The 133,039-nt window shown below is 38.5% G+C and overlaps 13 protein-coding genes and 3 pseudogenes across 15 annotated transcripts; 6 read left to right on the top strand and 10 right to left on the bottom strand.

Moving 5' to 3' along the window:
* Positions 1–12,574: 12,574 nt before the first annotated feature.
* Positions 12,575–15,241, top strand: LOC116194493 (probable xyloglucan endotransglucosylase/hydrolase protein 25). The gene is made up of 3 exons (XM_031523302.1): positions 12,575–12,935; positions 13,048–13,241; positions 14,755–15,241. Exons 1-3 carry the CDS (start codon positions 12,654–12,656, stop codon positions 15,140–15,142), a joined length of 864 nt encoding a protein of 287 aa, XP_031379162.1. The 5' UTR covers positions 12,575–12,653; the 3' UTR covers positions 15,143–15,241.
* A 12,674-nt stretch (positions 15,242–27,915) lies between these two features.
* Positions 27,916–29,319, bottom strand: LOC116193503 (probable xyloglucan endotransglucosylase/hydrolase protein 23). Its single transcript, XM_031522228.1, has 3 exons — positions 28,962–29,319; positions 28,650–28,843; positions 27,916–28,547 (listed from the first exon to the last, which is right to left on the bottom strand). The coding sequence occupies exons 1-3, from the start codon at positions 29,232–29,234 to the stop codon at positions 28,133–28,135; spliced, it is 882 nt and encodes a 293-aa protein (XP_031378088.1). The 5' UTR covers positions 29,235–29,319; the 3' UTR covers positions 27,916–28,132.
* A 3,811-nt stretch (positions 29,320–33,130) lies between these two features.
* Positions 33,131–34,479, bottom strand: LOC116193463 (probable xyloglucan endotransglucosylase/hydrolase protein 23). Its single transcript, XM_031522170.1, has 3 exons — positions 34,123–34,479; positions 33,812–34,005; positions 33,131–33,709 (listed from the first exon to the last, which is right to left on the bottom strand). The coding sequence occupies exons 1-3, from the start codon at positions 34,393–34,395 to the stop codon at positions 33,295–33,297; spliced, it is 882 nt and encodes a 293-aa protein (XP_031378030.1). The 5' UTR covers positions 34,396–34,479; the 3' UTR covers positions 33,131–33,294.
* A 3,369-nt stretch (positions 34,480–37,848) lies between these two features.
* On the top strand, positions 37,849–39,152 carry LOC116198171 (probable xyloglucan endotransglucosylase/hydrolase protein 23). Its single transcript, XM_031528520.1, has 3 exons — positions 37,849–38,200; positions 38,323–38,516; positions 38,617–39,152. The coding sequence occupies exons 1-3, from the start codon at positions 37,928–37,930 to the stop codon at positions 39,026–39,028; spliced, it is 879 nt and encodes a 292-aa protein (XP_031384380.1). The 5' UTR covers positions 37,849–37,927; the 3' UTR covers positions 39,029–39,152.
* Positions 39,153–40,595: 1,443 nt separating this feature from the next.
* LOC116195063 lies at positions 40,596–41,868 on the bottom strand (annotated as a pseudogene).
* A 4,318-nt stretch (positions 41,869–46,186) lies between these two features.
* On the top strand, positions 46,187–49,836 carry LOC116195064 (annotated as a pseudogene).
* Positions 49,837–50,732: 896 nt separating this feature from the next.
* On the bottom strand, positions 50,733–51,788 carry LOC116195061 (annotated as a pseudogene).
* Positions 51,789–52,085: 297 nt separating this feature from the next.
* Positions 52,086–53,454, top strand: LOC116195060 (probable xyloglucan endotransglucosylase/hydrolase protein 23). Its single transcript, XM_031524031.1, has 3 exons — positions 52,086–52,463; positions 52,595–52,788; positions 52,884–53,454. The coding sequence occupies exons 1-3, from the start codon at positions 52,188–52,190 to the stop codon at positions 53,290–53,292; spliced, it is 879 nt and encodes a 292-aa protein (XP_031379891.1). The 5' UTR covers positions 52,086–52,187; the 3' UTR covers positions 53,293–53,454.
* A 464-nt stretch (positions 53,455–53,918) lies between these two features.
* Positions 53,919–58,974, bottom strand: LOC116195059 (calmodulin-binding protein 60 B-like). Of its 3 annotated transcripts, none has more exons than XM_031524028.1 (9): positions 58,808–58,974; positions 58,082–58,205; positions 57,645–57,720; positions 57,380–57,438; positions 56,673–57,166; positions 56,428–56,588; positions 56,132–56,335; positions 55,496–55,724; positions 53,919–54,970 (listed from the first exon to the last, which is right to left on the bottom strand). In XM_031524028.1, the coding sequence occupies exons 2-9, from the start codon at positions 58,192–58,194 to the stop codon at positions 54,399–54,401; spliced, it is 1,908 nt and encodes a 635-aa protein (XP_031379888.1). In that variant the 5' UTR covers positions 58,195–58,205; positions 58,808–58,974; the 3' UTR covers positions 53,919–54,398. The 3 variants fall into 3 exon arrangements, with proteins under 3 accessions (XP_031379888.1, XP_031379889.1, XP_031379890.1); XM_031524029.1 differs by lacking the exon at positions 58,808–58,974 and adding an exon at positions 58,583–58,779; XM_031524030.1 differs by lacking the exon at positions 58,808–58,974 and adding an exon at positions 58,298–58,491.
* Positions 58,975–67,322: 8,348 nt separating this feature from the next.
* LOC116197859 (bifunctional dethiobiotin synthetase/7,8-diamino-pelargonic acid aminotransferase, mitochondrial) lies at positions 67,323–74,109 on the bottom strand. Its single transcript, XM_031528114.1, has 14 exons — positions 73,239–74,109; positions 72,757–72,927; positions 72,336–72,597; positions 71,961–72,041; positions 71,355–71,475; positions 70,741–70,889; positions 70,286–70,380; positions 69,582–69,694; positions 69,343–69,480; positions 68,926–69,059; positions 68,615–68,746; positions 68,333–68,467; positions 68,040–68,152; positions 67,323–67,824 (listed from the first exon to the last, which is right to left on the bottom strand). The coding sequence occupies exons 1-14, from the start codon at positions 73,988–73,990 to the stop codon at positions 67,611–67,613; spliced, it is 2,610 nt and encodes an 869-aa protein (XP_031383974.1). The 5' UTR covers positions 73,991–74,109; the 3' UTR covers positions 67,323–67,610.
* A 1,265-nt stretch (positions 74,110–75,374) lies between these two features.
* Positions 75,375–81,707, top strand: LOC116197653 (FGGY carbohydrate kinase domain-containing protein). The gene is made up of 15 exons (XM_031527846.1): positions 75,375–75,628; positions 76,106–76,185; positions 76,469–76,586; positions 76,697–76,875; positions 77,153–77,234; positions 77,620–77,802; positions 78,549–78,610; positions 78,783–78,891; positions 78,969–79,088; positions 79,611–79,730; positions 79,835–79,955; positions 80,050–80,206; positions 80,506–80,578; positions 80,677–80,804; positions 81,230–81,707. Exons 1-15 carry the CDS (start codon positions 75,442–75,444, stop codon positions 81,350–81,352), a joined length of 1,842 nt encoding a protein of 613 aa, XP_031383706.1. The 5' UTR covers positions 75,375–75,441; the 3' UTR covers positions 81,353–81,707.
* A 7,375-nt stretch (positions 81,708–89,082) lies between these two features.
* Positions 89,083–91,048, top strand: LOC116194958 (transcription factor RAX2-like). The gene is made up of 3 exons (XM_031523890.1): positions 89,083–89,374; positions 89,502–89,631; positions 89,916–91,048. Exons 1-3 carry the CDS (start codon positions 89,239–89,241, stop codon positions 90,802–90,804), a joined length of 1,155 nt encoding a protein of 384 aa, XP_031379750.1. The 5' UTR covers positions 89,083–89,238; the 3' UTR covers positions 90,805–91,048.
* Positions 91,049–94,200: 3,152 nt separating this feature from the next.
* LOC116195232 (flavonoid 3-O-glucosyltransferase-like) lies at positions 94,201–96,255 on the bottom strand. Its single transcript, XM_031524233.1, has 2 exons — positions 95,701–96,255; positions 94,201–95,265 (listed from the first exon to the last, which is right to left on the bottom strand). Exons 1-2 carry the CDS (start codon positions 96,182–96,184, stop codon positions 94,400–94,402), a joined length of 1,350 nt encoding a protein of 449 aa, XP_031380093.1. The 5' UTR covers positions 96,185–96,255; the 3' UTR covers positions 94,201–94,399.
* A 911-nt stretch (positions 96,256–97,166) lies between these two features.
* On the bottom strand, positions 97,167–98,008 carry LOC116197155 (pathogenesis-related protein PR-1-like). The gene has a single exon (XM_031527201.1). The coding sequence runs from the start codon at positions 97,944–97,946 to the stop codon at positions 97,359–97,361; it is 588 nt and encodes a 195-aa protein (XP_031383061.1). The 5' UTR covers positions 97,947–98,008; the 3' UTR covers positions 97,167–97,358.
* A 6,484-nt stretch (positions 98,009–104,492) lies between these two features.
* Positions 104,493–107,982, bottom strand: LOC116196363. Its single transcript, XM_031526041.1, has 5 exons — positions 107,741–107,982; positions 107,559–107,652; positions 106,857–107,106; positions 105,229–105,357; positions 104,493–105,040 (listed from the first exon to the last, which is right to left on the bottom strand). Exons 1-5 carry the CDS (start codon positions 107,827–107,829, stop codon positions 104,919–104,921), a joined length of 684 nt encoding a protein of 227 aa, XP_031381901.1. The 5' UTR covers positions 107,830–107,982; the 3' UTR covers positions 104,493–104,918.
* Positions 107,983–108,238: 256 nt separating this feature from the next.
* LOC116196362 (CBL-interacting serine/threonine-protein kinase 21-like) lies at positions 108,239–111,961 on the bottom strand. Its single transcript, XM_031526040.1, has 14 exons — positions 111,420–111,961; positions 111,038–111,100; positions 110,861–110,932; positions 110,653–110,760; positions 110,468–110,539; positions 110,328–110,381; positions 109,989–110,114; positions 109,796–109,885; positions 109,597–109,722; positions 109,387–109,494; positions 109,183–109,299; positions 109,028–109,093; positions 108,868–108,942; positions 108,239–108,773 (listed from the first exon to the last, which is right to left on the bottom strand). Exons 1-14 carry the CDS (start codon positions 111,582–111,584, stop codon positions 108,705–108,707), a joined length of 1,311 nt encoding a protein of 436 aa, XP_031381900.1. The 5' UTR covers positions 111,585–111,961; the 3' UTR covers positions 108,239–108,704.
* Between the last annotated feature and the right edge of the window lie 21,078 nt (positions 111,962–133,039).

Raw genomic sequence — 133,039 nt, 5'->3', positions numbered from 1 at the left:
CCCCGCCACGGGGCTTCTAACCCATTCACATTGCCGATCGAAGATTGGGCCCAACCCACCCTCCGCTATGGCCATCGACTTGCTACTGCAGCAACATACATTCTCCTTCAAGCTCTTTTACATTTATTCGCATTTCCAAACAAGCTCTCGGCATGAACGAACCATTCAAGGGGCACTTGAAGAATCTCGAAGACGCCCTATTAGTTCTGTCGGACCTGTTCGACTCGCATGTCCCAATGGGACTCGGCTCCTCGAGTTTTCCCTAGGACGGTTGCGCAGACCAATCCGCAATCAGGGAAAGTACAACTATGCGGTTCCCAGTCACAGTCTAACTGCTCCAGCGGTGGCGATGACCAGACTCCCGAAATTGAGTGTCCCCCACGCGCGCGGCACCCTTGGGTCGTGCGCTGGATGAGGGAATTTCTCATGGGTCCACCTTACATTTCTTACCACATATTTCACCGTATAATCACCTAATACATCATCTTCTTTGTCATCATTTACAGGGGCACGACGGCTACAAGAAGAAGAGCGATACAAGGGTTCACACTCCGCGAGAACTCCTATCGGGGTCTCTCTCCTTATACTCCGACAGGAAAGAGGCTTGATGAGGAAGTACCCCCTTTTAACGAAGTCGAAGACAAAAACGACTGAGTGAGCCACATGCTATCAACCCAACCATCTCAGTCGATAGCAAGCATGGCCCTCGAAGCAAAGCACGTACGCCGACTTCAAGAGCACCTATCCTCCTAGGGGTACCCTCCACAGGAACGACAAAACTCGGTCAGGAGCGGCGTTCGACGCAGACCACGAAGACCAGGGCATCCGCGGTCAAACTCATGCCGGGGCAACCTTGGTCACCTGTACCCCAGGGCAAATCTTGTTTTCCTTTTAGACGACAGGGGAAATCATTTGTAAAGTTTGCAAGGACGAGCAGCATGAAGTTCGGCTTTCGAATATCCAGGAGCCAAACCTCTATGAAAGGCCAGACATCACGAAATAGGGCAAGGCACACCAAAGCGACCACGCAATGTAAAGTCGAGGAGTTTCCAACAAATACACGGGGCACAAAACAAACCCCAACTGCAAGAAAAAAAAAAACAGAGCGGAAAGAATCGGGAAAAACCCGCCAATGAAGAGAGAGAGAAAAGACGCGGGAAAAAACCCGCCAATGAACAAAACAAAGCACCGCCGAGATATAAAACTGCGGCACTGCCAATTCGAAGAAGAAATCAACAAACTCCGACAAAAAGGGAGCAGCAGACGTAACTCCTCGACGAAGACATAACACAATGCACTCGGAGGTCGAATCTTTCGAACCTTTCGTCCTTGCAAACTCGAGAGACAAAATAATCAAGCCCACTAGGTCGAAAACCCTTCGGGGCGACCTAGGCAAAAGCTAGGGCAAAGAGAGGCGCGGCTGAAAATCCCGAGGCGGGCAGTCGTGGCAAAAGGAGAGCGAATCCCCTTAGGTTGAGAGGTACGGCCCCGAGGTGGGTAACCGTAGCAAAAGGAGAGTAAAATGAGAGATAAACAAAACAGTCACCCTAGGCTCTCGCACACTGCGCAGACCAGGGATCCCCAAGGAAAATGACCAAGTTATCTACTCCAACATGATCCCCGATCGGCTCTCCTGCACGACTCAAGTGTCAAAGGCGGATTCTTCAAGCACAGCGGGCGACCAAGCACGCAATCCAAGCAGTTCAAGACAGCCAACACCAACCGAAGGACGGAAGAGAAAGGGGGTACATGTCGCTGCAGGGCGTGAACCATGTATCCTTTTGGCTTGGGACAGCGTGCTTCTAAGCTTTCTCTTTTCTCTTTGTCATTGCATAACTCCAAACGGGTCATAGCCACCCTACAACCGGCCACCACGAAGCCAAAATCCTAGACACTCATCTCGGGAGTCAAGTCATAAACACTTTGGAAATGAATAGATTGAGGTCTAACCAAATTTGCACATAAATCCCCAGGGGGTCACAAACGCAGCCGCCCTACGGTACCCTGACGAGAAGGGTCCTAAGCCAACGGACGCGTCGAATAATAGACAGAGCCGCTAAGGCATCATTGAGAATGTCTCGATATGCTCGTGCATGGCCAACAGGAGCCTTGGAGGCCTCGCATTGATGCCTTCGAAAATGGGATCTCATTCGCATCGCCAAAGCAAAAATTCTCTACGGGTCGCCCAGGCGACCCGAAACTAAAGAACATGCGTCGCGAGCACATCTTTTTACCTGTGTTTACAAATCGCTAGTAATCCCATGACTTACTAATGATGACAGGATCACAGGTAAAACAAATGCGGAAACCACGACGGACTCTGATTCCCCATCCCTCGAGGTACGTGGGCACTTCGTCTAGAACTTGAGCCCTTCATCGCAAGACCGGGGCATCCCCAGCAAATTACAATTGCCCCTGCGACAGAGCCGGCACCCGGCAGAGCAACGAGCAACCGCCCTAGCGGCGAGGTCGGCCTCCGGCAGATCAGCACATTTGGGGTAGCATTAGCCCTGCACATTCAGCGTACACCACCGTTGACACGACTAATAGAAAGTGGTGCTCATCTCTGCGGGAGAGCCACGTGCAATCCTTACTCTCCACCGAGACAAGATGCGTCTTGGTCCGAGAGTTAGTCCAACCCACAAGCCCTGCTTCACTATGGCAACATTCACAGCAACAGCATCCCCGGTGAATACAGTGATCAGACCATTCCTGCCAAGAACGTGACACAAGTCACCCAGCACGCGTCCAATCACGTGACAAACTGCAAGCCACACCTACCACTGCACCATCCAACAAAGCCATGACCCAATGCCAAGCGCCCCTTTTCGGCGTCCCGCGCCATTCCTTAACACTAGTCGTTGCTTCTGCATTCCCTGCATTTTCGCATCATGCCCATCTTTACTGCTTTCCGGACTTCGTGTTCAGGACTCCGTGTCCATCTTTATTGCTTTTCGGACTCCGCGTCCAGGACCCCGTGTCCATCTTTACAGCTTTTCCGACTCCGCGTCCAGGACCCCTTGTCCATCTTTACTACTTTTTGGACTCCGCGTCCATCTTTACAGCTTTTCGGACTCCGTGTCCAGGACTCCGCGTCCATCTTTACAGCTTTTCGGACTCCGTGTCCAGGACTCCGCGTCCATCTTTACCGCTTTTCGGACTCCGTGTCCAGGACTCCGCGTCCATCTTTACAGCTTTTCGGACTCCGTGTCCATCTTTACTGCTTTTCGGACTCCGCGTCCAGGACTCCGTGTCCATCTTTTACTGCCTTTTGGACTCCGCGCCAGGACTCCGTGTTCATTTTACTGCTTTTCGGACTCCGCGTCCATCTTTACTGCTTTCGGACTCCGCGTCCAGGACTCCGTGTCCATCTTTACTACTTTCGGACTCCGCGTCCAGGACTCCGTGTCCATCTTTATTGCTTTTCGGACTCCGTGTCCATCTTTACTGCTTTTCGGACTCCGCGTCCAGGACTCCGTGTCCATCTTTACTGCTTTTCGACTCCGCGTCCATCTTACTGCTTTTCGGACTCCGCGTCATCCATCTTTCTGCTTTTCGGACTCCGCGTCCAGGACTCCGTGTCCATCTTTACTGCTTTCGGACTCTGCGTCCAGGACTTCGTGTCCACCTTTACTGCTTTTTAAAATTCTTGTTCACTTTTACTGCTTTCCGGACTTCGTGTCAACCTTTATCGCTTTTAGGACTTCGTGTTCACATTTATTACTTTACGAACTTTAGCCCTGCATTTGCTTGCCATGACTCCTTTGTCTTTTTCCTCCCACAAACAAGTCCGTTGCATCTGAGAGAATGGCCAGGTGGTCGTCAAGATCGAACGGGTGCTTCTCATTATCTTTGGCTGCACCCTCTATCCGAGCACGCAACCAAAGAGGGGCAAGCTGTCAGCACCCAATTTTGGTCCACCGGCTTCAGAGGGGCAGAATCGTCGTTTTTTTGCCGCCCGGTGAGGAAGTATTTCCGATTAATTACCCGAGTATTCACGACTTTTCGGGAGATAGCACATTTTCCTAATCTAGCACCAATTTTATGATTTTTCAAAAATAATACTATTTTGGGACGTTTTCAAATTCGCGTGCATCGACGTCAATTTTCAAAATTCGGGACAAAATTCGAGATTGAAAATAATTTTATCGCGTAATATCGATCATCAAATTTTTCGAAGCGTGATGGCGGTCTCGAATTATTTTTCCGACGTCCGATCAAGAAGACGAGATTTTTAAATTTATACGATCTTCTCCCTCCTGGCAGGGACGGACCCGAGCCTCCCGCGCCGCTGCACCCGAGCCTGCCACACGCCAACTCCTCTGCACACGCCAACGTCTTCCTCTTCACACGCGAATGGATTTCGTGCACGCGATTTCTCTCTCTCTCTCTCTCTCGATTCCGGAACAAAACCGGAAGCTCACACGAAAAATGGGGGCGGAGACGAAAAAATCCCGGAAGCTCATCGATTCTCTCGGAAAAATTCCTACAGCCCACGCTCTCCCTCAGCTCGTTCGGACGATTCGCCCTCAGCTCCCAGATTCGAACTCCCTCAGCTCACGAACTCTCTCTAAAATCCCATCCCGACTTTCCGCCGAGATCCACAGCTCGACCCCACGCCGAGACCCGCAGCTCGCCCACGGCCCAAAAAAAAACCTCCAGCTCCCTCGCCGAACCCGCAGCTCGAGTCTGCCTCGCCCACGGCTCGGCCGCCGAACCGCCTCTCTCTCCCTCTGAGTTTCCGTGTTCTGCTAACCGGGTCGGTTTTCTCTTTTTCGGGTTGAACAGGCACGCCATCCAGCAGCTCGGCCCGCGCACGCCAGCCCAGCCCAGCCATCGCGGTCCGGTCCGGCCCACTAACCGCGGTCCAGTCAGGCCCAGTCTGCCCTCATCGGCCCAGTTCAGCAGCCAAAGGCCCAGTTCGGCCCGATACCCCAGTTTGGCCAAATCCGGCCCAATCCGGCCCCTCTAGCAGCCCAACCCGTCTGGCGTTTTTAAATTTTTTTATTTTACAGATTCACCCCCAATCTCCCGAACTAGGTAAATCCTCTACTTAGTGGCATGTTTAGGGCTCATTTGCCAAATATCTACGTTTGCTTGGATGAATATGATGTGAAATGAGTGTTATTGGATCGTGTGGGTGATCGGATTCGTCGCGAACTCGATTTTACGAACTTTTCATTTTGTCTCATTTTAGTCCAGAGGACGCATTTTTATTTTTTCAGATCTGCCCCGAATTTTAAAATTGTTTCCAGTCAATTCCCGATCATTCTAATATCTCCATATCAGTCCTGAACTTTTCGTAATTTTTAAACCAGTCCCTGAACTTTTCGAAATCTCCAGATCAGTCCTGAACTTTTCGGAATTTTTAGATCAGTCCCTAAACTTTTTGCAATTTTCAAATTAGTCCCTGAATTTTTCGGAATTTTCACATTAGTCCCTGAACCTTTCGAATTTTCACATCAGTCCCTGAATTTTTCGGAATTTTCACATTAGTCCCTGAACCTTTTGGAATTTTCAAATCAGTCCTGAACATTTTCCAAAGACATCCAGCCCTTTCCTACTTGGATCACCGACCGACAGCGCGTATGCCATGTTTAAATATTTTATTCTTGTAATTATATGTATACGGCATGACAACGTGTGTGCTTTGCATGATTTTCCGCTTTCCATGAATCGGTGCCGTTTTATCGATTTCGTTGATATCGTGTTTGCGTGTATGTTTGTATGTGTTTATCATGATCATGGCGGCACCGGTTATGTAAATTTGTATGTTCGCCGTGCTTGATGTGGTGATATGCTCTTGATCTGTGCTTAAAATGATTTATCGTTTAAATCGAAACCTCTCATGAATCGGGTTAATCATGCAAACTCGACTTAAAATTAATTTTTAAATCCTAGGCGATCGGGAATTAGGATTCGCATCGGACGGTCCATCAATGATCGGCTCGACGGTCCGAAACCCGAATATTTAGAGCATTTGGCAAAACATTAATTAATTTAATCAATAATTTCACTAACGAGGTAATTGGACGTTCACACGTTTAATTAATTCACTTGGCCCTTATAATTTTGTACGAATTGGTAATAACCGGTAAACACGTGTCGATAGGTTGCAAACATGCGTTGGTGCCCTTCTCAAAACTTGCAAATTTTATAAACTCGAGACACGTAGTTCGATGTGATATGGATGTCTAGGAAGGACTTGCGCGTCTTGACTCGAGGCCTCACCTGATTTCAGGAAACTCAGGTCTGGACGTGGAAGTTCTTCTTAGATCACTTCGGATAGATTAACCGATCTTTTGGCTCTTTTAGGGTTCTTGACAACCCTGGAAGGTCCAGGGGATCGGTTAGCGTCGGTCACAGGCCGAGGTGGCCCGCACCGCGTAATCCTCTTTCCCGAAAACAATTTTTATCTCAAGGGCAAAATCGTCTATTTGCAACCTAGCGACACCCCCCTAGGGTTAGAATAAGAGAAACATGCGGTATCAGGGTAGGGATGGGCTACCTATCTAGGCGCAGGTTCATCTGCATAGCCCGCCCTATCCGACCGATGAGTTTTTGTTATTCTAGCATAGTCTCGGGTAGTTAGTTCGGGTGGATTAGCTCAAAATACAAATACCGAATTAATTGTATACTCGGCTAAGACAAAATGGGCAATAGTGGGATAGGCACTAGGTTTTAGGATGTACAGGCGGAATCAATGTTTGGTAATAACCTGTAACAATCGTAGTGTCACAACATAGAACAACCCTAAAAATAACCCACAAAACACAAGGGTTGACAACAGACGTCACGTACGTCAGGTCCTCATAAAATAATGCCAAATGCGAAATACCTTCCCGAGGCGATCCTTGATCGATTCACACTTGTACCTACTTTGTTTGTTTTAGGGTAGGATTTGTATGCCAAGATACCCCGGTTAATAATCGGTTAATTCACGTAAATTCGGCAATAACAAAATCGTTGTTTGCTTATTTATGCCCGTTTTGTTACATTCTTGCACTTGTTTTGTTATGCGGATCGAGCTCGATCCCTTAGGATGCGACCCATAGGGGATCCAACGCCCCACCGTAGATCACGGGGTCTACCCCCCCTAACACTGAGCGCATCTAATTTCAATTCCGGTCTTTTCAAACCACACGGTGAGCACGAGTGGAATAATAACCGAACGCGATTCGACCGGGATTCAGTTGCTGTAATTTGTATTTTATTTATTTGAGAGGACAATGTAAGGATTTATGTTGTACATTTATTCATGTAAGAATTCCGGTCGGAGAGTGGACGGTCGGAGTGTTCCTTCGAATTTACGGTGTCAAAACGCGTAAGATGAGCGGAACCTAATTAAGCGGTAATTAAATTAAAATGGCAAGCCTAGACAAGCTAGAGTACCGATAGGGCATGCGAGATATAGGCTCGCATGTAACAGAACCCCCGAATTCGGAACTTCGGGTTTCGCAGACCATTGCCTTAGCAAATTAGGTGTACCCCGTACCCCTAGACCCGGGTAACTTGCCGGCCCTCGACCTTCGGGTCGTAAAATGGCAAGTGGCGACTCCTTCTCACGTGCGTCCGTCGCGCGTCCCCGGGAAGGTAGACACTCCCAAGCCGCGTTGCATAGGCGCGCGCACGCGTGCCCCGACGAGATGAAATTCGGGTGCGCACACCTGAGGTGCTTCCTTCCCGGTCCTCTAAGTGATGGAAGCATCACTATCTTCGTATAACAATTCCGTCTCCATCTATCAAAATAACCGGAAATGTTTCAACAAATGTAGGCATACTAAGCCCTTTAATGAGCTTAAAGAAAAAGAATAGCAATTCTCAATTCTATAGGGTTGAATAAAAATTTGATTGATCTGTTTACCTATACTCTCAAACTCTTTGTTTACACATAACTGATATTCTTTGTATCTTTGTTCATCTACGAATTCTTATACCAATAATTGAGACCCAGTCGGGAGATGTTTCGGCCTATAAATGTTTAAGTAGATATGCAAACAAGATATAGAAATTTCTAGGTACCCTACGTATGAACTAAATACTTTCTGGTTAAAGAATCTCTTTCTAGTTGCTTTGAAAAAATTAGGTGATTCTCTATAAACACAATAGAAATTCCATCATTGCTAGATCAATCCTTATGATTTAATGCAAAATGGGTCAATAATGGAATTTTTTCGATATGGTATTGTTATGAAAGAATACAAAAAAAAACTTTGGGATTGCTGAGTCACAAACGACATAAATATATAAAGCAAATCGATTTCGATTCTTGAACAATCCACATCACTTATGCTTCTATTGTAACAAAAGATTCGTCTTTTAATAGTCATGGATGACTTGACAATTAATTCTAATTGAATCAACTAATCAGGTATATTTTTCACATTCAGTGGAGTTCATCTATGTTTCTATTTTACGAATATAATATTTTCTGATTATTTTTAGATAATAGTAGATAGAAATAACGCTCGGAACAAATGGTTATCTTGATTCATTAGAAATTTCACGGATAAGGAAATTTTTTATTGAGTTACGTACTTATATATAAACGCTGATTTAGCTAGATTACGAAAGAAAAGCACTTCCAATTATTGATTCATCGCAGATGGCTTAAGTGGTTGTTTATGGAGTTGAAGTTACCAAATTTTGAGCAGTCGGTAAGGATTTTTTTTTGGCTTTCAATTTTTATTTCATTTTCAGTCTGAAATGAAAGAAAAGAGCCTGAATCTTCCTTTCCATCGGCCCCTTTTATCCACTCTCACAGATTGATCCTTCCTGGTTGAGACCACATGAAAAAATGATATTGCCATAAAGCACATTTTACCAAGATCAATGTAGTTGAATGTCAACCTATAAGGTCGGTCAAGACGTGCTCGGAGTAGAATGACTTTCCTGCCGGTTGGACTTTTCTTGCAGTTACTTGCTTTAGCGCTTTAGCTCCAAAGAGAGATACTCGCTAATAAGACAATAAGACATAGATAATTATTGATAGGAATAAGACCTCCTGACATATTAAATAATATGTCCTTATCTATGAAAAATGCGAATAGGAGTTTGAAGAAAGGGAAGGGGAAGGAGTCCTCGACCCGCAACAGATAGAGTTAGTCCACCCCTCAATTTTCACATTTTCAAACATAAAACTATATGAGTTAGTCCGCCCCTCATGAATCACACGACGATCATACTGACACGGCCTCCCCAACAATAAATGACATGCATCCATCGCCACCACATCACACTACATAGCATCTTTGTATTTTAGGCCAATGGAAAAAGAAATCAATACACGTTCTGACACATTAATCTCGCCCCCCCATTTTTCATCCAAGCCAGTTTATAAGGCTTGGGATGTTTCTCTGTCTTGAGGCCCAATTTCTTCACTACTTCCGCAGAGACAATATTCTCGCAGCTGTCAGCGTCGATAACAAAACGACACACCTTACCGAGAACAGTGCACGTGGACTGGAAAATATTATGCATCAGCCAATTGTCATCTGCAACCTTAGGCGTCAAGCATGAACGCCTAACAACCAGTGCCGTTCCTGTATCTCCAGTCACGACTTCCTCGTCGACGACCTCTTCACTATCAAATTCAGGATATTCGGCTTCCTCCACATCCTCATCTTCCCCCCCCCTCCGTGTCAACGAAGAATTTCTTTTTGCCAGCGGTTTTCCGGCACTCGGACTGCTTGTGACCAACCTCACCACATCCGAAACACTTCATTCCAGTACCTGTTGGTCTATTTGGCTGGTTTGTGTTGGCAGTATTTCTGTTGGCTCCTCCTCCAGGGCGGTTCATTTCACTACTACCACCACCGCTACCACCAAGACGACTCGCACCACTACTACTTCCTACACTGGAGGAATTTTCGAAATTGTTGTTGTGTTGGGACTGTTTTTCAACTTGTAGAGCCCTTTGATGTGTTGCCGAGACACTAGATGGGTCAAACATATTGACAGTGTCTTGAATCTGCACTCGCAATCCTCCGATATACCTCGCCACTAATTGATCTTCAATCTCATGTACTTCATTCCGAACTATAAGTTGGAAAAAATCGGTGGTATATTCATCCACCGTTCGAGTTCCTTGCCGTAAATTCTGCAATCGCTGATACATCAATCTCTGAAAATTATATGGCAGAAAACTGGCTCGCAAGTGTTTCTTCATCTTCTCCCACGTCACAACTTTTGGCTTGCCCAATCTGCTTCTGGTTAATTTGAGCTGCGGCCACCAAGCCGTGGCTCTGTCTCGCAACCTAATTGCCACCAAAAGTACACGTTTGTCTTCGGGCACTCCTTTAAATTCCAAAATCTCCTCAACTGTAACCAGTCAATCAAGAAACTCCTCAGGTTTAAGGCTGCCATGAAATTCTAGAATTTCAGTCCGCATCCCCGACTCCCAACGCCTCCTGTCTTCCTCGAATGGTCGTCCTCTTGTCATGCTCGACAACACCCCTTTGCTATCTTCGTGGAATATCAGCAAAATAGTTCCCTCCTTCCGACTCCTTTTCAGTTTCCTCGATCAGGGTCAGAAATAGGATTAGGGTTTCTCCGATTCTGGTTCTCCATAAGTGCAGCCACCTGCTGTGTTAGCTGCTCCATCATACGATCCATCCTCTGATTGACGATTTGCTCCATCCTCTGTTCCAGATGTCACAAGTTGTCACGCTCCATAACATCGTCCACACAATCCCTCCTCCTGGGTAGCATGGTCGATCAAGATCAACCATAGGCTTTGATACCAACTGACGCAGCGGAACCTAGTTGCGATCTGTTGATTCGCGCATGAATACCAGACAACAACCTTTATCACCTGTTGATTTTACGAATACCAGGAATAGGCTTCAAACTCGAAACAAATCCGAGATTGGGAGAAAGAGCACGGTAGCTCCACAACTTTATTGATAAATCTGAAATTCACCGTCTTCAACTCTGGGGTTGTACAAAACTTAAGCTTAAATTGCACGAAAAACATAAACTTCCCTAAAATTGTAAAAACGCCATAAATAACATAAATTGCATGTTTGAGACCATAAATGATGAAATTTGCCTTAAAAATCGAAAAATTACAGCAAAGCGGTGAGTTTTGCTCCGGATGCCGTTTCCCTTGATATAGGATTCAGAACCTATTTTTCTCCAGGTACCGACTTGCCGCCTTTTTTACCGCATCATTCGGTCGATCCAAATCTATTATTGGTTACAACATATTTTCGGTGCAAGCCCAAAAGGCAGGGGATGAATCTGTTTATGAGTCGGTTGGGGGATGGAAAACGGTGGAAGCGGCCCGCACGGAACGGAACGGAACGGTTACTGCAAGTTCGGGCAAGCAAAAGACGATGGGGGTGATGGCAGGGTCAGGGCAGTCAGTCAGTCGCTGGCTTGTCTTTGACGACAACGACAAGTGGTTCTCACAATGCTCTTCCTGCTGGCACTTACAAATTATTTGTCTCGGCCATCTGTGCCCTCTGATCACATCTACCTGTCGATGTTTGCATCTTTCCCCCTCCCTCCCAAATTCTGCGATCTCTATCTTTTTGATTCGATTGATCATTGTCCATTCTTTACTTCTGCAATTGTATCGGTTTGGAGACATAATCACAAGGATTAGCCTCGTTTCAGTTTACCATTACGATCGAATGGAGGATCTCCTGCGTAGCAGCTGTGATTATAGATCCGATGGGACTTGTCAGTTATATATAACACGATTGACACATGTCGTGAACATGGTGAATGAGTTGTTAATAGCGCCACCCATGTAGTTCCTCCTACTGAAAGGGCTGCTTCGATTCGGCCCAAGTGATTTGGGGTTTTGACAAATTTCATGTACTGATCGATGCATGCAAGTATAGTTAGAAACGAATGGATCAAGTCGTAGGATTATGTGAATTAGAGCTTGTTCAAGTGTGTAGCGGATGGTTTTATTAATTTATAATAAGCAAAAACACGAAATCTTCAGGATTGCTTACTTGATTTATGACAATTGCTTCTGATTGTTCTGTATTTTAAATGTTGACCAATCACCAATTATAGCGTTAACAATTATTTAAGTACTTTTTTTAATCAGTAACGAGAATCTCCAACCAAGTGTTAGTCGACACTATTTTTTTTTTGTCAACCCCTAATATTCGAGCCCAATGGATCCAAATATTCAATTTAAGTCAAGTCTGCCAATTCAAAGATAGAGCTCTCCCAATGTAAATTTTCTCCAGTCATAATATTTGAATCTGCGATATTACTTATAAAGAACAAGTGTCTAACCACTTAAAATAATCCATATTGGTAGCGTTTAGTCAGCACTTAACCGATTAATGTAGTACTTTTTCGATTATAAGCTAGGGTCATCACCTAACAAAACAAATACAAGAGTATGAAATTCCTGCTGGACCTCTTGATACAAAATATGTAATTTGTGTCACTGTAAAGCCCTTTTCTCATATTATGTATAATAATGATGAATATGTCAGCACCGTATCCGCATGAAGGGAGACAGAGACACGCTTTAATAAATAAATAAATAAATAAATAAATCTCTGTCATCTCTTATTCACCTCTATAAAAAGCGCAGACCGTGCACCTTCAGACATTATTTAACCTTTCCTCAAAGCCACCAAAATCGACTTCCTCCTTCCCCTATTCAGCAAAAGCTCACTTCAATGGCTATCTTATCAAAATCACTTGAACTCATGACCAAGACACTGCTGATCATCATGGGCATGCTGTTGGCTGTTCATGCTACCAACTTCTTCAATGAGTTCGACATCACATGGGGAGGCAATAGAGCGAAGATTCTCAACTCTGGAGAGGTCTTGACTCTGTCTCTCGATAGTTCCTCCGGGTCGGGGTTCCAGTCAAAGAATATGTACATGTTCGGGAGGATCGGCATGCAGCTCAAGCTCGTGCCTGGAAACTCTGCCGGCACAGTCACCTCTTACTACGTAAGTCTGTTCAGTGACACCTGCTCTCGAGACGGAACTTGAGTCACGAGTAAGTCGCATTAATTACTCTCGGGGGGATTAATGAATAGAATTGTTATTGCTATTTTTACAGCTGAAGTCGGATGGATCTACGTGGGACGAGATAGACTTCGAGTTCCTAGGGAATGTGACGGGAGAGCCGTACGTGGTCCACACGAACGTGTACACTCAAGGCAAAGGTGACAGAGAGCAGCAATTCTATCTGTGGTTCGACCCCACCAAGGACTTCCACACCTATTCGGTCCTCTGGAATCCGCAAACCGTCATGTAAGTTTATTCGTATATATATTTCCTCTTTCCAATAACTTGGGAAAAGTGGACTCTGTATATAAAAATTCACATGCTTCTACTAAAAAAAGGTCTATACACTTCTAAACACATGCTCTCGCCTCTCAATCGAGAGATTGCGGGTTTATTTTTATAATGAAACTATCGGGATCTCTTTATTAATTATTAAAATTAAAATTAAAATTTTATTTTATTTTATTATACTAGACTCATCATGAGCGTAGTCCGTGATTGAAAAAATTCACATATTTCCCAAATTAAAATACATAACAATTCACATGTCTGACAATGAAGTTTTAAATTTTTTTATTCATTTCAATAAAAAAATGCTTTTCGGGTAATTATTTTATGTTATAAAATGATGTGTATTTCCGTTCCTAAAATTGAAAATGGATTTTAATTTGTAATTAGAGTAATTAATATAATTGACGAAGGAAGAACAGAGAGAAATGAGTGAAGAAAACGGAGAGAGGAAGGAGAGAGAGAGAGTCAGAAAGAGCATAGTATGGATAAGATAATTTTGGGGGAAAATATGGCCTCTATAAAACCTATCTTTATCTTAAACAAGTTATATAAATATAGATATAGATATCAATATATGATATCCTTGATTTTGTGACGTGACAGTTTTTAGCGTCTATAAGTAATATAAATATAAATATAGACATCAATATATGATATCCTTAATTCGGTAACGTGACAGTTTATTAGCACCGTGTGTTTAGTTCTACTGATGTGCCACTTTTGACAGTGTATTAACAGATAAAATATGAATGTGATCCAAATGATTTGACATTTGTTCCTCTTAAACAATGTCTTATATTTTAGTTTTGTGAATAGAATAATTTACAATTAAGAGAACTTTACTCTCTTAGTAGATTGACCATGTTTGAGTTAAATTAGTCAGGATATATTGTATTTTTATATATAAAATGCAGACAAACAAACAAAAAAAAAGTAATTAATAATTCTAGAAATACCAAATTGCTGACGTTTATCCTTGATCCTTAAATTGTCTGAATAAAAAAATTTCGATAGTTTCAACCCAAAATAAAAAATGTTTGCTAGATTCTTCGAGATGTCACTGAGGTGAATCACCCGTGAGGCGCCTTAAATGGTCTCCTCTGTCGTACGGAACATGACAATGAATAGAGCCAGGGTATATATATGTATATAGCTAATATGAACGAAACCTAATGTTCAGAGGCTACAATATGTATGTATGTATGTATGCATGTAAAACTTCGAGATAATTTATAAGATCAAGCCGTGTCATTAATTCCTTACAAGAATTAATTCCAAACGGGGTGTAAATGGACTAGAGTCGGGATATCCCACATATGTGAGACCTGATGTTCGGGGACAAGAATTTGTTAACATGTAAACTTGGAAGCTGCAGATAGTAATCATATAGTAGATCAAGCAGCTATTAATATTGTTTTGGTCTGTCGATGTCATGAAACAATCGTCACTTGATTTTCTAATGAAGCAGATTTTACGTGGATGATGTCCCCATAAGGGAATTCAAGAACATGAAGCCAAAGGGGGTGGCCTTCCCCATGGACCAGCCGATGCGGCTTTTTTCATCCATCTACAATGCCGACCAATGGGCCACGCGAGGCGGCCTCATCAAGACCGACTGGTCCTTTTCTCCATTCACGGCCTCTTACCGGAACTTCAACGCCGGCAGCGCCTGTGTTTTGTCCCCGAACAGGAGGTCTTCGTCTTGCTCGTCCTCTACTGCGTGGCTGAGGGATGGTTTACACCCTAAGGAGGTGAAGAAGATGAAAGGGGTGCAGAAGAGATTTAGGATATATGACTACTGTGTGGATGGCAAGAGGTTCCCCAGTGGGCTGCCTCCCGAGTGTGGGGCCCTCTAATGGAACATATATACACGTGTGAAATTACCATATCTGATCAGAGATCTCGTATGTAGTTCATATATATAAGCAATAAATATAAGTATATATTATAATAGAGATCAGATCATATGAGTATTTTTGTTTAGTGTGTGTACTTGTGGTGTTTCGTATCGGGCGGAACTCCGATGATGTCTTGAAGGGGTATGTACATAAGAATACTTCGAGGGCAGGTTTCAGGCGGATAGATTATCATTTTGTTCTGGATCGATTCCGTGTTAGAGTCCTTAATTCCTATGTTTGGTTGCACATGCCGTCCGGAATATTAATGCTAATTACGAATTTGAGTTACTATAGCTTGTTGAGATGAACTGAGGTAGACTGATTCCTAAGTTCGTCCCTGGTTACTAGACCCACCAAAGGGCCCAGGGTTGCTAATTACTCGCCAAATTGGATTGAGGGATCGCCTCCCTATGAATGTAGCCCATTAAATCACAGCATTGTATATTTAACACGAGTGCTCTATAATTATATGCACTTTACTAGGTAGTAGATGATGCTAGTTAGTGATGGTTAAAATTAAGCAGAAAATACCAACAAAGATTGGTTCATGTAGTTCGGCATTTGTTCCCCGTAAGTAAAATCTCTTAAAATTTTACCAACTTCCAGCCTTATCTATATGTGTGTGTGTGTATATATATATATATATATGAAAGCATGATCAAATGAACTCATAATGTTCTGTGTTTTAATAGAATATTCTCAATTTTTTAAACTTTTTTAATTAAATTATCTTTAAAATATTTAAAAATATATAGATATGAATTTTGTGGAACTATTCATTGTTTTTTCAATTTTTTAATTTTTTTTAAGATATAAATATATATCTTTAGGAACGGTTGTTATTTTCTCAATTTTATATATGTATATACGAATAATATCTATTCTTAAAATAAATCAAAATATATTTTTTTAGATTTGGTAAGATACGTTATAAATAGAAAATATTACCCACATACCTTGGTTGCATCGTCCTAGGAAGTATTACTCATATAGGTTGGTTGTATTACTCAACAGACTCCGCTGCAACTAACAAAGTACGTTCCTACAGTTATTTTTTTTTTTTTTGCTTTTTGCTCCTTTTTTGTAGTGTGCTTCAGTATATTTTCCATCGTCCAGGAAACTAGATAGATGAGCAGAGGACGTTCCTCAAGTACTTTTTATTTTTGGGTATGCTTTAGTAGGTTTTTCATCGTTCAGAAAAATAGATAATATAATGTATTGAGATCAGGACAATCTATAGTGAGTATCTTCCTTCATCCTACATTAATTGCTGCAATTAGAGATATGTACAAGGATCTTTGGCCTCTGGTTCTCAAATTTAGGGGAGGGATGTAGTGGTATTATCACTTATATCTAAACTAATCATAAGGAGTTTTGTCAAAAATAATTTTCCCAAATAACACCGCTACCTCGCGCATGCTCTCAAAAAGTGTGTCTACTCCTAAACACAAAGGCGAGTTATTCAATTATTATTGTTCCACTTCAAATTCTTTCCCACATGCGATTAAATTTATACAAGCGGATGTTGTGTTTTATTTTTGTTCTTTCATCCTTATGGATTTATGAAAGCATTTACATCTAAGGAACGGCAAGTGGCCGAAGATCAAGGAATTTGCTGTACAGTTTAAATATATATATATATATATATATGAATATACATAGCATTTAATGTATGTATATAACAATATAATAAGTTTATTAAGAAAACTAGATCACGTTCTATCTCGTGCAAATCAAGAAACTCCCCAACTAGTTTATGTATATAACAATCAACACGAGAAAATTGATGATAAATAGAAGATGTTATGCCACGTGTCCAACAATTTTTTTTTCTCTGTTGATCAACCTTTTCTTCCTTTCCCTTCCCCCTTCCCACCATAAACTTTCAATTTCTTTCATATGCATTCGTGTAATTGAAGACATGGAAAAAGGCGTAGAACTATGTCCCTTGCCATGGTGCAACATCCGGTAACAACAATGCATGGAACCCACCCAACTTAATCAATATTTTGCGATGAAAATGTCAGGATTGGTACTGCAGGTACATTGGCGATGTCGACATATTACTTTTTCGTTTCAACCCGGAGATTATGGTTAAATAAAAATAGAATAAATATGACCAGTGTTTGGGATCAAAAGCCCAAATAGGTTCTTAGAAACACTTTTCTTCTAGCCCAAAATGAAGAGCTATAGAATTGTAGTGGGTCCAAATGATGATACATGGACCGAAAACAAAAGTTCTTAGTTGTTATAGCGGCCCAATAAAATCCGAGATTCTCATCGGGAGGTTCGAGACAGTTCAGATTAAATTCGAGATTTCAAATTCAGAAAGTCGGAAATGACTCCAGTGCATCAATGCTATATCACAACAAGCACCATGAGATCAGGAATTCGATTTCCATCTCTAAGTTTGCAATGCATATTTCGCATTCTCCTTGGATCCACCTGATATATTTCAAAGCCGAGTTGGTCACAATTTATATGCAGTAAGTAAATACCACCTAATTAATAGTTTTTAGATTTGGTAAGTAAAAGGAAGTGCTTAGAGGAGCAAATATCTATCAATTAATCATTTACTTATGCATGATCAAGGGGGTCACTGATTCTAAACCCTTTAAATAAAGTGAGAATGAAGGGTTTTGTTTATTTTTCAAATTATAATTTTACTCAATTTAACTCAATTTCAATTTTATTCTTTTTCAAGTTCAACAATATAATCATTACTTTTTTATCTTTTTTTGTTATTTACTAATAATTTCTCACTCATATTTTTTTCTAATCATTTTATAATAACAAAATTTTCATCCTCTTTTTATAATCAAATTTTATAATAAATTCATATATAATATATTCTCACACATCATATTTTTTTGTAATCATTACACAAAATCAAGTTGAGTTGGATAACTTATCCAACTCGAAAATCAAACGCAAGCTTAGAGATGGGGTTTGAAGGGAATTATCAATTTCCATAGTCAAAAGAAAAATTGACCACAAAAGCTGTGCAAATGAAGACTCTCGGCCCCGTTTGAAATTTGAGTTTGATTTTAAAATCGTGATTTTGATTTTAACTCTACCCACTAAACAACAAAAATACACGTTTCTCAAGTCAAATTTATAATACCATCTCATTGGTCTTTTTTCACAATCAAAATCAAAATCAAAATCAAAGTTACTTTAACTCTAAAATCAAACGCCCCCTCAAATCCCGAGGAGCTCCACACAAAACTCCAAATCTCAAGTTCTCGACTTTGGGATGACAATCACGAAATCGGAACGACCAACTATCGTCCTATCATTCTCCAAATGATGTTTGGAAGGTGCTTTTGCGGCATCTGAAAGATGCATCCAAGGAAGAGAAACTGATGAAGACTTATATATTATGTGTATTTCATTTACCTAAGGATACTCAGGACGAATTAGAAAAATAAGACGTCGCCACTAAGTTGACTGAAGGATCCATGCATGCAATTTTCCCGTTCTCCAATTCCCTGCCTCGTTTGTGGAAGTTGAATTTATTTATGAAAAGCAATTTTCGAGCATAGCATTCAATAATTAATGTAATCAATTAACAATTGACAAAACGAGGAGATCAAATTTTAACCTTCCATCCAGAAATTCATCCATTCCACATTCTTTTTCGTGCAAAATCCTTGAGTGGTCCTACAGAAACGAAGGTGTAAGATCAAGAAAATTAAGAGAGCAAAATATATGATCATCATCTAGAAATAGAGGGATCATCATTCCCTATATATCGGTTTTGTCCCCTATGAATTAGTGACTTTTGGATTTCTATGAGTTGGGGACTTTTGAATTTCCGTGACTCCCGTGATTATGACTTTTAGACTTTCAATGAGTTGTAAACATTTGAATTACCATGATTAAGGTGGCATCGCAATATTATTTGTATTTATCAAATTTTCATTGACAGTAATTTGAAAAGTCACTCAATCATAATTTAGGTTGATTTTACGTGGCATCCTCGTACACATTGCATTTGCTTTTATTATTGTATATAGATAAATGAGCATGCTTTTCTTACGCTGGAAAACAGAGAAACTTTTCCCCACACTGCTTATTTTGAGCATGCTTGCCACGGTGTGATACGTGTCACTGCTTACAATTAAAAAAAAAATACGCGTCATAGCTTAGATACTTTAGAAAATAGGCGTGAGTTGACATCAATACATAATATTTATCAGAATATAACCGAAAAAAAAAGGCTCTTTTGAGAATGTTAATTTTAACAATAAGATAGGTTCTTATCACTTAAAGTGTTCGGTTTGGCAATTCATAACTTACACGATTTACTTTCTTTTTTTTTTGGATAGATACACGCACAAATCGATTTGTTTGTTTTTGCATGTTTATCGCAATTAAAATTTTCTATGTAATACATCAATTAAGCCTTATATGCCATAATGGGAAAAAAATAAAATAAAACTAATCGACTTGTTAAGTGGGCACAACTACTTGAAAATTATATTTTGGAGGTTATTGAAAACTATTAAATTCTTTCCTATCCTCTTTTGTCTAGTTTTTTTTTTCCACAACAGTCAATGATTGTTCATTGATATAATAAAAACGAGTACAAGATAAAATGTTCAAGAAAAAGATTACAAGGACAGAAACAATGTAGTAGATCCACTGAGATCGTTGCAAAGGAAAAAAATGTGACAGGAGCAAATCCAATGAGAACAAATACAAATTGCACAAAACCTTCCAGATGTTGTATATCTAATCCCAACTTCTTGGAACTAAATTCTATTGGACCCAATCAATGTCAGGAAGCAAAGTCAAGTGCAATCTATATAAGCTGCTACTATGTGGAAACAAAGGAGCAGAGTCAAGGGGAATCTTGAATCAGTACTCTGCGCAGGAACCTTTCAAATATCATAACATCCAGATCTAATCAATCAACCAAGTCCTAAATAGCCTAATCCCTAAACAATCAAATCAGAATAGCTAAACTTCATGATCGGTTCAAACCAGCGATTATTTATCTAGACAATCAAATCAACAAACTAGGCTATTTTGATCGGTTCAAACCAGCGACTATCTTCAGGTAGCCGAGACCTGTCATAAATCAACAGACAAAAGGCAAAGCCACAAAAAATTGATTTTTTTTCAAGCGGATGGTAAGATTATTCATACCAATGTTGTAATCCTTTAATGTGAAAGGCGTGAATGCTATCGCGGGGATGATGAGAAGCCACATATAAGAATTGCCACCGAAGGGCAGAAGCAGAGCCAATCGGACAGGGGGTGGATGGAGGAAGTCGTCTCTGCAGAGTCATCGATACATCTAGAGAAGCTAGGGAGCCACCACACCATCTTACATTATGGGTTTGAGTCATCGGTGAGGAATTGGGTGCGACCCCCAACCGGGAGGAAGCCACTGCAAACGCGCCCAGACGGTGACCAAGAGGAGAAGGAGGAGGGCCCTTACTTCCATGAATGGGAAGAGGGATAGGGGAAGAGAGAGGGTTAGAAGGAATGGGAGGGGGGGGGGGGGGGGGGGGGGGGGGGGGGGGGGGGGGGGGAGGGGGGGGGTGGGGGGGGGGGGGGGGGGGGGGGGGGGGGGGGGGGCTATTGGATTGCTGGCGGCAACGGGAGCTAATGACTTTGGCTTCGAGAGAGTTTTAGAGAGACGAATGTTAGAGAGAGTTATTAATTACTTTTGAAGAAATCCAAAATGAAAAGTGGTAAACGGTCATTTGTTCATCTACCAAACCTCACTATCAAAACTCACTTTTGTTTTCCAAAATCCCTATTACCTGTTAGCTCTATATAATTGTGAACATTATATTTTGAACAAAATAGTAATTTGGTAAAGTAGCTACTAGCCCCACTACTCACTTTTCTCTCCCTTCCTCTTTACTCTCTCTCCTCTCTTTTTCGATATCAATGTATACGCATGTCCCTTTTTTAAGTTGTTATTAAACTAGTTAATGATCCATTCGTTGCAAGGGCATAATTGCATATTTTTTTATTGCAACGAATCTAAATAATTTTACACATTATGCTGCTTACGCATAAATAAAATGTAGTTAAAACCGAATGAATTATGTAAATAATATCATTAAATTACCAAAAATCATTCACATCAAGTAAGTAAAATAATATCTTCACTTCGACATTAACTAGATGATATTTCGATGGTAGTGTAATTATCTTGAAATTATTAATTGTGTATCAGCTTCTTCTCAAAATAAGGCTCAAAACAAATCAATCAAAGACTTTCTTATACTTACATACATCAATGAATCCTAATTTCATTATAAACAATACATTAGTAATAATTTATTTTTTTATTGACAAAATAATATACTTAATCAAACACGCAAAGTATACCTCTTCATCAAGGAAAATCATATCAAAATTTATAATTTCGTTACTTCGTCAAGTCCCATTTTTTTAGTATATGATAAATCATTGTGCTATCTCAAAATCTATTAAGTTATAGATTAAAAATAAATGATATAGAAAAATTTTCATGTAAATATAATAGCTCTAAGCAAATAATAAATGCACCAAACAAATTAACATCCATTAAAAAGATAAAATTCTTAATGAATTACTTTATAAAAGAATAGATGAATTTGACGATCATGGATTTCGAGAAAACCTAACGAAACTTAGTGAAATACTAATGAAGTCTTGCAAATTGACCAAATTGGTGTAAGATATTGGAATTAGTATATCAAATAAACATGTACAATATATCTATATATAGTGTAAAGGTTATACAGATTAATGAGGAAATTTCATATCGAATATAAAAAATTTAATATAATGAAATTTTTTATCTCGGGAAATAATAGCCTAAATTCCATTATATGATATATATGGCATACATATAATTGGTAATAGTGGTTAAAGTCTCAATATATGATATATACTGCAAACATATATATTTATAAAGTGAAGATTGTATGTATATTCCAATATATACATATATGTTATTGGGTATTAATTTTTATTAAATATAGAAATTGTAAATATGCACATGTTGATATATATGCATATGCTATCTATTTTATCTGTTGTATAATATATTTAAGTTAAATGTAAACAACAGCTTATTATATATAATATATGTTATCTATTTTATATTTAACTTTATTAGGTTGTAGGTAATCTATATATTGCATAATGTATATATAGTCTATTGTATGTTTTGTTCCCTTATATATATTCTCTTAGGCTATATACATATAGTCTACATATTTACTGCATAATTATTGATCAAAGAAATAACAAAAGATTCGTGTATAAGATTTTTTAAGACATTATTAGAACTGGACTATAAACAAAACTAATAATTTAAAGAAATAATCCTAAACAAAGATGATGATGATGATGATGATGATGATAATTAATATCAAATAGATTATCTCATTTAGTTATCTTGAAATTCTTGACGGTGTATAAATCTCCTTCACGAAATAACGATCTGAACAAATCGATCTGAGACTTTCTTATGCTTACACTTATTAAAGAACCATGATTTCATTAGAAACAATCATAATTAAATAAATAATCAAGTTTTGTATATCAAAATATTTTAATTAGTCAAATATACCAAATCATACATCTTCATCAAGGAAAATCATGTCAAGACTAATGACTTCATTAGCCCCTGTGTTCACAGCTTTCCATAATCTTGTCAATCTCACTCCAATTGTCCATGTATCTTTCTCAGAGCCTTATTCTTTTATCATGTAATAAATCTTTGTACTGCTCAAAATCTGCAATATTATATATTAAAAAAGATAAGTAAATGAAAAGTAAAAAAAATTCAAGTATGTCACACATGAACATGATTTTAGTATGAAAGAATGATTTCATCAATTCGCAAAAGAACATAGAAAAAATTTTATTAGGCAAGTGCAAGTTCAAAGAAAAGGATTTTTACCTTTATTTCTTTGCCCACCCCTTGACTGGCGCACTTGCTTCTACGCCCTTTGCAATATTGTAAATGAATAATATTGTATAAACCGCAATTTGATTGTAGTTAATATTATAAGAATATATTTGTCCATAATGCAAAGGGCAACTCTATAAATATTATAAATCTTATTAATATTAGTTTCCAACTCCATATCTGCTACAATATATGAAAGGCAATTTGATTGCTACACTATAAAAAAAATTTCTATATAGTATCTAATGTATATAGTCTACTGCATATTTTGTTTCCTTGAATATATTTTGTCGCACTCAATGCAAATAATATATATTTTACTGCATGATTAATAACAAAAAAATTTCTTAATACATAAGTGATGACATGATAAAGCGAGAAAGCTCCGTTTATTATTTTTAATAATGTAACGACGTGAGAATTCGGCTCATACTTTGTTTTCATATACATAAATATTTATTATAGTTTATAAACTTTATTAATTCTTAATTATAAAAGAGGCTCACAAATTTTACTGAGAATTAAACATGAAATAAAGGTACGCGATGAATTTCAATAATGAGATTTTCTTTTTTTTCTTTTTTTGAATTTTGTTTATAAGCGAAATCCGCATGTAGCATGAGCATACGTTCTTGTCTATATCAGGGACAACAATTGACTTTTAGCCCACAAGGCTTTGCTTGGGCCAATTGGACGTTGTTGTTGGGTCTTTTAGCCCATACTTCCATTAGCTTGGGCTTACCCTCATGATATCTTGGTTTTAGTTAGGCTATTTGGGTCTTGTGGGCCTTAGTTTGGGAATAGTTCATGGTTCATGTAATAAATTCTATCCCGTCAATGGAACTCTTGGACGAGGAAATATAGAATCAATTTGCCAAAATGAAGAAACTTTTAAAGTTTTTTTGTCTGTGAAGATTTTATTTTCTAATTTGTCAATGGAAATATTTATAAATTAATTATTTTATGCATGACAGACGAATGTCACCGTCTCCGTGCACTATAAATAGAGCGGGATCGAGTCATTCAGAGATGGGGTTTGAGGGAAATTATCAGTTTTCATAGTCGAATGAAAATCAACCATAGAAGCTGAGCAAATGAAGACCCTCAAACCCCCCTGGAGCTCCCTGGAAAACTGCAAATCTGAAGTTCTTCATCTTGAGATGACAATCACAAGATCGGAATAGCCCGCTATCGTTCTCTCTTTCTCCTGATGATTTTTGGAAGGTGCTTTTATTGCATCCGAAGATGCATTCAAGGAAGGGAAGTCAATGAAGACGTATCTACCATTTCAAGTTATATATATATATATATATATATTATATACACGTATATACCGAGTGAGACTTCTCAGAAGCCTAATAATATATGTTTTAGAAATATTGATGAATCTAATGTTTGAAACATGAAGATGTATGATCAACTGCCCTCTCCTATACCATTACTGTAGGCGTGGATGTCCTACCTATGTGTATCCCATTTACCTCAGGATACTAAGAATGAAGAAAAATAAGACGTAGCTAGTTGATTGACGGATCCTTGCATCTCTTAGCAGCTAGATTGAATGACAAAAAGCTTAAGTAGAATGGATCGATTTTCCTATTTTCGTATTTTCCAATTTCCAGCCCGCTTATGAAATTTGAATTTATGTATCAAAAGCAATTTTCGGACATAGCATTCAATATGTAGTTCATGTAATCTATTCTTTCTTCGGTGGTGAACGGAAGCAATTTTACCAATGAACAGATGAAATAAGCAAACGTGCTTTTCTCACGCTGGAAAACGTTGAAACTTTTCACCTTACGACATATTATGATTTATGGGCATGCTTGCCAACTTGTAAAACATGTCAGTACTTGCAAGAAGAAAGGGGAAAAAAAAAACGTAGATACTTATAGAAAATAAGCGTGAATTATCATTGATACACAAGATTTTTCAATTTTGTTTTTAAAGGACCAAGGGGAAAGGCTTATGTAGTTGTGCCCTCTTCATGGTCGATCATTTTTTTCTTTATATTATGGTCTTGAGATGACATTCATAAGATCGGAGCAGCCAGCTATCGTTCTCTCTTTCTCCCGGTGATGTTTGGAAGGTGCTTCTATGGCGTTTGAAGCTGAATTCAAGAAAGAGGAATTGATGAATCTGCATCTACCATTCGAAGTTACTTTTCATGTATCTTGAGTGAATTTTTTTGAAAGCGTATTTTGTGAATTTTGATAGATCTCATAATTGAAACAAGATGATATATATATGATCAATTGCTGCCTCTTGTTCCATCTCTTTTACTGGGACCATGGATTTATTATCTGTATGTATCCTGTCTATCTTATGTTTTATAGGACCGGGAAAACAAAGATATTAATCGATTGAAACATCCTTGCATCTTTTAGCTTTGATTAATTAGAATTCATCTACCTAAATTCGTAATTAATACTTTTGGATGACGAGTGGAATCGATTTTCCAAAATGATAGAACTCTGAAGTGTTTTGTCAGTGAAAATTAGACTAATTTTTCTTACGCCGGAAAAAATAAATGAAAAAGGTTGTGTCACTGGTCGCTTCCATGATATTTTTACACAATAATAGTTGTGAATCGTCATCAAAGCAAAAGATTTATCAAAATTAAAAAACAACGAAATTTCTTGAACTTTTATCAAGTAAGCGTTTAATATTAGCAATTGATACAAGCAATTTCTGACACAACTATCCAATTTTGACGTGTTTATCAACAGCTTATTAAAATATTTTTTAAAATTTATCAATTGCGTCGTATATACCATAATAGGGAAAATAAAATTCACAATTATTCACAATTAATTTTTGAATTTCTCAGAAATTTAATGCTAACTGGAAAGGTCCTAAATGGATACAAATCTTTTTGGGTAGATCCTTGGACTACTTGAGAGGAGAAATGAAGGAACCTGCAAAACATGAGAAGAAAAAAGGATGAAACTTTTCACTTTGTTTCATATTTCGGGCATGCTTGCCAGGTTACAATACCTACGTCATTATCAAGATCATATATATATAATTTGGCTGTTTTCGGAATACACTGGGAGAGTACGATTTGAATTCCATATTTTCGCAACTGTGATTCGTTTTCGTTTATCTTTTACTATATTTTTAATAAATTCATTTTACTTATGATATCCTATATTCGACTTTCGATGAATAAATGAACGAAAACAATAAGTAATTTCACATTACTATTTCGTCCTATTAGACAAATAACTTCTTAACCATAAAGTAAATAATAAAATTATAAAGTAATACAATAATAAATATGTTACTTAACGCGAAAGTAAATAATAATATTAATAAATAATATATTAATATATACTTTTACTTGACGGTAAAGTAAATAATATCAATATGCATGTTTATTTTTCTATAAGTTTTACAACAAATTAATTTTCATGAATTTCATTATAAAATTGATTGATAGCATACTCGATCAAGCGGGTGATTTTTTTCGCATACTACATACCCCATCCTACCATTCCGGGATAAATGTTCGGATCTATTATGACATAGTCTTTTGGGGTTTTGGGGTAGCAGGGTACATACGGATTCTATACTACCAATACTTACATTTTTTCTATCTATTTTACTGAAAAAAAATAATAAATTTTAATTGATTTTGTCACATTTACTTAATTGAAAGTGAAGTAACGTATTACTAAATGTGATTTTTGTTAGGTATTAGTAAGTATATCATATAGCCTATAATCTTATTATGAAATCGGGAGAAATTATGTATATTTTTCGGGTCGTCCCATAATTACATATGAACGTCTGGGCTCAGATCTTCTCAATTCTCTCAGATATAGTAAGCCGGGCCCACTTAGCTAGAAGCCCAAGATGGGTCTTACGAACAATCTTCTGTTGGCCCAATAAGAAGAGTTTTCAGTATTCCCAAATCCAATATATGATTAAGAACAATGCTCTTCATTGTTATCCGACCCCAAATATCTGACTCTTATCGAGCAGTTTGGATGGTTTAGATCAATTTCGAGCTTACAAGTTCAATTTATTTAGTTTTTGAAAGAGTTCCCAGTTCCGGAAATGGGTTCAGTATAGCGAACACTTTATCACGACTCAGTAACATGAGATCGAGAATGGGATGTCCATGTTCAAGTTTGCTATGCATCTTAGATATTCCCCCCCGTTCCAAAATTAATAGAAATTTACTCATGGCAAGAACATCATCAGTCCAGCACTAATTATACATGATCGACAAAAGGTGCGAAATCTCAACAAATAAAGCAGGACCGTGTTATTTGGATATGGGTATGAATATACCTACTTTTAGTTTCTGTTCATTTGTACGGAGTTCGCAAACCTTCCACCATTTGACATTTGACTGAATTCGTGATCAAAACAATGGATGATATATATTCGATTATCGTCCGTGCTTCCATAGCTTATATTGGAAGATAAATGTTTAATCCATATAAGTTATACATATATATGTCATCTTATCAAGGAAAAATAACTTCGAATGAGAAAATATTCATTAAATATTATTTATTCACTTTAAATGAGTAAGAATCAATCAAAATACTTATAAGCGTATCAAGAGAGGGAATAACACAGTGGTGCACCTCTCGTCTGGTAACCAAGAGGTCTCAGGTTCGATACCCAGTTGGACTACCCGTGCCCCTTTATTAGATATTTAGAATTTCTATTTCAATATACTACACTCATAGGCTTTCCTTGTAATCGAAAAAAAAATACTTATAAGCGGAAATCTGTGAACCTATTATACGGCATTTCAAATATTTTTAATGAGTGTTAAGCCTCCAAGTGGATGAATAATACTCACCTAATATATTTGCTCACTTCGAATACAAACTCGAAAGTCCACAAACAGCTTTGCATTCGTGTTATGTAAACCAATGAAAGAATACCATTTAATAATTTACTATAACCACACAAGTTACATGGTCATAATTGAATCAATTGAATGTGTTTTTGACAAAAGGAGACCAAAATTTGTTCGAGTATTCAGTTTTGTACTTCTTCTAAGCCATGGTGCACTCCGTGGGAAGGCCCTGCGGGAAACGCTTTGAATCGGCGCAATAATTGTAGATCATGTAGTTCTTCTGCACCCACCGAAGCCTCTCTTGACGAGTGGTGTCGAGCTCCTCGGAGAGCCATGGATTGTTAGATGTAGAGCCACTTGTTCCAGAGGTTGACGAGCAGGAAGATGTAGATGTAGCGGAGGACCAGACACAAGCATTGGCGTCGTTGAAGTTCCGGTATGAAGCCGTGAACGGAGCGTTGGACCAGTCTGTCTTGATGAGGCCGCCCCTCGTGGCCCAGTCATCGGCGTTCCACAGGCTCGAGTATATTCTCATCGGCTGGCTCTTTGGGAATGGGACACCCATCGACTCGGCATTCTTGAATTCTCTGATTGGAGTACCATCGACTGAGAATCTGTTCATAATATCGATGAACAAACAGGTCAACCTTAAATGTCCATATATATAAGTTGAATACACATTGCATAGTCGGTGAAGGAAGTTCTTTTCGACTTACATGATGCGCTGCGGGTTCCATAGGATGGAGTAGGTGTGGAAGTCGGCGGTCGGATCGAACCAGAGATAAAACTGCTGCTCCTTGTTTCCTTTTCCCTGGCTGAACACATTTGTGTGAAGGATGTACGGGTCACCACTCAGATTCCCCAAGAACTCGAAATCTATTTCGTCCCATGTCGAACCCTTCGAGGACAGCTGCAGAGGAACACGGAAAAAACCTCAGTAACAGTTGTAAACATTTATATGGTACAGTTTAAATTGCATCAAAACCAATATAAACAATTTAATTGCACTCAGCAGGGGGAGTACTTACATAGTATGCGGTGACGGTGCCGGCGGAGTTTCCAGGGACGAGCTTGAGCTGCATATCAATCTTCCCGAAGAGGTACTCGTTCTTGGACTGGAACCCGGAGCCAGAGGACTTGTCCAGGGACAGAGTCAACAGCTCCCCATTGTTGAGGATCTTAGCCCGGCCGTCTCCCCACGTAATGTCGAATTTATCGTTGAAGTTCCCGGCACTGGTGTATACCAGGAAGCCCACCACCACAAGGGAGATGAAGAGCTTAGAAGCAGAGGAAGAAGCCATGAATACAATCACTGACTTGTTTTGCTGTTATAGTAAGGAATAAGGATTGAACTTGGTTTGATGTTTGATGGTTTTTGGGGAGGTTGAGGTTTGATATTTTATAGTGTTGTGGTGAAGACTGATCATTTGGGGTGTTTATGGGTATGGATTGGTGAGGAAATGGTGAGGAAGCTGATCAGATCTCATCGAAGACGCCGAGAGCCGACTCCGCTGTGGACAGTTGTCAATGGCATTGATGTTAGCATATTTTTTTTAATCTTTTTTTTTTTGTGTGTGGTAAGTCGTTTTGACCTTTTGTTTTTATATTATTTTATTAATTTAATTGAAGAAATTTATAAAGACAGTCTCCAATGTCGATTTTGTCAGGGGGAGGGAAAGGGAGGACGCGGTTGGGCACTTTTTTTTTTCCCCTTAAAGGTAAGTGTCGGCTAATAAATATTAACTGAACCTTATCCACTGCATTAGGGGTGATCGGTTCCGAGTAACTTGTATTTTTCACGATACTCGGACCCTATTCTGTAAGGGACAAGTTCTAAGATTTTGAAATCGGACCTTATCCTATTAAATCATGGAACCGGAACCTGTATTATATCACAGGTTCCGGGTACTCTGTTGGAATCTGTAAATTTTTTTCTCTCGTTAAATAAAATCGAAAATACCACATACATAATCAGTAATAACGTCAAATAGAATATCAACAAAATTTAGATGAATCCACAAAAAAAAAATATGTCTCATCAATCCATCGAAAAAATTAAACATTTATAATAGGATCCCACACAACAAAGTGCATCTGTTATGATTCATTAGAGGAAATGGTAACTTTACTCTTTCTCTTTTTTTTTTTAAATAAATAACCGGTTTCCGAGTACCTTGTAGACAGAAATCGGAACCGATTTTTACCGGTTCCTAATTTTAATACTCGGAACCTACCTTATTTTCAATACGAGCTACTCGAATCCTACCATAACTGGTAGATTCCGATCAGTTCCAGGTATACCTGGTACCCGTGCACACCCCTGCACTGCATCAGTCAATGATAGAGTGTAAAAGTTATAGTAACATCAATTGTAAAAGAGACTACTCGATGGTGAATCACCTAATTGATGATATATATACATTAGAATAATGAGACGGTCTCACATCTGTATGTGTATCAGTCAACGATTGATTTAGTTCACCATTGATTCAATGAATTGAGCTTCTAAAGTGACTCCTCGATCTGTTCACCTCCGACGAAACAAATACTGATGAGGATGCGAGGAAAGAAATAGTGCGAGGAAGAGTTGGTGGGGTAGGTCAAGTTACGATGGTGAAGCAAATGGCCAGCTGTGTTCATCCAAAACAACAAAACACGTAAAATCTAATGATCAAGCACATCCAGTGGGTAACATAATAATCCCACTCCGAGTAATGAAAACCGTGCGTTAGTGTTAAAATGTGGCTGTTCTTAAACACAGCTGGATATTATCATGTTTTTATCAAATCAAGTGGCCCTTTTCCATCAATTCCACTAACCAAAACATTTATAAATATTAAAATAATAAATTATTGCATAATAATATGATGATTCATAGCCACCCTGCTGACCCTTTGACGACCTTTCCTTCCACCCGCCCATCCCAACAACTCACTACCTCATTCATCAAAAAAAAAAAAAAAATACGTCCATTGATTCTACCTTTAGATCACAACAACCAATCCCTCATATGAAAACTTGCAATGATCGATCTCCGAAACTTCACAATAGCAATTTAAAAGCACCTACTAATGATAATGTGGATGCGATGACGATGGAGGTTTATTTGAGGATCTTCATTTGCTCAGTTGCTGTGGTCGATTTACATTTGAGTATTAAAAATGATGATTCCCCTCAAACTCCCTCTCCAAATGACACTATCTATACTTTTTTTTTTATAGAGTACAAAGAAAGTTTGACATATATCTGTGCCTAAAATCTAACTGTATCGATGATAATTTCACGCCTATATATTTTCTAAGAGTATCTTGACAGTGACATGTATATTTTCTTTTGATGTAATTAATGACACGCAATACAACTTAGCAAGCATGTTCATAATATGTATTAAGTTGATAAGTGTAAAATTCTACTGGACCTATAAGCTCTTCAACCAAAAAACTCGAGCTAATAGGTTGTGGAACCAAATCTCTTATAGACCCGTGGATTTCTCTTTAATTTTTCCGTGTGAAACAATCACTTTTAACATTCCCTCACGTGACACCGTTTGGTCTTTCTCATCTTTTACCTACATGTACCACGTGAATACTTAAACACTCGCTCTCAACAACTTATCTCGAGTCAGGATCTTATCTCTTCTGGACTCGAGCCTTAATTAACTCGAGGTGGGCTTCCTCTTCCACACACGGGCGAGGGGGGTCAAGCCAACTACGATCCGGGCTTCTACTTTTGGACTCGGACTTCACTAGTCACGAGTTCCACACTCAAGACTGGCGCGGTGTGAGTATCCACATGGATGTGCGGAAGCCCAATCGACTCTGATACCATGTAAAATTCAACTTAGCCTATAAGTGATTGGGCTCATCTTCAATCCAAAAGCTCAAGCTAATAGGTTGTGGCACACAATCTCTTATAAACCTGTGGATTTCTCTTTAATTTTTTTTCGCGTGTGACAATCACTTTCAACATATTGGTATCAGAGCTTGGAGCTGAATAGGATCTTGAGATGTCAACTGTGGGATTCGAGGTTGAGAAGGTCGATGGATCGAGCGGCAACGGATGATGGCAATCGAGTTGAAGGGAGTGCTAGAAGGAAAAGCCTTGGTAGTCTTGACCCAGACGGCTTTGGAAAAGGTGGAGCTTGGGAGAAAGCTCCGAATACTCAACTTGGGTAGAGGATTTTCAGTAAGGAGGATTTGAATGGAGGCCAAATCTCTGCGGAATCGCGCGCATGCAAAAGGTAGGCAGAGTCAGTAGATGAGACTGCAATATGTTTCGGGCTTGAGGAGTTTTGTGGCCTCATGAACTGTTGAAGTCGAGAATTCGACTTTAAAGAAAAGGTTCAGCTTTAGAGGGTGTGTCACACGAAAGCTGAGGAAGCCTGGCACCTCGATGAAGTCCAAGGGTGGTTTGGACTAGAGCTGAATGTTCGAGCTGGATGAGGTGGAGCCCGGTGAGGCTATGACAAAGTAAGTGAATGGAGACTAACCATTGCAGTGCTTTGCTGAATGCAAGGCAATGTGGAGATTTGTTGGAGAATGTCTTGCATTAAGTTCGGATTGTGGAAACTCGAAGACCCACAACAAGGAAGAAATCAGGTGAAAATATTGTTTCTTATATTTTCGAGATTTCTTGTAACCTCATAAGTGGAAATATTCTATAAAATATTATAGGAGACATATTACGATACTTCTGAAGATATTATGATATATACTATTGTATGTCTATATATAGGGTCTTGTATGAGTTGTAAAAGTTGCATTAGTGTTGCGAAACCCTAGGCCCTTGGGGCTAATGAGAGAGAATATGGAATCACGGGGTCAGTGATGGTGTGATCTTATCGAGAAATTCTATAGGTTATCTTCTTGAAATCTCAGTGCAGAGTGAGAGGATGGAGAGAATTGAGAGATCGAATTAGACTCTTATTGGGATTGTGTTTTGTAATGGGAACTGAAATTGAGAGATATTTCTGTGGGCTGTAATCTCTTGTTTATTTATCTAGTAGATTCATGCTCTATCTATGGATGTTTTCCCATTAAGATTTTTACCATGTATATCCGGTGTTTGATCTTATTTTTTCTATTATCTCTAATATTCCATTGTGAGGCTAATTTATCACTTTTAGATATTTTCATTGGGTGTTACAGATTCAAGTGGACGAGTAATACTCACCAAATATTTGCTCACTTCCAATACATGATTCGAAAGTCCACAAACAACTTCGTATTATGTAAACCAATGAAAGAATACCATTTAATAATTTACTATAATTACACAAATTACAGTCATAATTGATCAATTGAATGTGTTTTGGACAAAAGCAGACCAAAATTTGTTCGAGTGTTCTGTTTTGTACTTCTTCTAAGCCATGGTGCACTCCGGGGGAAGGCCCTGCGGGAAACGCTTTGAATCGGCGCAATAATTGTAGATCATGTAGTTCTTCTGCACCCACCGAAGCCTCTCTTGACGAGTGGTGTCGAGCTCCTCGGAGAGCCATGGATTGTTAGATGTAGAGCCACTTGTTCCAGAGGTTGACGAGCAGGAAGATGTAGATGTAGCGGAGGACCAGACACAAGCATTGGCGTCGTTGAAGTTCCGGTATGAAGCCGTGAACGGAGCGTTGGACCAGTCTGTCTTGATGAGGCCACCCCTCGTAGCCCAGTCATCGGCATTCCACAGGCTCGAGTATATTCTCATCGGCTGGCTCTTTGGGAATGGGACACCCATCGACTCGGCATTCTTGAATTCTCTGATTGGAGTACCATCGACTGAGAATCTGTTCATAATATCGATGAACAAACAGGTCAACCTTAAATGTCCATATATATAAGTTGAATACACGTTGCATAGTCGGTGAAGGAAGTTCTTTTCGACTTACATGATGCGCTGCGGGTTCCATAGGATGGAGTAGGTGTGGAAGTCGGCGGTCGGATCGAACCAGAGATAAAACTGCTGCTCCTTGTTTCCTTTTCCCTGGCTGAACACATTTGTGTGAAGGATGTACGGGTCACCACTCAGATTCCCCAAGAACTCGAAATCTATTTCGTCCCATGTCGAACCCTTCGAGGACAGCTGCAGAGGAACACGGAAAAACCTCAGTAACAGTTGTAAACATTTATATGGTACAGTTTAAATTGCATCAAAACCAATATAAACAATTTAATTGCACTCAGCAGGGGGAGTACTTACATAGTATGCGGTGACGGTGCCGGCGGAGTTTCCAGGGACGAGCTTGAGCTGCATATCAATCTTCCCGAAGAGGTACTCGTTCTTGGACTGGAACCCGGAGCCAGAGGACTTGTCCAGGGACAGAGTCAACAGCTCCCCATTGTTGAGGATCTTAGCCCGGCCGTCTCCCCACGTAATGTCGAATTTATCGTTGAAGTTCCCGGCACTGGTGTATACCAGGAAGCCCACCACCACAAGGGAGATGAAGAGCTTAGAAGCAGAGGAAGAAGCCATGAATACAATCACTGACTTGTTTTGCTGTTATAGTAAGGAATAAGGATTGAACTTGGTTTGATGTTTGATGGTTTTTGGGGAGGTTGAGGTTTGATATTTTATAGTGTTGTGGTGAAGACTGATCATTTGGGGAGTTTATGGGTATGGATTGGTGAGGAAATGGTGAGGAAGCTGATCAGATCTCATCGAAGACGCCGAGAGCCGACTCCGCTGTGGACAGTTGTCAATGGCATTGACGTTAGCATATTTTTTTTAATCTTTTTTTTTTTTTGGTGTGTGGTAAGTCGTTTTGACCTTTTGTTTTTATATTAGTTTATTAATTTAATTGAAGAAATTTATAAAGACAGTCTCCAATGTCGATTTCGTCAAGGGGGAGGGAAAGGGAGGACGCGGTTGGGCACCTTCCCCCCACCCCACCATACGGTAAGGTAAGAGTCGGTGCACCGCCCTAAAGCAAAGCACAAAGCTTAGGCTACTAAATATTAACTTAACCTTATCCACTGCATCAGTCAATGACATAGTGTAAAAGTCATCGTATCATCAATTGTAAAAGAGACTGCTCGATGATGAATCGCCTAATTGATGATAGCTATACCGGAATAATGAGACGGTCTCACATCTGCATGTGTATCAATCAATGATTGATTCGGTTCACCATTGATTCAGTGAATTGAGCTCATACAGTAACTCCTCGAACTATCCGAATAGTCACCTCAAACGAAACAAATACTGATGAGGATACGAGGAAAGGAATAGTTCGAGGAAGAGTTGTTACGACGATGAAGCAAATGGCCAGCTGTGTTCATCCAAAACAACAAAACACGTAAAATCTAATGATCAAGCACATCCAGTGGGTAACATAATAATCTCACTCCGAGTAATGAAAACCGTGTGTTAGTGTTAAAATGGGGCCTTTCTTAAGCGCAGCTGGATATTATTATGTTTCTATCAAATCAAGCGGAAGGCCCTTTTCCATCAATTCCATTAACCAAAACATTTATAAATATTAAAATAATAAATTATTGAGAATAATATGATGATTCATAGCCACCTGCTGACCCTTTGACGACCTTTCCTTCCACCCCCACTATCCCAACAACTCACTACGTCATTCATCAAAAAAACAAATAAATACGTCCATCTAATTCAACCTTCATATCACAACAACCAATCTCTCATCTGAAAACTTGCAATGATCGATCTCCGAAACTTCACAATAGGGATTTAAAAGCACCTACTAATGATAATGTGGATGCGATGACGATGGAGGGTTGTTCTGAATATCTCGGAGTTGTCATCACAAGATCAAGAACTTTTAAGTTTGGAGTTCTTCGGGGAGCTCTTGGGGATTTGAGGGTCTTCATTTGCTCAGCTTCTGTGGTCGATTTTCATTTGAGTATTAAAAATGATAATTCCCCTCAAACTCCCCCTCCAAATGACACTCTTTTATACTTTGTTTATAGAGTACAAAGAAAGTTTGACATGTATCTGCATGCCTATAAAATAATAAATTGACTATTATTTGCTGTTATTGACACTTACCACCTACCTAAAATCTAAGTGTATTGAATGATAATTTCACGCCTATATATTTTCTAAGAGTATCTTGACAGTGACACATATTTTTCTTTTGATGTGATTAATGACACGTATTACAACTTAGCGAGCATGTTAATAATATGTGCTAAGTTGATAAGTTTCAACGTTTTCTAGCGTAAGAAAATTATGTTTGCTTATTTCATCTGTTCATCACTGGAATTCAATTCACCATCCAATAAGAGTTCAATTTTACGGGAATTAAAGAATTGATAACATGAACTATTGAACGAGATGTCCGAAAATTGCTTTTGACATATAAATTCAAATTCCATGAGCGGGGTAGGGAATTGGAACATAGGAAAATTGATCCATTCTAATTAACCTTTTGTTATTCAATCTAAACTAGCTGCTGTAAGGATATTTCAATCATTTAGCACAAACTGTTTTTTTCAAAGAAATACATCAAATATCGGTTGTCATCACGTTCAGCATGCCGTTAGGTCATTGTTAATTCTAACAGGATGTGCTGATGTGGCACTTGATGGTGACGCGTGGCGCATGAATATTAGTTAAGTAGGGCCTGAATTTTGGAAAAAAAATTCAGAAATTATATATGTAAAAAAAAAAACTACGCCAAAAACAAAGGAAGATGAGGGGAGGGGGCCGGCGATGGGGCGTCGCCGGTTCCCTCAATTCCAATTAGCAACCTTGAGTTGGGGGGAAGGGGGCGTGTAGTGGGATGCCCGCCGGCAAGGTCCCCACCACCGGCCCCCTCCTCTCCTTTCACTTTTACAAAGGCTTTTTTGTTTTTTGTTTTTTCTTTCCTTTTAGATTTCGGGTTATGAGGACCTTGGTTGAGGTTACTGCCTTCCCAATCGAGGTCACCAGCGACTACTATGGTTGTCGGCAACTCTGATTTAGGGTGGTGGAGGCCCCCACCGTCGGCCTCCTCTTCTTCTTCCTTTTTTTTTCATGTTCAAATTTTTTTTCAAATTTTTTCGTAATAATTTTTAATAACTATATAATCATGCGCTACGTGTCAATTTTAAGAGCCACACAAGAATAGAATTGATGGAGAATCTAATAACATGCTAAATGTGATGACGAATCGATAGTTGGTATATTTCTTTGTCAAAGAAAAGTTTGGGCTAGCGATAGTTGGACATGCTTGATCATTATATTTTGCATGTTTCATTGTTCTCGATGAACGCAGGCCCTTTGCTTGATAGTTTTTCATATCAAACCCAAACCTCGTAACTTTGCCTAACCTCGCAATTCTTCCTCGCACTATTTCTTTCATCGCATCCTCATCAGTATTTGTTTCGTCGGAGGTGGCTATGCCAATAGTTCTAGGAGTTATTTTATGACTGAATCCACTGAAGTGAAAACGTCTCATCATTCTAATGTAGTCATCATCAATTGGGTTAGTCACCATCGATTAGTCTTTTTTCACAATCGATGATACGACAACTTTTACACGAATACCAGCCACCAATTGACTGATCGTAGTGCATCAGGTTCATGTAATAATATCTCGTAACAGTAGCAACCGAAGCTGTCTGCTTTGTTTTATGGCGATGCACCACCGACTCTGTACCTTTCCATATGCAAAAAAAAGTGCCAAACCGCGTCCTCCCTTTCCCTCCCTCCCTCCTGGCAAGAATTAGATACTGTCTTCTTCTTCCTCACCCGGTAAAGGCCGAAGCTTCGGGTTGATAATTTCTTCTTTATAAATTTCTTCAATAACTCAAATTTAAAAAAAAAAACACAACACAACACAAAAAAAGTCAAAAAACATATGTTGCCATCGACAACTGTCCACAGCTGATGAGATCAGCTTCCTCACCATTTCCTCACCAATCCATACCTAATGATCAGTCTTCACCACAGCACTATAAATATCAAACCTAAACCTCCCCAGAAACATATCAAACATCAAACCAAATTCAATCCTTACTACAGCAGCAGAAACAAATCATCAGTGATTGTATTCATGGCTTCTTCCTCTTCCTCTAAGTTCTTCATCTCCCTTGTGGTGGCGGGCTTCCTCGTATCCGCCTATGCCGGGAACTTGAACGATAACTTCGACATTACGTGGGGAGATGGCCGGGCTAAGATACTCAACAACGGGGAGCTGTTGACTCTGTCCCTGGACAAGGCCTCTGGCTCTGGGTTCCAGTCCAAGAACGAGTACCTGTTCGGGAAGATCGATATGCAGCTCAAGCTCGTCCCGGGAAACTCTGCTGGCACCGTCACCGCGTACTATGTAAGTTGTCCCCTACTGAGTGCAATTTTATTCTTTATATTGGTTTTGATTCAGTTTAACTGTACCGAATTTATCAACTGTTACTAATGTTTAGCCTTTTCCTATTTGGCGTTCCTCTACAGCTATCCTCGAAAGGTTCAACATGGGACGAAATAGATTTCGAGTTCTTAGGGAATCTGAGTGGTGATCCGTACATCCTTCACACAAATGTGTTCAGCCAGGGAAAAGGAAACAAGGAGCAGCAGTTTTATCTCTGGTTCGACCCGACCTCCGACTTCCACACCTACTCCATCCTATGGAACCCGCAGCGCATCATGTAAGTCAAAAAGAACTTCCTTCGCAAACTACGCAATGTGTATTCAACTTATATATATGGACTTAAGGTTGACCTGTTTGTCTATTGATATTATGAACAGATTCTCGGTCGATGGTACTCCAATCAGAGAATTCAAGAACGCCGAGTCGATGGGTGTCCCATTCCCAAAGAGCCAGCCGATGAGAATATACTCGAGCCTGTGGAACGCTGATGACTGGGCCACGAGGGGTGGCCTCATCAAGACAGACTGGTCCAATGCACCGTTCACGGCTTCATACCGGAACTTCAATGCCGACAAGTCTTGTGTCTGGTCCTCTTCAGCTTCAGCCTCTTCTTGCGCTTCCAGCTCAGGAACAAGTAGCAGCACTGAAAATCCATGGCTGTCCGAAGAGCTTGACACCAGTAATCAGGAGAGGCTAAAGTGGGTGCAGAAGAATTACATGATCTACAATTACTGCAGCGATTTGAAGCGGTTCCCTCAAGGCCTTCCCCCGGAGTGCAATATGGCTTAACGTAAGGAAAGACCCGAACAGTAGAACAGAGACATACATAGGCTCAATAGCTATTCAGTTCAATTCTTTTATTCATTCATATCCGATGTAATTTTCGCAATCTATAGTACTCATTTTGTGCTCATGGACCGGTCCCCTCCTTTGCTTTCTCTTTCTAATTTCCGGAAGAATGGTAATATTTGGTGTGGTATCATTATATAGACAAGTTTAGACGCAAAGAGAATTAAAATGGATTAATGGGAAGCTCAAATCGCAAAGAGGCTAAATCGATATGAAAATACATGATCGGCCCTTTCCCTTCAAACATAACTTAAAGAAATAGTTCATGACTAATCCCAAGATATCACTATTGCCTCAATTACTTTCTAGCTTGGATAAGCATAGTAATTGATGCGACAGAAAGAGGTGACAAATCGGTATCTCGAGAAAAATAGGTTTGGACGACCCTATTTTGAGGAAAGCGGTCACCGAAGAAAACTCACAGTCTAAAAGACGAAATTTTGGCCGAATTCCTTCGTTTAGGGCCTCAAACGGGCATTTTTATGTTATTTGGGTGTTTTTACAATTTTAGGTAAATTTATTTCTTTTTGTGCAATTTATGTTTTTTAAACCCTATTTAAGCTTTGTAAGCCCTATAGTTAACAGAGCTTTCGTGCTCTTTACCCAATTTCGGAGTCGAATCGAGTTTGATGCATATTTTCTGGTATTCGTAAAATCAACATGTGGTAGAAGGTCGTAGTTCCGGTATTCGTGCGCGAATCAACGGGTCTGTGACAGGTTCTTTGTATGTACGCTGTGTTAGGAATGCTCGTTTTCCGATTATCCCACGGATCTGCAGCGACTTGCCTCATCTATATATGCTGAACTTTTCCCCTTGGATCGTATCCTGAATAGTAGCAGCTTGCTTCTCAGATCTTCGAAGTGAATCCCATTGTAATCGCATTTATTAAGGAAAAACACAGATTGGCTTTTTCATTTGTAATTCCAGAGGAATTAGGAAACATATGAATTTCAAGCGATTTCAATTTAAATAATTATTTAATAATTAGTTATTTATATTAACTAACAATTATTAAAATTATATTAATAAGTTTAATTAATAAATATAAGAAAAATTAATAAGTTTAAATTAAGAGTGATATCCCATTAAATAACCTTACCCACTAAATACATTATTTAGTTTTAACTTGGGCGGATAGCGGGAATCGAACCCGCGTCTTCTCCTTGGCAAAGAGACGAATCAATTAAAACGAGCTTCCCAAACATCCATTTTCCTTAGGAAATAAGCACTTTCCCATAACTATGTTCATCCCCATCTACGAAGGTAACAAAAACAATGGGTGCAGGGGAACAAAACTGGAAAATGCTAGTAATAAGCTAGTCGACAAGCAGATGGGCTATTAAAATATATATATATATATATGAGATGATAGGATGCACGAAAACGAAAACGAGTGGCATCAGAGGCAGCTTTAAGCCGAAATGCAGAATTTGCTTGCTTATGAAACCTATCCACCCCAGAAGATGAATAGGTTGCTTTTCTAGTGCTCATGGTTCATGACCAATGTATTCAAATGAATAGAACAAATTTCATTAACAAGATGATGATTGTTACACACATACTCATAATTGAATCAATCGAATGGAGATGACCCAGTAAATTCACAGAAAGAACTAAAAAATGAAACGTATCCGTCCAAGTACTCTGTTTCCATCATCTTCAAGCCATGTTGCACTCAGCGGGAACGCCTTTAGGGAACCGCTTTGAATCTTTGCAGTAATCATAGATCATGTAGTTCTTTTTCACCCACGTAAGCCTTCTTCGCTTAGTCGTGTCGAGATCTTCAGAGAGCTAGGCATTACCAGTGCCACTTGTTCTCGAGGTAGAAGAGCAAGAAGAGCTCGAAGTTGAAGAGGACCAGATGCGGACATTGTTATCATTGAAATTCCGGTATGAAGCAGTGAAAGGAGCATTGGACCAGTTAGTCTTGATGACGCCACCTCTCGTGGCCCAGTCATCTGCATTCCATAGGCTCGAGTATATTCTCATTGGCTGGTCTCTCGGGTATGGGACTCCCTTCGACTCGGCGTTCTTAAACTCTCTGATCGGAGTCCCATCGACGGAGAATCTGTTGACACATCGATAAACAAACGAGTTAGTTTTAGGCTGATTTAATCTACTGGAGATGCATAGTCTGTGGCAAGTTCTTTTAACTTACAGGATGCGCAGCGGGTTCCAGAGGATGGAGTAAGTGTGGAAGTCGGTGGTCGGGTCGAACCAGAGATAGAACTGTTGCTCCCTGTTTCCTTTTCCTTGGCTGAAGACATTGGTGTGGAGGATGTGCGGGTCCCCACTCAAATTCCCCAAGAACTTGAAATCTATCTCGTCCCAGTTGGACCCTTGCGAGGATAGCTGCAACAAAACATGAAAAATGAAAAGGCTAAAGATTAGTAAGTGTCAAGATTGTTAGACAAACTATAAAGAATTTGGCTTCGCTTAGGCGACTACTTACATAGTATGCGGTGGCGGTGCCAGCAGAGTTTCCTGGGACGAGCTTGAGCTGCATATTGATCTTCCCGAACATGTACTCGTTCTTGGATTGGAACCCGGAGCCAGAGGCCTTGTCCAGGGACAGAGTCAACAGATTCCCGTTGTTGAGTATCTTAGCCCCGCCATCTCCTCACGTAATGTCGACCTTTTTGTGGAAGTTCCCGGCACAGGCGGATACGAGGAATGCCACCGCAAGAGGGATGATAAGCTTGGAAAAGGAAGAAGAGGAAGAAGTCATGAATACAATGATTGGGGCAACAAAGTGTGTTTTTCTTTCAGGTGGTTTGAGTTTGATGTTTTCGGGGCGGTTGAGGTTTGGCATTTATAGTGTGCTTTGAGTTAGTGGTGAAGTCGTGGGAACGGTGAGGAAATGCCCAGGAAATATCAGAGCGTAGGAAGAGAGTCAACTCAGATGTGGACAGTTGGCTTCAATATTATAATATATGATTTATTATTGTTCATCTTTGTATTAGAATTTCTTTTAATAAGGAATACATTATTTAGATGGTGAAACTTGAAAGTGGAAACAATTCTCTCTCTTTCTCTTTTTTAATATATATGAAAAAAAAAGTCAAAATCGAATTCTTACGTTGTCACATCATAAAAAATATAAAACGGAAATCTCTCACGTTGCCACGTCACCGCCTATAAATTAATGAAATCTTTTATATTCTTTATCATGAAAATATTCTCATATAAAAATTATTCTAATTGAATATATTCATAATATATTCTTATTTAATTATATAATAGAAGATATAAATAATATCCATATATAGCCCATTGGAATATACAAGGTATAATTCAATCAAGTGTTATAATATATAAATAAATATGATGCCATTTACTTTATAATATAATAGATGCCGCCTATATTTATATACATTATAATATATTCTCGAGAAATCTTAGATATGCATATTATATATTAAATTAACAGGAGGGCTTCTTCCATCGTATGGGTTGGGCAGGTACAACGGGGTCAATATGGAGGGTTACGGTTGGGTCACAAAACAACAGGGTCAATTATTTTGAACGTTGATTTGATTGAACAAATTTAGAGTTTGTAATTGACTTCGATACCGATCTTCTCCTTGCTAGATATAACACTAATGCTTCTTTGGTATGATAAGATTACTACGGTTTTGGAATGATAAGTCATTTATTTGCTTATTGGGTTTAATTCAAAAGCAACAATATTATAAGTCTTTTCTCTATTTTTTTTAATTCTTTCTGAACATTGATTTCATTGAACAAATTTAGAAACTGTAATTGACTTCGAAACAAATCTTCTTCTGATAGGATGTAACTTTAATGCCTCTTTATTCTAATGAGATGATTGCGATTTTTGAATGGTGAGTTGTTTATCTTGCTTATCAGGCTTAAAATCGAAATTGACTCTTTCTTGCTCACTTTATGTTGTTCATGGTCTCTTTTGGTTGTAATTACGAGATCTAGTTGTAAATGCAATGACTTTCTTAGAATTTAGATGTAAATACACAACCAGAAGTCTCTCTTCCTTACTCTTTCATAATTATTTTTCCCCTATACACAAATGAATCATGAGGTACGGTACAAAGTTAATGTGTTATTTCCCCTTCCAATCTTTACATAATTCGCTTTTTAATGTCACATGTAACACTTATTATTGATTTTTAATCTTTTTTTGTTACCATTAATTACGTATCATTACCTATAATCTTTTTAATCATATATATTTAGCTTCCCTGCCCTTTATCTCTTACGAGGGTAATTGCTTGCTATGGGCTTTTTATAGTAGTCAGGACGCCACATCATCATTAACCATAAGGAAATTTTATATATTTATTAAGGAATATAATTAGGCGAATTGGAATATATATGATGGAATGTATTTCCAAATAGAGGTATATTAGTATTGTGAAAGTGAAATATAAATTGGAATATATAATGAAATATAAGCCATCGTTTATACTAAAAAAAATTCTATAGTCTTTTATAAAAAAAAATATTAATATATATGTTGTTCTAATTTGAAAATATTTATATTATTTTCTTATGTAATTATATAGTAGAATATATAGATTATATTCACATATAATCTAATGGAATATACAGTAACCGAATATATACATTATACAATTGTCAAGAATATACAGTAGGATATATATTCCACAAAATCTTGATATATATCACCATATAGTAGGATATTACTTTTATGAATATATATGTATATATAGGGGAAGCAAAAGGGATAGTAGAACCGAACATATATTTATCTCTATATATAATTCTAAACCTCCTTTTCCCCTTCTCCAAGTTTCTCTTTTATTTGATTGAATTTCGATTTGTTGAATAATTTTTTTAACAAATTCAAAATTTGATTGTTTCGATATTGATGGTTTTGATAGGATCTCTATTACAGTTTCATTATGGGAATCGTTTCAATAAATGTAAGACTTTTCTAATTTACACAACCTGAATATGTCCTTTTCTATTTTTATTTCATAATTTATTTAAAATGTTTTCTTCGTGAACTTCATCTTCACTAACTTTATATATTTATTCTTATTCTTTGGTTAAATTTTGATTTGTAGAATAAACTTTTTAATGCAAATTTCATACTAATTATTTCAATATTGATTGTTTTATGAAACCTTTATTCTAGTTTTACTATGGTGTTGCTTTAGTAATAGAAGATCCTTCAATATTTATAATTCAATGGAGATATTTCTTTCATCAACTTTGAGTTCGATAGTTTTATTTATTTAGTTATTTTTAGAAATTCTGATTTGAGAAATCGTAACAATGATTAGTATTGATTTTTACTTTCAATAATCAATTTCATTTATAAGTATATATTTTGAGTTTCACCACCCATTATTCGATACATGATCCAATATACGGTAATTCTATCATATGAAATTTGTTTGAACTTTTCACTTATTTAACTTTTATAGGATAATTATTTTTACATCGTTAATATTGAGAAAAGATACTTATTATATTTTTACTTTAAGTATTTTGTATATGTATATTTATTAGTATCTAATATTTTATATAGGCATTTTTACTTTATAAGAATTACAACTTAATATATATTTTTTAAATCCATTATCATATATCGTTTTACATGCACGTTTTACATATTATAATAATAAAAATACTAAATAATTTATATGTATAATTTAAATACATATATATAAAGATTCAATTTTACGTTATTTAATAATACAAACAAATTTTGATATTTCAAGATTTTTATTTTCAAGTTTCTTAGTAATTATCCGAGCAACGTGTGAGTTTTCATCTAGTTAAAATAATTCACAATGCAGATGAACTCCAGCTTGGGATAGACAAAAGGGGCAGGTATAGCAGTCGCCCTCCCTAAAATTTTCACGCTTTAAAAAATTTTACATATAATTCTTAAAATTTTAATGAAATTTCTTATATTCGCCTCATAATTTGGAAAAACTATTTTGCTATTCGCCCTCAGGGAACTCGCCCACCCTAAGTTCAAATCCTAGTCCGCCCCTAACCTAGTAATGGATGTTCTCACATCCAATAATCTTGAGCCACCCCGAATGGTACGATCTTAGGATCTTGTTATTTTTCTTTAGAAAAGAGGCTGGTGAATGTAGATGGATTAGGGGATCAAGGAGAAGAAAGAGTACACAGAAAAAACCCCACGCATGCATGGATGAAAATTGTATCAAAAGAGGGTGTAGCGTAGTAGTGTACGCCATTGCATGTTGACCTAGAGGTCGCATGTTCGATATCTAGTGGAACTACCTGTGTCTCTTTATTAGTTATTTAAGATTTCTCTTTCATTGTATTAGGTATTGGGCCTCCTTGTCGAGGAGGAGGGGCGTTGTTTTAATCTCTTCAATTAATTATTTTGGAGAAAAATATATATCTGTTAATTTTTTACAATCTCCATGTTTTGAAGTGAAGTGACATTAGGATCTCTGAGTTTTAGTACTCAGGACTTTATCTTCCTATGAGCTTATTATTTTCACGACAATCATTGAGTAGATTGTAGGTTAATCCCTTGCACTGTTGCGAACTAGTTAAGAATGCCATTGTTGCTAAGAAGATCGAATTAGTACAGTGAGATTCGTCCTCAATTTAAGAAAGGGGTTATTATCGCAATTGACAACTAATGCGCCTATATTTCCTCTTTCCCCGTCTCATAATAGGCTTGTAACCAGAGAAAAAAGAGAACCATTATCTTGCATGATCGAGGATGAGAAGACACATATGGGACTAATCAATAGGAAACATATGATGTCCTTCGAAATATCGTACCCAATAAGCTTAGGTATTACACAATTATCATCTGAACTAAGGGAAACCGCGTTGTGCATCGTGTTATTTAATTAGGAATGGTTTGCTAATGCTTGATAGTGGGATTTATTTTGAAAGATATTTTATTATTCATAATCTAAATTTTAGTTCATTGTAAGGAGAATTATTGATAGGAAGCTGACCTCCCACGACCTCCTTTCCAGCTTCCAAGTTGTCCCGCACCTCTTCGACCACAACACCCATCACTTAATCCTTCAGCATCTTTTCTAATACCTCAGGCATCCGATTCAGCTGCTGAATTTCCGACTGCAATGGCATCGATGGCTTCTTCTGTCGATAAGCTCCGTGTTCTCCTCCTCCTCAATTACAGTCAGCTCTCTTGTGGTTGCTGCTTGTGCTGGGAACTTTCACGATAAGGTTTACATTACGTGGGGAGACAAGCAGGGCTAAGATACTCAACAATGGGGAGCTGTTGACTCTGTCCTTGGACAAGGCCTCTGGCTCTGGTTTTCAGACCAAGAATGAGTGCATGTTCGGACGATCAATATGCTGCTCAAGCTTTGTCCTTGGAAACTCCACCGGCACCGTTACCGCGTACTATGTAAGTAACCTGAAAGTGCTGCAGTCAAACTTTTTGTATGGGTTTGATATAAAGCAACTGTTCCTATCAATCTTGACACTGTCACTAATGTTTAGCCTTAGTTTTTTCCGTGTTCCTATGCAGCTATGCTCAAAAGGTTCCGATTGGGACGAAATAGATTTCAAGTTCTTGGGAAATCAGAGTGGTGACCCGTGCATCTTCCACTCAAATGTGTTCAGCCAACGGAAAGGAAACAGGGCCAGCAGTTTTGTGTGTGGTTCGATCCGACCGCCAACTTTCATACTTACTCCATCCTCTAGATGGATTTTGTGCAGGTAATAACCAAATTCATTTGTGCAGGTAATAACCAATCCCAGAAAGATTTTCTATCGATCCATTTTTGAAGGTAACATCAAAAGATTGTCAAAGCTTCTCCGTTGATTTTTAAGACAAATTCTAGGCATTTCATACTTCCGGTGCTGAATTGCTCGATCCTGTTGTTGTAAATGCAAATATGGGTATGTTCAGCTAGTACTACTGTAGAGTCAATACAATATTGTAATCAACGTCTGTTATGGCAAGGCAGGCTTTGACTGGAGATTCGAGTTTGAACATAACTTTCAGGAAAATCCAACAACGAAGCTGTGAAGACATTCACAAAACTGTCGAATTTTCCCGACAAGGGTGCCTTCCAGAAACCTTGCAAGTGAATTTGAAAGAATCTTTCGATGATTGATCATTACCTTTGCACACTTCCAGAAACCTCACAAATGAATTTTCCTGACAAGGGTATGAAGACATTCGCACCCTCTCAGAAACTCTATTGGTGATTGATTATTACCAGCACAAATGAATTTGATAGAAACTTTTGGGTGATTGAATATTGGACGTGGGGCTTTTCCTCGAGGAAGACGACGAACAGGGGTGTGGGTTGATATGCTTTTGGGTTCATAAGTCCTTTTTTCTTTTCTTTTTTTAATCAGATCAATTTTGAGTCGCGTAATCGGATTGGATATAATTGGATTGGTTTATGAAACAGAGTGACATGGCATCCACCTTGTGATGACTGGTATTCTTTTATGGTTTGTAGTGCCATGTCAGCAAAATAAAGAATGTTATGTCCTATTTTGAAAGGAGGAGATGTCATTATTTTTTTTTATAAATTACAGATATATCATCGGAATCAACCCTAGATAATAAATGGTTTCGCTCCATATAGATTATCAAATAAGCTAATATAATAAACCAAAAAATTGACAAAAATTTTTTCAGAGCCACAGCATTGCTCGAATTCAAATAATAAAGAGCTTGAATGCGGTCCGTATCATCTTTTTGGAAATCCCTCTTCACAGCCCCATAACCTAGAAATGCATACATGATTGCGTGCTAGTCCAGGGTGTGGGCAAGCCCTAGGATGACAAGCTCCACGGCTCGTCCGCATCTAAGTGGATATTTCCGTTATGCGGGCCGAATAAGGTGTAGGCCATGATCTTTCCCCTTCCATCAAAGGGTGAGCCATCCCCGTCATCTCCCCGGTAAACCCTATGTTAATGTTTGCCACCTCACTCTCTCCCACCTCAAGCAACTAGATCGGAGAGACTGCCACCCACCGCTGGAATGCCCGGGCAAGGTTACCAGGAGGCCGGCCACATCAACCGATGAGATGGTGTTTGTGAAAGCGTACTTCAGCAGCCTCTTAGTCCACGTATCACGGATCTTATTACCTAGGAAAGCATATAACATGCAGAAGTTTCCTGGTAACGACTCGTTGTGGATGCCTTTCTCTGGTTTCTAGATGATATCTGGCACTCCGCACCGAGGGGTGATCATCCTATCCATGGTGTCTGAGTCCAGCTTCCCAGTGGGTTCCGGGTGGTTTCTCTCTTGGAAGTCCTGACAGCGGACTCGAGCAATGATTCATTGGCGCTATGCCGATGATCATCTGAACATTCCATGTATCCAAAAGTCTAGAGGTAACGTTTCACCTCGTCGAGGGACATGAAAAAGATTGTTTGGTGGATATCGGTCTTGCGGAATGAACCAAGGGAGGATGAACTACAAGAAACATAAGGGAAGCAACTACTAGTAGGAGAGAAATTTGAAGAGCCATTGCTTAGTGCGTTTGGTGTGTAATATAATTAATGTCCTTTTGTTTTCTTTGGTGAAGTTCATAAATTTGTCTGCTAGGACTATAATTTATAAGCAAAAGCTAAGCCCTATATTACTATATATGAGATAAACTTCCGTGCAGAGGCTCCTTAAAAAGGGAGTGTTTACGTAGGCTTATCAAAATATGTCATGTCGCAGGTGATTATCGGTGACGAAATAATAAAAAATTTGTTATTTAACAATACACTTATTATTTTAAAAATATTAAAATACTTACTAATAATAAGAAATTTGTTATTTTGTAAAAAAAAACTTATTATTTTGAATACAACAAGATTCTTGTTAAATAACGAACTATCTTGGTAAATAATAACAAATTTATTTTTTCGAAGCCTTCATAAAACCCAAAGGAGCCTCCACACCGTAGCAGCACCCTCCTATATATATGCAAGAGAATTAAATATTCGGAAGTTCAGAATTATTCAGGCAATTATATATCTTATCTCATATTACACTAAATTGGGGTCTATCGGTTATATATGGAAATTAGATTATATTTTTCGGTGGTGGAAATTAGATTATATATTTAATATCAAAGTTAGATACTATTTCCTAACACTAAATCCCGGAAATAGATTAATTTCTTATTCGGTGATATTTGAAGGGCTACCATGTCTCGTTATTGTATTGTTTGATTTATTTTTTAATTGAACTTGGGCCTGGCCCCCAAATTCACCCATGTATTTTTTAAAAAAAGAGTACGCATTTTATCTCAATAATTCCCGTGGATACGCTACGACTTACATAAATCACATGTTTGGACCGGCCATGTACACATTTATAGGAATTAACATACCATAGGTATCCTGAATTGCCATACACCGTCCCAATCGATGGTCGGTGGGCCGGAGGCGTGGGCAACAATTTGAACTGCCCATCGAAGGGCGCTCTATCCCCATGCTCCCCCCCGGTAAAACCCAATGTTAATGGCTGGACCCGCAGCGCATTGTGTAAGTGCAAAGAACTTGTCACAAACCTTGGATTCCCCATATACGTGTTTTTTGGCTTAGAACTAACTCATTTGCTTGTCGACATGTCAATAGATTCTCCATAGATGGGACTCCAATCGGAGAGTTCAAGAACGCTGGGTCGATGGGGGTCCCGTTCCCAAAAGACCAGCCGATGAGAATATACTCCAGCCTGTGGAATGCAGACGACTGGGCCGTGAGAGGCTGTCTCATCAAGACAGACTCGTCCAATACTCCTTTCACGGCTTCATAGGGTAAGCACTTTTCGAAATGATGGAAAAAGAAAAAGAGGAAAAAAAAGGAGTGGCATTAGAGAGATTACTTTAGGCTTTGTTGATTTACTACATGATGATTTATTGAAAACGATCGAAGCTGCGGCATTTATTTCACTCAAGATTGGGTCTCTCTACCGGGTGTTATGCCCGTGGCTTCTGGAGGTATCCACGTTTGGCATATGCCTGCTTTGACCGAGATCTTTGGAGATGATTCTATACTACAATTTGGAAGACCTTTAGGACACCCTTGCACCTGTTGAGTTATGGAGCCTGAAATACTGTGAATCCGGGTCGAGATCGGCGATCCAACTCGCCGATGAGCTGGCTGGGGGTTGCAGGGGGGCAGCGCCCCCGGCCCATGTTGCGTTCGGCCCATTGGGGATGTAATTAGGGTTTGTTCCCTTTATAAATAGCCGTTTATATCTTTTGTAACCCTAACTCAAAAATAGTGATATACCTGGCTTGGCGGCGCTCCCAGACGTAGTCAGAATTACTGACGAACTGGGTAATCAATTTCGTGTGTCCCTTTTGCTTTTTCGTTCATATCGTCTTCTACTATAGTTGGAATCGCAACAGCACCCGCGTCTGAGCCAAAAAAGATAAGTCGGTTGCTCACAAAAGCTATCCAAACCAGAACAGTCATAACTGACACATCAAAGTGGTAGTAAATGACATTGTTTCTTATCTGCTGAAAATCTTAGCTATTCACCGGCGACACACTTCTGGGCATCGGCCATAGTTTAATTGTGAAAAGCAGTCTCAATTAAGTAGTGAATATATTATATGTTGTTTCTCCATATATGAAAGTCCTTGAAAAATGAATAGGTTGCTTGACAATGCCCATGGCTTGCGACTGATGTATCTAAAAGAACAGAAGAATTTTATTAATAAGATGATTGTTACTCACATACATACCACACTGAATTAATTAAATGGAAATAACCAGGTAATGACAAAGAAAGAATTGAAAAATGAAATGTCTCTGAAGTATCTGCTGTCATGGTCTTCAAGCCATGTTGCACTCAGGGGGAAGGCCCTGGGGGAACCGCTTTGAATCGTTGCAGTAATCGTTATCATGTAGTTCTTCTTCACCCACTAGAGCCTCTCCTGATTAGTTGCGTCAAACTCTTCAGAAAGCCAGGCATTACTAGAGCTGCTTGATCCCGTGGTAGATGAGCAACAAGAGGCCGAAGTTGAAGAAGACCAGACGCAGGCATTGTCATCATTGAAGTTCCGGTATCAAGCCATGAAAGGAGCGTTGGACCAATCAGTCCTGATGAGGCGCCCTCTGGTAGCCCAGTCATCTGCGTTCTGCAGGCTCAAGTATATTCTTATAGGCTGGTCTTCTGGGAACGGGACTCCCATCGACTCAGCATCTATTCCATCCCAATTGGAGCATTTCGAAGATAGCTGCAACGGAACACACAAAGAAAAAGACTAAAGATCGGTAACAGTATCAGGAAATTGTCAGACAAAGTATAAAGAATTTGGGCATCACTTAGGCGACTAATTACATAGTATGCGGTGACAGTGCTGGCAGAGTTTCCCGGGGCGAGCTTGAGCTGCATATCGATCTTCCCGAACATATACTCGTTCTTGGACTGAAACCCAGAGCCAGAGAGGCCTTGTCCAGGGGACAGAGTCAACAGCTCTCCGTTGTTGAGTATCTTAGCTCGGCCATCTCCCTACGTAATGTCGAACTTATCGTAGATGTTCCCGGCATGGGCGGATACTAGGACGTCCACTACAAGAAAGATGATGAGTTTGGAAAATGGACACGAGGAAGAAGCCATGAATTCAAATAAGTGGTGCGAGAAAGTGTGTGAAGGTCTCGATTTGGCAGAACGCAAGAGAATACGAATTTTGAGTCCGATATAAGGAAAACACGTCTCGATTTGCTCTGTTTGTGAAGGTACCATCAAATGGGAACATTCAAGGATGTCTGAGGATGCCTAGGAAAATATTACACAATAACCATTTGAAAAATCGAAACCGCGTCTTTGTTGTTTATTTAATAAGGCAAAGGTTTGGTAATGTTGGACGGTGGAATTTACTTGACAGCTATTTATATTATGAAGTTGCAATTTTTCTATTAAATAATCAAATATTATTATTAATTAATCAAAATACTATTCATGGCCAGCTGACCTCTCGATCGACCCTTCCTTCCTGCTTCCGAGTTGCCTCGCAGCTCTTCCACATTTCAACTATAAATACGACTCTCCAAGGCCACGACACCCATCACTGAACCCTTCAGGAATTCTTTCCCATACTTCAGTTCGGGCAACCGACTTCGCTACAGAATTTCCGACTACCGTAACATCAATCCATGGCTTCTTCTGTCGATAAGCTCAGCGTTCTCCTCCTCCTTATAGTTAGCTCTCTAGTGGTTGCTGCCTGTGCCGGGAACTTCTACGATAAGGTCGACGTTACGTGGGGAGACGGCAGGGCTAAGATACTCAACAACGGGGAGCTGTTGACTCTGTCCTTGGACAAGGCCTCTGGCTCTGGGTTTCAGTCCAAGAATGAGTATATGTTCGGAAAGATCGATATGCAGCTCAAGCTCGTCCCTGGAAATTCCGCCGGCACCGTCACTGCATACTATGTAAGTAGTCGCCTAAGTGCAGCCAAATTCTTTATATGAGTCTGTTGCGTATATCTTCAACTGTGTCCTATGTATCAATCTTGACACTGGCACTGACGTTTAGCATTTTCCTTTTTCGTGTTCCTCTGCAGTTATCCTCGAAAGGGTCCAATTGGGACGAAATAGATTTCGAGTTCCTGGGGAATCTGAGTGGTCACCCGTACATCCTCCACACCAATGTGTTCAGCCAAGGGAAAGGAAACAGGGAGCAGCAGTTTTATCTCTGGTTCGACCCGACCGCCGACTTCCACACTTACTCCATCCTCTGGAACCCGCAGCGCATCATGTAAGCGAGAAAAACTCTTCACAAACAGAGTGTTCCTCCTATACGTCTTCTTTTGCTTATAACTTAAACTCATTTGCTCGTCGATATGTCAACAGATTCTCGGTAGATGGAACTCCAATCAGAGAGTTCAAAAACGCCGAGTCGATGGGAGTCCCATTCCCAAAAGACCAGCCAATGAGAATATACTCAAGCCTGTGGAACGCTGATGACTGGGCCACCAGAGGAGGCCTCATCAAGACTGACTGGTCCAGTGCTCCTTTCACGGCTTCATACCGGAACTTCAATGATGACAATGCCTGTGTCTGGTCCTCTTCGACTTCCGCCTCTTCTTGCTCTTCTACCACGGGTTCGAGCAGCAATGGTAATGCCTGGCTTTCAGGAGAGCTCGACACGACTAATCAAGAGAGGCTCGAGTGGGTGAAGACGAACAACATGATCTACAATTACTGCAATGATTCGAATCGGTTCCCTCAAGGCCTTCCTCCCGAATGCAGTATGGCTTAGAAAATCATGCACGTCCCAATACCAACTGTATTGGCCTGTTTTCTTTCTTTAATTATTGCTATTTTTTAATGTTGTTATCAATCCATTCAATTCATTCGATCACGAATTTGTATGTAGCAGTTGATTCAGTAATGGAATTCTTTGATTCGTTTTACGCTAGCACATTGAAATCTCTGTATGAGCGGTCCTTTCCGCGATAGTAGTTTTGTATCGATCCCTTCGTTCGTTATAATATAGCGATCAAGTCTCCCGTAAAATACCATATCATCAATACTCAAAGCCATTTGGCCAAATGTTAATATAGCGATCAAGTCTCCCATAAAATACCATATCATCAATAGCCATTTGGCCAAATATTAACTCGTCTTCTAGACAGTGGCTAGCAGCGAAACAAGTTGGCTCCCGTCCAGACCCAAAACCTGGTCGTGTTGGACGGCCCAGAGTGGCTGGCAGGCAAGGTTGCTAGCCTATTTGGCCGCATCATATGGTCTTTCCAGGGGTTCAAGTAGCCAGCGAGCCACCCAGACTACCCCTACTCAGAGATTCTGTTACTTGCTTCATGCAAAAATAGAATCTAACAAAAGAGGCAAACAGTTACAGGCAATTTTGCGGAATCGACAGAGAGGGAAAGAAGCAAAAGGAAGATTTATAGTCAATCCCTAAGAAACAGTTATCCACTTACACAAATAGTCAGAAACACAGCAACTGGACGCAATGCCTAAAATCAGCAGACACGAACAATAATGGTGATAACAATGTTCCCTGACTTACTGAGTATATCACAGGCAATCACCTCCCCCGAAGCCCAAAAGCAAACATCCAATAAAATAGTAGGGAAGTTCAGAGACTAACACAGGAATAAAGAAGTCATGAGCATCTTATGCGAGACAATCTATGGCAGGGGGTTTCCAATTACGACAATAAAAAGAACTTACTGTACAGACATCTGTACAAGCAGATCAGACTCCTCCCGTGTTCCACGACGTGGGATAATTAGCCAATCTCCCATTATAAGCCCTTGGAATCACAGAGAGTTGGAGAGGAGTCCCCGGGCTCACTCGAGTTAATGGAGAGCTCCAGCTAATCTGAGTCAGAATTGTAATGCTCTATTCGTCTAACTCAACAATCTGGGCCCGCCTCTCAGCTGCTTTCTTCCGAATAAAGAACCCCCACCGCATCGCAGCCTTAATCTTGAGCCATCCCACAACAGCCTTACCTGAGCGGGCCCGATCCTCATCGAATGGCTGTGGAGATGGCATGTAAGCAGGGAACCCAAACCCATCCTCGGGAACGCTGATAGAGGCATGGCCCCCCATACTGAAGAGCCGTAGCAGATGCTGCATGTCCTCATTCTCTAACATCTCATGACTCCTCAGGCGGATCTCATCTTCAGTCAAAAACTCCATGTCCGTCTTATCGCGGTTTCCGGACCAGTCATCAAACGGGTTCAGATTAGATGATGAGTGGATCGATGAGCCTGTGGTCTGGAAGCCTGATGATTGTGGGGGACCAAGGGCTAGTCCCACATTGTTGTCGGTCCTTGAACTTTGCAATTGATTGGAAGTGCTGACCAACTGGTCATGGGGGGCATACGAGATGCTGGGGAATTGAGGACGAGGATTCGATGCGACAAGCTGCGACTGGTTTGAGTATCTCGTACTCATATCCTCATTATAACCTGAACGAGAAAAATAAATAAATTTAAGTATTGGCTGTAGGCCTAATGTTGAAAGCTGTACGACATGAAAAAATAATCATCAGAGAAGAATGCATAGCACTTCAAGAGATGTCAAAGAGAGCAATAAACAATGACAAAAGAATATAGATAATCATTGGATTGCACCGTAAATGATGTGCTTGCAATGCAAGAGTGGAAAGTTGTCTTTGTTTTCCAAGAAAATGAAAGATAAATGGAATGAATGCATTGTTTATGCAAGCCAATAGATTTTCAAACAACTTACGCATAAACCTCAACAATTTTCCTATAGCTAACTAGTGAGGCACAACTTTCTTTTCTATCCATCTCCATTGTTTACCTTATCTTGTTGCGACGAAATCCTAAAAACCAAATTAAAATGAACAAAATGAGGAATCCAGTTGCCTTGTTCTTAGTTGATTGTTTCATCAAATCAAGCACATAAGTGGTTACAGAACCATGAGAGATAAACATGGAAGTGCTGAAGTAGATGTAGAGCCGTAGTACCTCCAACAGGCAAACTTGAATCTGCCGAAGGCTGCTCAGCTGAAAATGGGACAGGCAGTCGTGGTAACTGTAGCTGTTCAACGGTATTGGGATACTCAAGAGCCCCCATCTGAGGTTCATTCCGAGCTGACCTCCTAACCTGCTTGAAATTTAAGAGTGACTTGCCATCATACTCTATTACTTGATCCCAATTTTCATAAGCTTTTTTCACCAAAGAGTCCACATAGACCTGAAAGACAAAAATTCAAGTCAGCGGTTTATAACTTCCAAAGAGATCAACTGAAGTAAAAGACACCTACATGGACCTTAAAAAAGTTCACATGCAGAACAAAAATGCAAGGAATCATTCGATTAAATTTCATTTTGCATATCTCACACTCACACTAGAAAGTATCAAGAAGGTAAATTAAGGCTATAGTCTATCCCAGTAAGAGAACATTATCGGTGATTTATCATTTTATGGAATGGATGAAAATCAAGATTAAAGCAATACTGAAATATTACTCTAATCACAACTATCAGAGTTAAAACATCACATCCGCGTTCCACAGAAATAACACTAAAACTATATTACCACAAATGTGGCGAAAACTGGTTTATATTTCATATATGAACATAATATCTATATCTGCTCACCTTCTGACTGTCGGAAAGAGAATCAGAAGAATAATACTGTTCCCCTGCTATAAGTCCAGTCAGCTCATATATATTGTTGAACACCACTCCAACACTCCGATTATCTTCAGGATGATAGATATAAAGCTTCCCACCAAGGACGCACGTCTTTGCATGTTCCAAGAGAGCATCCCACATCTTGTTTGACATGCCACTACCCAGAATCTGCTCAGGAACCCAGAACAGAATGTATCAAGAACACCTAAAAATAAATAATTTAATAATTACATCGACTCCCCCGAAGAATACAAACTCACGTTCCGTAACTTCTGCTGATCCCTAACAACAAGCCGGAGGAAGTCTTCCACAAAAAATATTCCCTGACTGTTTAGCCTCTTGTGGAAGGACCCATCCTTCCCAATCTTCTCCAATCTCCAAACTTCATCGTTAAGTGCAGGTGGGTAGTGTTTCTTGTACACTGCCAGTAAAAAAGAAGGGATTAGAAACAGGCGATGCAACGAGATAAGAGGCAGTGGTTAATGAAGAAAAGAGATACACATACATTCTCCTCTGTGATCTTTGACAGTAAATGCTTCAGTCTTTGCCTCACGTATACGAATACCCTCGCAAAATCCTGGTGCCACTTTCAAGCCCAGCCGGAACTTTCTGCTCCTAATCCAACTTGAGTTATCCGTAAATGTCAATTCCCCAAGTGTTCCTACCCCTTCCTTCAGAGTCACTTGCAAATCCCCAGTCAACAGGGGCCTCTTTCCTTCACGCTCTTTAACCACATGGCTCTCAAATTCTTCAAGAGTCCACCCTTCTTCTTCCTCATTGTTGAAATCACCTTCAAGTACCACAACATCCAGTTTAACTGAAGCTTCCGGTCCAAATGTCACAACATGGCCAGTGTTCGCGTCAATAAGAACCACATGGATTGCAGCACCCTGCTCCCCCTCCACCTTCCCTCCCGTGAAAAGAGGAAGAGACAGACGTGATTGAAACTTCAATTGCAAGTTTCGTCCATCTGGACCTTCAATTCGCTTTGGAGAAGCTCTGAAATTTCAAAAGGCCATTATAAGATAATGGAATAAAACAAACAACACGTTGTGAGATGATAAAAAAGAGATACTTATGCTCACAGGAAATATGACAGACAGATTTGTCAATTCAAATAATACCATTGGTACATTATAGATTCAAATCTACCATTACCATCCCAGAGAAAACAGCACAAGCCACTATTTAGAGAAAAAATACACCACTGACCTTCCATTAAGTCTTGGAGTACCTAACTTTGCCAAAGCACGTTCAACCTCTTCACTGACCTGTTCAGATTTAAGTTACATCTCGTAGAAAAAAGAGAATAACATGCACTCAAAGAGAAAATATTTGGCTATAATACACATACAGGATTCAGGAACCAATAAGGTTTGTAGTAGCAAATATCATTGATAAAACAAATTTGAAATTCTCTGAAGCTATTGAGTAAGTAGATATCCAAGGCAGGAGATAATAGAGAGAGAAGTCTTACAACTCTGCGAAGAATGGGCTCCAACGAAGAGCACAACTTCTGCAAACTATCAACCTTGAGAGCTTCCACGATGACGCTGCATCACAGTTGAAATTGAATGAGATGACAGAACACAAGCGTGCACACATAACAAATGATACAGGAATAGAAGGTTTTTGAATGACAAGTTGATCGCTTTAGCTATAAACATAAATATTCTTCAAACAGCAGGGGCTCAAATCGATAATATGCTGCATTGTAGCAGAATTTTAACGAACCACCAGCTCATTTATGGGAATTTCTGTGTTTATGGCACAACTATTCAGTTATTGCCTAACTGAATACCAGGTATGGTGGACTTTAACAGCTATAAGTTGCAGAATATCCCTTAAATCAATCGCAACAGGAACACAACCAATCAAGCAAAGGAGCCAAAAGGCATCTAAAAAACAAAATACCTTGCAAGAGCAGGTCGCTTTCGCTCCGGCTGCTCCTCTTCACTCTCCAAGCTTCTTTTCCCTCTATTGTTCATAGAATCAGTCCTCTCCATATACCTAGTCTGCCTCTGCATTGCTTCTGGATCTGCAAAAACACGCACACAACCCTTTTCAACAACCCCCGCTCGGAAAATTCATCCAGCACCAATCAAATGAACCACAACTCAGCTTCCGGACCTCGAAATCAAGACGATTCAACCAAACTGCTTAATTAAACTCACAATCCGCCAAAATGAATCTCTTTTTTGCTGACCACGCAAAAAGATTGACTTTTCATATCACTTCCCGAGATATCAATCCCTGAACCCTATACGACAGATCTACTCACACTCACCGCCAGATTCAACTCAATCAACCACGAACACCGCCTCCACAACTTCACCAACCCGCACAGTATCACACTAATAAAAAATTGAAAAAAAAAGAACAAAAAAAACCTAAATTAGCACCAAGACGACTCACAATCTCCTCCCCTCCGACTCCACCAACACCAAACCCCAAAAGGGTCAGCGGCAAGTAAACGAAACAGCAACAGGAAGTCAAAGCAGCGCCGGGAATCGGCCAATTGGAGTGAGATTCAACACCCAGCCCCGCATCCAGGAGCTGAACTGAACCAGACACTCCCCGGAAACAGATCAAAATCTGTCAAATTGAGAGCGGGAAAGCGAGGGAGATAGAGAATCTGACCCGGCGGCGACTGGGGGAGAGAGAGAGAGACCGGATGGAATTCAAGCAGAGATTTTCGCGAGAAAATCGGGTTTGTAATTATTCAGAGCCTTTTTCTTTTTTCTTTTTTCTTTTTTTTTATTTTTGGGAAGCCGGACTGATCTTTTTTCCGCTTGTGTGAGTTTGCGTCTGCTCAGCTGCCATTTATCGCCGGATTCCACTTTGACGACTCTTGGCTGGTGGTTGGGGCTGATCCTCTGCTCCGGTCCTACGTTAGTCAACGTACGCAACTGCTGAAGCGTCCAGTCAATTATTATCTGTATCTCTTTTATTAAATTTATTTAAGTCGAACTGTATTTTTTATTTGCAAGTTATAGAATGGACGCGTTTTTGTTTTTGTTTCTTTTCTTTCCATTTTGAGATTACTATTCACCTCAGATTATTATTATTATGGATTAGTCCCCACAGATGGATAATAATTACGATGTAACTTTTGTAATAATGAGGTGGTCTTTCAGAAATTAAATGAAGTCATCGGTTCGAGTTTAGAAGGCTCGTAATAATCTCATGTTTCATTAACTGATGATCTCACATGCTGAACCGAACTCTCGGTGCTTCAAGCTCCTTCGAAAAAGGCAGAACGGTTGGCAATCAACAATCTTGAAAAATATTTTAAAATGATGAGAATTAATTCATACAGACGGATAATACATTCGATATGACTTTTGTAATAGTAGTACCAGTCATTCGGAAATAAAATAGAGTCATCAATTCTAGTTTGGAAGGCTCGTAATGACCTCGTGTTTCATTAACTGATGATCTCACATGCTGAATCGAGCCTTCGTAAATTACGCTTCAAGCTCCTTCAAGTTCGAATCATGACAGAACAATTGGCAAATGACAATCTTCAGAGATATTTTCGAATGATGATTCTCGTAACTTTTGTGCCTAGATTATCCTGTTAGAATGTTTTTTTATGAAATGCTAGAATTTAATTAAATGAATGCCATTTTTTGGCAAAAAGAAAAATAAATATTTTGAGAAAGTATCTGGATATTGCGAAACGCTATTTCCAATCGATAATAGTGGACATAATTTATTTTTTGGCTGTGATAATAATGGACTTGGCTCCATGCCTAACTTGCGGCCCCATGCCTAACTTGCGGCCCCGATCATCTGAAAGGCGAGTAACCTGCAATCCTGACCGTAGGTTTCGTCATGCTTCGAAGTCTTTTAAGTGGGAGTACAGTTGCCATGTCACTCCAGATCGTTCAGCTTTCCTTTTAAAAAGGAAAAAGGAAAAAAAAATGTTACGGATATATGTGATTTGATTCAAGTAATTGGGTACTTGTTTTCTTAAATAAAATATCGGACTCGAGTTTTGTGAATGAAAAAAAATTACGTCGTGAATGTTTTAATTTTTAGTGAACCAATTTAATTTGAAGTAATTGAGATTCATTGAACTTTTAAATATTATAGTATCGGAAAAAATTCATTTTAGTAGATAAGAAGAAAATCTTTTAAACGAAAGGAGTACACGTCAGGTGTCACAGCAATTATATACGTCAGATATGCCTCTCCCTTCCCATTGTCAATCCTTTTCTCCTTTAGTCCTCGAATAAAAAATTTATTGAAATCGAACGAAAAACCATCTTTGCAACCGAAAGAAAAATCCAACAGCTAATCGTAGCTCACTCGACCGAACTTCGGTCTGAGGAGGGGACGAGTCGGAGTTCAAACACGGGCCCCAGGTCACAACCAACGAGGCTCAATGCTCTCTTGAAATCGTGACCCCTTGGGCTTTCATGGACTTTGGAGGCAGGGACCGGGGAGTCGTCACCATCGAACTGGAAACGGAAGATAGATAAGGACAGTTAATATTATGGGCGCGACTTGGCTCGACCAAGTTCGTTGTGCTCTCATCGAACTGCTCAAGATTACGAACGAAATCGATTCGAGAAGTCATATTCCTTCTCTCCTGCTTTATTTTTATAAAAATCATCGGCGATAACGATTAAGACAAGAAACGGATAAACAAGTCTATCGTTACTGCCACCATTACGTAAGATTCTGTCAGTTAAATAATTTCTTAATCATCTTTTATTTTGTCTACTTGACTATGTCCACACATTACCTACAACGGGAAAAATATCAATACTGGTCTGGTTTGAATAATGCAATTAGTATGCCATGGATTAATCAACAGATTGATTATATCGATGCTCTCTCGTTAGCTACGCGAGAAACCGCACTATAATTATTTTTATCAGATTAACCAAATTGCAATCGTGATGTACGCGATGTACATTCCGAGTAAGTGGAGTCCTTATATTAATAGATTTCTCGCGTTATTGACTGTCTAATAAAATGTTTGCTCGGATAGACGATACCGCCAAAAGAGCGTCCAATCGAAGACTAATCCTCCTAGTGACATGAGCTTATCGATCCCGACAGATTCGGACGCACTTGCAAAAGTACGTATTATTTCGCTGCCAACTAACTACTAACTGAAACTCCGGGCTAGCTATAGAAGATGGCAGGCTTGATTCTTATTTGAACCAGAGCATACTACGAGCATACCTTCTGAAATTCACTTCTCTACCACAATGTCCATAACTTCGGCTTTGCTCTGAAGCCGATGAAACTGTTCGAGATTTCGGCATAGTTTAGTCGGCATTTGAGAGCGGATCTCATGGGAAGTGCAGGGACCGGAAATGATATAAACGATATTGCCCGGAGGCCTCAGGTCACGTCTATTCCATCGCCTCAGAGCATCAGAAGATGTCTCGTTGAGTATGGGGAGCCATACCTGCATAAACAATGATTATATGCCATAACTGATAAAGGAAACGATAACCGGCTTTATTGCCTTCAATTCGGAGTTCCATGAGAAGAGGGCTCCTGAAGCAATCACTCTATGAACAGCTGAGCGATTGGAAATCCAGTTCCCGAAGTAATGATTGTGTTGTTGAATTGAGGGAAAAGTAAAGTGGAGTTAAGTTGAGTATGATTTAGTAAACATAAGTTTGCATGCATTGATGCTCATCATTATGAATAGGCGACATGGATTGTGCAAAAACTGTTCAAAAAATGCTGGTGGAAGTGGAACATCAACCTCTTCGAGCAGCTTCCCTTCCAGGTTTAAGTTCGGGTTTGAACCATATGATGGCTTTAGCAGCAGCTGTGCACACCATGGCATGTGCAGAATATGAAATGGCGTGCAGAAGGACATCTAGCTACATCAAGATCAAGAAATTGAAATTTTTGGGTCCAAAGAAAATAACCAACTAAATATTCATGACAAGGTTCGCCTAGAGATGATCATCACACCTTGGAATCGCTACCAAATGTGTTATTACAAACATTCAATCAAAGAGATAGAGCATTAAGTTTAATATTCTGCAGAAATATAAATCCATAGTATGTCATTACAGTTAAGTTGAATGGATGGTAACCCAAACCAGTTTGCTGATGCCAAGTCTACCTTCTCAATTACGTTACTGGACCTACTCCGTCAAGCGGTTCAGCCCAAGAAGCCTCTCCGAAATTTGTCCGAAAGATTTCTCGTCATGAGCAAAAGATTTCAAGTACACTTCAATGCAGTGAATGAGAAGAAACAGAATTTTGAAAAGTCTTGCCACTTTCGTATTTAAGCCCGTCGAAATTCGAGGATGAACAGAAAGAGATGAGCATATATATATATATATATATATATCAGAAACTCTAATACTTGTAATTATCTGTTGCCAGTGCATGTAAGTTCCAACTAGACAATAGCGTTGCATATTTTTCTAATGCTAATATCAGAAATTCGAGCACGAGCATACTCGATCTGGATCAATTATATTATTTCTTTTATTCAGTCACTAAACCAAGCCACAGGGAAAAGAGTACCCCCATGGTAGCATCCTACACAGAATTCGACCCGCTAAATGAGTCAGAGCAGAAAACCAAACCGGGGGGGAGTACGGAGCTTAACAGGTACATCAGAAAAGAAGCTGCTTGGCATCTTCGGGGAAAGGGAAGGACCTCAGGCGACCACGTTCCATGTCGAAGACTCCCATGTCGAGATCATGGACCCAGTTTATGGGATCAAGAAAAGATACGCTCACACTTTAAAAATATTTATTTATATATTTTTCGGTTACAAATATTCTAAATATCTAATAATGGGACTCAAATAGTTTCATAAGTATCGAACTTAGGATCTCTTGGTCACCATGCGAGAGGTGCGCCACTGTGCTATACCCTCTCTGGATATATATATATATATGTATTTGATTCAAGAAAAGATGCAGGTGAACAAATTAACTGGTCAAGTTACCATTATGGAACAACCTTAATATTGGAGACTTGAGAGGGTAAATTGGAGGGCTTCTTCAGGTAGGATTCAAGATTTGTTTGGAAAGTACCAAGAATGTGTCTTCACAGTAAAAATTGGTACACTTTGTACGGTGGTGCATGGAGCCCCAAAGACCGACCCATTGCTGCCCCCCCCCCCCCCCATCAATATCAAAATCATTAGCCTGATGACCTCCCGTTGCAATTGCGATTAAGGGTCGTGATTTATTGAGTATCAATTTGATTAAATGCGGGGTTGGTTTATCCGTTATCGGTCGATTGATGATCGCATTGGTGGTGCATGATGGACAGTGACCTTCGCTCCCCTTTTTGTTTTCCTATTCTTGAGTTTTTTTGGTGCCTCACGATTTGTCCTAATCCCTTAATAAAAACACACGTGCAAACGTTGGACCCAGCAGGACCTGGTCGTTTCTCTCTTCGTCTTTTTTCACCCACAATGATTCTAACGACCCCGGCATATTCTGCCATGCGGCATTGCTGGTCGAAAAACTCCTTCAAACTCCGGTCCTCCGCCCCCGTCCCCGGAGGGACCTCTTCCTTGACCACCGTGGGCAGCAGGAGCAGCAAGACCGTGGGGCGTGGGATCAAGGACCAGAGGGGGGGGAAAAAAAAAGGAGGAAGCAGGCGCCCAGAATACTCAGCTCCACCCCGCCATTTCGGTCGCAGGGGTGGCTGCTGCGAAGGCCGCCGTTCGCCGCCACCAGGGCCGCAGACACATTGACATGTCTCTCTCACTTATCTTTCTCTCTTAATTCTCACTTTTGTTGAGCCTCCTATTTGATTTTTTATCTCTTTGCAGTATCTAAACTTGTATTCCAAGCTTACTTCAACTTCATGACAATACTTTTTCGGTAGTGATCTTTTCTATCAGTTTTGTGAAATTAAATTACACATTGATGGTGAATATACTTGAGCCTGCTGAGCCTGCAATAGAGATTCATCACCGATGTGGTAAGTTGCTCCCGACTAAATTTCGCAAAATATTGTATTCCCACTTTCTTTATCTCGAGTTTCTTAATAGAGTTGTTTCTGCCAGTATCAGACCCTGATTAGTACAATAGTAGCATTTTATCGTTCGACTTCACACCTTACGATACATAACACAATGCTTCGACCCCATCTCTACTAATTTTTCCTTCAACATCTTCTTGATTCACCATAGGAATATTGTCATTGTTGCTTATATTATGGAAGGTTTTTAATTTATGTTTAATACAGATTTTCATTTTGACTAAAAAGATGTAAGAGAAAGCATATGGCTACTAGAAGAAACTTTATTCCGCAGCATCGTAATTATTCCCCAGGTGTGTGACAAGATATATACTTTGATACATGTACATTGCAATTATATTTCATCATAATTATATACATTTTGGTTCATATTGTTTTAAATATTAGAAAAACTTCAAGGAAGTTGCCCGAGAAGACTGAACTTGATGAATTGAAACTAATATTTTCGAATTAGGCCTGGCGGTCCATCGTACACCCCACCAAGTCATGGTCTCAATTGGTTCAACTGTACTCAAAGACCGGCTTGACTACTTCTTATATTTTAAATAAATTACAATTATTGAAATGAATGCTATTAATTACAGAAAGGAATTGGAAATTATCAACCTAATTGATAATATTATTTCATTACTTCATGTTTCTTTTCATAATATTATAATTTTTCGACCAAAAGGTTAAAAGAAAATTTTCGACCATGGTAAGCTGAATTTTCATCTTTAACATTGTCAAAATTCACATGATGTTATATCATGTCTTACGTTAACTACAAACATCAATTGGAGAAAAAAAAATTATAAAAGTTTATGCTTGAAGAAAAGCAAAAACTTGAAGAGCAAACCTTCAGAAAAACATAATAGACATACCATAAATAACCTCACTAGCATACGAAAAATAATATTTGTGACCTGCGATATAAAATATGATAAAGATAATATGTCTCATATATATATATATATATATATCAATAAAGAACTATTATCTTATTCTACTGAAAAAAGAACTATTATCTTACTGATTTTCTTTTTGAATAGCAGCATTATGGAGATTTTTTCATAAAAAAATTTGACTTTTAAAAGTATCTGCAAAATCAAGAAAATAATGGTGAATCTAGTATATCTATATTTTAAAAAATTAAAAAATATTTTCCTAAAGAATCTCAAAAATTTGTGAAAAGAACAACTGATCTCACAAATTAATATTTATACGTTTAAAACTTTCTGAAAAATTAAAATTAAAATGTTAGCTTTTACAAAAAGATAAAAAAAATTGAAAAAATAAAAGAAAAGGAGTGAAAGGAGTTGAGATTGATTTATCATAGTTTTCATACTTTTGATGTCAAGAATTTGAAGTGAAACAATAAAGAGCAAAAAATCTAATTCAAAGACATAATTGAAAAACTCATCTTCATGTTCAATTTTAATTTGTATTGAGGAAAACATTCAAAGCGAAACATGTTTTATACACAGGACAAAGAATGAAATTCAGTGAAAAAGAATTTTTTTCATAAAAACATATAGGTATGTACATCAATGATAAAAGAAAAGAAAGGTGAGATTGGTTGATCACGGTTTTCATACTTTCATTACCTTTGAAATCAAGAATTCAAAGTGAAACAATAAAAAGCAATAAATCAAGTGCACTTTTGTTGCGATAAAAGATATATGCAAGTGCACGTTATCGAACAAGTAATAGAGTCTCACAGAGACTGATCAAGACCTCATTAAGTACCAAAACCATCACAACTAGCTTTTATCCAAACGATCAATTTTTGACTAGAGGATAAAACTAAATCTGAAAACTAAACATAAGCGATAAAGTAAACACGAATAAAATCGATGAAGATGAATTTAGGACTATCATTTTCTCCTAGTACCTTATACATAATCGATTCTTCTCTTTCTATCATATCAAATTCATAAATTACTACACATAGGGTTTTATTATCATTCTACCCCTCTTCTGAGCACCGCAGAAATGTGCTCCCCGTATCAAATTAACTGCAGCAATTAATAAGCGAGAACCTCTTAATCATCAACCCTAATTGGCTACTTAAGGCGATCAAGTATATTCCTATCCCTCCCACAAATTAGTCGGTTTTCCAACGCAAACCAAACTTAGCCTATCCTATCCATGGTGTATTTGTAACATAGAATCATCTTCCGAGCTCATATAGATTTCCTAATCAAATATACAGAGATCAAAATAAGATGGATTGGACTGGCAGAGAAAGTATACAGCGCTTGTGCTGCAGAATACAAAACCAAAACTTTCTGCTCCTTATTCTCTCTCTCACGGCCCTACCCTTCTCATTCTCCCGACTCTCTCTCTCTCTTTCTTCCCCTCTTGTTCCTCTGAATCGGGGCTGTCGGACTCCGAGCAGATCAGCCAATCAGGTGCTCCATTCGGTCAGGCACCTGCGTTCGCGTGCGTTGCTGATCAGCAAATACCCCTAGATCACGGCAGATGGACCTGCAGACCGCTTCGACACGACCCTCTGATTGCGGCGACCATATGGCAGCGAGGTGCTTGGAAAGAAATAGGGACCAGACACAGACACAGAGAGAGTCTTGACAGTTTTATTATTATAGATACCTTTTCCACCAAGTTTATGTAATGAAATGACGATATTTCCTTCCCTGAGTTCCCTCCTTTGTTTTCAGAGTGTTGCTACCATACGGAGCCCCCGTAAAAGTGGGATTTTACATCCCCCCAAAAAAAGAAAAAAAGCAAGTTCGTGACTATTTAGCTAGATAATTTTTTTACTGAATAAGATTCTTATTATATTCAAAATAATAATTTCTTATAAAAATAGCAAGTTTCTTATCATTAACAAGTAGTTTATTATTTTTAAAATAATAAATTTCTTGTTATATAACGAGTTTTTTTTATTATTTTGTTCCCGACAATCATCCGACAACTTGCCAAGTGTCTGGTCCCGATTGGCCTCTGCAAAACTCCCCTTTTAGGAGCCTTCGTATAGAAGATTAGCTGTTGTTTTTATCAGCATCAATCATTAGTGAGAACGATTAAGAGTACAAATGAAAAAACAGATCTCTCGCTATTGTTACCATTAGGTAGGATTATTCTGTCAGTTAAACGATGTCTCATTTCCATTTTGGTCCACTTGGCTATGTCCAGACATAATCTACAACACCAAAAAAAATATCATCATAGGTCTGCATGTAAAATTGGAATCGATGGAGCTCATATAGTAGAATTCCTGCTTTATCGACTATCTAATAAAATGTTTGTTCACATAGATGATACCACCAGAACAACGTCCAATCTTTAAGATAAATCCGCCTACTGGCATAAGCTCTTCAATCCCCAACAAACAGGAAATGTCTGCGAAGTACTTTTGCTACCGAGTATTAACTGAAGTGTAGGCTAGCTATAGAAGAGGGTGGGATGATCCTTATTCAGGGCATACTACGAGAATGCCTTCTGAAACTTACTTCTCTACTACAACGTCCATGAATTCGTCTTTGCTCCGGAGCCGGTGAAATTCTTCGAGGTTTCGGTAGAGTTTAGTCAGCAGTTGGGAGCAGATCTCAGGCGACGTGCAGGGACCACACATGAAATAGATGACATTGCCCAGAGGCCTCACGTATATTCCATCGTCTCGGAGCATCCGAATAAGTCTCCTTGAGTATAGCGAGCCATACCTGCATAAGCAATGAATATGCGATAAGGGATAAGAGGGATCAGTCGGACTTCTTAACAGAGTAGTGATTTTTCTGTTTTTTCCTTTTTATTCTACCTTTGAGTTTTTTTCTTCTTTATGACAGATGCAGGTTGAGACAAACAATAATTATTGTCATCAGTAGCATTAATTCAAGAATTTAAACAAATAATTGAGGCAAAAGGAATGGGATGATACCCGGCATTATTGCCTTCGACTCGTAGTTCCATGGCGAAGAGCGTTCCCAGAGCAATTACTCTATGGACAGCTGGATGATCGGAGATTCGGTTCACCAATGTGATATCCCATAACTGCAAGCATTGTTGCTCATTAATGCACAAACAAGATGGATGAATAAGCAGATGGCGGAAAAGAGTTGCAGTTCTTGTACTCCTCTTTTTTTTAAATAAGTGTTTAAATAAGTAATTCAAAAGCTTGCTCGAGAGACCATTATGATAACCCTGATCATAAAATGCAGGTGGAACACCAACCTCTTTGAGCAGCTTCCCTTCTGAACTGAAGTTCAAGTTGGTCTCAGGGTCTTTCAACCATTTGATGGCTTTAGCAGCAGCTGTGCACCCCATAGCATGTGCAGAATATGAATGGCCGTGCAGAAGGGCGTCAAGCTACATTAAGTTTATGAAATCGAAATTTCCGAGTTAAAAGAAAATAGCTAACTCTCTATTCATGATAAGATTCGCCTAGAGATGATCATCAGAGCTTAAAATTTGTTACCAAATGTGTTATTAGGAAGTCTCAACCAAATTTAATACCTTTGAGTCTCCCATGAAAGCATCAAATATTTCCCCAGAAGCTAAGGTGGCAGCTAAAGGTATTATCCCACCGGTCATCAGCTTGGCATAGCATGCTATGTCTGGTTGGACACCGAGTAGGTCTGCGGCACTCTGTAAAATGTTGATATAATCTCAGTCAGTGGATTGAGAGTATCAGGGAAAGGAAACTCATGATCGTCTGAGACATTGGATTGCAAACATCATTCAATTCCCAGTATCAAAGTTTGTCTCATAGTTCATTCCATTCCCTTTCAGGCCAAATGGGTAATTAGAGAAGAGTAACGATCAACCTCTGCACCCAAACGCCAGAATCCTGTGAACACCTCATCGAAGATTACTGGAATTCTTCGGCTTCGACATTCGTTTACAAGAACTCTATGGAATAGTGGATCCACCATATGCATCCCTCCAGCACCTTGAACCACTGAAAATTCGAGAGGGAAGTGCAACTTATCAGTTCACAGCATTGCAAGAGACGAATTTTCATGCTTTTAGGTAGGCACTCGCTTGTAATGAGCCACTAATCTATTAAAAAAGAATCACAAGCACTAAAAGTCGCTGACCTTACCGCTGGCAAAACTACTCATCTTTTCATGAGAATGCAAGAGGCCAATAATAGAACGGGCATTTATTTTTCCAGCAAACACATTATAGTCAATGAAAGATCCCCTCCATGTATCGAAAATAACTAGAAAAGTTAAACTTGCCTGGTTCAATTATAAGTGCTCCGATGCACTTGTGTCCTCCTGCTCCGGATAGATGCTGCGATATATATGATGCATATAGTCCAGCTAGCTCCGAGTTGTCTCTACTCTTGCAAAATATTTCTTCACGCAATCTGAAAGCTGTTAAAAACACAGAATCGATCAATCCAGAATAAACATGGAAAATAAGAGTAAGCAGAAAGACCGCAGATACTCCAAACAAACTGCAAGTTTATACGCACTGGTTCTATGTTCAACAACTTTAGAATGCAGAACCTCTGGAACTGCAAGATTCCATATACTGTTGGAGAGGAAGACTGTAGGAGGATCCAGGAAAAGGCCTCTCCCAGTGTACCTGTCAAAAGTTTCATTCCCTAAATTTGATTATTTACTACAAACAAATACATAGAATGGTAACAGATTAGAAAAGCAAGGAAGAACACTTAACCAATGGCAACTACTGCTTATCATCGAAGTTAAAATATCACTGCTTATCATCCAAGTTAAAATATCAACATTCAGACTTAATAGCAAGAATCATTCATGAATCGGATCTTCCTCGACCAAATCAAACCTTTATCCTAAGTTCTTTGTTAAATGTGATGAAATGGCCACATATAATAAACAAACACTTTTTGATGAGAAGTTAGGTGATTAAAATTACAACTACATGCATATACACAGGTGATGAATAGTTTCATATATATGTGTGTGTGTGTGTGTGTGTGTGTGTATATTGCCAACCACAGTATCTGCTGCATCTTATGATACTTGATTTGCGCAGTCTCTCTTGCAAACATAAGGGAATCTTGCTTTGGTCAAGATGTCGAGCTTAAGATTTTCCACTTTCAATTGCAAGCTTAGGCAGTTTGCCACTAAATTAACCCAGAAACAAAATATTTGAAAATTTCTATAATGAAATCATTTTTATGCCAAATATAAGTACCATGGTTGCTGGAGAAAGCTGGTGTAAGCTGAAGGTGATTGTGCTTCCATAGCACCTAGAGTGTCACCATGATAAGATCCTTGAAGAGCTAGAACCTACAGTAATGAAAGCAAAAAACTTATAAATATATAAAACTATAAATAGTTGATTTTAGGCATCTGAAAATGCATCTTCATTAATTCACAGAAAGCTATTTGGCCTATCCAAGTACTGGAACGACCACATTATTTAGTTCCATATTGGGTTGAAAATTAAATGTGGACATAAAATGTTACTTCATCTTCAAAAATGCCGCATTGGCAATTGAGAATGAAGGAAAATGAACAAACAGAAACTGCAATTGGGCTGTGACTTGCCAATAAAAGAATCTGACTTCTTCATAACCTCAATACATGTACTAGCAGGTGGTATTAATGCCTCATTTGTTCAATGACCGAACCATGAATAACACCTACCATGAGCTCAGCTTTTTTATCATCTTCAATATTGCTGAGGATATCTGAAAGGTTTCCATGGTCAACTGAAAATTTGCGGAATGCCATCTTCAGAGCAATCTCAATAGCAGTAGATCCATTATCTGAAAAATACACCCGGGAAGCCCATCCTACCAAAACAAATCAGCCCAAAGAAATCCACTTTAACATTAATAGACAAAAAGACATGGGTAAACACACACTCAGCACTTGAAGAATCTGAGATTCTATTTAGTGTGTAACCACATTATATGCCACATGGCCTATCCAAGTCATGCATATAATGTATAGGTCCTTTCCAATTATAAAACCTTAAATTACATATATCAAATATTAAAAATATTTTGCACTTTACATTTATTTAAGAATACATATGCAGTTCACTTGGCAAGGGATTAACATGAAACTGGAGGAAAAAAAGAAAATTTTGGTTGCCAAAGAAGGCCAACATAGAGCACCTCCGTCATGAAAGTAATATCAACAATCATCCAGAAGGAAATTAAATGAGAAACAATCCATAAGTGATATCTACCAATCAAATTTCTAGAACATCTAGCAACACTGATGACAAATGACATAGACATAGGTGTTCCAACCTTTTCCTACACCATCTAGCAAAAGCTCTGCACATGCTAAGGCTGGCTCATAAACATTTTCTGGGAACATTACATGCCCAAATCTTGCAGCAGCATAACCCATGTCTCTTGCAAGCTCAGCCTGAAAGCCCCTAAAACGCATAATCAAATTAACAAGAAACTTCAGAAAATTCATCACAAAAAAATGTGATGGAAGAAGATAAGTCATGCAGCGCATGCAAAGGGAAGCACCATGGCATTACGCAAGGAAATATTAGCCCCATTAGCTGATTGACCAAGCTTTTGCAGGCGTGTCAATTGTATTATGGCAATCAATTTTGCAAAGATGATCCCACTTTTCGTTGATTTAATGCAATATCTCTTTGACATAAGAATGCCAACATTTCTTTCCCATTATCACAACTTTGGAAAGGGATGGAGGGCTGCTGAAGCCAAAAACTTTTTGCCCTCAGGGACCAACTGGGGCCAACAAACGCAAGTATTCATGCAGTCTTCTACACATAAATCAGACACAAAATAAATGTGCGCTTCTCAAATCCATTCCTTTAACTACCCCAACCAACCCACATTTCATTTCCAATTACATTTCACGGCGATAAAAATAACCTGTAAAGTTGCATCTGGTCCTTGCGTCCACCAACTTGCACATGCGTCAAACAGCTGAGTCATAGACTTATCATTTGCACCCTAAAACAATTAAAGAAATTAGCTGCTAGTTTCTCAAGGATAAAAGAAATGAGAGCTGGATGGTACTAAACAAAACAAATCTATTCAATAGGAACCAAAGCACGTACAAGAGACATGCACAAATGAAGATTCTAAAATGGATGAAAAAAGTTGTTCGAGAGATAAAGAATATAATATATATGTGTGTATATATATATATATATATATATATATATTCTACAGTAATACCCAGATAAGAAAATAAGAGCAGAAAAAGGGGATGAAAAGCCATAACTTAGAAGACAGAGCGCAAACCTTGAACACTGAAAAGTTCTCACCACAGCGCGAATCAATTAAAGTAACACCTTCTTCTGGAACAAGACCATGCTGGGTAAAAGGCCACCAAAACTTTTCTTTTGCCTTCTTTGGCATATGAAGCAATGCGTGCATTCTTTCTGCATAAGCTGATTGCATTATATCCCTCAAAGAGTTGAACACACTTCGAGAATCGTCAAACCATTGCATCAGATCATCGGCTGGATCTTGTGGAATCTGTGGCAGCACAAGCACAGGCACCCTAATAACACATATATGGAATTATATCAGCAAAGATACAATTGTCCCAATAAAATAATGGCTGGACAAGAAGCATATTGAAAGCATACATACATCCGAGAACAAATAGAAAGTAATTGCTTCAAAAATGAAATGTACATCTCTGTGGAGCAATCACTACCTGTTCCGGAGATAGCACATTATCGGCACTTCATTGACAAGGCCACGATCTTCAAACACAACAGCTGCAACATCATATCCACGAAGTTTCAAGCTTTCGTAAGCCGAAATAGTTGCCGAAATACCGCCCAACCGTCCATCTCCAACAAGAATAGCAGGTAAACGCAATGGCCTGCAGCAAATACTCGAACCATTAATTGCAAAAAAAAGGTATCTACTATATATAGTCTAAGACCAGCCACTCTGGGGATCACCAAATATTGCATCTGCTTCACAATGCTTTTTCTCGTTATTAATTTTAAAGACGAACCGCACAATGTTTCTTTCTCACTCTTTACCGACAATTGTCGGTTTCACTGCCCAGAATTTCTATTCTGCAAGTGAAAATTTGAATTCTACAGCTCCAAATTTCTTGCCTGTCACATGATTTTGTTTCCTAAAATCCGAACAAGCAAAAGCAATCAAAAGAGCTACCGATAGTACCTATACAAGTCGCACTGAAGAGACCCCGAAGGCCCGGGACTGGCGACCCCACCCGCAGTCTCCACCAAACAAAGAACCTCTCTATCTTCGCTCTCACCTTCTAGTCCAGCTCTCAAGCACCTCTCCACCATTTCCACCACCACGGAGTCCTGAACCGCTGCGCTCTCTCTCTTTGCCGCCAAGTGCGGTGAAACTGCCTCCTCATACGCAAATATAGTCCTTGAGACCAGCTCCGACACGAAGTTGCCCTCACTTTCATCGCCTAGCACCCTGTTCTCCTTGTAAAAGCTTAAATCCACCATCCCACTGGCAGAATTGGGGTGACCTGAAGGAGCGGACACATCAGGCGATCTCCTGATGAGGGAAGAGGATAAGGAATTTGCAGCGGGGAAAGAGGACTGGAGAATCTGATGGGAGGAGAGAAGTGGGGAGTGGGGCTTGTGGAGGAGGGAGAGGGAGGAGAGCTTGTTGAAGAGATAGAGGGAGTCGGAATCGGAGGGAAAACCCGTCTGGACCGGCTTGAGGTATACGAACTTGGACGGAGCGGAACGGCCGATGAGGGAGGAGAAGGCGAGGCCGGTGGAGACAAGAGTCTTGCCGAGGGAGGTGTTGGGGGACCACACGAAGTAGGTAGGGTGGGAGAGTGGGGTTCGGAGTGTGGAAGCGGCGGTGGATGACTGGCGGTCGTGGAGGAGGCGGAGTTGGTAGCAATGGTGCCGGCGCCGGCGGAGGAAGGAGAGGACTGAGAGCATGGCGGTGGCGGCAACGGCGGCGGCGGCAGTTCAACGGTGGGAAATTTGAAACCAGAGCTTCTGCGCGGCGGGGGCTACCTTACTATATTTTTTTCTTTTCTTTCTTTAACCGGCAAATGTTGCTCTAATATATATTCGCGTAAAAATTAACAATTTTTGTTTTTTACTTTTCCTACATTTTATAAGTGAAAAATTCTTTCTACCTGTAGACAAATTATCACCCCCTGATATGTAAAAACTAGTGAATTGTGACTAATCTAATCAATCATGATCGGTCATTAAAAGGTAAAACTCTCGTGAAGTTGATTTTTTTGGTCAATTTTACAAAAGGAATTAGGAAGTTACAATTTATTCTATTTTCTAATTTTCTCTTTTGATGAAAATATTAGAAGAAATGAAACTATTTAATCTAATATGAACACTATGAAATTCCTAGTCTTGTAAGTGTCAGGGAAACTCTTTCTGCTTAAAAAAGAAAATTAGTGTCTATCCAAAAATATTGTAATTTTTTTTAAAAATAATAAATTTGAAAAAAAATCTCTCGTTTCTCCTAATAAATTAACAACTATTACATATAATCGCAAAAACTATCTGCTATCTTCGTGTAATGCCCTAGTCGAAAAGAAAGATACCAACGAACAAGTTTAGCCGTAAAGAAGTCCAAATTTTAATTGAGAAAAGAAAAAAATTCAATTTTATTTTCAACTCGGACAAAGTGATATTTAAATAGAAAAAGAAAAATATCAATGCCTGATTTCATAGAACGACCTACCAACAATTTCGCATGCACAAAACTCGTTTGAAGGGAATGTACCAATTGAAGAAAAATTCGGGAAATAATCCTTTTTAACCATTTATTCTTTTTTTCTTTTGCTCGGTAAACCATTTATTCTTTTAAAGCCTATATATATAATATAAAAGATAAAAATTGCCCGTGGCGATTTTTTTTATAACTGTCATTTCATTGTCCCTCTCAATCGAATTAAAGTAATCATCCAGCATGAAGCTACAATATAACTAAAATATTTTTTTCAAAAAAAAATTAAGTTATTAACTTAACTTTTTTTATCCCTTTCTCTAAATTCTCCCGAATCTCTATTATTTTTTTTATCTATTATTACAATAAATTTTATTAAATTCTCAACTATTTAACACTTTCGTTTAATTTCAATATTTTTTATTTAATTCAACAATACAATTATTACATTTTTATTTATTTTTTTAAAATTTTTTCACTTACTTTTACAAATTATTTTTATCATTGTTTCATTAAATCAAATTAAATTAAACTTTAATTTCGCTACCACACACCCTGAAAATAACTAATAATAAGATATACAATATATATATAAAATAAAACACGAGCTTAGCCCTTAATTAATCATCATCATCGCCATCCGTTGGATCGCCAGCGGAGAGTGAATATAGATGAAGAGGCTGAGGTGTAGAGGATGACCGGTAAGGGGATCAGTTGGTCCGACTCCCAGCCGCTGCTCCGCCACCAGCTCATCTCTCCGACCTACAGCTCCGGCTCTCCCACCTCCCTCGTATCCATCGAGATGTCCGCCATGGCCACTGCCGCTCCTCACCGTTCTGTCTTCCTCGGCGTCGACGTCGGCACCGGCAGCGCTCGCGCAGGTCTTTCCTTGCACCTTCTCCCTCTCCCTACCTCTATCTCATCATATAAGTGACTGCAGAAGTGCCAGATACAATGCAATGCTCGTGGAAGTAGAAATCAGATTGTAGGATCAGATTAGGATCACCTAACATGCGGTGCAGCTTACACCACCGTTTAGCTGTTCGAAGTTTCCTTGTGCTCAAGTTGGGGATTCTGCATGCTCTGGCTCTTGAATCTTCCCTGTCGCACTTCTAGTTGATGATGATACGTGCCTTTGCGCTGTCCGTTACAGTCTCCTCTCGACCATCGAAGTTTGAAGTCATTTCAAACTTCTCTAGCTACTTGTTTCATTTGCATTAGTGTAGTAGCTAACTTAGGTTTCACTTTTTGCTGTATCACCTTACCTGCGAGAAATGTTTGAGCAATCTGCTCGTTTGCAGAATTTTTGGTGTTCTGGTGTACAATTAGTTGCCTAATTATTGCTTCCAGTCATGCAGGTCTCTTCGATGAGAACGGGAAGCTCCTAGGTTCTTCTAGCAGTCCAATACAGATATGGAAAGAGCGCGACTGCGTGGAGGTAACGTTTGATTGAAACTTCTCTTATTCAGGGGCACTTATAAGCTGATTGTTTTCGGTTGGTTGTGTAGGTTTTAATCGAATTTAATTGCCAAATTACAAGGTTGATTCTCATTCTGTCATAGTGCGAATTTTAGTGTCCTATTATGCATAATAATTGGATCTGAGTGATTTTACTACTAGTGATTTTATCTACTTTACTAGTAAAGTTGTCTAGAATTGAGCTGGAAAAAACTAAACTGTTTGTTCATTTCACTAAGTCAACTGTTACCCTTCTCCACCAGCAATCATCAACAGATATCTGGCATGCAGTATGTGCAGCTGTAAGGACTGCATGTAATCTGGCAAATGTTGAGGGGAAAGAAGTCAGTGGTATTGGGTTTGCAGCTACATGTTCTCTTGGTACTAATTCATCCAAGAACTTTCATTTGACTGAAATAACGAAACTTTTATGTGGTTCGTCTTTTAAGGTTGGGTATTGAGATAGTAGAATGCATCGTTGTCCTTTTCAGTTGCTGTGGATGCCGATGGCTCTCCAGTCACAGTTTCCTGGAGTGGTGATTCAAGAAGAAATGTCATAGTCTGGATGGACCATAGAGCTGTAAAGCAAGCCGAGAAGATAAATTCTAGCAACTCACCAGTGTTACAGTACTGTGGTGGAGCTGTTTCACCTGAGATGGAGCCACCAAAGGTACTAATAGCTTCATTTATATCAATTTGCTGTCCAGCGTTCCTCCTCCATATTAATCCTTTTCTTTATCATCGTAACCTACTATCATAGTACATATGTTTTTCTTGGCTATATGCAACATGCGATGAACTTCCAACTTGCTCAATCAAGTGATTTTATCTGTTGTATGCACTTCTGGATGCATGCTTTCAACTTTATAGGTATTTCTTTCAATTGTAAAATTTGCTCTATCATGACTTCCATTTGCTTCCACTTATACCCAAAATTTTTCATTCAGCTTTTGTGGGTGAAAGAGAATTTGCAAGAATCCTGGTCAATGGTGTTCCGATGGATGGATTTGAGCGATTGGTTTCTTACAGGTACCTTGTACTTGCTAACCATTGTTTACCTTTGTCTGGTTTACGGGAAGAGAAAGAACTGGGAGCTTCGAAATATTTTTGGGGTCACTAGTTAAGTTTACCTGCAAAAATGTAAGAATGAATATAAAGATGATTAAATAACTGAAGATAAGGGACCAGGGAAAATCTACCCCCCTTATTGCTCCTAAAATTTTCCTATAAATAAAATATGTCAAAATTTGGACAAAAAATGTCCTTTAGTTTTCACTTTATTCAACCCCTGAAACACTGTCAGAACAGAGAAATGAGTATAATCTGTTTTTCTATCTCATCATCATGCACTTCACAAGGCTAATCCTTATTTTTTTCTAGTTTAGTGGAAGTAAATTTTACGCTTTTTCCAGAGCAACAGGAGATGATACACGGAGCCTTTGCACCACGGTCTGTAAGTGGACTTACCTTGGTCATGCACATATGCAACGAGTCCATGAGAAAGAGTCAAGAGATATGGAAGCCTGTGGTTGGGATGATGAATTCTGGGAAGAAATTGGCTTGGTTGATCTTGTAGATGGACATCATGCTAAAATCGGTACTTCATTCTGTTCCTTTTGTTATGCTTGGGACAACTTACAATAGGATGTGTTAACTTCACCATTTCCTGGTACAGTTGCTTAGAAATAGTTTAATTCTTTTTACAAACTCTCCCTCCTCTTCCACATATTATTATAAGAAGGCTAATTTTCAAATAATTCAAGCATTCAAATGCCTGTTTATGTAAATAATGGAAAATTCGAAGCAAAATTTTCCTACAATTACAGGTTAATTTAGGAAGATCATTAGATGCCTTGAATTTAATGGACCTTTTTCTTATGTATGTCTTGCTATTTTCTTATTTTTTTTTTTCAGTGAAAATGATAAGTAAATATTGACCAGCTGAAGTAAGATTAATAATCGCGTGGATTATTTAACGAGGTTCAATTGTTTGATCATTGTAATGGACAAACGAGAATGAAGTTTTGATATATATTAAGTGCAAACATAGACTCTAACTTTACTTCATATAACCTTTATTATTCTTTTTCTGTTTAGATTTTTGGGCAGGCGTGAGAATTTGTCTCAGCTGTTTTCTTTTCAAGATTGTCTGTTATGACCTTTAGACTGAGTTGTGATGATATAAATTCTTCTACCACTGTGAAATTTTCTAAGCATACATTATCTAAAAAAGAAATAGAATATTAAGTTAATTTATTCAATTGGCGTTATGATTCTTTACAATTTTTTTCATCCACATCCTGAACTTGTTGCACCTATACACTTGATAATTCATGCCCACAGGAAGAAGTGTTGCTTTTCCTGGACATCCTTTGGGATCTGGTTTAACTCCAACTGCTGCAAAGGCAAGAGCTTTTCCCTTTAATTTCTAGTGGCACTGCCTTGATGTTCATATATAATCAAAAGGCAGTTATCCTAACATATATATATAGGCTATGGGAAGCACGTTTTATCTCTAGGATATATCTAATGTACTAACAGTGCATCATTTTCTAAGCAGTTTAACTCAATATTTAGGAACTAGGCCTGGTGGCAGGGACTCCTGTAGGAACTTCATTGATTGATGCTCATGCCGGAGGTATTGGGGTTATAGAAAGTGTTCCAAAGTCAGATACCGAGGCTAAAGGTATTCTTGTTTCAAACTATGGAAAGACGTGATTCTTGGCCGTAAATAAGTCTTAACTCAACTTTTTATGTTACCAGAGCATGACAAGGACGCTATTTGCCGCCGAATGGTGCTAGTCTGCGGTACTTCTACTTGCCATATGGCTGTATCCCAGAGCAAGCTGTTCATTCCTGGCGTTTGGGGACCTTTTTGGTCAGGTATAATTCTCATAGGCTTCATCATGCATGGACAGTTCACTGACTAGAAAAACATAAATCATCCCTGGTGTTGCGGATGTAATGTGCCGAAGCAACAGTGAACTACAGACTGGAAGTCTATAGATGATCTCTTTAATATAATCGGTAGCCTTTTGGCCTAACATATCAGGTGGATTACATATTGAGTTCTCTCCTACATCAGTTTATCTAACACCTTTATAAACCGATCCACCAAAAAAAAAAAAACCTTTAATAACTATGTGAAGAAAATAACTCCAGTAATGACACTCTTGGAGTCATTTCTAGTTGAGGTGCCTGCAGTGTGAGTACTTGTCCAAGAAAAATCTGCATGTCAAAATCCTCATACTTTTTCTTTTTTCTTTTTCCCACCAGAAGGAAAACAAATTATTGGGGATTTTTTTATTTTTTATTTATTTTGCTGCAATTTTTCTATCAAAATACTGGAGATTCTTCCATTATTAATTCACATCTCTTTCTTTCTTTCTCTCTTTCTTTCTTCAGCGATGGTCCCAGAATACTGGCTCACAGAGGGTGGGCAGAGTGCTACCGGTGCACTACTAGACTATGTAATCGAAAATCATGTTGCTTCTTCTATCCTTGCAAATCGTGCTGCTTCACAGAGTAATTTCTAAACCGTCTTTGATACTTTTCATGCTCATATCCATCCCAAAGAACCAATCCTTTTCATCTTACACTAACTTGCATTATAATCTTTTCATATACAGAAATTTCATTGTTTGAACTACTGAACAAGATGTTAGAAGCAATGGTTCAAGACCACAATTCCCCATTTCTCGCTGCTTTGACTCAAGATATACATGTCCTACCCGACTTTCATGGAAACAGGTGCATTGGTTACAGTTGACAGGTTGATTTGCTTATGTTACGTAGCTCAAAATGTTTCATTCAGAAATGAAGAAATGAGGGCTTGTTGTCACAGGTCTCCACTTGCTGATCCAAAAGCAAAGGGAGTAATTTTTGGGTTGTCTCTCGACTCCAGTGAGAAACAGTTAGCTCTTTTATACCTCGCTACTGTTCAGGGTATTGCTTATGGTACACGCCACATTGTGGAACATTGCAATGCCCACGGTCATAAGGTGATAAAAAAATACCTTCTCATCCGTATAATTCTTTGTGTTCAATTTAATAGATACTTCTCTTGTGGGAAATTAGGCATACCGCCGGGCTTACAGTTATATATTTGCTTGTACATCCCAGAGAATGACCTCTGATTTTTCTTGTAGTGTTCAATGGTCAGATATTACTTCTCTTATGGGATTTAATTTCAGTGACCACGATTCACTCTATGCAGGGTTATATTATTTACTCTTTGTACGTGTATGTTACTGTTTCTGAATTTCAGCATATATCCCACTGATTCTCTTTTTTCCTCCAGATTGACACGCTCCTTGCATGTGGAGGACTTGCTAAGAATTCATTGTTTCTTCAACAGCATGCAGATATCATCGGTATTTTCTCTGGTTTCATAATGGCACTCCTGATCAACATCTGCATTCCTTGGCAAGCTGTTGTAGTAACCCCAAGAGATTTTCCATTTGTCATGCAGGTTGCCCCATTATTCTTCCAAGAGAAAGTGAATCTGTCCTTTTAGGTGCTGCTATTCTCGGGGCAGTTGCAGCGAAAAAGTATCCTAGTTTGAATGAGGCCATGAAGGCACTGAGTGCACCAGGACAGGTATCGACAAGAGTTCATTAATTTTGATATTGATTCTTCTTTTATGTATTCTTCTCCTTCATTTGTGGGTCCAGATAGTTCGGAATATTCTAGAATTATCCTACTTAAGCAACTATAAATTATGGTGACTCGACTCAGGGCATATTATCTGGAGCAAAAACTTTAAAATAAATGAACTTATCTTAGATCTACTGGGATGAACCTCGACTCACCATAGACATTCCTTGCAAAATGTGATGAAAATTAATGACGACTTATGTACAATTCACCAAATCCTGCTAGGTTATTAGTAGTACACACATTTGACATTTCTTGATCTCTCCCCCGTGTGGCAAAGCTGCGTCTTTCATATGTCCATGGTCTTGGTGTTTTACTGTTTGTTATGCTTAATGCCTTATGGAATTGGTTGAATAAAACGGGAACAGGTTATACATCCATCGAAAGACCCAAAGGTGAAGAAGTACCACGATGCCAAGTACCGGATCTTCCGGGAGCTCTACGAGCAGCAGCTTTCCCAGCGCTCAGCTATGGCCAAAGCTTTGGCTTAGTACAAGCCCCAGTCCATTTTGATACTTGTACATGCTGTCTACTCTCCAGCTCATTTGACAGGATTCTAGCGAATGTACCTCATTCTGTCTCGGACTCTCGGTTTTCCCCCTGTTAGATCTTGTCGGAATGCGTAAAAAGTGAAGTACATTACAGATACTCGCATTGATACTGCCAATTTGTAAATGACATCATTGGTAAGGATGAGCTGAGATATAAGCTTGGGAAACACCATCTGAACTGCAAGAATGTGCATCTCAATGCGAATTCTTGTACGAGATTATGTACCTGAAAATCCATTTCGGAGCGGATTGTCGGAACTAGAAGTTCTAGATGGTAGAATTCCTTTTTAATTTTTTCGAGGCGTTTTAAATTACAGGTGTACCTAGGAAGAGATTCTTGGTGGGTGATGATGGTGGGTTCCATTTCTACTGAACCGAGAATTGGTTCATCTGCCCATGTGTGGAGTCCAATTTTCAAAATCCTCACTTGACTTTCTTCTTCTTCCTCCTCTGCAAAGTGCATATTATTAAGAGGGCTCTCCATTGATGCAAGCTAAGCCTGGGATGTGACTGCTCATACATGGACTCATAACGAACCGAAGACTTACCGGGCGAGTTGCTTCGTTCGTTGGGTCAAAGGTTGGCTCCACACAATTTGAGTACCCTGATAAAGGACACATTTTCCTGATCATTAACTGTGAGAGAGCTATAGCTAACGAATCACGAGTCGTCACGTTATAAAAATTAGCTCGGATCAAATCTACCTTCTAAAACGAGGTTTAAGCATGTCCATGTCATGTTTAAACCTACTTATGTTAGGAAAAAAAAGATTAAAAAAAAGAAACTTTGGCATTGACTCATTACTACATCGATTTTGATTTTGCTTATACTTTCATCAAATGTTGAAGGGACATCTTGTCCCCCCCCCCCCCCCCGCTGACATAAGTACCCTCACAAGGCACAGTTCAAGAAGGCACTAGTGGTGAGCAGGATTGTTTAGCTTACTTGAATTTCTCCATATTCGAATGGACCTCCCTGTAACATCGGGCATAACTCTTACCTTAGGAAAATTGTGGTTGCACGAGAAGCAATTCGAATTTTAAGACAATTGACCCAAACTGTGTAATCAAACCTTGGTGGTATAAGATAATTATATTTACGATCACAAATATTCACAAGTTCATTGTTCATTATGTATAACTATCGATATTATGGGTAACCTTGCCATAAAAGTTTGATGCACTTGAGTTTTAAGCAAGTGTTATTTTCCGAGAAGATTCAGATTATGTAGTTTAATATTTATGTTTATTATTTTCTACCTTATAATATTCCGGCATGGAAAAGAAGAATGCAGGAATAATTTTTTTTTGGGATAATTAGAAAATCAAATAATTAATTAACGAAGTGAGGAAGGGAGTCAACTAGTAGTAGATGGAGAGAGAACAATTTGCATCACCAAACCAACTTTCTTCCAAGAAAATCCCACCAAGTCAAATTCCATGACGCCATCAAATTAATATTATTTTGTTCAATTTTTATTTATTTATTTATTTATCGTTACTAATTTCCATCTATAAACTGTTTGCTTCTCTCTCTAGACCTAACGCACGAGAAAGACTTTTTTGGTGAAAGTCAATGCAATGCCTATGCCTTGACACTTGTCACCAACACAAAGGGCCAGCCAGTCGGTTTATTAACTTGATCTAACCCATATTCAGCGAAAAAATCCTGGATCTAACCCAAACTGTAGAATCATTATTATTATGGTTAACCACCTACAGATAGTTCAAGCAGTTCACTATTTATTTTGTTTAAATAAAGTTTCAAATTTGAGTCTTATAAATGAAAAAAAAAAATCTTTAATTGTGAGAATTTTACCTTTTATAGAGTTAATTCAGTTTGAATTGAATTAGTCAGAACTCATTGGATTTCCAGATATCAATATATACACTGAAAAAAAGTATGAGGAATGGAAAAAGAAAGGGTATGAAAAGTCTGAATAAATTTTCCTTTTTAATTTCAGGCAAACAACGAATATTATCTGGGATTAATATGTATTAATAACATCGTGATTTTCCTCACATTGAAGAACACGTTGAGAAACTAGCTCTCGCTTATTCATGCATTTTTGCTACAAATTGTAAGGAGCTCAAGTTCCTAGCGTAAACAACCCGGGTTCGAATCATCAGGACATGATTGTATCTACTGCTTCTGCTCGATGGGCAAAAAGAATAGCCATTGCCTCAAGCTGAACGGGATTAACAGTCTAGCACACCGTTCTAGTTTCTGAGTTCATGTTTTGATGTGACGATATGCAATTCGAATGATTATTCATTTACATATATTTAGGGAGAGAAGAAAATAATATCTGTTTATTCGTCAAATCCTCATGTTAATTAATGGGGAAAATTCATCTGACGGAAAAAAAGAAAAGAAAAACTGCCACTTGATGACATAATAGATAGTGTAGTTGTTATGCATCATAGTGAGATTAATTTACTAAACCAGATCATCGAATTTAATTTATTGTTAGTGAAGACTATGCTCTGGATTGCAATCGATAAATCTGAAAGTCAATTTCTTGGGATTCACAAATTAAATTACAGGTTTGTACTTACTGATTATCAAAAATTATAATATATAGAGACATAAAAAGTAAATGCTATACAATTAGGGTTGACACTTCTTTTGTTTTCATGCACTAATTCTCAAAGTACATTTGCTGATAACAACAGGGACCTTATAATATTCACATTACGTGCCACTTAAGAAAGCTTGTGACACTTCGTTTCTTGGTCTTTTAGCTTAATATTTTTCGGTCTTTTTCCCTTCCTTTTTTTTTTAGGAAGAAATATCTAGCTTGGATTTTTTGGTATGTAACCACAATACCTTACGCTCAACAAAGAACGCATGGCAACATGTTTTATGGAATGGGACAATTCTTCGTTCCAACGATTGAATATTCAGTCGCTGTTTAGTACGAAATGTTTTCATACTCGGATAATAACGTTTCTTACTTTGCACAAAATATTATTCTCCGAATTCAGTCGATTGTACGTAACTTCAAATAACATTTTGTACTTGTACGAAATATTGTTTTTTTAGTACAAAAACATTTCATACAAGGGCAGGCGGCTGAATTTCCAATAGTTGGTCCTAAGAATTTCCATTGTGGAATAATCGGCAAATAGAGAAAATTGAAGCCGTTTTCCAAAGTCAGCAAGATATATAAGACTGTGTTGTACGAAATCTCCTTTGACAAATCACATTATTGGGTATTAAGGTCAGAGATTAGATGAATAAATGACTTAACATATGTTGACTGTATACAAAGGCACCTTAAGCATATAACGATTACTATTCAGTGTTATCGCAAGGCTATATTTTGAGAGTTAAATCTCACACGGAAAAATAAATATAGATTACCATGAAATTATAAGAGATCATGTATTACAACCTACTAGCTCGAACTTTTAAGTTTGTGATAACCCTAATGGCTGAGTGGAAATTTTACACCATATATTGAATACTTTTGCCATTACCCAAATGGAGCCTTATTTTAATGTTCCGTCAACAAGTTATGCAAGACATGTAAAATCTAAAAAAGAAGCAAAACAATTTACCCAAAAAAAAAAAAAAGAGCAAAGCATCAATAATTTCAGACAGATAAATATTATTATTGTATAATCATAATGTAATAGTGATCCAAAGCTTATCCTCTTACGAAGACTAAAACCACACCAGTTCACGCACCAAAAAGGGAAAAAAATAAAAAAATAAAAAGGCATCCAAGCCTTTAAGGTTTGAGAGTCTTGATGATGATGAAATCAAGATTAGTGCGTATATGTATCAAACAATGACCAGATTCTTTTTGGTCTCAATCAGACAAGCAGAAGCATGTTTTCTTCACCCCCAAAAAGAACTGAGCCAATTTGACATTTTAAATGGTTTTTTCCTATGATAATTTTAAAAAATAAACATGATAATGTGAGGAGGTGACTCTGCTTTTTGAAATTTTGATGTTTTCCTCTTGTAATTTCTAGGTGGTATATTCATCTCAAAAGTATGCACATTGAGAAATTCATAGAAAATTGAAAATGAATTAAATAAAGGGAACAGAGGTCAATGAGTGGCACTTGTTTCTTCTAATAAAGGTTTGAGATAATCACGTATATCCCTATTCTCTTGTTTTCTTCTTGCTCCTCTCTTTTCTTGCTTTTCTTATGCCTGCAATTATTCTCAAAACCTAGCCAAGTTGTAACAGTTAGGGCTCCTAATAAGAACGATTACTTAATTCAGGAAATATGATAGAGGTGCTTAAAGTTGAATAGAAAAATAAAAAAAGTTAAAAAGAAATAATAAACAAGTGACTAATATGATTTTTGTTTTGACAATTAGAGCCATCTCGGCATGATCCTACTCTTTCGTAAGAATTGTCCTTTCTCACCGCTTCTCAATTGAAGATGAACTCAACACTTTTTTTTCTTTTATTGCTATGCACTCTGATATTCAGAAGTCCAATTGGCCCCAACTAATTCAATTCAAGTCGGGTCGGCTCACTTTGACCATTTATAAGACTCGAATCAGAGATTTTATTTAAGTAGAAAAAAAGAACATTTCACTTAACAGTATACTTGGCATTCACATGTATTTTTCATTCGAATATACATGGCTCTAGCCATGTGAATTTGATTATTCCAAAAGATATTGAAAATTTTAAAAATAATATCATGACCTATATTATTCTATCATTGTCAATCATTTTATGGTTTATGTTTTATTCGCGAAAGGGTTCATGTTGGCATTTCGAAATTCGCAAAATTTCAATGTCGAAGTATAATTCTTATTTTTATAAGTAAAATAAGAAGTCATATTTGAATAGAAGAATCATCTCTCAAAATTTGAAAGAAGATTTATGTTAGTACAAAATTAGAAAAACTTACCAAATAGTCAACATTCGAAGAAACTTTGAGGAGCTAAAAGTAATGGAAACCAAATTCTAGAACGTCGGCCACTGGGGGCCTAATTACGTTTCTTATGTAAACTATTGATATATATATATATATGTATATATATATAGAATATATATATATATATATATGTGTATGTATAGAATAAACATTACATTTCCAAAGATTGAAATGATAGGAGAAAAATGGCATTATTACTTTTCATTTTCGATCTATACTTTGGTATCTACATGCCCAACGAGCTTCTAGTAATTTAGTTAGAGCCGAGGGTCCACTAAAAAGTAAAGCTCGTCCAATTGAGGATTTTCTCCATTAATAACACTTGAACCGAGATATTGTTTGAAGGAAACATGCGCTGAACCGCTTGAATCAGCCATTTGAAAAGTCACATATTTTTTCTTGGCTAAATCCTATTCTAAGAGAACATGTGCTTCTTTATTAGCTGTCCATTTTCTTGTACTATATTAATGTATCTCTATTATAACTGAAAATGTCTATCAATCGAAAAAGTTTAAAATAGTTATAATTTTCCAAAAATATTAATTTGTCTCATTTAATTTCTAATAAGTTATCCTAGGTCAGGGAACTACAATAATCCATGAGAATTTCTGTGACCCTTATCTAACTATGAAGTGTGAGAAAGGTACAAATCAAATCGTAACAAATTGGATAAAGAGTGTTAATCACTTGAATAATTACCGTAATTTATTTTTAATTGTCATAATTCTATTTTTTTTCTTTTTCTAATTATGTCATTATAAGATAGAACCATCTAAGATTATCCGAACCAGATTATTGGCAGGTAATAAATAACAGAAAATAACTTTGAAATATAATATTAAACTTTCATGGTACGCAAGCAGTCCAACCATTTTAACGTAAATGTTGTATTGGGATCTGGTATCACTAGACAATATTCTCTTTTGGTTTTGCAAGAGAGATCTAAATCCATAACACTTTCAGTTTAAAATTTCCTCCCCACATTTACTCACATCAACAGAAATAAAAGAGCAAACTAATTACAAACCATTTTATATGAACAGAATAGCCAAAAAAAATGAATTACAACGGAGCAACTTAAATATTATGTCAAAATATAATACAGAAATAATGTTAATCTATAATTCTCTACTTCATTTTTTAATTGAAATTTACTCTTTGTTTCTGTCATTTAATTTCATAGAATTCTGCAGCAATATATTCTACTGGTTCTCTCAGTAAATATAATTTTCCAATGAAAAGGTCAATTGGGTTGTTGTTGATAATTGATGCATGCGTTTGGCGACAAATTACCGCCAGAGGATGAAGGCTTCTTTTATTCCGATCGTTTACATGAATAATTGGTGTGAAATGTTATTTTATTAATAACCTATGGAAAAAGCTACCCTATTATATTAATATATTAGAAAGCAAGAAATTTTTTATCCAATCTCTATCTACTGCTATTTGTTAAATTACGGATGGGCTAACCAATCCAGAAAGGAAGAGAGAGAGATATGGAGATGCTAACAGCTAAATATTAATTTGAAGGGAATTTCATAAGCCCTAGAAACTGGGTTCCAATGGCAAACGATATCTTATAAATAGTTAATTATTCAACTCTAAATATGTAATCGGGCCCAAAAAAAAAATGCAAGAATTTGGCTATTAATAGTGTGTTTCGATTTTTTTTTTCGGTTACAAGGGAGGTCTATGGGCCTAGTGTATTGGAATATAAATCTTAAATATCTAATAAATGGATACGAATAGTCCCACTAGGTATCGAACTTGAGACCTTTTAGTCACCGAGCGAGAGGTGTACTACTGTATTATTCCCTCTCTTGATCAATTAGTTTCTTTTGGATAAGATCAAGAGTAAAACCATGTCGTGAATAATAGGTTTATGTATTGAGCTTATAATATGATATCACATGAGATGGATATACCATATACCATGATTTAAGTGAAATTTTCAATTTTATAGGTGATTGCCACGTTGTTGTAAGTGCATTTCCAATCTAAATATTTAAACTGATGATAGACTGTAACACCCAATTTATATATATAAATATAAACTACTCTCTCACGGAATTCTCCCTTTCATGTGATGAGAGTATTCCACATAAGCTTTTTGGACAAACCTTCAATCTTGTGGTCCATTGTCCCAGCTTTGAGTCTCCCCATTAATACATACCTCTAGATTTTTTTTGCAAACTTTCATAATGTATTTATTTATTGGATATTTTTGAAGAGATGATTTATTTCATATCCTTTGTTATTATTAAATTCATAAATAGAACCGCATCAATATTTTCATTAAAAAAATATAGTATCAAAGTAAAAAAGTTGCCCGACTTTGGTGAGACAATGCTTGGATTAAATAACTAGTCTCTTAGAAATTCATTGAATTTTTCTTAATACCATGTGGCATCCTAATTAAACTCTCTAACAATTTATAATAGATTAACAATTAATTAGACAATTGCCGCATTGAACAAAACGAAACCTAGTCATTATTCTGGTTCCACCCTATAAGTATTATCCTCGACAAATTTTCTTTTTTCAAGGAAATGTATGTCCTAGTAATCAACAACATGCTTCACATATATCCCAACATGATATATGCTCTATAAATTATATATAAAATATAATAAATAAAGAAGAAATGTTGCTTATGACTTTTGTCCCCCATAATAAGCATCACATCACAGGTTACCCACTCTTTGTATAGCAAATCCCTACCTATATATATGCCAGTCCTTCCCTCGACTAATCACACCAACAAAGCAAATCTCTCTTGACAAGAAAGTCATTTTAACTTCTGTCTCACTCTCAGTTCTCCACCATCAACATCACCTGATCGGGGTTTCGAAGAATTCTAGAAATCAATAGATTAGCCGAGAAGGGAGTTCGTCGCACGGATACGAGTGAAGAAAGATGGGAAGAGCCCCGTGCTGTGACAAGGACAACGTGAAGAAGGGACCATGGTCCCCCGAAGAGGATGCCAAGCTCAAGGCTTACATTGAGAAATACGGAACCGGTGGCAATTGGATTGCTCTTCCTCATAAAATCGGTAGGCGACCCTCAATCGATCTCTCTGTGTTCACGTGTTCTTTTTATTAAGAAAAAAAAAATTGATATCACAGAGATGACTGAGTTATGTGGTATGTGGCCGTGTTGATCGATGATGTGCGGTGTAGGGCTCAAGAGATGCGGGAAGAGTTGCAGGCTGAGATGGCTGAATTACCTGAGACCTAACATCAAGCATGGTGGCTTTACTGAGGAAGAAGACAACATCATTTGCAGCCTCTACATCAGCATCGGCAGCAGGTCCGAAATTAATCTGAATCTCTCATAACATCTTATTAATTTGTAATGCGAGAAGTCGATTTTAATAAACGATATACATATAGATTCGGATCAGAGAAATTTGATAAAATACCAAATGACTTTCGAACGCATTGATCAATCTTAGAGGTGACGTAGTACCTCACTTTGTGGTAGTAGAATTTCGAACCTTCTGAGAGTGCAAATCTACGCAATGTAAGTTTTAATTGATATTCCTCAGTAGAAGTTGCAATGCGTAATGATATTAAATCTTTTTTGTTACACAGGTGGTCAATAATTGCGGCACAGTTGCCCGGAAGAACTGATAACGACATCAAGAACTACTGGAACACCCGGCTGAAGAAGAAGTTGCTCGGGAGGCGAAAGCAAAGTAATGCAAGAGGACGTCTCGGCACGAATGTAGGGGCCGACGGGCCTCAAGACAGCTCGTCATCTCCATCCGAATTGAGCCATTCTGCCTTCGAAAGGCTCCAACTCCATTTGCAGCTTCAAAGCCTTCAGAGCCCTCTCTCTAATTATTTCTACAGTAACCCTGCCCTCTGGCCTAAGCTGCATCCTTTACTCCAAGAAAGGATAATCCAAAGCCTTCACTTGCTACCACAACAAAACCTAGGCCAAACCCTTGATCTGCACACCCCTGGCCCCGAATGTGACAACGTGCGCGGTTCTCATTCCGAGGATGAACCGAATGGAGAATTCTACTTCCCCGCCATGACATCTATCCAGCCGGCCGCTCAACATGATTCTCTGAGGGTCATTTATGAGAAGATAGAAAATCTCGAGTCCTCCCAGGTTGAATCAGGAGCATACTCCGATGCACTGTACGACACTAGATCACTCGCCTTGGGTTCCCCAAACAGTATATCGTCGTGCTCGGGAGGGTCGATGCCTATGAACTATAGGTGTGGTGTGATCGAGCCAAACATCGACCAATACTCGAACATCCATAACAACATAACAGAACTTGATCAGAACACGTTAGTTAGCAAAACCGGAGGAATTATGTCACCGGAGGATCAGGCATCTGACTACTTCAAGGAATCCAACGGTTCCAAGGACAGCTTTCTCTGGGGGTCTATTGACTTTGAGATGAGAGCCGGACCGTCAATGTCTTGGGACACAACTTCCGTCATGCGTCACGAGGGGATATATTAGACGTACGTCAAAGACCCGAAGAAAGTTCGTCTCGAAGGCTTGAGATTCTTCCCTAGACTAATCGTTCAAATTAACACCAAATTAATTTGGATGCCGCATTGAGGGTTAGTTCAAGTGGCAAATAATTTGGTGTTTGCGCACATGGTTTTGGCGTGCAGCAATAGTTAATTTTAGAGAAGGTGGGGACTCATATATTTGCCAGGTTATGTAAATTTATGTGAATAGCATAAGTTCAGTTATTAAATTAATGTGGCTTTTTAAAATTATAAACATATGTATAATAATATGTGCATATATTCCCACTAAAACATAAAATAGTTCAGCCTCGGTAGACTACCTATCGTCTATACAAGAATGAAAAATATAGTACATATCTCCACAATTAAATAAAGGATTAATCATCTAAAAAAAAGTATGATATTTGTATTTTTTTTCTAAATATAACACGACTTTTAAAAAATAGTACAGAAAAATGCAAAATTTACACTTTTTTTTTCTAAATACAGCACGACATTTGGAGAGTAGAATAAAAATATACGACTTTTGCATTTTTTTCTAAATATAACATGAACTTTATATAATAACACAGAAAGGCACGACTTTATGGTTTAGCTACTATTCTAGCACTTAAAAAGTCGTGCATTTCTATGATACTCTATAAGGGTCGTACTATATTTAGGAAAAAATGCAAAGATCGTGCATTTTTGTGCTTTTTCAAAAATCATACTATATTTAAAAAAAAGTGTAAAAGTCGTGATTTTCTAGGTGATTAATCCTTAAATAAATCATCAAACAAAAATTTAGCTATATTTATAGAGATGGTGCTGCAAAGTTAGCATCATAAATAAAAACATAATAATTTATAAGGGTACCGGCCATTATATGTTGATCGAGAACGTTCTCGATCCAAACCTGCAATAAGTCTCGATTCACCATTAACACAATTTATAATGGTGGAAAAATATCATACACGTGCCTCCATTTCCCTAAGATACACATAATAAGATACATTTTATGTGATTATTTCGTAATAATTATTGCTTTCCACAATAAACGGATGTTGATATATCTCATCTTTAACAATAACGTTATATCAGTATTATGGGCATCTTGCCCGTGACATAAGCCAGCCATATATGTCCAGTATTAGTCGAATGATTGAGGGTCTGTTTGATTTCAGAGTTTGATTTTAGAACCATGATTTTGATTTTAACTCTACCCGCTACACAACAAAAACACACGTTTCCCAAGTCAAATTTATAATACAATCTCATTTGTCTTTTTTCACAATCAAAATCAAAATCAAAATCAAAGTTACTTTAACTCTGAAACCAAGCGTACTCTCAACCTCTAGGACCCTAATCCCAATTCTTTTCCGAGTGAAATTTCAAGGACTGAAAGTCATAGGCTTGATTCTTTATATAAAATTAACAAATAATATTAAGAGTCGGTCGATAGGCTAATGCAATAATATTCAATAATCCACCCATGTGTTGGCTACTAAAAGATCAATAATATTTTGAGACCCACCAATGTGAGTTAGTTCAAATAGTTCGGCTCTTATTCTGTTTAAGTAAGGTTTCGGATTTGAGTCATTGTGAATAAAGAAAATTCACATTGGGAGAAATTTACTCCTTAAGGGATTGACCTAGCTCGATTGAATTAGTCAAGACCAAATTGAGTTTTTGGATACTATAATTGGCACAAAAAAAAAAGAAAAATCTAATAATGGAGAACGGTGAACATGACTAGGAGATTAACTAATTTGAAGTTAGAGCTTGGAAACTGTATGGGATCATTATTATCCCAAGAGAGATTGTATACTTAACGGATTTAGGGGAAGTCGGGACGAACCCGTGCTCGTACGTCCATTAATTCCTCACATAAAATATACTAGATCTATAGGTGGGATTATAATACCAAATACAACCTCTGCAATATATTTCCTTACAATTAACAAAAAACCTGTTGTACCCCAAACATAAGAAGGTCTTGTAATGAATACATCACCTAGGATTATGTCACAAGATACATAAAAAATATTATTTTTATTAACAATTGATTGTTTTTGTCAACAATGGGTTTTTTAAAATTTTTGTTTACATACTAAAAACCAAAATGATAAAACTTTATTAGCTTTTGACATTGCCACGTGATATACCCATTACATAGAAGACTTTTTCCAAATTGATAAAGTAATACAGCCTCTTGTCGTCTCTGGGAATTAATACTTCAGGTTCTAACGTTGACAGTGGCACTTGAACTTCTCTTACTTCTTTTCTATTTTCGGTTATAAGTGAAGTACATGAGTCTAGTATAACGAAAATATGTAATTTTTAATAACTAATAAAGAGATACAAGTAGTCCGATCACGAATATCGATTGTCAAATCTCTTGATTAATTACCAAATAACGTACGTCATTACGCTACACTTTCTTTCATTCTCTCATTTCCTTTTTATTAGACCATGAGTCTACCTCTGTGTTATAATGCCAGCCTAATCAATTTCCCATGGTATTTACTAATTAATTAGATTACCAAGAGGACTTCATGCGAGCCTAATCAATTTAAGGTACTGAGAGGACTCATTCAAGACATTTCCAGAGACACGCACGCATGCAATCGGATGCATGGATATCGTTATATCTCCTCCTTCTTCGATGAATGCCCTCTGAGATTCATGCACATGTAATTGAAGTCATCGACAACATTATTAATCGTTAAAAGAAACAATATATTTACTGATTAGCCCCTCTCCAGCTACTATAAATAGGCCAAAGGAGGTTCCAACTTCCAATAGATGCAGTCTTGTACATTTATTCAAACTCAAGTTAGAGCTGCACACAACATCGTTTCCTGTTAGGTCTCTCTCCCCTCTCTCCCATATAATGGCTTGGTGGTCCTTCGTCGTGACTGCTCTTAAATGGATTGTTAGGGGGATCAACGTTGTGGGTGCAGTCGCTGGCGCAGTTTCTCTTTTAGTGACCCTTGTTGCAGCACCGGCCGCTTTATGCATTTGAAGAAATTCATGAAGGCGATCACGAATAATTGGGGCAAATTATGAATGTCATAGTTACCTATATCGATCGATATGCCTAAATTAGAATGAAATAGTGTTTTTCATCCTATGGATTATCTTATTCAGTTCTACTATGTGTTCTGGTAATTACTTATTTTGGCTGGTGTGTTCCTTTGATTATCTATTGCTGTGCCAGCGATCCATTCAGACCTCTTTCCCTTTCCTCGGGAAATATGTATATATTTTTTAGTTGAATGGCTAATAGTTATTTATCACCCATTATAATAGCTCAGTATATATGGATAACAACAATTTAAAACTATCAAATGTTGTACACAACCAATATAGGTATAATAGATCACAGGGGACAATAAAAACAAGTTCTAGACGGGGGCATCTCTTATATGTCCGACGTACATTAAACTTTCAAGCTTCGCCTAAAAGTTTCCTTGATCAACTATAATCAATCACAATAAGTTCGCCGAACTCCCGTTAGACTTTCAACCGATCATATCATTCATATTACTAATGAATTAAGGACGTACGTGTAAATAGTGTATAGGAATAGGAGTCGTTTATTTTGTTACAATGTCAACCAGAGACTCGAAATTCTTGGTAGAGCTACCACTGGTCTCGACGGCCCTCATGACAAGTCCGTTCAACTCACTGGCTCGTTGCCTCATTTGCACCCCGTCCTCAGTGAACAAAACCCTCTTTAGCGCAGCAATGGTCCCGGTTTTAGTGATCACGCCTCTCTCAAGGCCGACCCCTGCACGCCATAAGGTTTCAATGGACAATCTATTTAGCTGTTGATCCCCGAAGAAAGGCCTCATGATCGTCGGTACCCCACCGATGAAACTCTCCAGCAGAGAGTTCCAACCACATTGCGTCAGGAATGCTGCGACCGCCTTGTGCCTCAGGACATCGAGCTGCGGTGCCCAAGACACAATCTTCGACTTTGAGCTCTCCCTAGTCCTCCTCACAAAATCCTGAGGGAGTTTCTCTTCTGCATTGCCCCGGAACGACCACAGGAACGGGACGCCGATTTCCTCCAAGGCTTCTGAGAGCGCAGTTAGCTCATGGGGTGGCGGAGTTATCACACTCCCGAAGCTAATATACACGACTGAGGCTGGCTTCTGCTCGTCCAGCCATGGGATACACCCATAGCTGTCGGGGAACGGCGTCATTGGGCACGATGGGGTGATGGGACCAATGCTTAGGACCTTCTGAAGATGAGAGCGGAGTTGCTTCACTATGAGAGGGTCCAACTCCTCAACGGAGTTGATGGCGATTGCAGTCGCCTGCGAGAGAGTTGCAGCCATTTTATCGATCATGACGGAGAACTCGGAGTTTGGATTCGGTTCAATGATATCTTGTGGCAGGTCCATTGCACGAACTGATTCGAAGCCTGGGATAAATTCAAGGTTCTTGCCTTCGAAATCTGCAAGAAACATACATACACAATTCATTGCTTCCACAGATTCTATTTCATAAGGACATCTTGGTAAGGATATCAAAAATTGATCAGAAAAGGGAAATTTTTTTTTTATCAAAATAGAAATTCGAATTGAATGTACGAATTATTTATTGCTTATAGTAACCATTTATGTTGTATATATCTTTAGATTGCATTTGAAGTATTACGATTGAAAGCAACTATATTGGCTTATAGGCCTCGTTTGAAACCCAAAAACGAATCCCGCCCGACATGTAAAATGAGCTATAGATTTCTGCAAACCACACCATATTGATGATCCTCATGCACGCATGTGACAGTAATAAGTAAGCATCCGAAATTATGTTAACCAGCACTAATCACTGATCTCGGGTATATAATGACTCATTCGAACTGCCAAAATTAACTTCTGCTGCTCACCTCCAGATCCAAAAGTTTTCCGGATGAGATCCGTGTTTATATGGGCGAGTAATGGTCGATCCCCTGAGAACCACACTGGGACCCATGGGACCCCCATTTCACGGGCCATATCTGCCCCGAACCCAAAAAACGCATCTGTCAGCAGGCAGCTTACCTTGATTCCAACCGCCTCTTCGGCTGCCTTGACAGCCTTATAGAAGTTACAGGGCACAGCCTTCAGGAACAACTGGACCGGCTCAACCGGGTTCCCCGAGGGCATGAACCCAGGCGGAAGGCCATCATCGACGCTGCATGCCTTTATGCTCTCGTACCCCAAAGGGTTGTCCTTGGGGAAGTTCTCAGCATTGGATTTCTCCGTGCTGAAGAATGAGAACACTGCAGTGGGTGCTGAGGCAGATATCCGCCTCACGAGGGCCAGGAGCGGGGCCGGGTGGCTTGCGAATGGGAACGCGAAGACTATTATGTGTTTGCGAGATCCGGACATGACGATTGATCTCGAGCTTTGAGAGGGAGATGTAGAAGGGTTTGTAGGAAGAAAAGAGATGCAATGACAAAGGCAAAATGTCTCATATTTGTGGCTACCACACCAAACTGATGTTACCGCTTTCGTAGGAGACAAGAGGTTGACGATCGACGAAGGAGTTAAATTAGTTCAAACGAATCATGCAAAAATACGTGTAATTATGATCTCATTTATCGTTTTGGTGTCTTCAAACTGCAATACCTGATCTCGTTTATCATTACAATGTCTTTAGATCCCAAAATTATTTTCAGTAATTGCACCGCGATCACATTATTTTTCTGGCCACCCCAATGTTTATTGCATATGACTAAGATGCCGGTGCAATAAAACACGAGGTATATTGCACCGTTAGTGGGCACGAATTACGTGCAATACGAGCTATTGAAACCCATGGAATACACTCCCTAGTTATGATAAGCAAGATATCGATCGGGAATTAGTCTCAACCAGATAATTTGAATATATCTTGTGATCTGACCGAAAAAATAACCAGCTCGATTAGACGATAGAAGAGGTTGCTCGCATTTGCAAGTAACAGTGGATATTCTTCATTACTCATTAGTAACTTGTACTCATATATATGTATACATATATATATTTTCCCCAAAGAAGACCCAAGTACGTAGTAAAAAAGCAAAAAGAAAAAGAAAAAGAAAAACGAGACATATTAAGCAAAACTGATTTTTCGACTTCCTGACCTTTCTGTCAGTAGTTACTGGTTTTTTTCTATTTTTTCTATTTTTTAAAACTGCTCAGATTTTTCATCATATTTCCTCTTATGGAATATCTTCTACCTTTTATATTGTAGAAAATAATTAATTTCGTTCACCGCCCACCACCTACTCTCTAGCCCATCGAGACCCAACATATCGTAGATGCATAAACTGGCAAATGCATGGATATAAATAAATAAATATATATATATATATATAACAAAGCACATTTTCTTATACATATATATCGTGTTAGATCTCTTACAAATCTCACATGACAATGAGATATCATACTATACATACTATCTTAAGTGCCACAATGCGCCAGCCAAAAGTAATTGTTATAAGAACTTCATACGCGAAGTATATATAGTCGTTCTGATATATATAGGCCAATGGATATAATCTATAGCGAGCCATTGTTAATATGGACGGTCGCCTTCATAGTTCCCCGGCGGATAATAGTTACAGGTAATGAAGACGTCCCTGTTATCGCACACTACCCGGGCGCACCCGAGCTTCCTCGTGTCCTTCCACACGATCTGTGTGTAATGCCCACACACCTGACCCTCCTCGCACGTGTTGCTGTTGTAGTCATAGTACTTCTCCTCACTCACCCACAGTTTCACCGCGTCCCCAGGCGTCCAAGCCGACCCGCCACCCCAGAAAATGTTCTCCCCAAGGGTGAACTCGCCTTCAGGAAACGAGTGGATGAGCTCACAGTCGTGTCTCCTCTGACCCGCCCACCACCGGGCGTACTTCTCAAGATTGTAGTCCCACGTGAGCGGTGGCTCGGACTTGGACTGCCTCACGATGTTGTGCGCGTAGAGGAATTGCAGCGACTCGGAGACCACATGGGCGAGGAGTTGCTCGGTCATCGACCCGGTCTTGTTCTTTGGGCCAGCTCCTTCTTGATGAGTTGCAAGAGTTCTAGGAGGGGTGATGGAGATCATAATGATGATGAAGAAGAGAAGGAAAGGATGGAGAGAAAAGGGATTCAGTGGCTCCATTCTTTTTTCTCTTTTTTTAGGGCTCCTTTCCTAACTCTTAGGGGGTTGCAGTTGCACAGAGATCGGGGGAGAAATGTTATATGTATATATACACACACACATAAACATACATACACATGCATGTATGTGTTGATCTAGGCTCAAGATGTGTGACGGGGGAAATATGATGAATGGACAAGAGAGGGGCAAGACACATGTGCATAGTGTGGGAGTTCTGATCAGATGGGTCCCACAATATACATATTGTATTACTATTAGTAGTAAAAATTGCCAAGTGGACCGATACATAGCCAATGGGAAGTGATCCATCATTCCATGGCACAAGCTCAATCACAGGATCTTCACCAAAATATTTATTAATTGAAAAAAAAAAGCTCAATAACGAGACGTGATGATGTACCCTATATTATATTATCACATAATGGATCCAACGGCTACCAGACTGACAAGGGACATTATGAATTGGCAAAAAGCTTGACTACATATGTATAGAGTACTGGGCAACGGGACAATAGGGGCGAATTAATTGCAATGGCAAACTATTCCGGCTAATTAACTATTCAAGAAAATTCTACACCCAACTGCAAAGAATTAATTTGAAAAACGATTTCAGCATATAATCTCACTCATTCTCCATTCGTAAGTGAGAGGCCTTGATTTCCTTTATCATTTCCTGCTTGATTTTTGAACCTCCTCCTTTAGTTGAGAAAAAGAACGATGAAAAAGTTGAACTAAAAAAAGGTCTTTAACGACCTTTTCTTTGGGGCCTTTTGTCATCAATTAGATTTGGACCAAATTTTCATATGTCAAGTGGTTATTTGCCACTACGTTGGTGCAATACACATGCCTTTTGATTGTTTCTCTTCATTGATTTGGTTGCTCCCATTGGTGTGAGAGTTATCAAATTTTGGCATGACTAGATAGATCTAGTAGATGTACCCATGAAGTGACTACGGTAAAATACAAACTTGATAAACGTGTAAACATATATGCAAAAAGTTAGATAGGATAGAAAGCTCAGATTATTACTTCCAACTATTGAGATAGAGGATCTACTGTAATGATACTCAACCTGAAAACAATAGACTTTATAGGAGCTAGTTCTCACCAGTCCCATGGCCGCAGAATTTCCCTTGTAACCAAAGGGGAAATAGAAAAAGAAGGTTCGGGCCACATACTATATATATATTTATAGACTACACAAATCCGTTCTTATATATAATAAGCCTAAAAAATGTGTGTGGTTGAGATTGGCAAGTGTCATATCTGACAAATTCACCAGTTTATTATATTTAATATTCCAATATTAAGAACTTGAATTTGAAGAAGCCACCTTCGAGAAAATTGACATGCTTCTGGCAGCTTATTAATGTAAGGCATTAGGATAATTATGCAAGAATTAGCAACAAACTTTAAAATGCCATGGCTGAGCAACTGTGCATATCTGCTGTAATGTTTTCCCATGAATCTTTCATTCGTATGTAGTTGCTTCAATGATTCCTCTGATATTTTTTTGTTCTTGTAATTTCCATTGTCTTGAGCCATTTCCTTAAAATTTGTACTCGCGATTAAGAGAGAATAAATTCTTACTACTTCCAAAGAGAAGAAAAGGAAAGCCATGACTGGGCATTGAACAGCATAGCAAAGAGACATATCAATGGTGAGAAAATGCCATGACTGAACAAGGAGCAAGTGGCCATGTTCTGGCAGAGACTTCTCTATTTGCCCCTTTTATTTTACTCAACTTTTCATTTATTTATTTATTCATTTCCATTTTTCACTCAACAGAACAGATGACAGATGATTTTGCTATGTGGTCTGTTTTATTTATGCATAAAAAATAAAACGGCCATTCTGTCCGGTATGTATGGCCGTTATCTTCCAGCACGACCACTATCAATGAAAAAAACGACCTTATCTGGAACTTCTCATCTCATACATTGGATTAATTGAGTATATAATATCTGCGAGCTTTATGTATTCAGCTGCAAATTTGATCCGAATTTTGTTAAGTCAAGAATGGAACAGCTTAAAGACTCATAGATTCATTGACTCACTACAATAAAAACGGCTTAGGGAGACTTTTTTAGGGCGATCCATAAATAAACGTTGCTAAAAGTTTAATGTGGTGGAGTCTAGGGCGACCCATAAGTAAACGTTGCAAGAAACGTGCTTTAGACAATCCATATAAACGTCAGCCACAATAGTCACGAAAAAATGGGCTTGGGACGACCATATATAAACATCACCTAAAACACGCTTTAAACGATCCATACCATAAAGTTGGGGAAAAAGAGTCAGCAAAAGGTCCTCTGATGCCGATGTTTGTGGAAAAGTTGCAACAAGTTAACCCTTTGCCAACCCATGCCGTAACGTCGTCCCTTCATATTTATGATGACGTTTTTGTGGGTCGTCCAAAACCAATTTTTTTGTCGAGCCTACTATCAACAATATATCAGCTTGTTGAAAGACGATAATTCATTATATGTCGAGCTAGAACTGAACGGTCAGGAATTCGATTCATTTAAGCACGCAATTGATAGATTAATGATGAAATTGCCAATAAGCATTGTCTCTCATTCTCTCCCACTTTGAAAACTCGTCAGAAGAGTGTATATGCTTATACTTGCAGTGTATGCAAAAAGCATATTAAATTTGCAATCAAATGTTTCACATGTTTATATATTGTTTCCATAAATAATTATATGGATAAAAGTTGGATCGATCATCCAAGGTTTACATGGCCGTTTATGACCATCTCCATAGATTTATTGCATTCAAGGTTGAGAACTCTACACTTAATGGGAAGATTTATTGTTCGTGTCGTCGATGCAACAAAGTGTCTATCCATCCATCGGATATTGCATATAATCATATTCTTGACCACAACTTTTTACAAGATAACAAGCATTGGGTTTTCCATGAAGAATCAATTGAGAGGCTGTTCATTCAAACAAGGCAGCCTTCAAGAAGTTCACTAATGACTGAAGCAGTTGCACACGATCAATTGCATGTATGAGAACTCATTACGGATGCCCTTGGAATGAACAATAATACCGAGCTTGAACATGGAGTTGTAGGTGATAACAATCGTGAAATTCAATCTACTAAGACGACTCAAGGTACAACATCTATAACAAAAACTCCATTAAATGACTATGATGTTTTGCTCGACCATTTCATTTACTCCTCCGTTTCTTCCTTATTAAATCACTTCATAAGTGGTCCACAAAATCTTTCACTATTCTACTGGACTAGCTAAATGATTAATATCCAAGCGGAGTAAACCTCCCGACCTCCCATTACCAAGCCAAGAAGATCATCAGAGCTTGGAAAGCTTTCGATGAAAGGTATTCGAACTTTGCCACTAATCTTCGAAATATTCAGTTGGGTTTAGCGAGTGATGGATTCAATCCGTTCAAGACTATGAGCACCAAACATAGTATGTGACCGGTTATTCTCATTCCCTACAACCTAATACCATGGGTTTGCATCAAATCGTCGTCTATCATATTATCAATGGTTACCCATGGCGAGAGATCAAGACCGGGTAATGATTTTGACATGTACTTACAGCTGTTGATTGAGGGGTGAAACAATTACAGGTTGGAGTTGAAGCTTTTGATGCCTCTATGTCTACGAGTTTCACTTTACGAGCTTCCCTCTTTTGGACTAATAACAATTTCTTAGCATATGCTAACCTCTTGGGATGGAGTGCCAAAGGTCGTTCGGCTGCCGACTAAGTAAATTGTGAAGTAATTACTCTTGTGCAAGAACCGAATGATGCGATATCTACTTTTGGTGCTTTGATTATAAATGATTTCCACTTCCATACCATAAGCCAGGATAGGACTCGTAAAGCTCAAAATTGTCATGTGATGGTTCTTGCCGATGGCAAACCATATTACAGATGTTATGCAAGTATGATCGATTTGGACTATTACGGTGATTTTTGTGTAACCATGTTTAGATGTGATTGGGTTGACATTAATTCCTTGAGAGGTTTGTATACAAATCTCATGAGGTTTGTACAAGTATGTGGAGTAGCCATGTTTAGATAAGATTGGATGCAGATCAATTCCTCAAGAGATTTGTATATAAATCTCGCTTAAAAGATTAGAAGCTCGTTTAAAAGATGATATGCAATGGTAACTTTATGTGCTTTTTTTTTTCGGTTGGAGCGCCCATACTTGATTATACTTTCCCTCTCTCACTTTATTTATGTATGTTATAAATTAAACTCAAATTCATTTGTTGTACTATTAGTAGTAGACATTGGTCAAATGAAATCATATATATAGCAAACATATATAGTCTTACGTTGGGTGGGGAAGTAGTTGCCATTGGGTGAGAGGGATTCGTTTCACCAAGTTTAATGTCTGTAAGTTTGTTGCCACCTAGTTGATAATGTGCGAATTGATCAAAGTTTTCAACAGTCACTAATCTAATAGCTTATTGGCAGCTTGTTAACAAGTCTTGGGCGACCCATAAAAACGTCGCCCAAAGTCTTGAGTTCTTTTAAAAAATTTAAAATGCCAGACGAGAAAGTTCCCCCTTTCTCACTGCCGCCCAGCCAAATTTTAAAAGTCAAATTAAAAATGTTCTTTTCTTCATCTGGCTCTCTCACTGTCCCCTCTATCAATTCCTCATAGAGAAATTGACCAGGTGAGGCTCTGCTCCGCTGTGGCTTCCTCCACTATGGTCGAGGCCGAGGAGGAGGAAGCTTCCACTGAGCTGAACACGATCAACAGCTCCGATGGCTTTCTCGTCATCTCCACCGACAAGCTCTTCGTCAAGTACACCAGCGAGAACCTACGCGGCCACGATGTCGGGGCTGTGTAAGCGAACAGGCCTGCTCCCATCAAGCGGCTGATTTACTACTTTGAGATGTACGTGAAGGATGCTAATGTTAAGGGCCAAGTCATGATCGGGTTCGCTAGTGAAAGCTTCAAGATGAGAAGGCAACCCGGGTAAGGCCGCTATGCCTATGCTCAATCTTTTCTTGACGGATTCTATAGGGGACCAAAATTCATTTGAGCAAGCCATGTTCTTGCCATTAATTTGCCTCATTTTCTCAATGAACCAAAATGTCGCATTTGGTGTCTAATTTTGGTCAATGGGTTCCAACCTAATGTTTGAGGGAAACTATCGATTCAGTGTTTATCATTTGAAAATTAAATTTGATCGATTTGTTCGCTTAGAGTTAGAATGAAGTGGATAAAATTGTGAAATCAAAGGCTGCTACCTATGAGAATTATGTAATAACTCACGGGCTTTATTTTCTGCAATACATGAAGAGTTGATTTTGCGAGGTTTGCACAAAGAAAGTCTTGCTAGTGTTTCAGTGCAATAAAATTAGGTCTTGTTTGGTTGATTACAAACGTTGGTGGTGGTAATTGGAGAAAAATTTCATGTTTGTTGAATCCGTCTGCTTGAACACCCTTTCGATTCTCTCTTTTTCCCCTCTCTCTTCCTATGCATTGAATTTTGAGGTTTCACCTTGAATTGTTCCTTTGCTTAATTGATCGAACGTTGTTCTATTGGAGGACAATTTAGAGAAAGCTCTAGCACGTCGAGAAGAACAATTTAGAGAAGAACAAGTAGCTCTACAAAGACAAATGCAAGAGGAGGTTGCGGTTCGAAAGAATGCAGTAGAGGCGAAGTTGCTCAAGCTTATCATACAAGGGGGCATATATAAGGCCATGTTGTATGAGTATGACGAATTTTCAAGTTGTTGGGATTGTTATTGATAATATTTCCGGTGTTATTGATCTTGTGACATTGGCCTAGTTTGGTCGGGAATTGTAACATTAGATTTGGTAATTATGGTGGAATAGTAATCTTTGACACAATTATGTGATGTAATTCTTGAGTTTACATGCATACTTGTATTAATTATTTAGATTTGATTAAAATAAATCTCGAGAGTATCCTAATAGCAAGCCCTTTTTTTTTTTTTCGGTTGAACCTAATAGCAAGCTATTAGCTTGTTCATAGGCTAACAAAAATCATGGCCAGGCACGGTCAACAAGCGATCAGCTTGTTGACGGTGGACTGGCGATGGCTTCTTTTTTTTTTAAGCACATTAACAGGCGGACAGCTTGCTGACAAAAAACCCACCATTTGAGCATCGGGTTGCTCCATTAAGGTGATTCTAGATCAACACAAACATGGGTCGTCCCATGTTGATGTTAGGCAACGCCTACTAAACATCAGCGTAGGTTTCTTGAGGCCGACGTTAGCATAGGTAGTCCATGCCCGGCATTTACCAAACGTCGTCATAGCCAAGTCTAGGGCTACCCATACAAACATCGCCCTAGGTGGTCCTCTGCTAACTAGGGGTTGTGACGACTACTATTATGGGTCGGCATAGATTGGCCTTTGGCGACGCCTATCGTAAACGTCGCGAGACTTTTGGCGACGCTTGTATGGGTCCCCTAAAGTCCCAAAAAATATCGCGATAGGCCCTTTTAATTGTAGTTACTATACTGTATGATACATATAGGCCAAGTAAAAGAAAGAAAAAGGTAAAGTTACATTGTTCCCTAAAATACAATGACTAATAAGGCTCATAATAAATACAATATGATACATGGAAATCCCACAAATCTCTCGGCCATATCCTGTAGTCCCGTAATAAATTTGTACATAATCAGAAGCCGCAGCAGCGAGCACGTGACCCAAAGAAAGTATTCCTTTCAACGCTTAATTCGATATCATTATCAGAATCGTCTGATATCAAACGGTTTAGGCGACACAAGTTAGAGGTTTAGCAGGACCATATTACAGATGGCTTCACTTCAGAACAATCTAGGCTAGACTCAAAATGTACAGACGAGCCATCTTGCCGAGACCTGATCAAGAGATATCGGATTATGTCTGGATATCGACGAACGCACTCGACTCCCATAAAGACTAGAGCTATGATCTACCAATCTACAAAGGCCAAGTTCAGGATAGAATCCCTCAATATTAGTGCCATTCAATTCCGCCCAAGGTCGTGGAGCCCACGCCTTCCCATATCTCACTGAACCCTACTTCATCATTGTCAATGCCCAGCATGCTTGAGTCCCAAAAGCCACTGCCGTTTTCATCTGCCATCAGAGAAATAACAATAACAATGATCAAAAGGGACAGATAAACCAACCATAACTCAATCCTTTCATATGCAACGAGCTTCACTTAAGTTCATCAAAATGTATGTTAGCAATGGCAGAATTCGGTGAAAGCACAGAGACATCCAGAACAACGTTTAGATGAATACAGTTTTCTGCATACTTACAATGATTATATTCGGTCCTTGGCTTCGTGTTTCTAATGAAGCTTTCTGTCCTTCCTCTTGGCTTTGGCTCTGGGCCCTTTCCTAGAATGACGACATGCTTACCGGAATGATGTCCACCTTGCAGCTCAACTGACCACAGTTTGTTAGCGAGTGGAACAAAGACTATAATATTAATAGAGAACAATGGATTGCTGAAGCAATGAAAAACGAGTGGAATAAGTATTAATATCTTTGTAATTGAAACGGAAGGTTTTAATTTGATGATTAGCTGATGCTAATGGTTTGTTCGTAATGTGAGGGCAAGGTTCTGGAGATCTCCGGGGAGAACTCAAAGAATTTGCTTTATGCCTTTACATTCGATATGGCATAAATATGAGAATCAGACTCAGGTTTTGAAGTTTCTCACAGTACTATCAAAGAGGAAGATTGCTAGGAGTTGCTCACCAAACAGATTAATTAAAAATCCAATTACTCCAAAATGGTAGTGCAGGAACATGTAAGCAGTACATATAATTGCATGGCAGAGCCAAAATCTGATTAATAACAAGAGAATAGAAACATTTTTAAAATAAACTTGACACGGTATCGTGCACATATATAGACCAATCATCTGATGCTACTGAATCAGCAGGTAAATTTCTTATACCCGAAACGTCTGTAAATCAAGCCTATATGCTTCATCTTCTTGAGATGCTTATTTACTCTTGAAGGAGACAGGCAAGAGGATTCCCATAACTCACTAAAGGCTTGCCATTTCAGCTGTATAACAAATAAGTATCTACGTATAACTGAGTATCCATATATATCCGGTGTATGACTCATCAATTACTAAAATGAGTTATAGACATATAATCCACAAAGCTTATCTTTTGTAATTATAGCATAATTTTTAGGCCTATAAAAACACCTTCTTCATAAGCTATAAGACGGACAAGTAAGATGTAGAATGCAAACATCTGAAATTAGTGGGCATATCCCGTTATTCTACTATTTAGCACGCAATAAATTCACGCTCATTACTTGCTGATGCAATGCTCTATCAAATTCCACCCAACTCATTACCTTGTTTCCCGCATAGTTGACAGAATAAAGAGCACATCTATAATTTCCTGCCCAACAAACTTCGATAAGGACTAGCACTAAGACCGCCAAATGCCATTTACAAAATCCTAATTAATGAACAAAATGGAGATAGAGGAGGGAAAAAGAACCTTCAACTGATCCAGGAAAAGAAAGCATTTAGGCCCTTCAGTGAGAACTTAAAGTTTCTCAATTGAGAATTTTTAATATTTTGCAATGGTCAAAATGCTCTACTTATTAACACAAACAACTAGCAGCAAGTATGGTCATTATAGTTGAAGACGTCAAGGATTGTCTACAACTTCATCCACTTAAAATAACTTCAAACAACTGACATGACATCCCAGTTTCAGCTTATTTGAATGGGAAATAGCAATGACTTCATATTCCATTATCTGCTAACTGTTTATGCTTGAAGCTTTAATTACATTATTGACAGAACCCCTGTCTAAGAAACTGCAATTTCGGATTAACTCACTTGGTTGTTATGATGACCCACCAGGAAAAAGCGATATAGCACAACAAATAGTGTTAGGACAAAAGCCCACCTTGAAAAGGATTTTTCCGCTTCCTTGACTCCTGCACTTCCTCTTCAACTTGGAAATTTCCACCTTCGTCCAACCTACACGAAACTGCACAATCTTCCTTTTCTTTATCGCTAAGCTTGAACTGCTGGAAGATTACTTTATCAATACTCCGCTTCTCTTTGTTCACTCCATCCTTATCCCCACCCTGCTCGTCTTGGGGCAAAACACGACCTCTTGGTTCCACTAGTGTTGAGAAGGGCCTTGACTTGGTCTGTCAAAAAACAGAACCTCTCATTAAAAAACATGAACTTGCGACTGAACTTGCACTACTCATCGCAGTGAGGAAAAAATGAAAAAATAAAAAATGTAACTCGATCAGATTCCTGACTAGGTAAAACCCGAAAGAGGAGGCCAATAGATCATGCTTTTATTTCCATGATAGCAGATGCAATTGAAATTATTCTACCATATGAATTCTACTACTCCATATCACTCTGCTATATTCTCTAATCCATGGGAAGAGAGGTCTGCTATCATTCTCAGACCCAACAAATCAGTACAACCTGCACAGAGACAGGATTTCGAGATTCGGGAATAAACATATCGTCGAATGGGTTAGCTAGCTCAGTGTGGACTCAAAAAGTATCGAACTTCCCCTAAAGGTTCATCCTTTTTTTGCTTGAACATTCTCAGCAAGCAAACAGAATTATCAGAAGCAAGCACCTGAACCGTCCCAGCAGGCACAGAAGTCTTCGGCAGTTTCCGATTGAGGAACGCCGACAACGAAATCCGTGAGCTGCCACCGGAACCCTTTGCCCTAATTCACGAACCAAAAAACCAACAATTTGTGACCCGAACCAGAAAATTAGCTCAGAAATCGGAAGATGAAGTAGGGTTACTCTTACAGGGCGGAAGATGGAGAGGACTCCGACGACGAGACGATCGATCGCTGCCCGAACGCCCTGAATCTGATCCCCCGATCATCGGATTTCATCTCTGTATTGAGAATCCGAAGCCTTCAGGAACGCTCTGCTTCTTCTCTGCTTCTCTTGCTTCTGTTCATGGCACCATTTCCGCCGCAGCCTTCTGAAATTACCGATGGCGCCATTTTTGAAATTTTTTCACGAAACTCACAATTTTGAAGTTTGGGTTTATTTTCAAAATTACGAAAGTTTTGGGGTTTTTCCCTAAAAATTGAAAGCGTAGATGACGGAAGATGCCGTGGCAGTCCGATTTCCGTTCGTTACGGTTCCCCGAGAAATCACTTCCTGAAACCCGATGATGGTTACGGTTACGGGGTTGGATCACCGGAAGAGTTATTAAATCCGTAGAAGTAGAGGCAATGCTCATTCGATCAATAGATTTTATGGTACATACAAAGAATGTGTTAATGGTACCGTCGATAAAAAAATTTCATGTTTAGACTTGCCGCCGAAGCTTATGACAAAACTGCTCGTATTTACAACCTCGGCATACCGTATCTTCAATTCAACATGGAATGTCCACAAGTACAACAAACCAACTTAAGATAATTATCCTCTCTTTCTCACTCGAGCAATAAAACGGAGTTTCTGTATTTCCTTGCCTTTACAGAAATGCGAAAAGAGAAGTAAATTTTCACACACCAAATAACAAGTGAAAAAGGAAAACAATCGGACTGGTTTTCGTGACTTAACCGCCGCGATCTTCATAGTGCAGGCTGGTAAATAAGTTGAAACATCTCGGAGTTCGGCTTACTCCTTCTATTGGTCTGTAACTTTGAAGTTCTTGATCCTGTTTACTTCGGTGAACTTATCATCATTATCACTATCGTCTGCTGAAGAATCTCAATGGGGAGACACTTCAGAAGCATATACGGTTCAAATGCTTTTAACACTCTTGCGCTGGCGATGCAACACCTGAGTCGTCCTTCAGTAGGTTCGATAAGCTCCTGCAGAACTGATTCGTGAAGGTATATTGTCAGCCGACTAGATTCCCAGACTCGTGATCAGCGTATAAAAGGGAGTTCGATATATTAAAAATCCTCAGATACCTCTTTATACTCGCCTAGCTCCCCTGCAGATTTGGATATTTCTATCACACAGTGCAACGGAGCAACTTCAATCACCTGATATTGTCAAAAGATATCGTGAGATTTAAGTCTCCAATACACGCTTTTAAAAATTTCAGTGATTGCTGGTAGATCTTTTTACCTCTGCCGATAAGCTGAAATACGATCGAGAACACCTGGTCATTTTCAGAGACGGGTGCATCTTCAACTGGAATTTATGCAGAAAGTTGATCGGTAAGAGGATAATAGCTTAAGGAGACCAAGAAATTATATAGTATTTTGCAAGGTTTCACGCACCTTGTTGTTACAACGATCAACCGACAGGTTCACGTCTGCTGCTGCTGTTTGGATCTTCGTCATGGTGTCACCGAGTGTGTTGTCTGAGACGAGCATAACTTTCTCCTTGACTTCGTCCTGCCAGCAGAAATCAAACCCGTGAATAAGTTGAAACTTAAGACGTACTTTGGAATTTCAAACCTCAGTTACTTGCAGAGGACTTGCCTGCTCTTCGAATAGGCCAGACAAGTCGAGGTCGTGGGACATCGCAATCAATTGGAACGCATTGATGAAACTCGACGACTTAGGGATGCTCTGCTCTGCTTCTGCTTCCTGTTCAAAATTGATTTATATTCAGTCATAGTTGGACCGCTTCCTTCTTCATGACTTTCTATTTTATCTATGTAAAGTCCGGATTTTGCTGATATATTTCACCTCGACTGACTCAAAAGCGTCACGAACTTCATCGGCACAGTCTTTCCCGTCACACTCATAGCCGTAAGCAGGCTCATAATCGATCTGAAACCAAGCATCCTCGCCGATCTCCGGAGCTGTTATCCTCTGCAAATCAAGAGCTCACATGTTACTCTGTCTCATAGATTAAGCGTACAAATGAAATCAATATGACACATACCGTTTTAGGATTTGGGTCAAGAATTCTCGATATTATGCGCTTCTGACTCTCTGTGAACCATGTCGGGAATTTGTATTCTGCCTTGTAGATCTGCATTCAGAAATAAAGCAAACAGTTTACTTAGTAATCTGTTTCCTTTACGTGCCATGGAAAGTTACACCTTCAGCTCGACGGATGAACATTAGAAGGTTACCTTCTTGTATAAGTTGATGAGGTTGCGATCATCGAAAGGTAAAGTGCCAGAAAGCATCTCGAACAGGATTACCCCGCAAGACCAGATATCTGCTGCTGCCCCGTCGTATCCTCTGTTGGTCAGTAGCTGTTCATACAAAAGGCCAAATCATCAGTACTTGATTGATAAAACTAAACTTTGTTCTTCGACAAACTAATCTTGTCCGACATAATTACATGATTCATCCCCCCAATAGTTTACAGCTCTATTTTCTCTCCAAACATTTTCCCGAACAACTGAATTGCCGTAACTTCAGTGGTGTTTCAAAAGTTCATACCGAGGAAAGAGTACTACTCTTACCTCAGGTGCAACATAGCATGGGGAGCCACAAGCCGTCGACAGCAGTTCTCCTCGCTGTTAAAATGATTCAACTATTAGACAGATTTCATAGTAAAGATGATTCGGAAACTACAACGAGTGTGTCACAAGCCTGCAAATACCTTCCGCAAAGCACTTAGTCCAAAATCCGAGACCTTGACGTTCCCCTTGTTATCCAAAAGCAAGTTTTCGGGCTGCAAAAGAACCCAAAAACACGAAAAGAAACCGGTTACTATTCGTTTGCTTTTTAACTCCATGAAGAGAATTAGTTAATGAAACCGATCGAAGAAAGTCGGTTGCAACCTACCTTAAGGTCTCTATGATAGACTCCTTTGTTATGGCAATGATCCACTGCATCAACCAATTGCTGGAACAGCTTCCTTGCCTCATATTCGTTCAGTTTCTTCTCATAAGACTGATCATCAAATGAGCTAAGGATTATGACATGTGCAAGAAATTATCAAAAACAGAATTCAAGTTCTCCTTTCTGGGACGACCGAGCCTGAAGTTTTTACCAGCTTGTCCGTCAGCTGCCCTCCCGACACATAGTCCATAACTATGTAAATCTTCGTTTTTGTTCCGATAACCTGCAGCCATATAAATAGGTTCAAACTTAGGAAAACAGTATACGATTAAGCCTTCTTGAGTTCCCGAATTTGTCGGAAGCAGTTGCATATGAGCTTATTAGTTACCTCGTGTATCCGAATGATGTTCGGATGATGCAGAAGCCTCATTGTCTTAATCTCTCGTTGCACCTGAAATGCAGTTCCGTCGTTTTTCACTTCCCAAACATAAAAGAAATCCCAAAGAACAAACTCTGCCACTGCAGAAAAGCATTGTTTTCGTTTTCCGAATTCTTCGCACAAGCTCAGCTCAATGTAAGTTTCCTATTCATTCATTATCGTACTTCCAGAAACAAGGAAAGTTTTCCATGAAACTAGAGCTCAATTGTGGCTGCCCGTCGTCGTTTCCCAGAAGCATGGAAAACTGGAAAAAAATCATCAAGCAAACAGAAAGAAACACACGAAGCTGTGAAAACGAAGATACGGAGTGTGATTCAATTAGTCACCGGACCTGGCTTTTGAGATTGCTCTGCATGACCATGTGCTTATCAATGACCTTAATCGCGACATACTGGTTGTTTGTGCTGTCCACGGCCAGCTTCACCTTAGCAAACGTGCCGCCACCGATCGTCCGAAGGAACTGGTACTTCCCTATGTTGTTGCTTCGGTGCCCCATCGGAAACCTCAAAAGCTAACGACTTGTCCTTCGTTGTTGTTGTCGTTACGGGTGTCCTCGTTGTGGATTACGAGAAGTTTTAGACGCCTTGGAGATGTTCCTTATAATCAGAGCGATTCGAGTCAAGGCCAAAGAAGAAGGGATATAAGAAGACGGAATCCGGGCCGAGGCTCAACTCGTGCAGCTTCTTCGTCGCAGCTGCGGCCATAAGAATGTTACTGCGTGATTGTTCTCTCTCTCTCTCTCCCTCCGATTCCCACCTTTGATATTTCTTCTTCTTCCTCTTGGCCCCTTGAAAGAGAAAAAGAGAGGTTATATCAGTCCAATATTTTTTTTATTATTAATGTTTTTGTTTTGATCATGTGGTCTTCTTTTTTCATGGAAGGTTTGGAAGAAGTCTAACGGTTGTCCCTTGCATGGAATGGAGGATGACCAGTTGGTTTGAAGCCATGACACAGAGTAAGGGACGTGTTTTGAATGGAAGGTGTCTTTCTTGTCATTATTATTGTTTTTTTTTTTCCCTAATTGGGGCCTATGAATGATCGGCGCCATTAATCCCAGTTAATCCATGTAAACACTCTGCAAACCCACGAAACACTTAAATCCGGCACACAGACCATGTGCATGGTATGATTTTAATCTCATGAAGTGTCACAGTGCCTCAAATTTGAATCATCACCAAGAAAGTTGTGTCATATAACCACCGGACCATGTTTATTAATATTCGTTGTTATTATTGTTATCCTTACTGTATTGTTATCTACTATACTTCTGACTATAGGCCTTTATATGTTATTTATCCATGCGTTATTGTAATTGATTATCTTTTTTTCTTTCGGTGGAGATAATTTATCTTTGTCTATGGCATTGATTGATGATGTAAAACGTGGCCAAAAGAAAAGTCAAATCATTCTTCTTCCTAAACCAGCACGCGATTGGCAGCTGCCCAATGGATGACTGCCACACGGAATTGAGCCGGCCCAGATGTCATCGTCCTATGTGACAACATGGGATTGCATGGACAATGGTCATCGGTGATCCGATGAGTCGGTTGTAAAAGTCGGCAGGGCTTTTCCAAGTGGATATAGGATTGCGTTGGTGTCAAATTTAATTAGCCATGTGAGGGGAATTTTCTTTAATTGAGAAAGGGGTCGACATGTAATGGTCTTGCTTGTTTGTGTGAATATCATTTGTATTGAGGATGAAGGCGCTGGAATACAAGATTTGATCCTCCTCGATATTCTTCTATATATATTATATGTTGTACTTTCCATCTTTACTCCTTTGTAATTTTTAATTTTTCCGATGACCTTTATAGGCACAAGTATATATATCTATGCTCTGTGCATGTTATTCAATGAATGAAATTAAGCAATTCCATACCCTAGACTTTTTATGATATCAGAGAAAGGGTGAGGAAGAACCCTAGCTAGAGCGCGTGTAGCCATAGCAGAGTTCAAACCAACTGATTTCTTATCACCATATTATCTGAGCAGTTGAGATAATCCAGGAGTTGGAATTGTAGGTGTAAAATGTTGAGTTATGGAGCCTGAAATACTGTGAATCCGGTTCGAGATCGGCGATCCAACTCCAAATAGTGATGTAATTAGGGTTTGTTCCCTTATAAATAGCAGTTTATATCTCTTGTAATCCTAACTTAAAATAGTGGAATACCTGACTTGACGGTGCCCCCAGACGTAGTCAGAATTTCTGACGAACTGGGTAATCAATTCCGTATGTCACTTTTGTTTTTTCGTTCATATTGTTTTCTACTATCGTATATCAGATGCAACATAAAACTCACAGGAGCAAACTACTCGACATGGTCGAAGGCAATGTTGAATGCCTTGTTAGCCAAGAACAAGGCGGGCTTCATCGATGGGAGCCATCCCGAAGCCAAAGGAGGGCACACCAAGAAGTTGATTTTGGGAGCAATGCAACTCGATGCTAATCAGGTGGATTTTCGATTCTCTGGATCCGAGTTTGCGGCCAAGCGTAGCATATATAACTAATGTACAGGTGATGTGGGAAGACCTAAGCAGAGGTTTTCTCAGGGAAATGCGACCAGGATACAACAGATTAAGGCCGAGTTGAGCAACTTACGCCAGGAGGGTCTCTCTGTGTCAAAGTGCTACACACTGTTGAGGGCACTGTGGGATGAATTGGAGGACTACTTTACTGCCACGGCATGTACGCGTGGTGCTGCATGAGAGTTGGTTAGGGAAAGGGAAGCAAAGACGGTTCATCAGTTCCTATTGGGGCTAAATACATAAACTTTTGGAATAGTGCGACCACAGATACTGACCAATGATCCACTTCCCTCGCTAACAAAGCTGTATCAGATGATTTCACCGGAGGAAAGCCATCATGACGCAGCGTACAACGCGAGTAACAGTCAAAAACCCGTTGATTCGCGCACAAATACCGGAACTACAACCTTCTATAATTCTACGAATACCAATAAATAGGCATCAAACTCGAATTAATCCGAGATTGGACAAAGCACGAAGGCTCTTAATTGTATTGATAATGAAAAGACGACTCTCCTTGCCCTAGGGCTTACAGAAAACTTAAATAGGGTTTAAAAAAACCTAAATTACATAAAAAGAACTGAACTTTTCAAAAAGTGCAGAACACCCTAATTAACATAAATTACCTATTTGAGGCCTAAACGATGGAATTTGCCTTAAATATCGAAAAATTACGGCGAAGCGTGAGTTTTGCTCCGGAGGCCATTTCCTTCGAAATAGGGTCGTCAGAACCTATTTTTTTCCAGGTACCGACTTGTCATGTCTTCTGCCGCATCACATCAGGTGGCAACGCAAGGACGCGGAGGAGCAATGGACGCAGTTGCTTTCGCTGCAAGTAATGGAGGAGGCAAAGATGTGAAGTCGACCTGTAGTTATTGCGGTAAAACAAGTCACCAAAAATGAGTGAGTTGCAGTACCTGCGACAAGATAGGCCACTAAAGGTTGGATTGCTATTAGATAATTGGCTATCCGGTTAATTGGAAACAGCACAAGAGGACAGGTTTTGAGCGAAAATGGGCTGGTTATGATCATTAGGTAAATCAAATCAGTCGAGTTTAAAAAAGCAGATGCAACAACCATTTGGAGGAAGACAGCAATAGGTTGTTTTATCTGCCGAAGATGTAGAGGTGGGTGAATCATCAGAAGGGAAAGCAGCTACCCTGACACATGAGCAGGTCCAACAACTGCTCTCGCTGCTTAATCCAATCGAGGATACCTCCAACTTTGCTAGTATGAGTTCTTCTTTCCATAGGAACAACGCGAGATGGATTCTAGACATTGTCGCTACTGTGCATATGACAGGAAATTCGAAGTGGCTGATTGATCCGGTTCTGATTAATTGACCTTATCCAATATGGGCAATGGATGGCCGATGTGTGCATGCTGAATAGATGGGTTGTGTTGAAATAGGACCGGGTCTATCTCTGAAAAATGTTCTCTACGTGCCAAATTGTGCTTGTAATCTAATTTTAGTTGCGTTTGACGAAGGATATAAATTGTGGATTAATTTTCTCACAAAATCGTTATTTGATACATGACTTAACCGAGAGGAAGCTGATTGAAGTGACTGAATTACAAGGGGGCTTATATCAACTTGATGGTGTGGCTCACGAGTGTGCATTTGGAGCTAGAGAAATGAAAACTGTGAGAAATGACGTAAACGTTTATGGCACCCGTCATTGAAACATCTATCTCTTATTTCCAGTTTTCGATTTCGTAGCAATGAAACAAATTATGTGACGTTTGTTTGCGAGCTAAGCAGACTCAACTTTCATTCCTTTTAAGTATGAATAAAGCGGATCGTCCTTTTGAGTTAATTCATATATTGCGGCTAATCTGGTTTTTCATGAAAGAACCAAACATATAGAAATAGATTGTCACTTTATTCGGGAGCATTTATTAGCCAAACACATTGTCACAGAGCTTAAGGGAAACCAGGATACCTCTATCAAACCATCAAAAGAATCAAAAGCTACTACATAGAGCATAATGAAAGCGGATGCCGATCAGGGAAGCAAGAAGGAAGCTCATCCACATCATCTTTGCATCTTGGACCTTCACAAGAACCCACGGGGCCTGAGTGGAACATCATCAACACGGATGCATCCTAGAACATCAACAGATCATGCCTATCAGGAGTCCTACAACATCTGAATAGCCCCCATCATTCTCATGGTTCCAGATCTCTCGTGAAGACAAACCACTTCAATCAGAAGCTTGAGCAGCACTCCTTGCTTTATCGATTGCGGCAGAAAGAGGATTGACCAAAATTTGGCTTCGATGTGATGCCCTGCTACTGATAGATGCCATTTTGCACCTGCACTGCCCACCGTGGGAGATTATGAGCATTGTATCGGATATTAGATCTACTCTTAATCGCTTTTCCAATTGGATATGTTCTTGGATACCAAGTTCGGATAATACCCTAGCTCATGATCTAGGCCATCTTGGTTTAAGTTCAAATTTTGCCTCTTTATGTATTTTCTAGGGGTACCCCAACCCTTGTACTTTTGTAGACGCTGTTTCTAATTAATAATATTCATTATTCAGCAAAAAAAAAAATTGTCACAGAGCATGTGCCTACACGACAACAACCAGCAGACATTTTCACAAAAGCTCTTGACAAGGAACGATTCCATTTTTTGCTGGGCAAATTGGGCGTTCATGATATTCACGCTCTAACTTGATGGGGAGTATTAAGGATGAAGGTGTTGGAATACAAGATTTGATCCCCCTCGATATTCTTATGTATATTATGTGATGTACTTTCCATCTTTATTCCTTTGTAATTGTTAATTTTTCCGATTACCTTCATAGGCACAAGTGTATATATCTATGCTCTGTACATGTTATTCAATGGATGAAATTAAGCAATTCCATACCCTAGACTTTTTATAAGACCAAACATGTCTTATGGAGAGGGAATAGTTATGGTTCAAGTCCGTTATCTTGTGCGGCCAAGCTAAGCAACTAAAGCTCGAGGGTGCAAAGCAAAGTCGATATTTCGATGGCCATAAGAAAACTGTTTAGTGCAACAAGTAAGTGTTTCATGGGTCTAAACAAGATCAATAATTATCTTTTTGATAAGATATGGACATGAATATAGACAGGAATTGATGGGCATTAGAATTTCGTTTTTTAAGTCTCACTTCCATAAGGGATGGAATATAATACTCATAACAATTAGTAGTGGATACAAAAGAATACTCCGAATAATTATCATCTAAAAACGAATATTCCAACGGTAAGTTGGGTGATATTCTGATACCATAATCAAAGCATTATATCGTGTCACCTATCCTGGTAATAAGAGCTTATCTTTTTATCAAATGATCCTAATTATTTTTCTTTTTTAATTTTTTAAGGTCATTCTATCTTCTCTCTAAAAATTTCGACGGTGGGGACTCCGTCGCACCGGCCCCAATAACCTCTCGAGGCCACCCTTTCTCAGACAACTCACGAAGAGAGAGAGGGAGCACTAGTTCATAGGAACCCCTTCAAATTAGAGTCTTTAGGGGAAAAATATATATATTAATGTGTTTGATTCAATGAAGGTGAGTTGATTAATTGATTTAAGTGATTTAGTACTTATTTTTTTTAATTACAATTTCAGATTCAAGTATAGTGGATAGAAAAATAATTCACGATTGAAAGAGCTCAATCCCTTCATATGTTGTCCTGGCATGAGTTTAGATTAGTCGGATCCCATTGAATTTTCGAATTTCATGTGATGCTCACCAAAAAAGAAGAAATATGTGATCCCAGAGAAGGCTTTTTCGAATAATAACAAAATTAAGGTCATTTCTGAAAAATCTTTAAATTTTTTTAAAAAAATAAGGCGCAAATTAATTTTGGTTCTCCTTAGGAGTTACCTTAGGTAGGATTTGACCGCTACATAATTAACTTTTCGTTTTTGTTTTCTTGTACAAATTATCAACGTGATTGTACACCAAATATATATATATTTATTAACGTGATTTCCCAGAATGAGGGAGCTTTGTAAGATCCCTTTATTCGGTTTTGTGCCGCTTTACCAGAAAACCCAAATGCGAAATTAGGGAAAATAATTAATAGGGGAGAGGGGGAATTAAAAACAAAGAAAATTTCGCAAAACGCGCTAATTAATTAAAGAAGACATATTCAGAAACTCAAATATTCACGGGAAGTATATATTTCCTAAATATATAAGCAGTCGAACCGAAACCGAGTCAACTTTTCTATTAATTGTTTCATTCACGGTCAACAACTTCTACTAATCAAATTATTTTCTTGCTCTTTCAAATTATCGAGCACCTCATTCAGCTCTTAGTAGGGTCGACCAATAATTATGCCAACCTTTGCATTCATATGCATAGTTTCTTTAGGCATACTCCGTCTGAATTATGTAAACGAAATTTCGAAGTCAATTCTATATAACTTTTACGACTTTTAAATAAATAAATAAATAAATGAAGCAAATTTGATTATTTTTTTTTGGTAATAGCAATTTGACTATTTTTTTTATTTTTTAATTTATGGATAATGCAATTTGACTATTTCGATATATATATCGGAAACAGCGTTTGCATATCCTACAACTCCCAATGCCTAACATTTATAATTCAATAATCTCTTTTCTTAATTAAGTGATTAAATTATATCCATGTGTATCATCATATATAAAAGAAACAAATTATAAAGAAGCAAAAGTCTGACAAGAAAATAGAATTGCGAAGAATGTGGGAATTATAATAGATGTAAGAACAGCTTATTCTAAATTCAAAAACTATGTGGTGGTATAATTCAAATTATGGCTAAGCACTGTCTACGAATTAACTGAATACTGATTCAAATTTTATACATGTCGGTATATATCGCTGTTTATGTTTATCACATTAATTTGGTAATCATTAAGAGATATCGTTCTCAAACCTGTTCAATTGAAAAGTTGCTATATGAATGATGAAATTCGGACTTCTTTTTTTAAAGATTCCTCAGATATAAGTTGGACTGAATAGATTGAATTAATCATGAGAAGATAATGTTCGAATAATCCGTCGGTCAAGCAGCAGCTTTCAATTATTAAAGCAATAAGATGATAATTTCAAATCGTTTTTTTCCTGGTAAACAATCAACAATTATGTCTTCTTTAATTCTAAAGATCTCTGCTTGACGGTAACCCAAAAAAAAAAAAAAAACCTCTACTGGATCTAGAAGGGGATAGAAATAAAGGCAACGGGTGCAACTTCATGGATAATCGGAATTAAATCCAGGATGCACCAGACGCATTCTTTCAAATCAAGGATTAGTATTGCTGCACTGTACTCTTTTTCAAATCCTTTTTTTCTTCCTTCTACATACACTTCCGTAGATGATGTCGCCAAAGGCTCGATAGCTCTCCGATGACTAGGGGTGAAAATGGATGGGTGGGTTGATCTTTTAGTTAAACTTTTCGAGCCCTAAGTTTTTTGGGTGGTTTTTTCGAATCTAACACCCCACAATAAACCATTTGGAATGAAGAACAACCGACCATTAGCGATTCCGGTTTTTTCAGGTATTTTTTTGGTCCCCGAATTAAAAAGAAAAATTATAAAATATAAAATTAAAAAAATGAAATTCATTGCAATTATCCATCCAATAACAAATATAAGGATCATGAACAAGTACAATGTTTAAATCATGTGAAATGTAAGTCCATAAACATAAAAGAAAACAACATTGAACTCAAAAGTATAATATTAGAATCTTACTCCTCCCTTTTTTTCAAATATTATTATGAATAAATATTCTAAATGTTACATATATTATATATTTTAATAAATAAAAATATAATATTACTAGTTTCGGTTGGATAGGGGACGGTCGGGTTTCTTTGCATAGAAACCAACTTTTTTGGCGGCTCGGTTTTTTGGAAATGAAAAACCGCCTAAAATTCATCTAGGGATCAAAAATTTCGGCTTTGTTTGTTTTTTGAATAAAATATCTTACTGAACTCAACTCAACTCTACTTTTCACAAATTCAATAATACAATCATTATTGTTTTATATTTTTCTCTAATTTAAAAATAAATTTTATGACATACTTTTTTTTAATAATTTTTATAATCAATTTTTTAATAATAAATTTTCTATATATTTTTACATCTATATATACATAATAATTTTTTAATAATAAATTTCTCATATACTTTCACATCTATATATATATTTTTTATTTTATTTTATTTTATTTTCACGCATCAATATATTTGTCAACACTTACAATTATTGCACAAGATCAAGTTGAGTTGAATTATTATCTAACTCGAAAACCAAATGCAAGCTCGGGATTTTATTATAGTGTAGGGTAGGTTTTTTCGATTTTTAAATTTTTCCCATACAGCCTTACCGATGACCTCAAATTGGGGGTGGGGACCAGCAGCGGTGGCCGTCTTAGGATCATAACCAACCATACTCCACCCATTCTTTATAATTTATAATTTATTTTTAACTTTTTAGAACTTATTTATATTTAAACTAAATATTATTATTGTTAGTATCACATCTGTATATAATATATCATTTTAAAACAAAGAGCGAGGATTAACATTGTCACTTTTCAAACTTTCAGCTCCTTATGGTCCGTCCCTTCACATTTCCCATGACATTAATTAAGCACTTTCATCTATTACACGATTGACATTTATTAGCCGACCACATTAATCAAACTATCACATTAATTAATTAAAAGATGAAAATTCTCCAAAAGAAAAAAAAACATAACGTTAATTAATCCTATATCAATTTATTCCATACAATATAATAGAATTATTATCTAATTAACTATATAAAATAATTAGTCAAACAATAATCCCACTGCAACGTGCAGATGAAGGGGCAAGTTAATTTAAATGTCCAAGTCATGCTGAGTCAATCACCACTCAATAAAAATAAGAGTGGTAAGTGTCCTATTTAAAAAAAAAATTGGTCTTTCTAGAATTATCGAAACCACAAAGAATACAGAAGGAATTTACCTTTATAAAAATTCATATTTAAGTTTTGCCTTTTTTTGCTTTTTGGAGGGTTGCATTAATGAATTCTTTCATGATCGCTTCGCTTATTCACATCACGGATGATGACACCTTATCGACTATGTACCACAAAGGCTAGTCGGGTTAAGTACCGAAGTGGTTGTTGCTTCCCATGAGCTCTCAGTGGACTCCATATTTCTAGCGTTTTATTCTAAAAAGCAAAGCAATTCACCGAGTACAGCATCAACATGTGCTAAAATTCCTTCATGGATGAGCCAAATGAAAATCTAGATCATTTATGAAGCCATCAAATAATAACGCTGCCAGGATATATTATTTGAACCTCATGATTCATATAATATTAGACCTACTTGATTCGCACGTACCACGGGCGCCGTTCAATTAGTCATATCTTGAATAATTTTGAAAACAAGAACAGTTTGTGGGTGCAGGGAGAAGAACATTAAAAAAGACAACCTGAATACGTTGTGGCCCAAAGAAACCTTAATTCATATATATATATATATATATATATATATATTTATACATGTATGGGTGAACAACCTTAATTCATAATTAACAGAGAGGAAGATGAGAAAGCCATTGAGTTTAAAGTGCGTGCATGTACATATTTATTTATATATTTAACAAAGAAGAAGATGACAATATTAGTGGATAACCCAAATGTTGTCTTTCTTATTCGGTAGGTAAACAGGCCGCGGCGAAAACAAAATATAAATTAAGTCATACGAAGACGGATTAGAGAGGCTCCAATAATTTTTTTTTCTGCATCTACCTTTATATATGGAAATCCAAGTCCATACTAATTCAATTCGAGTCGGATTATTTCACTAAAAATTAAAACTCTTTTAGTCAAGAATTTTCTTTATTCACGTGACTCGAACACGAGATCTTACTTAAGGGGATCAAAGCAAACGCCAAATCACTTAAACTAACTCTTGTAAGGTAGATTCCAGTGGATTATTTCCTAATAATGGATTATCTAAATCTAAACCTTTAGAAATGGAGTCAGGTTTATGCACACCTATAGTTTCATAACCGCCTACCGCGCAAGCGATCAGCACAAGAGTTCAAGAAACCCAATGTTATACCTTCCTTACATCTGATTATAAAGTTCAGTGTCAAATTTTTTTTCAATAAGGTTATCAAACATAATTTTTATATATGTATGTGGATATATTTCACTGACTGTTCCATGGTACAAGTGGTAACTGTAAGTCCTGTAATTAATTAGGTAGGTAATTACACTGATATAACTCAAATGACAATTCTAGCTGCAGCTTATAAGTGTCCTCTCAACTGATAAGGCCTCTTTTCTGCCAAGTAATTAAATATATAATCTACATATAAGCAGTGTAGAAGACGAATCACAGGGATGAATATATTACACTTTTCTCGTTTGACTGAACAAGTCAATAATTTTTATTTTTTATTTTTGGCGACGAACATGTCAAGATAGATGGCTAGGTCGCATATGAGAGCACATACGGGCTATAAAATCGATCCTCTAATTGAACAACATGTAATTACTACCATTCGGCACGTGAATGATCATGAGGCCTCTTTGATAATTGAAGGGACATTCACCTCACCGGACGAGCCTATTGGGGACCATGTGTAGTGTGATGCATACTTTCCCTTACTTTCGTGTCTGGTATTGACTAGTAGACATTTACTGTGCTAGCAATTGGCGATCTTCCCTTGGTCGATCGAGTCATACTATTCGATCCGATCAAGTTGTCGTTTTGGAATCGAAAAGATAAAACAGTCATTAGGATGTGGATTGAATCAAAATTGACCAGCTCAGGTTTCGGGGTGCAGACTGGTTGGTGAAACTTCATTGCGATTCTCTCAGCTAAATCCAACCACAGGCACAGACAAATGGAGACAGACGAACAGAGTTGGCCCCCAATAATCCGAAGATTGTGGCCATGTTTCCTTTGAAAACCACTGGCATATATGACACTCCTAATTTGTGGATAAATGCATCTGTCGGCCATTAGCCTTTTCTGGCTATAATCAAAGTGGAGCAACATACGTGGATTTCTATCACACGCAGCCTTAAATACAAGATAATGGCAGCAAAGAGGATGTAACTCTACGGCGTATAGTTTTACTTGATAATTAATAGGTTTGAAATTCGATATTCGTTATGAAAACTTATACTCCTTTATTAGCTATAAGGATTCATATTTCATTGTTATCGAACTCATGAAACTCTTTTGTAATCGAAAAAAGACAATATATTAATCAGGCAATATAACTCAGTGCAATACGCTTGTTCTCTCAAACTGAATTCATATGATTTTGGATTCATTTATAGGTTTTTTTTACATCCCTTATGATCTTTCCCTTTCTTTCAATCTTTTTCCAGAGTCATGAGCGTTCTGATCACCAAGTACCATAAAACATCATATTATTGACAATCAAAAGGGGGCAGCATACGCAATAATGCACGCTCTAATCTGGTAACTAAAGAGATTCAGGCTCAGTATTGGTAATTGGGCACATGTCCCTTATTAATTATTAAAATTTTTATTTTATTATTTCGGATCGATGAATCTCTCTTGTAATAAAAAATAATAATTAATTAATTGATTGATTGATTCGTGGTGGGTCGACCTTCCCCAAAGACTTGGAACTAAAACGGACACGTAACCAAAATCTTTGGTGATTAATATCTTTCCTTCCCTAACAACCAGACCTGAAGAGGATCCATTCCTACCAGAACCAGAGAACCAGAATTTAAAAATAAAAATAAAAATAAAAAAAGAGCTTCCTCCAAACTGATATGTGCACTTCTGCTTTTAAAAACTATCAAGGTTTGATTTAGACTTGATATCTGCCAAATCGGTCAACTATGGTTAATCAACAGACCAAAAAAATTTAAAAAAGAAAAATGACTGCATTTAACCGCGTGGAATTAGATTTACCATATATATATACGTACTTATTTAAAAAATTTAGAAGAGATATTGGATTAACAAAGTTTGAAATTCTCAACCAATTAGAGGTGGTTTAAGCAGTTCAATATTTTTTCTCTTAAATAGACTATCGAATTGGAGTCTTGTAAATGGAGAAAATCTTTCATTGAAGAATATTACCTCTTAGTGGACCGATTCAGCTCGAACTGAATTTATCGGAGTTCATTAGACTTTCCGATATTATGGTATAAACGGAAAAAGAAAATGAAACTCCCAATTCACCTCTAGTATTTAAGAAACATTCAGTTAATCAAGTAGAGAACTTGCTTATGTCCCCAAAGTTTTTTTATTGTATTTTATTTTTAGTTTACGGAAGGAAATTAATTGATCTTGCTGATAGAGAGAGAAAAAAAAAAGCGAAAGTGACTTTACTTAACTTGGAATTGGAACAAAAATTTGGTGTATTGGAAGACAAATAAGTTAATTACTATAAAAAAAATCGGCTTTAATTCACAAAAAAATAAAAGACTTTAATTTAGGAAAATTAGAGCTTTTATGAGGAAAATAAAGGCAATTTATTCTGATTTACTGAATTACATAACCTATTCAGGCCAAATAAATTACATAACCGGTCTTAATATTTTTATCTTTTTTCCCCTCAAATTATAAATTTGTTTGGACTTAAACTATACTATTCCTTTTCGTACGCGGTCCGCATACAAGATCGCTCTCGGGTTTTTGTGCAAAATCAAAGCTTCTTATTAATTTTAAAAAATTGTCCCCATGTTTTAATTCTAGAATTTGTTGATTTTAAAAATAAATGATAGAGAAAAAAATGCGAGAGATTTTTAAGATAATAGAGTAGCAGCTTTTTCTTATTATTTTTCATTTTCAGTATTTTCCCAGAAAGTATGAGAGATTTTAGTTGTTTATGTGTATGATGACATATAAGTTTTTCTGTGTAGATCTTGTTATCCGGAGTCGAAAGGATGCAAGCTAATCAAGTTCGACCTGAGTTGGTCCCCTAAAAAATAAAGTTATTCCAATCAAAAATCTTTTCTATTCACAAAACTCGAACTTTAGAATTTATTTGAGATAAATAAGTGTCGAATAACTTGAATTAATTTTTATTTAAAAAATAATATGGATTGCAATATGAATTTTTCCCTAAATAATAATAAAAAATATAAGATGAAACTGCTCAAAACAAATCTCGGTTCGATTTAGTTGGATTTTGTTTTATTTTTCAAACTGAATATTGCTCATCCTTGTCCTTTTGTTTTTTCAGATTTCGTATAAAGTAAGTGGAATTAAACTATTGGACATGTTTAGATTTAACAATGGGGGCAATTCTAACATAACATTGAGTTGCGATGAAACGCTTCGTTGTTTAGTTCAAATGTTTAGTATTTCAGTTTAAGTGTTTAGTATTTTGATGATAGATTATACAAAATATTAAATATTTCAATCGTAATGCTAAACACTTAAATTAGAAGTAGAAGTAAAAAATAATTTAATCATGATTACTAAAAGTATTACACACTTGAACTGAAAAGTACCAAATGTGTTATGATGGCTCGATTTCATATTAAAAAAACCTCCACAATAGATATGGTAACCACCCTGGCCTAAATGTCGGGAAACCGTTCACATGCCTATTTGCTTGGAATTAAAAAAAAAAAGAATTAGGCGATTCGATATATGTCCTATTTAATTAATGTCTCATGTTCAAATCTCATGAAAGGAGAAATTATTTGGTTGGAAGAGTTTTATTTTTTAGGGAGCCGACTTGCTCGGATTGAATTATCCGGTACCCATTGGACTTTCGAGTGTCAGGATATACACCGAAGAAAAATAAAAGGAAGAAAGGGAGGTAAATATTAAGAAACAAGAAAAGTTAAAAAAGAGAACGTCATGGCTTGCATGTCCAATTAATTCCAGTGGGGGAAGATTCGAAGTTTTTGCTGCTCAGCTTTTCAAAAGAAGACCGCGGCAAACTTAATCATTCATGTGTTTAATGTGGAAAAATCTAATTCAACTTCTCTTAGACTCACGCTCAATCATTTGATCCTCTATCTAAATTTCCAGCATGATTGGAGACAGCTGACCAATGAAGTATTTGCCCGTTTCAGATTTTATTCGATATATTTAGTCTACGATGCGCTTTCCAAATTTGTTAACTTGTAAACCATATAAAAAAATATGCGTGTGAAATGCATTTTCTTTTCTTTAATTATAACGATGCGACATGATACAATTTCACTCACCTTCCATTCGAAAACGAACGGATTCTTGGATCAAGATATTTGGGAGGTTTTGTTTGGGAATGGAGTTAAAGTCCATTTCAATTACACTGCACTCCATTTTTTTTTCATATTCAACAGCATAATTATTACTATTTCATTATTTTCTTTTATTTAATAATAAATTTTCATACATATTTTTTCCTTATCATTATACAGTTAATTTTTTAATAGTAAATTCTCTATTTTCACTCAATTCTTTCATCAACCTAACAACATAATCATTACATTTTCCTCTTTTCCTCATATTTAATGATAAATTCACAGACATACTTTTTTCTGACCATCATTATAATCTCATTTAATATATATATTTATATTTGGAATGGAGTTGAATTCAACTCCACTATATTACCAAATGCAAATTAATCTTCGTTATTTTCTTTTTTATTATTTCTCATCAGATGCTAAAAGACTTCCCTATAATCGAAAAGTCCAACATTTTCTTTATGCATTTATGCATGAGTTGCATCCACTTGAGGCTAAAGGACGCAAACAAAAGATCGATCGTTGCTCTCGCTCTCGATTATCGTTTGACTCAATTTGTACAATAATTCAGCAGGAGGTCTCAACTGGGGAAAATATGATCCGGCGTAGGGCCGGTTTCCCATCCTTTTCGTTCTTATCTCTCTGTCTCTCTCTCTTCTTCTTCTTCTTCTTTTTTGCAATTTTTCCTCCACGATATCTTTTTTTTTCCCAGCTGGCCGGTGGATCAAAATCAAATGTAATTTTCTCAATATATATCCGGTGATATATATGTCAATCACAATATTAATTTCACAGTAATTAAGATGTCGAACTACATAATAATTTTATTTAATTATCCCCGTTTCAATTATTGGAGGAAAAACAATGTCAGAAGGATGGCACCGGCTTATATATCCTCTCAATCTTCTGAGAATGGTTTTCTAAAATATATATGCTTAGCATGTATTTTGTTTATTCTTTTTTTTTGTGTGAACCCTGATTTTTAAGGCCCACTAAAGAGTAAAACTCTCGTGGCGTGATTTTTTGTATTCATAAAGACTCGAACCCAAGACCTTGCTTAAACGGAATTATCGCTGACCCGCTTGAATCAATCTACGTTGGTTGTTTATTCTAATTTTTGTTATAAAAGAATCACAAAATTAGACACCATTGACTTTGACTAATCATGGGACCAATCACAAAATTAGGTCCCAATGAATCTCAGAAGGATGGCACCGGCACATATATCCTCTCAATCTTCTGAAATTGGTTTCCCAAAATATATGTGCTGCACATATTTTGTTTATGCTAAATTCTAATTCTGCTATAAGAGAATCACAAAATTTCCGATAGCTTACCCAAAAAAAACACACAAAAATTACGCACCAATGACTTCGACTTTTCATGGGAAAGGTTGGACTAGCAAGCTTATACGAAATAAATTATTAGGGAAGGTAGTTTAGCGCAGCCTGCGCAGGGTTGTGCCTGTCCTCATCTCCATATAAAATTTTCAATATGCGATTTTCGTAAGTAAATATTTCATATTCCTATTTATTTCTCCTTCCCTTGTCATTAGTAATTAAGTCCATGTGGGTCTTACGCATAGTCAGACCAAACAAAAAACCTTGCCAAGACACTATAGGTAGGGCTCGAAGTGACTCCATGCATTTGAAACTGAGAGAGAAAGAAAATAGTGTAGTTGTGCACACTCTTGGAGTTGCGAGTTTGATCCTAATTATGGGATTACTTGTACCCTTTATTAGTTATTAACATATTTATTCCATTGTATTAGGATGTGTTTCTTGTGTGGATCAATTCGAGAATTTGATGGTAACGGAGAGAAACATAAGAGAAAGAGAGGAAAGAGAGAAGAGTGAGGAAGAGAATTCAGAGAGAGATGGCATCCACAATCAACTTCGATACCTTCATTTCCTTTACAAAGTTACAGATATACTTCACAGGTTAACTGTCAATTGCCACCCCTAACAATCATTGTTTACAAAATGGCCCAAAAACATTACAGTTGTTCATTATTCTTACCGTATCTTGATATTATGTAAAGTATTCTTACTTTAGGCTCGACATCATTTGTTACTTAGTTTTTCTAGGATTTTCTTATTTCTCTTGGATGTATTTTGTCCTTATAAGGGATTTTCCCGATGAATGAATCATCACAGAATATTCTGCAGAATTGTTTTCTGCACTCTCCCTCTCGGTTCCTTCACGGTATCAGAGTATGGCGATCTGAGGACCGCGTGATTGAATCACGATCGTTTTCTTGTTCTCGGCAAATCAATCAGTCGACTCACTATCAATCATGTCTGGAGGAAACGTAATTCCAACTGCCCTCCCTCCTGCAGGAAATGTCCAAGCTGCTCCACCTCCAACAGCACCTGTAATATCTTTGGTTTCTCCATACTCCGTGACTTCATCGGATGGATCAGTTTTGCGACTCACTGAGTGCAAACTAAATGGAGAAAACTATCTTACCTGGTCTCGGTTAATAAGGATGGCTCTCTGTGCGAAAAACAAGAGGGGCTTCATTGATGGGACCCTACCTGAACCTACTGATGACAATCCCAACAACCCATTATGGGTGATGGCAAATTCGCTTGTGCTCACGTGGATAGTAAACTCGCTTGAAAGAGACCTGCAACCGAGCATAGAGTGCATCGAAAATGCTCGAATTTTGTGGGAAGACTTGAAGCAACGTTTCGCTCAGGGAAATGAAATGCGAATTTACCAACTCAAAAGTGAGATTTATTCATCTCGACAGGAAGGGAAACTAGCAGCAGAGTTTTATGGCTTTCTTAAGGGACTTTGGGATGAACTGGATAATCTTCTAGAATTAGTAGCTTGCTCCTGCGCTTGTGTATGTGGCGCAGCTCAGAACTGACTGGGGCAAAGGGAGAAGGAGAAAGGCCACCAGTTTCTCATGGGATTGAATCCCGAGTTTACCATTGTTCGTTCAAATATTCTTAGCATGGAACCTTTTCCCAGTCTTAATCGTATTTATCAGTTGATTTGTCAAGAAGAACGACAGAGAGCTGTAACTCGTTCCCAGAAGTCATCAGGGCAAGAAACTATCGCTTTTGTGGTGAAAATGTCAAACGAAGGCAGACCTGCAGCACAACAGGGAGGAAACCGACCTCATCACGACTATTGCAATCGGGTTGGGCATACAAGAAGCACATGTTATAAGCTGAATGGATGCCCGAAAAACATGGATGGGCAGCGAAACTTTGGTGGCCGAGACAGTCAATACAAGGCAGGAAGCTCAAAAGGGTCAAGAGGTTCGTATGGAAAGAAACGGCACAACTCTTATGGCAAAAAGTCTACGGTTAATTTCAGCCAGGCAAATGCAGTGCAGGCAGTAAACCAGCAGATAGCAAACCAGTCGTCCTAGACCTTGCCTTTCTCTGAAGGACAGATACAACGATTACTGAGCTTGATCGGACCTGATGAAGAAGGAGATAATCAAACTGGTAACCGTTTTGATTTCGTATCTTGTAATAAGGCATGGATTATTGATACTGGGGCTTCTAAACACATGACTTGTTGTTCCCGGCTCTTATTCAATTCGTCGTCTTCGCGGGGTGACTCAACAGTTCTTATCCCTAACGGAAAGTCGGTTCAAGCTACGCATGCTGGCAATGTACACCTCGGTGGCGATTTCACATTGTCAAATGTCTTGCTTGTTCCAGAATTTAATTGCAACCTTATATCTGTTACCCAACTATCAGAGGAAATGAATTACCATATAATTTCTTCCTCTAATCTCTGCCTTATTCAGGACCGCGTGTCGAAGAAGTTGATTGGAGTCGGTGAGCTTCATGGAGGAGTTTATTATTTGCGACACATTGCTCAAGCTCGTGAAGTCAATAAGGTGGCAGCAATACGAGGAAATGATCTGTGGCACCAAAGGCTCAGGCATCCATCTCCCTGAGTGTCTATTCCTGGTTTATTGTTTAAGAGTGATGTGAACAAGGATTGCGAGGTTTGCCATAAAGCTAAGCAAACTCGATCTATATTCCCGAACAATTTAAATAAAACGAGCTCTATTTTTCAATTGGTGCATGTTGATATATGGGGTGCTTATAGAGTTCGATCAGATTCGGGTGCATACTATTTCCTTACCATAGTTAATGACTTCAGTAGAGGCTTATGGGTTTATTTGATACGGGAAAAGTCTGAGGCAAAGCAACATTTAATAAATTTTTGCAATCTCGTACAAAACCAATTCGATCGAAGTGTGAAGATAATTCGAAGTGATAATGGATTGGAGTTTCTGTCTCGGGATATGCAGGAATACTATGCTCATAAGGAAATCATTCATCAAACTTCGAGTGTCGATACTCCTCAACAAAATGGGCATGTTGAGCGAAAACATCGATACCTTCTAAATGTTGCACGATCTTTACTCATCCAAGCCTCTCTTCCAGCTAAGTTTTGGAGTGAATGCATTTTGATGGCGGCTTATTTAATCAATATGACGCCCACTCCGATATTATCTGGAAAAAGCTCATATGAAGTACTATTCAGCAAACCCTCCATCTACTCGCATTTGAGAGTTTTTGGCTCTCTTTGTTACGTGCAGATAAGATCACCGCCTAAAGACAAATTCAAAGAACGAGCACGGCGATGTATTTTTTTTGGATATCCCTATGGGAAGAAGGGATGGCGTGTGTATGACTTGAAGACTCGAGAATTTTTTTATCTCGAGAGATGTCAGCTTTTATGAAAATTCATTCCCTTTTCAAGTTTTGGGAATAGGTGGTCAGCAAGATGGCACACCTTTGGTCATACGGGATCCTGTTTTGCATGAAAAAGAAGGAAAATTGGGCAAGGTGAATGGAGAAGCCCACAATCTGGTCCACGACGTCGGCATGAAAGAGTCCAGTGAAAGCCCAATAAGACCGGACGATGGCCAAATGGATCACATATTTCCGGGTCGCGCCTCTCCAGGTCAAACCTCTCCGGGTCGCGCTTCTTTCCGGATCAGCGGTGATGGCCTATCAATGGGCTCTGGCCCAAGATCGCCTATAACGCTAGCCCATGAACAGAACAGCCCAGTCCGGATTTCTTCTTCGTTGGATTCTAAGAAGAGCTCGATTTAAGTCCAGCAACATCTTTGGAGCCGACTCCAAGGTATATTCCATACTTACGTCGATCTAATCGAGAGCGTAGGCCACCCTCATTCCTCAAGGACTATGTATGTCATACAACTATGACTAATCCTTCCTCTTTTCACTCACCTGAACATCAAAACTCCTCAGGTACACCATATTCCTTCCATAACTATTTATCCTATATAGGTGCTACCGATAAATATATAGTGTTTCTCGCAACTTTGGATTCGGATGTTGAACCTCGTTCATATAAAGAGGCTGCTTGTGATCCACGATAGCAAGTGGCTATGGCAGAAGAATTTCGAGCACTTGAACTCAATGGTACATGGACCTTGAGCACTTTGCCCCCGGGAAAGAAACCTGTCGATTGTAAGTGGGTCTACAAAATCAAACGGCATGCTGATGGTTCTGTCGAAAGATATAAAGCCTGTCTTGTGGCTAAAGGTTTCACACAAGTAGAGGGGTTGATTTTGGTGAGACTTTTGCTCCCGTTGCCAAACTTGTGACAGTTAGATGCTTTCTTGCGATTGTTGTCATGAAGAAATGGGAAATTCATCAAATGGATATCCATAATGCCTTCCTGCATGGTGATTTGCACGAGGAGGTTTACATGTCACTTCCACCTGGCTTCTCCTCCAATCGGCTAGGACAAGTATGCCGACTTCATAAATCTCTTTATGGCTTAAGACAAGCTTCCAGAAATTGGTTTTCCAAATTAGCGGATGCATTATATGCATATGGGTTCAAGTAGTCCGAAGCCGATCACTCTCTTTTTACTTATTCCAAAGGGACTATCTTCATTGCGGTGCTCATATATGTGGATGATTTACTAGTTGTTGGAAATTCATTTCTTCACTGTACCACATTCAAAAGGTATCTTAGTTCTTGCTTTCGCATTAAGGACTTAGGTACCTTGAGGTATTTCCTTGGCATAGAAGTTTCTCACATGGATTCGAGGTTGTTTCTTTGTCAACGGAAGTATGCCATTGACATTTTATCTGAATGTGGAATACTGGATTCTCGTCCTTCTGGAGTTCCTATGGAACAGAATCATTGCCTTTCTTCCGACACTGGTGCTCTTTTAGCTGATCCAGGAAAATATCGTCGACTTGTGGGACGTCTGCTCTATCTCACTATCACTAGGCCGGAACTCACTTATTCGGTCTTGATTCTATCGCAGTTCATGCAGGCACCTCGTCAAGATCATTGGGACGCAGCTATTCGTATGCTCCGTTATATAAAACAATCACCAGGACACAGAATCTTTCTTCATCCGCAGTCTTTAGAGATCGCAGCATTCTGTGATTCCGATTGGGCTATTTGTCCTATGACCCGGCGTTCTATTACTGGCTACTTTATAACTATAGGGGGCGGTCCCATTTCCTGGAAGACGAAGAAGCAAACCACTGTCTCACGCTCTTCTGCTGAAGTAGAATACAGGACTATGGCCACTACAGTTAGTGAGAATCATTCGGCTGCGCAGCTTACTATCATCTCTCGATGTCAATTTACCTCGACCTACTCAACTTTTCTATGATAATTAGGCAGCGCTCCATATTGCCGCCAATCCGGTTTTTCACGAGCGTACAAAACATATCGAGATCGATTGTCATTTCATTCGCAATCATATTAAGAATCATGTCATTGATGCCACATACATCTCCACGAAACATTAATTGGCGGACTTATTCACTAAGCCACTGGGACGAGATCGATTTCTTTTTCTTCTCAGCAAGTTGGGTGTTCATAATCCTCACGCACCAACTTGAGAGGGGGATATTACAGTTGTACATTTTTCTTACTGTATCTTGATATTATGTAAAGTATTCTTACTTTAGGCTAGACTTCATTTGTTACTTAGTTTTTCTAGGACTTTCTTATTTCTCTTGGATGTATTTTGTCCTTATAAGGGATTTCCCCGATGAATGAATCATCACAGAATATTTTGCATAATTGTTTTATGCACTCTCCCTCTCGGTTCCTTCAAAAAATTCTAAATTGATTACAATTCAGCCCCTAGTACATGACGGTTTCCTTTGTAATCAGAAAAAAAATGCTAAATAGAACAATTTGAAAAAAAAAGGGGGTGGAT

The sequence above is a fragment of the Punica granatum genome, chromosome 2, assembly GCF_007655135.1.
Source record: "Punica granatum isolate Tunisia-2019 chromosome 2, ASM765513v2, whole genome shotgun sequence".
Classification (NCBI taxonomy): domain Eukaryota; kingdom Viridiplantae; phylum Streptophyta; class Magnoliopsida; order Myrtales; family Lythraceae; genus Punica; species Punica granatum.
This window is presented reverse-complemented; position numbering and strand designations above follow the sequence as displayed.

Excerpts from the sequence above, each read along its gene's own strand:
- LOC116194493 (XM_031523302.1), top strand. The coding sequence starts at position 12,654 with ATGGCTATCTTATCAAAATCACTTGAACTCATGACCAAGACACTGCTG. Across the intron at positions 12,936-13,047 it reads GCACAGTCACCTCTTACTAC|CTGAAGTCGGATGGATCTAC; the intron begins GTAAGTCTGTTC and ends CTATTTTTACAG. Across the intron at positions 13,242-14,754 it reads TGGAATCCGCAAACCGTCAT|ATTTTACGTGGATGATGTCC; the intron begins GTAAGTTTATTC and ends CTAATGAAGCAG.
- LOC116193503 (XM_031522228.1), bottom strand. The coding sequence starts at position 29,234 with ATGGCTTCTTCCTCTGCTTCTAAGCTCTTCATCTCCCTTGTGGTGGTG. Across the intron at positions 28,844-28,961 it reads GCACCGTCACCGCATACTAT|CTGTCCTCGAAGGGTTCGAC; the intron begins GTAAGTACTCCC and ends GTTCCTCTGCAG. Across the intron at positions 28,548-28,649 it reads TGGAACCCGCAGCGCATCAT|ATTCTCAGTCGATGGTACTC; the intron begins GTAAGTCGAAAA and ends TATTATGAACAG.
- LOC116193463 (XM_031522170.1), bottom strand. The coding sequence starts at position 34,395 with ATGGCTTCTTCCTCTGCTTCTAAGCTCTTCATCTCCCTTGTGGTGGTG. Across the intron at positions 34,006-34,122 it reads GCACCGTCACCGCATACTAT|CTGTCCTCGAAGGGTTCGAC; the intron begins GTAAGTACTCCC and ends GTTCCTCTGCAG. Across the intron at positions 33,710-33,811 it reads TGGAACCCGCAGCGCATCAT|ATTCTCAGTCGATGGTACTC; the intron begins GTAAGTCGAAAA and ends TATTATGAACAG.
- LOC116198171 (XM_031528520.1), top strand. The coding sequence starts at position 37,928 with ATGGCTTCTTCCTCTTCCTCTAAGTTCTTCATCTCCCTTGTGGTGGCG. Across the intron at positions 38,201-38,322 it reads GCACCGTCACCGCGTACTAT|CTATCCTCGAAAGGTTCAAC; the intron begins GTAAGTTGTCCC and ends GTTCCTCTACAG. Across the intron at positions 38,517-38,616 it reads TGGAACCCGCAGCGCATCAT|ATTCTCGGTCGATGGTACTC; the intron begins GTAAGTCAAAAA and ends TATTATGAACAG.
- LOC116195060 (XM_031524031.1), top strand. The coding sequence starts at position 52,188 with ATGGCTTCTTCTGTCGATAAGCTCAGCGTTCTCCTCCTCCTTATAGTT. Across the intron at positions 52,464-52,594 it reads GCACCGTCACTGCATACTAT|TTATCCTCGAAAGGGTCCAA; the intron begins GTAAGTAGTCGC and ends GTTCCTCTGCAG. Across the intron at positions 52,789-52,883 it reads TGGAACCCGCAGCGCATCAT|ATTCTCGGTAGATGGAACTC; the intron begins GTAAGCGAGAAA and ends ATATGTCAACAG.
- LOC116195059 (XM_031524028.1), bottom strand. The coding sequence starts at position 58,194 with ATGCAGAGGCAGACTAGGTATATGGAGAGGACTGATTCTATGAACAAT. Across the intron at positions 57,439-57,644 it reads AGCCCATTCTTCGCAGAGTT|GTCAGTGAAGAGGTTGAACG; the intron begins GTAAGACTTCTC and ends AAATCTGAACAG. Across the intron at positions 56,336-56,427 it reads ATCAGCAGAAGTTACGGAAC|ATTCTGGGTAGTGGCATGTC; the intron begins GTGAGTTTGTAT and ends GTTCCTGAGCAG.
- LOC116197859 (XM_031528114.1), bottom strand. The coding sequence starts at position 73,990 with ATGCTCTCAGTCCTCTCCTTCCTCCGCCGGCGCCGGCACCATTGCTAC. Across the intron at positions 72,928-73,238 it reads CTTCAGTGCGACTTGTATAG|GCCATTGCGTTTACCTGCTA; the intron begins GTACTATCGGTA and ends TATTTGCTGCAG. Across the intron at positions 69,695-70,285 it reads AGCTTTCTCCAGCAACCATG|GTACACTGGGAGAGGCCTTT; the intron begins GTACTTATATTT and ends AACTTTTGACAG.
- LOC116197653 (XM_031527846.1), top strand. The coding sequence starts at position 75,442 with ATGACCGGTAAGGGGATCAGTTGGTCCGACTCCCAGCCGCTGCTCCGC. Across the intron at positions 78,892-78,968 it reads GTCAGATACCGAGGCTAAAG|AGCATGACAAGGACGCTATT; the intron begins GTATTCTTGTTT and ends TTATGTTACCAG. Across the intron at positions 79,956-80,049 it reads CCCGACTTTCATGGAAACAG|GTCTCCACTTGCTGATCCAA; the intron begins GTGCATTGGTTA and ends TTGTTGTCACAG.
- LOC116194958 (XM_031523890.1), top strand. The coding sequence starts at position 89,239 with ATGGGAAGAGCCCCGTGCTGTGACAAGGACAACGTGAAGAAGGGACCA. Across the intron at positions 89,375-89,501 it reads TGCTCTTCCTCATAAAATCG|GGCTCAAGAGATGCGGGAAG; the intron begins GTAGGCGACCCT and ends TGTGCGGTGTAG. Across the intron at positions 89,632-89,915 it reads TACATCAGCATCGGCAGCAG|GTGGTCAATAATTGCGGCAC; the intron begins GTCCGAAATTAA and ends TTTGTTACACAG.
- LOC116195232 (XM_031524233.1), bottom strand. The coding sequence starts at position 96,184 with ATGTCCGGATCTCGCAAACACATAATAGTCTTCGCGTTCCCATTCGCA. Across the intron at positions 95,266-95,700 it reads GAAAACTTTTGGATCTGGAG|ATTTCGAAGGCAAGAACCTT; the intron begins GTGAGCAGCAGA and ends TGTTTCTTGCAG.
- LOC116197155 (XM_031527201.1), bottom strand. The coding sequence starts at position 97,946 with ATGGAGCCACTGAATCCCTTTTCTCTCCATCCTTTCCTTCTCTTCTTC.
- LOC116196363 (XM_031526041.1), bottom strand. The coding sequence starts at position 107,829 with ATGAAATCCGATGATCGGGGGATCAGATTCAGGGCGTTCGGGCAGCGA. Across the intron at positions 107,107-107,558 it reads TGCCTGCTGGGACGGTTCAG|ACCAAGTCAAGGCCCTTCTC; the intron begins GTGCTTGCTTCT and ends GTTTTTTGACAG. Across the intron at positions 105,041-105,228 it reads AAGGACCGAATATAATCATT|ATGAAAACGGCAGTGGCTTT; the intron begins GTAAGTATGCAG and ends CTCTGATGGCAG.
- LOC116196362 (XM_031526040.1), bottom strand. The coding sequence starts at position 111,584 with ATGGGGCACCGAAGCAACAACATAGGGAAGTACCAGTTCCTTCGGACG. Across the intron at positions 110,933-111,037 it reads ACATCATTCGGATACACGAG|GTTATCGGAACAAAAACGAA; the intron begins GTAACTAATAAG and ends ATATGGCTGCAG. Across the intron at positions 110,540-110,652 it reads TCTATCATAGAGACCTTAAG|CCCGAAAACTTGCTTTTGGA; the intron begins GTAGGTTGCAAC and ends GTTCTTTTGCAG.